The sequence below is a fragment of the Sporothrix brasiliensis genome, assembly GCF_000820605.1.
Source record: "Sporothrix brasiliensis 5110 chromosome Unknown Cont15, whole genome shotgun sequence".
NCBI lineage: Eukaryota > Fungi > Ascomycota > Sordariomycetes > Ophiostomatales > Ophiostomataceae > Sporothrix > Sporothrix brasiliensis.
In genome coordinates, this window is record NW_024467134.1 from 1,959,198 (window position 1) to 2,080,005 (window position 120,808).

The 120,808-nt window shown below is 55.0% G+C and overlaps 38 protein-coding genes and 1 non-coding gene across 39 annotated transcripts; 19 read left to right on the forward strand and 20 right to left on the reverse strand.

Annotated features, from left to right (window-relative positions):
- Nucleotides 1–5,815: 5,815 nt before the first annotated feature.
- SPBR_05483 (uncharacterized protein) lies at nt 5,816–10,754 on the forward strand (the record flags this gene model as incomplete). The annotated part of the gene is made up of 2 exons (XM_040763747.1): nt 5,816–6,130; nt 6,213–10,754. 2 exons carry the CDS (start codon nt 5,816–5,818, stop codon nt 10,752–10,754), a joined length of 4,857 nt encoding a protein of 1,618 aa, XP_040622314.1.
- A 611-nt stretch (nt 10,755–11,365) lies between these two features.
- On the reverse strand, nt 11,366–15,394 carry SPBR_05510 (uncharacterized protein; the record flags this gene model as incomplete). The annotated part of the gene is made up of 1 exon (XM_040763774.1): nt 11,366–15,394. The coding sequence occupies one exon, from the start codon at nt 15,392–15,394 to the stop codon at nt 11,366–11,368; it is 4,029 nt and encodes a 1,342-aa protein (XP_040622315.1).
- A 788-nt stretch (nt 15,395–16,182) lies between these two features.
- SPBR_05960 (cytochrome-b5 reductase) lies at nt 16,183–17,469 on the reverse strand (the record flags this gene model as incomplete). Its single annotated transcript, XM_040764222.1, has 2 exons — nt 16,183–17,160; nt 17,413–17,469. 2 exons carry the CDS (start codon nt 17,467–17,469, stop codon nt 16,183–16,185), a joined length of 1,035 nt encoding a protein of 344 aa, XP_040622316.1.
- A 1,315-nt stretch (nt 17,470–18,784) lies between these two features.
- Nucleotides 18,785–20,548, reverse strand: SPBR_05786 (sh3 domain containing protein; the record flags this gene model as incomplete). Its single annotated transcript, XM_040764049.1, has 1 exon — nt 18,785–20,548. The coding sequence occupies one exon, from the start codon at nt 20,546–20,548 to the stop codon at nt 18,785–18,787; it is 1,764 nt and encodes a 587-aa protein (XP_040622317.1).
- A 3,558-nt stretch (nt 20,549–24,106) lies between these two features.
- On the forward strand, nt 24,107–24,675 carry SPBR_09225 (uncharacterized protein; the record flags this gene model as incomplete). The annotated part of the gene is made up of 4 exons (XM_040767351.1): nt 24,107–24,201; nt 24,276–24,335; nt 24,482–24,556; nt 24,615–24,675. The coding sequence occupies 4 exons, from the start codon at nt 24,107–24,109 to the stop codon at nt 24,673–24,675; spliced, it is 291 nt and encodes a 96-aa protein (XP_040622318.1).
- A 6-nt stretch (nt 24,676–24,681) lies between these two features.
- SPBR_06063 (uncharacterized protein) lies at nt 24,682–25,716 on the forward strand (the record flags this gene model as incomplete). Its single annotated transcript, XM_040764325.1, has 2 exons — nt 24,682–24,803; nt 25,059–25,716. The coding sequence occupies 2 exons, from the start codon at nt 24,682–24,684 to the stop codon at nt 25,714–25,716; spliced, it is 780 nt and encodes a 259-aa protein (XP_040622319.1).
- Nucleotides 25,717–30,435: 4,719 nt separating this feature from the next.
- Nucleotides 30,436–33,550, forward strand: SPBR_05573 (cell polarity protein; the record flags this gene model as incomplete). Its single annotated transcript, XM_040763836.1, has 2 exons — nt 30,436–31,515; nt 31,646–33,550. 2 exons carry the CDS (start codon nt 30,436–30,438, stop codon nt 33,548–33,550), a joined length of 2,985 nt encoding a protein of 994 aa, XP_040622320.1.
- A 3,495-nt stretch (nt 33,551–37,045) lies between these two features.
- Nucleotides 37,046–37,861, forward strand: SPBR_06148 (uncharacterized protein; the record flags this gene model as incomplete). The annotated part of the gene is made up of 1 exon (XM_040764410.1): nt 37,046–37,861. The coding sequence occupies one exon, from the start codon at nt 37,046–37,048 to the stop codon at nt 37,859–37,861; it is 816 nt and encodes a 271-aa protein (XP_040622321.1).
- Nucleotides 37,862–38,258: 397 nt separating this feature from the next.
- Nucleotides 38,259–40,973, reverse strand: SPBR_05612 (glutamate carboxypeptidase II; the record flags this gene model as incomplete). Its single annotated transcript, XM_040763875.1, has 1 exon — nt 38,259–40,973. The coding sequence occupies one exon, from the start codon at nt 40,971–40,973 to the stop codon at nt 38,259–38,261; it is 2,715 nt and encodes a 904-aa protein (XP_040622322.1).
- Nucleotides 40,974–44,565: 3,592 nt separating this feature from the next.
- SPBR_05618 (major facilitator superfamily transporter) lies at nt 44,566–47,240 on the forward strand (the record flags this gene model as incomplete). The annotated part of the gene is made up of 4 exons (XM_040763881.1): nt 44,566–44,623; nt 44,897–45,205; nt 45,271–46,197; nt 46,264–47,240. 4 exons carry the CDS (start codon nt 44,566–44,568, stop codon nt 47,238–47,240), a joined length of 2,271 nt encoding a protein of 756 aa, XP_040622323.1.
- A 946-nt stretch (nt 47,241–48,186) lies between these two features.
- Nucleotides 48,187–48,472, forward strand: SPBR_06295 (uncharacterized protein; the record flags this gene model as incomplete). The annotated part of the gene is made up of 2 exons (XM_040764556.1): nt 48,187–48,205; nt 48,255–48,472. 2 exons carry the CDS (start codon nt 48,187–48,189, stop codon nt 48,470–48,472), a joined length of 237 nt encoding a protein of 78 aa, XP_040622324.1.
- A 385-nt stretch (nt 48,473–48,857) lies between these two features.
- On the reverse strand, nt 48,858–50,238 carry SPBR_05925 (cAMP receptor (Car4); the record flags this gene model as incomplete). Its single annotated transcript, XM_040764188.1, has 3 exons — nt 48,858–49,566; nt 49,627–49,691; nt 49,780–50,238. The coding sequence occupies 3 exons, from the start codon at nt 50,236–50,238 to the stop codon at nt 48,858–48,860; spliced, it is 1,233 nt and encodes a 410-aa protein (XP_040622325.1).
- A 2,743-nt stretch (nt 50,239–52,981) lies between these two features.
- On the reverse strand, nt 52,982–53,506 carry SPBR_06233 (uncharacterized protein; the record flags this gene model as incomplete). The annotated part of the gene is made up of 1 exon (XM_040764495.1): nt 52,982–53,506. One exon carries the CDS (start codon nt 53,504–53,506, stop codon nt 52,982–52,984), a length of 525 nt encoding a protein of 174 aa, XP_040622326.1.
- A 3,095-nt stretch (nt 53,507–56,601) lies between these two features.
- SPBR_05796 (beclin 1) lies at nt 56,602–58,338 on the reverse strand (the record flags this gene model as incomplete). Its single annotated transcript, XM_040764059.1, has 2 exons — nt 56,602–58,150; nt 58,271–58,338. The coding sequence occupies 2 exons, from the start codon at nt 58,336–58,338 to the stop codon at nt 56,602–56,604; spliced, it is 1,617 nt and encodes a 538-aa protein (XP_040622327.1).
- A 452-nt stretch (nt 58,339–58,790) lies between these two features.
- Nucleotides 58,791–61,268, forward strand: SPBR_05645 (uncharacterized protein; the record flags this gene model as incomplete). The annotated part of the gene is made up of 1 exon (XM_040763908.1): nt 58,791–61,268. The coding sequence occupies one exon, from the start codon at nt 58,791–58,793 to the stop codon at nt 61,266–61,268; it is 2,478 nt and encodes an 825-aa protein (XP_040622328.1).
- Nucleotides 61,269–61,899: 631 nt separating this feature from the next.
- On the reverse strand, nt 61,900–65,342 carry SPBR_05545 (uncharacterized protein; the record flags this gene model as incomplete). Its single annotated transcript, XM_040763808.1, has 7 exons — nt 61,900–62,013; nt 62,105–62,524; nt 62,622–62,995; nt 63,064–63,105; nt 63,183–63,395; nt 64,701–65,238; nt 65,301–65,342. 7 exons carry the CDS (start codon nt 65,340–65,342, stop codon nt 61,900–61,902), a joined length of 1,743 nt encoding a protein of 580 aa, XP_040622329.1.
- A 380-nt stretch (nt 65,343–65,722) lies between these two features.
- On the reverse strand, nt 65,723–66,664 carry SPBR_06107 (uncharacterized protein; the record flags this gene model as incomplete). The annotated part of the gene is made up of 4 exons (XM_040764369.1): nt 65,723–65,778; nt 65,837–65,901; nt 65,975–66,033; nt 66,095–66,664. The coding sequence occupies 4 exons, from the start codon at nt 66,662–66,664 to the stop codon at nt 65,723–65,725; spliced, it is 750 nt and encodes a 249-aa protein (XP_040622330.1).
- Nucleotides 66,665–67,834: 1,170 nt separating this feature from the next.
- Nucleotides 67,835–69,735, forward strand: SPBR_05744 (uncharacterized protein; the record flags this gene model as incomplete). The annotated part of the gene is made up of 2 exons (XM_040764007.1): nt 67,835–68,435; nt 68,513–69,735. The coding sequence occupies 2 exons, from the start codon at nt 67,835–67,837 to the stop codon at nt 69,733–69,735; spliced, it is 1,824 nt and encodes a 607-aa protein (XP_040622331.1).
- A 347-nt stretch (nt 69,736–70,082) lies between these two features.
- On the reverse strand, nt 70,083–71,819 carry SPBR_05797 (uncharacterized protein; the record flags this gene model as incomplete). The annotated part of the gene is made up of 1 exon (XM_040764060.1): nt 70,083–71,819. The coding sequence occupies one exon, from the start codon at nt 71,817–71,819 to the stop codon at nt 70,083–70,085; it is 1,737 nt and encodes a 578-aa protein (XP_040622332.1).
- Nucleotides 71,820–73,025: 1,206 nt separating this feature from the next.
- Nucleotides 73,026–74,591, reverse strand: SPBR_05871 (uncharacterized protein; the record flags this gene model as incomplete). Its single annotated transcript, XM_040764134.1, has 1 exon — nt 73,026–74,591. The coding sequence occupies one exon, from the start codon at nt 74,589–74,591 to the stop codon at nt 73,026–73,028; it is 1,566 nt and encodes a 521-aa protein (XP_040622333.1).
- Nucleotides 74,592–78,668: 4,077 nt separating this feature from the next.
- On the reverse strand, nt 78,669–81,129 carry SPBR_05647 (uncharacterized protein; the record flags this gene model as incomplete). The annotated part of the gene is made up of 3 exons (XM_040763910.1): nt 78,669–80,741; nt 80,830–80,987; nt 81,057–81,129. 3 exons carry the CDS (start codon nt 81,127–81,129, stop codon nt 78,669–78,671), a joined length of 2,304 nt encoding a protein of 767 aa, XP_040622334.1.
- A 1,570-nt stretch (nt 81,130–82,699) lies between these two features.
- SPBR_05756 (uncharacterized protein) lies at nt 82,700–84,567 on the reverse strand (the record flags this gene model as incomplete). Its single annotated transcript, XM_040764019.1, has 4 exons — nt 82,700–82,885; nt 82,949–83,888; nt 84,213–84,386; nt 84,485–84,567. The coding sequence occupies 4 exons, from the start codon at nt 84,565–84,567 to the stop codon at nt 82,700–82,702; spliced, it is 1,383 nt and encodes a 460-aa protein (XP_040622335.1).
- Nucleotides 84,568–85,767: 1,200 nt separating this feature from the next.
- SPBR_06083 (peptidyl-tRNA hydrolase) lies at nt 85,768–86,752 on the forward strand (the record flags this gene model as incomplete). Its single annotated transcript, XM_040764345.1, has 3 exons — nt 85,768–86,098; nt 86,188–86,599; nt 86,683–86,752. 3 exons carry the CDS (start codon nt 85,768–85,770, stop codon nt 86,750–86,752), a joined length of 813 nt encoding a protein of 270 aa, XP_040622336.1.
- A 373-nt stretch (nt 86,753–87,125) lies between these two features.
- On the reverse strand, nt 87,126–87,830 carry SPBR_06180 (centromere-localized protein 2; the record flags this gene model as incomplete). The annotated part of the gene is made up of 1 exon (XM_040764442.1): nt 87,126–87,830. One exon carries the CDS (start codon nt 87,828–87,830, stop codon nt 87,126–87,128), a length of 705 nt encoding a protein of 234 aa, XP_040622337.1.
- A 678-nt stretch (nt 87,831–88,508) lies between these two features.
- Nucleotides 88,509–89,106, forward strand: SPBR_06208 (uncharacterized protein; the record flags this gene model as incomplete). The annotated part of the gene is made up of 2 exons (XM_040764470.1): nt 88,509–88,971; nt 89,027–89,106. 2 exons carry the CDS (start codon nt 88,509–88,511, stop codon nt 89,104–89,106), a joined length of 543 nt encoding a protein of 180 aa, XP_040622338.1.
- Nucleotides 89,107–89,851: 745 nt separating this feature from the next.
- On the forward strand, nt 89,852–91,739 carry SPBR_05748 (uncharacterized protein; the record flags this gene model as incomplete). Its single annotated transcript, XM_040764011.1, has 5 exons — nt 89,852–90,559; nt 90,911–91,182; nt 91,254–91,360; nt 91,424–91,581; nt 91,674–91,739. The coding sequence occupies 5 exons, from the start codon at nt 89,852–89,854 to the stop codon at nt 91,737–91,739; spliced, it is 1,311 nt and encodes a 436-aa protein (XP_040622339.1).
- Nucleotides 91,740–91,981: 242 nt separating this feature from the next.
- On the reverse strand, nt 91,982–92,293 carry SPBR_06289 (50S ribosomal protein L30; the record flags this gene model as incomplete). Its single annotated transcript, XM_040764551.1, has 1 exon — nt 91,982–92,293. One exon carries the CDS (start codon nt 92,291–92,293, stop codon nt 91,982–91,984), a length of 312 nt encoding a protein of 103 aa, XP_040622340.1.
- Nucleotides 92,294–93,256: 963 nt separating this feature from the next.
- SPBR_05712 (nucleolar protein 58) lies at nt 93,257–95,297 on the reverse strand (the record flags this gene model as incomplete). Its single annotated transcript, XM_040763975.1, has 3 exons — nt 93,257–94,913; nt 95,051–95,140; nt 95,260–95,297. The coding sequence occupies 3 exons, from the start codon at nt 95,295–95,297 to the stop codon at nt 93,257–93,259; spliced, it is 1,785 nt and encodes a 594-aa protein (XP_040622341.1).
- Nucleotides 95,298–95,736: 439 nt separating this feature from the next.
- SPBR_05979 (V-type H+-transporting ATPase subunit AC39) lies at nt 95,737–96,981 on the forward strand (the record flags this gene model as incomplete). The annotated part of the gene is made up of 3 exons (XM_040764241.1): nt 95,737–95,768; nt 95,844–95,932; nt 96,002–96,981. The coding sequence occupies 3 exons, from the start codon at nt 95,737–95,739 to the stop codon at nt 96,979–96,981; spliced, it is 1,101 nt and encodes a 366-aa protein (XP_040622342.1).
- Nucleotides 96,982–97,470: 489 nt separating this feature from the next.
- SPBR_06059 (uncharacterized protein) lies at nt 97,471–98,519 on the reverse strand (the record flags this gene model as incomplete). Its single annotated transcript, XM_040764321.1, has 2 exons — nt 97,471–98,327; nt 98,474–98,519. The coding sequence occupies 2 exons, from the start codon at nt 98,517–98,519 to the stop codon at nt 97,471–97,473; spliced, it is 903 nt and encodes a 300-aa protein (XP_040622343.1).
- Nucleotides 98,520–99,169: 650 nt separating this feature from the next.
- Nucleotides 99,170–100,120, forward strand: SPBR_06102 (small subunit ribosomal protein SAe; the record flags this gene model as incomplete). Its single annotated transcript, XM_040764364.1, has 2 exons — nt 99,170–99,788; nt 99,867–100,120. The coding sequence occupies 2 exons, from the start codon at nt 99,170–99,172 to the stop codon at nt 100,118–100,120; spliced, it is 873 nt and encodes a 290-aa protein (XP_040622344.1).
- A 1,051-nt stretch (nt 100,121–101,171) lies between these two features.
- SPBR_06046 (uncharacterized protein) lies at nt 101,172–102,251 on the reverse strand (the record flags this gene model as incomplete). Its single annotated transcript, XM_040764308.1, has 1 exon — nt 101,172–102,251. One exon carries the CDS (start codon nt 102,249–102,251, stop codon nt 101,172–101,174), a length of 1,080 nt encoding a protein of 359 aa, XP_040622345.1.
- Nucleotides 102,252–102,298: 47 nt separating this feature from the next.
- SPBR_05906 (uncharacterized protein) lies at nt 102,299–103,744 on the reverse strand (the record flags this gene model as incomplete). Its single annotated transcript, XM_040764169.1, has 1 exon — nt 102,299–103,744. One exon carries the CDS (start codon nt 103,742–103,744, stop codon nt 102,299–102,301), a length of 1,446 nt encoding a protein of 481 aa, XP_040622346.1.
- Nucleotides 103,745–104,644: 900 nt separating this feature from the next.
- Nucleotides 104,645–105,216, forward strand: SPBR_06224 (uncharacterized protein; the record flags this gene model as incomplete). Its single annotated transcript, XM_040764486.1, has 3 exons — nt 104,645–104,825; nt 104,892–105,118; nt 105,193–105,216. 3 exons carry the CDS (start codon nt 104,645–104,647, stop codon nt 105,214–105,216), a joined length of 432 nt encoding a protein of 143 aa, XP_040622347.1.
- Nucleotides 105,217–105,729: 513 nt separating this feature from the next.
- SPBR_06219 (uncharacterized protein) lies at nt 105,730–106,310 on the reverse strand (the record flags this gene model as incomplete). Its single annotated transcript, XM_040764481.1, has 2 exons — nt 105,730–106,013; nt 106,124–106,310. 2 exons carry the CDS (start codon nt 106,308–106,310, stop codon nt 105,730–105,732), a joined length of 471 nt encoding a protein of 156 aa, XP_040622348.1.
- Nucleotides 106,311–107,871: 1,561 nt separating this feature from the next.
- SPBR_05757 (CAIB/BAIF family enzyme) lies at nt 107,872–109,737 on the forward strand (the record flags this gene model as incomplete). The annotated part of the gene is made up of 3 exons (XM_040764020.1): nt 107,872–108,552; nt 108,620–109,117; nt 109,198–109,737. The coding sequence occupies 3 exons, from the start codon at nt 107,872–107,874 to the stop codon at nt 109,735–109,737; spliced, it is 1,719 nt and encodes a 572-aa protein (XP_040622349.1).
- Nucleotides 109,738–111,407: 1,670 nt separating this feature from the next.
- On the forward strand, nt 111,408–112,424 carry SPBR_06067 (catechol 1,2-dioxygenase; the record flags this gene model as incomplete). The annotated part of the gene is made up of 2 exons (XM_040764329.1): nt 111,408–112,172; nt 112,236–112,424. The coding sequence occupies 2 exons, from the start codon at nt 111,408–111,410 to the stop codon at nt 112,422–112,424; spliced, it is 954 nt and encodes a 317-aa protein (XP_040622350.1).
- Nucleotides 112,425–112,853: 429 nt separating this feature from the next.
- Nucleotides 112,854–112,934, forward strand: SPBR_09476. Its single transcript has one exon. It is a non-coding gene; the product is annotated as a tRNA-Ser (tRNA).
- Nucleotides 112,935–114,492: 1,558 nt separating this feature from the next.
- On the forward strand, nt 114,493–116,733 carry SPBR_05676 (phenol 2-monooxygenase; the record flags this gene model as incomplete). The annotated part of the gene is made up of 3 exons (XM_040763939.1): nt 114,493–114,615; nt 114,680–115,700; nt 115,772–116,733. 3 exons carry the CDS (start codon nt 114,493–114,495, stop codon nt 116,731–116,733), a joined length of 2,106 nt encoding a protein of 701 aa, XP_040622351.1.
- Between the last annotated feature and the right edge of the window lie 4,075 nt (nt 116,734–120,808).

Consider the following 120,808-nt stretch of genomic DNA (forward strand, 5'->3'; position numbering starts at 1 on the left):
GCAGACGATGAGAGGAGCTTTATGGCTGACTCCGGCGTGAGGGAAGCAAAACACTATCACGAACTTTGAGATTCGATCGTGGGAGGAGCAAGCCAGGGAAGGCGATGGGCGGCTGGTGGTGTGTTGCAGAGGAAGGCACGTCGTCGTTGTCGTTCGTGACAAAAGGGCAGGAGCATATGGTGGAGGCGGACGGAGGTGCAAAGCCACGGCTTGGCCGCTTCCAGATTGGGGTGTCGCGTCTTGTCGTGTAAAGTGCGACGTATGTGGGACCGCGATTGGCTCAATGGCTGCGGGCAGCTGCGAGACGCCAGAACACGCTAGTGGAGCTTGCTCCCGGGTACAGTGCCATCAAACGGAATTTGCACTGTAGAGCAGCACTGGTAGAAGGCACCAATGCTCACGGAAACGCCGTCGAACGTGTCGTGCCCCTACCGGAATCCGGGAACGGTCCTTTTGTCCACGGAGGTTTACACAAGAGACCGGGGAACCAGTAGACGCTTTGTATGTGCATGCTTTACAGATCGCCTGTCTTGAGCGCGGTTCCTCAAACCGGGGCTGCACGGCCGTTTCAAGACTGTGTGTCTGTCACTTCTCTCACTGTGGGTCTGGCGACTAACAAAACGGGCGGCAGTCCGACATACAGCATACTTTTGGCAGGAATCTGTAACGACCACTGAGGAAGGCGCAACGGACGTGCATCACAGCTGCACGTGCACAGGGGTCGACATGCGCGAATTGCGATAACTGGCACGAATAGGAGCTCGAGCAAGAGCATTGCCATTGTAAGTCGTAGATGCGCCCCCGTTTATGCACTGCGAGAACGAGCAGCGTTCCAAACTGTCCCTCAGAGGCACCTGAGCATGCCCCCCATCTTTGGTCGTTTCATACTGTCGGCGAGAGCGGTTTGTCAAAATGTCACACTGTCCCTCGCTCTCTCGATCGTTCCCTTCTTTTCTCGGATGGTAGTCTTGACATCGAACTTCAAATATCAAATCTTGGCCTCTGCTATGACGCCCGCTATCCTCTCTTCTTACGGTCCTCATCTCTGTACATGGCCCCGGAACCATGCTGCTGGCAACCCGCATATTGCTCAATACAGATCTAAATCTTCCAACGAAAAAACACCGACTGGTCATGTGTGTTGCCATGCCGGTCCTGCGAGGCACGGCTGGGGAGGGGGCGTTTGCTACAATTGGCCAAGCTGTACCGGCGGAGCTGTGGCCCAGCAGCGGGCAGGAATTACGGCATATTTACTGCTCCTATGCGGGAAACTTACGGCCTTGCTCACCTTCTCATTCCGTCTCGTTATGCCAACAAAATGACCGAGGTGCGAGATGTCAGTGTTCCTAGTCCAACTAACGGGATGTGGTCGCGATACACCTTGACGATCTTGTCGGTTGCAAGTGTTTTCTTGGCTGGCTTGTAAGTCCACCTGCCTCGGGCCTCCCCGCCTGGAGTCACCTCCCCTCCCACCCGCGCCCGTCCCGGGATAAAAGCACCACACCGTCAAACCAAGCTGTGCTCTGGCTGGACGACACCACTTATCGGCGGTGTGACTTTTGACACCCGAAATGAGGTGCATCATAAATGTCAAACAACTAGAGGGCTCGAAAGATCCAACGGTATTAAAAAGAAAAGGCGACGAAAGAAGCGTATAGGTGAGTCGGACGGATTGTGCCCCGCGAGCATTAATCTCAAAGTTGTGAATTATGGGCAGTGAGTCACAGCCGACCAAGCACGCGATTTTTTCTCAACATGATGAATTTTGGGTATGCAGGCGGTAGAAGTACCCCGTACTACGACGGCGCATCATACAACCCATGGGGAAAGGAAATCTGAACATGAAATCAAATCCCTTGCGTCCATTTTATTCAATTTGTCGAAGGCAATGTTTTGAAATGTTGGTAATTGATAACCGCAACAAAAATCGGTGTCTGGTGTTGGATAAGAAAAAAAGAAGTCGAGTTCTCCGTGGAAGTCAAAAAAATAAAAATAAAAATAAAAATAAAAAAAAGACTATGGAACCGGGGTAGCTTCATGGATAATTAAAATGCGTGAATGGTAAAGCGTCTCTCCGTGCTTACGGCCAGGCGACCACTACGATGAGAGACACGGGACGAAATATTTACAGAGACATGGATGGGGGAGGGGTGGATGGCTGTAGAATGAAGAAAGAGGAAGGTCGATAAAAATGGCAGAAGCGTGGAGCAAAAGGCGATAAACAAAAAGGAATGAAACAAATGCATGAGAAAGGGTGGGGACCAGTAGCAACTGATGTGACCAACCCACAAGCAAGGTCAGGTTGGTCACAGAGCCGTGCATTAGACCCTGCCGGGGCCTGTTCGCCGTGGTACCTTGGGGCCTTCGTTGGTGACTTCCCCGTCGTAATATTCGTAAAAGCAGCGGCGTGATTTGAAGCTTTTTTGGCGCAGCTGTCAGGTCCGGTCCGGGACCTCTATTCGTGTTCATGTGGAACGTGAGGTGGAGCCACAGGCGAGTACAAATCTTCAGACAAGATACCCTTTGATTGATGATAGAGAAGAGCCAGATTCGACAATAGAAAAAAAGCCAGTGGTCTGCGCTTTCTGGGGCGGTTTCTTTTATTGGTATTTCGTACTACAGTTTTTCCTCATTCATGGCCTCTGGCAATTGGCATTGCATAGATTTTCGAACCGGCGCAGCGGTATCAACATCGCGTTTTATAAATATTGGCACAAATAGCCAAATTGCAGAATTGCCCTGTTTTCGTAGGCCAAGTAGATGCACAACTTGCAGACAGCATACCTCGACCGGACCGGGCTGCAGCCGTGCGGCGGGTAACTCGACAATAAAACTTACAAACCGAGACAGGTCGCATGTCGGCCTCGCCCTCCTCCTGGAACCTGCATCTCTCGCTTTGCATGTCGGCTGACCAGCCTTTTACACCGACTTTGTAGTCGAACCTAGCCTGGGCCTTGGAATCTACCTTTCCCACCATTACTTCACTCCTCTTCGTCCACGCCTCCCTCTTCAGGTTGCAGGCCGTTGTATTTGCCGGACAAATTCGGAATTGTCTCCGATGCCCTTCTTGTCATCTGCACTTCGCCTTCAGCTTTTGACGTTTTCCCTCACCTATGCTGGAGGCCACATGTTTTAATGCTGCGTGGCTGCCTGGCCTGCCACACTTGCGTTTCCTTACTGGTCTCGTCATCAAAGCCGACCTGCCTCAGGATATGAGACAAGTCTCATACCGTCAGATGCTTTGGCCCAAAAAAAAATTGGCAGAATACCACTAAAGATTATAGAAAACGAAAATGACAAGAAGAGCCATACCAAGTTCCAAGCACAGTCATTGCCGTTACCATATGACTCGGCGTCTCAGCCATGAGAGCACTGCCCGGAACGAGGCTTCGTCTGGGAAATACAGAGGATGCAGCACGGAAAACCTCACCTGGCAAAATCAGCTTTCTTGCACTTAGAGTGGTATTTTCAAAATCTTTCCGGTCTCTGTCCATCTGTCACAGGCTGACGGACTGGCTCGTGCCTTAAAAATCCATTGGGCAACCCACTGCACCCACTAACAGCGGCCGGGGTGGGGGTGCTCTTGCCGTGAAAGGCAAGTTGTTAACAGACTGGCCAACCGCAGTCCGCTCCTTCCGCCGGTCCCCACTGCAATATCAACATGTAATTCGTACGCAAACACGGGCCAAGAATGAGGCAGGAACGGCGGTAACAGCGGGCCATGGAAAGGGCAGGGGCTATTGGTCCCTTGTTTTTTGTCTCTGCTTTACCTGCCTTTGCACCTGCCTTCCGCGAGCCTTGCCCTTGTTTCTCTTCCTGGCAACTGCTTCAACGTCCTATTCGTGCCAGGGAAGGAGCATATGTGTATTTCGTATGTGCTGCTACATTACCGTGCTACATTCAACGCCGTAGATCTCCTACTACCTCGCAGTGCAAATGCGACTGACCAGGCTCGAGCTCTTGTCTCTGCGTGTGTCTACATGTCCACTCTGCATCTCACGCCTTTATCCCGCTCGCCGCGGTTTTTTCAAAGGACTTCCGTTTCCTTTTCTCCTTTTCCATATCTGTAGCCTTTTTATCGCCGCTTCCTTGCCTGAAAAGCACTCTGTGTGTAACTTTTGCGGGAGTTGCAATCGCACTTGCCTGCTCCGTATTTTATTCCGTGGCTTTCTTCCTTCCCAATTCAGACTCGTCTCTTCTCTTCGTAGATTGCCGCCAGTGCCCTGCTTGGCAGGTAGCTGACACTGGCCGGACGGGCTTGCCCCTCGTTCGCGCCTTCCTGCGTCGCCGATGAGTCAAACACTATCTCCGATCGGCAAAGCGGTGTGGCCAGATACCCTACTGAGGCAACATGTTCTTGCACGCGGCTGGCGAAAGCGACCCGGAGGCTAGGATCTTTGTCCTGCGGTCCTCTGTGCCCACAATTCGCCATGCTCGTCATTTTCTGGCGACGAGAGTTCTATATCACCACCTGGAATTTCTCGATTTGGAGACATAAACGTCTAACAGTTGAGACGTGCACTTGACTTCTGCTCTTTGAACAGTCGCCTCAATTTCGCCTCGTTCGTGCGGCGTCCTTTGCGCCTTCCGCTGTTGACCTTTCCGCGCCTCGTTCCTTCCTACTCATCGTGTCTCTCCTGCTTGCCTTTGCTACAGGATCTTGCACCTGCCGCCCCGATAGACGCCCTGCTCCTGCCAATTTGAAGGATTGCAGCCACCAGCCTCTTTCCCAGACCATCACGCCGCCCAGGACTTTCTTTCCTGCATTCTGCATCTACGTAGTCCTTCTGTTTTTTCTTTTAAGTTCTGTTTTTTTTTTTCTTTTTCATTCTCATTGTGCATCTTGACTCACGTCGTCAGCATCGTCACTTTGCCTTCCTTTCTGACTCCTTGGACCTGTATTCTTGACGCATCCACACGCATCCACCCACCCACGCTTTCGTTCACAGCCTCGATTTACCCATGAAAGGACCCATCGAGGTAGCTACCAGCTTGGGTTAGGTACCTGCGCATCCATGCTGCTATCACATTATCGGATTACGACATTCACGCATACGAAGCCAAAATACAAATACAAAGCCAGGGTCCCGGGCTAGCTTGCGCTGCCTCGCCCTTTTGTTGTCTTCTTTGTTTTTGAGCAGCCTGTCTGTGTAGAATTTCTCATATCCCAGCTCGTCGTGTTTTGCAGCTGTTGTTTGCTTCTGCCTCATTCTGGCGTCACTCCCTGGGGTCGTTTTGTTCGTCGACCTCAGTTTGCCAACCCCCTCGCCATCCGCTCTGCATATTCTCCACTCCGCTCACGCCCGGCCTTCTGGTCTGTCTGACTGCCTGTTCCATTTAGCACTCTGTTTTTGTCTGCCTCCACTCTACGTGAATCCAGCTGGTTAATTCCTTTATTGTGCTGTGCTTTCCCGTTGTAGCCAGCCAAGGCTTTTCTCATATTCTGCATACATCTCTCCTGTTTTCATTTGTTTCATTTTTCTTCCTGTCCTTTACTCTTTTCCCGTTCTTTTTTTTTTTTTTTTTTTTTTTTTTGGCTTTTGATTGTGTTTCCCCGTGCCGCTGCGTCTTCTCCAGTTTGGTGTAAAAGCAGCAGCATTGGACCAGTCGAAAGACCTCATCCTCTTTTCTCTCCCTCTCCCCCTGAGAAGGATCATTGGCGAGAAAAAGAAAGAACAGAAGCAGCTCACAGCCAAAGAAAGAGAAAACGCTGCCGAGAGACTTTCCAAGTACGGACTACGGAATCCCGACAGCGTGAAAGCGCTGCAAGGCTCGGCAATTTTCCCATTTCTCCAACGCGCGTTTCTCGCCAATCATGCACGATGAATCCATGATTCTTGGAGTTGGTGCCGCATTGGCCGCCATCACCCTCTTGACCTACCCCTCCGTGTCTGGTCTCATTAACCAGATCCGTAAGCGTGAGCAGCGAAGCGATGACGTCTACAGCGACCCGGACGGCAAGGCTACGGCCGAGTCGGACGCCGCTTTCTCCGACACGCTGCCCAAGGCGGCTGTGCTGCTCTCCGCCCTCCTCGGCGCCGGACCGTCACTCGCCGCGTCCGTTCTAGCCACGCTCAACAACGGCCGTGACAAGCTGTTTGTTGAGAACTGGCTCGTGACGGCTGCATGGGTATGTTCCTTTCCCTCGTCCGCGTCTCTCTCATGTCGCTCTGTCGTCTAACAACAATGCCTAGCTCCTCATTTTGTTCCAGGCGATCGCCATTGTGGCCATCCGTCGCTCGTCCGAGGCCTACCACTTTGGTCTTTTCACCTTCGCGAGTGGTCTCACACTGGCTTACATCACTATTACCCTTGACACCAAGGTCGTCGAAGACCTGCTCGAGAACAACCGCCTAGTCTTTGGGCTGCGTGTCACTGAGCTTGTAGGTGTTGCCGCCGTCACCGCGGCCAGCGTTCTGCTGCCTCGGCGGCCCGAGGTCTACTACCAGAATGAACTCGTCGACCGAATGTACACCACGACTGCGTACAGCCGCTTCACCTTCTCGTGGCCCTCGGAGCTTATGAAGCTCTCGGTCACCAAGAAGAGCTTGGATCTCATCGACATGCCTCGCCCGAACCATCTGACCCGTGCTGTCAACATGTCCGCCAACTGGCGCGCTGCCAACTACCCGGACCGTCGCCTTTGGCTCTCCATTATCCGTGCCCACGTCGGCCCCTTTGCTCTACAGTGGCTGCTGACCTTCGGCACGGCCATCCTCAACTTTGCACCGCAGTGGGTCGTCCTGCGTCTGCTGCGCATCCTGGAGGGTCGTGTTCTGGGCCAACCCTTGAGCGTCGATGCTTGGATCTGGGTTCTGTGGCTCGGCATTGCCATCGTTGCCCAGTCGCTTCTCGAATCTTACGTCTTCTGGCTGTCTTGGGCAGAGCTCAGCATCCCTGTCCGCGCCCAGCTCTCTGCTCTGATCTTTGAAAAGTCTATGCGCCGCAAGGATGTTAAGCAGGGCCGCAGGAAGAACAAGGACGCCGCCGTTGGCCCGACCGATCCCGCCATTGCGGCGCCTGGAGCCGAGACAACCGCCGCTGATGCCCCCGAGGTGCCCGAACCGACCGACGCTGCCAAGGAGGACGAAGAAGACGACCTTGAGTCTGCGAAGAAGACTAAACAGGGCACTGTCAACCTGATCGGAGTTGATGGCAAGCGTGTCTCGGACTTTTGCTCTTACCAGAACCTCTTCCCCGGTAGTCTGTTCAAGCTTATTGTTTCGCTCACGTTCCTTGTCAATCTTCTGGGCTGGATTCCTCTCGCCGCCGGTTTCACGTCGATGCTCATCATCATGCCCTTCAACATCTACTTCTCGAGACTCTATGCGGACGCCCAGGACAAGTTGATGAAGCTGCGCGATGAGAAGCTGGAGGTCGTCACCGAGGCCCTGCAGGGCATTCGCCAGATCAAGTTCTCTGCCCTCGAACCGCAGTGGGAGGACAAGATCGGCGAGGTGCGCAATCGCGAGCTCAAGAGGGTCTGGGACGTCTTCTGCTACGATGCCATTCTGATTGCCTGCTGGGTCACGAGCCCTATTGCCCTATCCGCCATCTCGCTTGCCGTCTATGCCTACATCTACGGCGAGCTCAGCCCGTCTGTCGCCTTTGTCAGCCTGGGTGTTTTCCGGGCCCTGGAAGTTACTCTGTCTGTTATCCCTGAACTGACGACCGACCTGCTTGATGCCTGGGTCTCTATCAAGCGTATTGAGGAGTACCTTTGCAGCCCCGATCTTGTGAAGGTTTCCAAGGACGGCGATGAGATTTCGTTTGACAAGGCTTCCATTGCTTGGCCATCTGACGAGGATATTGACGAGAGCGAACGCTTCGTCCTGCGTGACGTCAACCTTACTTTCCCCCAGGGCGAACTCTCGGTCATCTCTGGCAAGACTGGTACCGGCAAGAGCATGTTGCTTTCCGCCATTCTTGGCGAGGTCGATCTCCTTGCCGGCAGCATCACCGTCCCTGACGGCCTGTCCATTGACGACCGCCATGATTCCAAGGCCACCAAAGGTGACTGGATCCTGCCCAAGTCGATTGCGTACATTGCCCAAATTCCCTGGATCGAGAATGCTACGATTCGCGAGAACATCATTTTCGGCCTGCCTACTGACGAGGAGCGCTACCAGAAGACCATCGAGGTATGCGCTCTTACGAAAGATCTCGAGATGTTGTCAGACGGAGAGGACACCGAAATCGGCGCCAACGGCATCAACCTGAGTGGTGGCCAGAAGTGGCGAATCACCCTCGCCCGTGCCATCTACTCGCGTGCCGGTATTCTTGTCATGGACGACATTTTCAGTGCTGTCGATGCCCACGTCGGTCGCCACATCTTTGAGAAGTGCATTAACGGCGAGCTCTGTGCTGGCCGCACCCGTATTCTGGTCACCCATCACGTTTCTCTGTGTGCACCCCAGACCAAGTTTCTCGTTGAGCTTGGCGAGGGCCGCGTGCTTCACTCGGGCCTGCTTTCGGAACTTGCCGAGGATGGCACCCTCGATCGCATCAAGAGCCATGAGCAGCGCGCCGCGGAAATCAACGACGATGAAACCGCCGAGGCCACGGCTGTGAACTCGGACGATTCCACTGATAACGGCGACGACAACGACAACGAGAGTGGCCCTAGCGATGGTGGTGCTCTCAAGAAGACTGCTTCTCGCGCCTCCCAAGCCGCAGCCGCAGATGCTGCTCCCAAGAAGACGGCCAGAAAGTTTGTCGAGGACGAGAAACGCGAAGAAGGTGCCGTTCGCAAGCACGTGTACCTTGCGTATCTCAAGGCAAGCGGCGGTTGGCCCTTCTGGACTAGCGTCTTAGTTGTGTTCTTTATCGTGCAGATTCTCAATGTTTCTCGCTCCTGGTGGCTGCGCATCTGGACTGGTCTGTACGATGAGAAGAGTGAAGCGACCTCGTTCAATTATTCCACTCTTGGCCACCACGCCCTCGGCCAGAACCAGCAGTACTCTTACACCGGCGGCCTTCACCACCAGACGACCATGGGCTCTGTGAACGGTTTTTCAAGTGCGTTCAGCTCATCCAACAAGGTCGGCACGTACACGACTGAATCTATGAGCTACTATATGGGAATCTACGTCCTCCTTGCCATGTCCACGGCCATCATCAGCTCGGCACGATACTTTTACGTCTACCATGGTTCGATTCGGGCTAGCCGGACTCTGTTCGAGAGACTCAACTTTGTCATTCTTCGGGCCCCGCTCCGCTGGCTCGACACTGTGCCCGTCGGTCGTATTCTGAACCGTTTCACCGCCGACTTCAACATTATTGATAACCAGCTGGCCAACTCCATCAGCTTTGGTGGTAATTCGTTTGTCCAGCTGATTGGTGTCGTCTTGTCTGGTTTCTTTGTCTCGCCTTTCATTGTGCTGATGTCGTTTGTCCTCTTGGTCATCTGCGTCTACTTCGCCTCCATCTATGTCACCGCTGCCCGCCCTGCGAAGCGTCTTGAGAGCACGGCTAAGTCGCCCGTGTTTGAGCAGTTCGGCACGGCCCTGTCAGGTGTCGTGACCATTCGTGGCTACGACAAGGTGCAAGTCTATATTCAGCGCATGTACCGCAAGCTGGATGACTGGTCGACCACGACCTGGCACCTGTGGCTGTTCAACCGCTGGGTTGGCTGGCGCATGAGCCTGGTGGGCTCCTTCTTCTCCGTCGTCGTTGCCTCGGTTCTTTTCTCTTCACCGACGATTGACTCGGCCCTGGCTGGTTTCGCACTGGCCTTTGCTCTGGATTTCTCCTCGTGCGTCATGTGGACAGTGCGTCTATACGCTAACGTCGAGCTCCAAATGAATGCGGCCGAGCGCATTATTGAGTACACGGAGCTGCCTACCGAGGATCTTGGTGGTCAACAACCACCTGCGGCCTGGCCGACGGAAGGCCGCATTGAGGTCGACAACCTGGTTGTCAGCTACGCTCCCGATTTGCCGCCTGTCCTGAAGGGTCTTACGTTTGGTGTTGAGCGCAACCAGCGCGTTGGTGTTGTCGGCCGCACCGGTGCCGGCAAGTCGTCACTGACTCTGGCGCTGTTCCGTTTCCTCGAGGCTCGCTCGGGTAGCATTCACATTGACGGCATCGACATCTCCAAGATCAGGCTCCACGATCTCCGTTCGCGCTTGGCTATCATTCCTCAGGACCCCGTTTTGTTCTCTGGCACTATTCGCAGCAACCTGGACCCCTTCAACACACACACTGACGAAGAGTTGCGCGACTGTTTGGATCGCGTACACTTGACAGCGTCCCGCGCGTCGTCGGCTGCCACTTCGGGTCGCAACTCGCCTACACCTGCCGAGCCCGCCTCGTCCTCCAGCACTGTGTCGGAGCCCAAGAACGTCAACATCTTCAACGACCTGTCCTCGCAGATCTCTGAAGGTGGCCTCAATCTGTCGCAGGGCCAGCGCCAGTTGCTCTGCCTGGCCCGTGCCATTGTCCGGAGACCGCGTGTCATGGTGCTGGACGAGGCGACGTCGGCCGTCGACATGCACACGGATGGTCTAATCCAACGCAGCATTCGCGAAGAGTTCACGGACTCGACCTTGCTTGTGATTGCGCACCGTCTGAGCACCATTGCCGACTTTGACCGCATTCTTGTGCTCAGCGATGGTGCGGTGGCCGAGTACGGCACGCCGCGCGAGCTGTGGGAGAAGGGTGCCGAGGTGGGCATCTTCCGCGGCATGTGCGAGGAGAGTGGTGAGCGCGACAAGCTGGAGAAGGTTGTGTTCGGCACGGCCTCCTCTTCTTGAGCACTTGGCGTCTTTTCTCGAAGTGGCATATAACATCCGCTGTTTTTGTAATTTCTTCTTATACGTTTTGCACGCCTCGAGTTGTTCAGATTGTCTTATTTTTTCATATATCGCGTTGTTTCCTACCAACTACTTCTGCCCATTTTTGTTTCGAGATTTGGATTTGTTCAAAAATGCTTGTTTTATTCTCAGTTTAACCCAAAAAGAAGACACTCTTGTTTGGCAGTGTCGCAATTTTGCATTTCGTTCTTATTTCTCTTCTTTGGTTTCTCGACTTATATGTCCCTGTCGAAGTGCTGATTTTTTGAATAAATTGTCAAGACTTCATTCAAAAAGTCAAAAAAAAAGGAGAAAGAAAGAAAGCCAGGTGTCTTTCACACCGAGGCAAATGCCAATTTTTATTTTTATTATTACTGTTATTTTTAAGTCAGATACAAATATATCTCATTTGTCTTTCTGCATAAGCTATAGACAATACGTAAACGTTTCCAAATTTTGTATACATAAAGTCACCCGGGCTCGCTTTTCTCAATCCATGGTATTCATTTTGTCGCAAAACAGGCCATCTCTCATCTGATCATCATGCAGCATGGTTTCATCTCGTTTGTTCATCATGGGAGACGCAGCTCGGCCCGGTCACCAACCTCGGCCACACGTTCAAGACCGTTCCAGAGGTAGCGCACATGCAGTACCTTTTTGCCGCGAGCCGCCCGGCGCTGTGTGGGCGTTGTCGTTTGCCCGTCGTTGTGCTTCTTGGAGCGGTAGTTGGGCGCCGGGTCCCAGAAACCAAGCAGACGGCCCTTTTGCAGGCCGGCCGGAATGTAGAGATAGTCGCTGTCGGTGGCATCGTTGCCGCTGCCGCCCGTCACAATTAGGGCAGACACTGCCGCGGTGACATCCGCCACCTCGTAATCGGGCGCCCAGCCGTTGCGCGAGGCCATAGCAGTCACGGGCGGACAGGCAGCATGAATGCCGTGGCCCAGACCGCTCGTCGCGCTATCGTGGCGTGCGTGCCCAGTGTCCGGGTCATCCGGGTCGTCGGCGAGGGCTATGCCGTACTTGGCGCTGATAATGACGAGCTCGTTGTGGTGGTGGTCGTTGTCACTAGCAGTGCTGCTGTGAATCCCCGAGCGCTGACGCATCTGCTGCTCCAGTACGCGCTGTGCGTCGACAGCCGAAGCCAGGATCATGGTCAGCTCGTCGGCCTCGGCGCGGTGGTGCGTAATGGCCTGTTCTTCTTCCTCGTCAAAGTCAAAGTCGGCATCGTGGGCATCGTCCGCCGTCTCGTGCTCGTAACCGGCTGTGGCAGCGTCCTCACCAGTCAGACTGCGTCTCTTGGCGCGCGCTTTGGACCGCGACGACTTCCACTGCTTGGTGGCGGCGCGCCAGTAGATGCGTGCGACCTCGCGGACGGCCATGACGGCCACGGGTGCAATGGCGGCCCATACGAAGAGTTTGGCGGCTGCGTGGGTCACCGAGGCGGACGAGGAAGCGGCAATCGAAGCCGGGTTCGGCAGCAGCAACAAAGGCAGCTTGAAGCGCTGGCCCAGGCGCGACCAATACAGGGAGATGTGGACATGGCCACTGCCAGCGCTCAGGGCGACCTCAAGGCCGAGCTTAGGCGGAGTCGTGCTGGCGGGGGTGCTGCTGCGGAAGCTTGTTGTGGCGTTGCTGGTCCAGCCGTTGCGGAGGCCCCACCAACGGACAGGCGCCAAAGCACGGACGGCGAGGTAGCCATCGGAGAAGTAGCAGTCGGCGGCGCACAGTTCAGCCTCGACGCGGACGGCTCGCTGCGGCGACTGGCGCTGCCGGCGACTGCGACGGGAGTTGGAGGCAGCGGTAGACGGGGGTGTCCGTCCGAGAGGGGTGAGGAAGACGGTACGGCCGTAGCGCAGGTAAGCAGCCGCGGAGCCGTAGCCTGTCGTGGCGGCTGAGACAGTCCATGTGCCGTGCGGGGAAACGGGGTTGCGACGGTCGGACGAGTATGCCGTCACATTGCCTAGGGTATCCATGTCGATGTCGACGCCCTTGAGACCGCGGTCGGCGGGACACGTCAGGGGCCGTCCGGCGTGCAGGCCCAGTTGATGGGGGCTCATGCTGTAACCGACCTCTACCATGGGTGGGATAAAGGGGGCGAAGACAGAAGAGACAGAATCCAGCGAGGATGAGGACGAGGACGACCACCACGCGTTTCCGCTGTCGGCGCACACGAAGATGTTACCGTTGCCGCTGCCCACGCGGCGGGAGAGACCAAGGCCAAAGCGTGGCAGCGACGGCGACGACGCCAGCAGACGATTCGAAAACAAGGACGATTCGCCGGTCTGCACCATAGCCTCTACATGGATAGGCTCGTTGCTGGGATGGCCGAAAATGCGGCGCTCAAGCTTATGGGCGGCCGCGGGCAGTTGAACAGTCTGGGCAATGCGGGCCGTGACGGCCGCACGGGGCAGCACCTCGGTCTCGACGTCAACCACAACGGACGGCGGCGGGGGGCCTGGTGCACTGCCGGGAGGATTGGCGAGCGCACTGCCAGACCAGAACTCCTGGCGGTAGCCGAGCACGACACAGCCAGTGGCTCGAGTATGCGCTAGCTGTGCGATGCGGGCCGGGCCGAGCACCTCGGGCAAAAGCGGCTGGAACCGGTCGCCAAGTGGAAGGACGGCACCAGCAGCGGCTGCCGCTGTAGATAGAGAGTACGTGGAGGCGGACAGGCTCACAATGGGGATGCCGCAGCGAATGGGCCACAGGGGCTGGTCGGCGGCGGCGGCAGCAGAAGAAGTAGACGAGTGGCGGCGGGTATAGTAGTAGGTGCGGCCATCGCGACTCTTAAAAGAATTTTGTGCCGCAGGCCCGGGGCCTATGCCATAGTGCTCGTGCAACAGGCGGCGCGCCTTCTGAAGGCGGCACTGCAGCTGGAAGAGGCTGGCTTCGGTATACTGGCGAAGGGCGGGCAGGCCGACGCGGACGGATTGTGTGAGGGAGTAGTCGAGAGAAGCGACGTTCGGTGCGGCTGGGAGGAGCTGGCCTGCCCGATGATGGGCACCCGAAACAGTATAACGGGCGCCCAGATCGGTTGTCGTCTGGAAGTCGTATTTACGCACAAATGCCGGGGCCTGTGGTGAAGGGTAGGCGGCTGTTGGTGCTGTTGGCGCCGTTGTGGCCTTGTCGGAGCTGCGTGTCATTTTGCTTTTGCCGCTCTTGCCGTCATCCACCTCACTCTCGCTGTCGTCATCGTCGTCGTCGTCAAGGCCGTCGCCCGCGCGGTTGTCTTCCAGGTCATCAAGGTAGAGGTCGTACTCGAGCCGGCGAATTGGGTCGATCAGCGTCTCAAACGCGTTCTGGATCTCCAAAAAATAGGCGGCTGCAAAAGGCCGCAGCGCCGTGGGCATCAAGTTCGCTTTGTCGGGGTCGCTGCTGGCACTGCCGTTGCTGACGGTGCTGTTGAGCAGGCGGAACAGGCGGAAGTAGGCAGCACGAATCTGGGCGCCGTTGGGCGGCGGGAACTGCTCCCTCGAGAGGCAGAAGAGGTCGTAGTAGCTGCGGTGCACGCGGGACGCCGGGATGCGAGCAGGAGGAGGAGCGGCTGCGGCGGCGATGGAGGACCGTGGACCACGCTGTGCAGGAGGCAGGACAGGCACAGGCAGCCGCAATGTGTCTTGCAGCTCCTCGACGATCTCCGCGTCACGGGGCGGCGACTTCTGGCTGCTGCTGCTGCCGCCGCCGCCACTAATGACGGTCACGTCGGCTGATGAGTGTGCACGGCTTCTCTTCTTCTGTTTGGTGGGCGTCTGCTCAGGCGTGTCGTTGTCGTCTGTCAGATCATTGCCGTCGCTGCTGGCGTCGGAACGGCCACCTCCAATCGTAGCCGCATCGTCCTCGTCTTCATTCTCTTCCAAGACCGTGCTGTATGCACCCCCGAGGTACTCTTCCTCGGCCTGCCAAGGCGACCCCTGCAAGCCGTTGCCCGTGGACGAAGCGGTGGGGGTCATGCTGCCGAGTTCAGCAAAGGGGTCCAGCCCACCGACGCCGCCCACGCTGGCTGCAGCAGCGGCGGCGGCGGCCGCCTCGTACCCGTCGTATGCGTCGTACCCGTCATACCCATACACGGACGGCGCCCGTGCCGTGCCCACAGACAAAATGGACTGCGCGTCAAAGATGGACGAGGCGGTGTCGTCAAAGCCAAAGTCGAGCACGCTGCGTGTCGATGCGAACTGGTCGGTCAGCGAGAAGCGGGACTCGCTGGCACGGCCGGCGAGATTGCCATAGATGCCACCCGTGCCGGTGGACGGACCTGGGTCGGTGGCGGGCGGCTGCAGAGTGGCCGTAGACGAGGAAGACGTGGACGACGACGACGCGCCCGACTTTCTTGACGGCCGGTCAGACGGCATTGACGGTGCGAGTGACTCTCGCGAGCGGTTGCTGCTGCTGCCGGCAATACGGTGGAGCGACGTAGACGAACGGTTGGACGGTGCACCGCTGTGGCGGGCACTGCGGTGGCGGGAGGACGACATCGCCGAGGACGAGGAAACGTTGGATGCCGTGTCGGACGACGAGGGGTTGTTTGTTGACGAGGAGCCTCCAGAGCTCCTGAGGTGGGCCGTCGACGACGAGCGCGAGGAGCGGCGCCGGGTGTCGGACATGGCGGGGAAGGGAAGGCGCGACGGTCGTCACGCGCGACTAGTGCTTGCAGAACGAGGACGCTCTGGGAAGGAGGAAACGTAGTTGCAGCCGCAAAAAGCAAGAGGTAGGAGCGACTGCAGCCAGTACGACTTAACACGGAAAGAGCAAGGAACGAAAATAAACAAACGCAGGATAATTGAAAGAGGAAGGAAGAGGACAATGTCAGTGCAGGGGAAAGAGCAAACGACGAGAGGCCCTGCCTGGTCGCCCTCTTTGCAAACAGCGCCCCAAAGCAACACAACATATTACTCCGAACACAGGACATGGTTGGGCCGAAGTGTGTTTGCGTGCCGTGCCGCCGCAAGTGGGCAGTCCCTGGCGTGGCGTCCCTCTTTTTTCGTCTCACCGCCTCGTTGTCTCCATTATTGGCCTGCCTTGGCCGGCAGTAGGCGGTGGGCTGTGGTTCTCCAACTCGACGCAGAAGCCAAACAAACAGCTGCGACCGTTAAGGCAGGGATTAGGCTTATGAAAGTAGAGAAAAGAGCACCGCTCCTCACAAATGACGACGATGGCATTGAACAGGGGGCTCGTTTGGGTCCGTTTGGCTGCAATTGCAACAACACGTCATGCTCTATTTGCCTTTGTTTATTTACAGAAGGGTAGGATATACCCAATGAGAAGAAGGATGGCCGTCGCTGTTGCTCGAGTGCCGTGTTTCTACAAAACTTGAGATTGTTCAAGTCTATCGTCTAATCGTCTATCGTCTGTCGTCTGTCGTCGTCTATAACGTCCAGCTACAACATCCCGCTTACAGCTTCAGCACCTGCTCCTTGGTGTAGCCCAGCTCTTGCAGCGCGCCCGACAGCTCGCCCTGGTCTGACGGCGACTTCTTGTTGCCCGACACCGCATTCATCAAGCCGGGCGGGCCGCACACAAACAGCTTGAAGTCGCCGGCCTTGGGCTCCGGCAGCACCTGCTTCAGCAGCTCCTTGGTGATGTAGCCCTTGCCGCCCTGCCAGTCGGCCGTCGGCTTTTCCAGCACGTAGAACGTGCGGAACCGCTGCGGGTACGTGTTCTCCAGGTGGCGCAGCTCCTTGTGCAGCAGAATGTCCTCCTCGGCAATGTTGCCGTACACGAGCGTGATCTTGGTCTTGTCCTCGTCGGCGTTCCGCAGCACCGCCTTGATCAGCTGGTACATGGGCGTGATGCCCGTGCCGCCCGCCACGAGCCCAATCTGCTCGTGCTTGTTGGGCGCCCACTTGTACTTGACAATCGGCCCCTTGAAGTCCAGCGTGTCGCCCGGCGCCAGGCTGTGGATGTGCGGCGACATCTTGCCGCCCTCGTACCGCTTCACGAGCAGGTCCAGGTGGCCCTGCGCGTCGGCGTCGCTGACGGCCGTGTAGGGGCGGATGATGGCCTTCTCGGCGCCCTCGGGCTTGAACTTTGTCAGCAGGGCGCTGGCAGCGTGCATGCCCGCGATCTGGTCCGGCTCGGGCAGCTTGAAGCGCACGAGCTTGGTGTTGTGGTTGACCACGTCGACGCTCTCGACCGTCAGCGGCACGAAGCCCTGGTCGCCGCCCCGGAAGGCCTCCTTGGCCGCCTGCTTGGCCGCACCGACGACATCGGCCGCCTTGTCCGTAGCCGCCTCGGCCTTCTTCGCGGGCGTCGTGCCGGTTGTCGTCGACAGGATGTAGTACGCCCCGGCGCCAATGGCCAGCGCTGCGCCCGCAAGCACGACCGTGTTGTTGCTGCCGCCGCCGGGCGTCGTTGCGTAGCGACGGGTCGTCTACAGAGGGTGGAAAATCGCGTGGTTAGTAAACGGAAAAGACAGACGGCCGGATGAGCTTTCCAGAAGGTCTCGCTGCACGCATGCACAGCTGCAAGCCTCAATTGACCACTGTCTCCTTCTTGTGGCTTGCCCGTTGCCTTGTGTAGGAGGTCGGCAGCTGGATACAGACTCTGCGTCGCAGCACTTGTCTGACGTCAGATTCCTTTTCGAGGGGATCTGTGCTTTTCACCGTTGTTAGCTTTGCCTTACCTGCTTGAGCGGTGACGAGGCCACCTGGAAGGTGCGGGTAGCCGCGCGAGCAAACATTGTGTCTGGGTAGGAGGAGAGAAAGGAACGAGCAAAGGGGTTGGTGATGTCGATTATGCGTGGAGAGAGGCAGGGCGAGGAAGGGAAAAAGAAAAAGAAATAGGAAAAGGGAAGCTCAAGGCAAGCCGGAAAAAACGGAGAAGTGGGACGGAACGGCCGCAGGCCATTGCGCCTAGGAAGTAGTTCTTGCTTGCTTCGAGCGTCCACTAAAGCGCCCCCAAAACGTTCGGATCCGCGACCATCAGCGCTACCAAACGCTCACAAAACCCGCGGTCTTTACGGTCTTTACTTCGTACAAACACTTGAATTGGAAGCATTGTGGCTTGTCCGCTGTACTTTCCGAGACCAATGCTTTATTTACATTGTGGTATTGAATCCTCACTAGAACTACGACATACATGTGCCAGTTGTGGCTGGGGTACTTCTGTAGTTTTACCATGAAAGTTGACATTCTCTTCATTAACTCCGGCGCCAGGAATCTCCATTGCCCCTAAGCCATGCCCTACGGCCGTTAACACTATTATCCAAGCTTCAGACATGCTAAAATGATGACCCAGAAAACGAGGCCCGGCCGGCTGTCGGCTGCTGACATTATGAAGCAAAATAATACGGCCGAAAGTGGACGAACAGTTGCGGCAAATAAGGACACCAAAAACAAACGGAGACTTGGAGAGCTTTGCACAACGGCCGCACGTATGGCGTTATCAACCGACACACGTGACACTTTCTTTGGTCGGACAATCGGCTTGGGATCTGGAATATGTAAAAGGACATCCAAAAACACAGCGTAAAAATATCACAATATAAAATCAGTCTTTGTGTGAAAAGAAGCCCCGTTGTTTTGCCCCTGTTCTCCTCCAGTGCCAGTGTCCCGAACGTATCATGGAATGACATGCAATAAGACGTAACAGTGACGCAATAAAACAAATCGATAAAACCGGCGAAACAGAGAAAAACGCCGACATGGAACGACTGCCCTCGGAACAAGTTGCAAAGCAGTCGTCATAACAAGAGACAAGGACACAGAAACAAAAACGCGGCAGGTGTCCGGACAACAACATCTACTCAAATGTAGGCGGGCCGGTCCACCCCCTCCCTAAATACAAAACACCCCAACTGCCGCGCAGGATATCAGCAGAAAAAAAATGACATGACAGTAGAACGTGGGTGGCCAAACACACAATGATGCTAGTATACAAAATATATGGGAGGACAATAGATCGCGAAGTTATAAATAGCACGCAATGGGGGCGCGAGACCTCGTGTAAAAAGGCATGAAGAAGACAAAGAGTATATATAGGCATGTGCTCCGGGGCTACTCTTCACTGCCGGCCGCCGCCGTGTTTGCTAATTTCGTCGCCGTCTCGGCCGTTTCTTCAGCGGTATCGTCTGGCAGCGATCCGAGCGTCGAAGGGACATGTCCATCGCCGCTTTTTTTGGTAGGCACGTCTTGGCTGCCGCGCCGCATCATGCCCACATCCTGGTGGTTGAGCAGCGTGGGGGTGTTCGCCTGCGACCCACCGCGCTGGCCGTGGTAATGGATGACCTGCGGCGGCGTCTGGCCGGCCTGGGTGCCTAGAAGGTGCTGTGGGTAGGGGTCGAGGTCTTTGCTGGACGTCGAAAATGTCGATACGATCGGCTGATGGTATCCGTTTGTGACATTGCTCGGCGTCGGGGTGTGGCCGCCACTAAAACCGGGGCCCTGCCCGTGGTGGTGCTCGGCCTGTGTCGGCGTGCCCCCGTCGTTGGGGCTGGCCGCGCCGCCTCCATCGGCCGTCACGACCACCTGGCCTGTCAAGCTAGTCATGCCGCCCTCAATGTCCCGCAGGAGGCGCACGTATTCTTCGGGAACAAGGCCGCTCTCCTGCGTCTTGGGGTCCATGGCCACTAGCCAACCCTGTCCGTGCCGGTACGACACCCAGATGATCTGGCCCTCGACGAGCGGCAGCTCGTTTTCGTTTTCGCGGGCAAAGTCGAAGAGCGCGACGGCTTTGCCGTGCATCTCTTCGTCGGGCGAGGTAATTGTAAATTGGTAGTCGCGGGAGTAGCGCGACTGGTCGTCTTCCCGGTAGTCGGGCGACGAGATGGGGCTCGAGGCGTCGGAGGTCGGCCGGTACGCGCCGTAGTTGTTGGGTGGTCGTAGTTGGTAGGCGTTTGTGGAATGCCGTGCTTGGTCCGGGGGGTATGTAACAAATTCGCCGCCCGGCCCATTGGCTTCGTCGCCTTCTTGGTTCACATAGTACCGCTCACTTCCATCGCCGCTTGTGCCCACATAGTAGCCCCGTTCGCGGTCGTAGTTGTCCGGATTCAGGACAGCCGAGTCGTGGTCGCCACCAGCGGCCCCCAGGCCGTGACCGTGAGACGCACCGTCCACGCCAGGGCCAACGCCATTACCGGAACTCTCGGCGTACTCATCACGCGAAGCCCGGGATCGGCTGTGCCCGTGCCCATATGCACCCGACGTGGACTTGTGCTTCCGATGTCGTGAGCTGACCACAGGGCTCTGCAGGTCTTCGTCCTCGCTCCACGGCGGTCCGTCGGCCAGGAGAATTGGGGGAATGTCTGTTGCGCGTCGGAACGAGTCGCTGGTCCATGAGCCCGTCTCCCAGCCAGACCCGCCTTTGGAGTCCCAGAACACAGGCGGATCGGAGAGGCGCCGTTGCGACTGTGCGTCTATTGACGGCGTCAACAGAACGGACGGCGGCCGCGACGGTTCTGGCGGTGGGCCATAGTGCAACGGGTTGGAGGAGGCATATGCGAAATCTCGGACCAGTGTGTATGGGAGACTGGACGGGTAGATGGGGAAGACGTGGGATGCTGGGCGTGACCGTGGGGGAATCGAGCCTGTAGAGTATTGCGACAGGCGGTTCTTCGAAGCGTGCGACATTGGCCGTGACAGGTTGGTTCGGCGCGCCGGCGGAGGCGGAGATGTGACAAGTGGTGGCAGCGCAGGATGGTTTGGATTATGGAACGGTGGGGAAGACGGGTTGTTGGGGGGGTTGACGCTCGTGGGTGCGGCTGCCGGCGGCGACGTTGCTGGGGAGGACGAGGACGGCGTTTCTGATACAATCGCTGCCATCATCAAAAATCAAAAGAAGTCGACAAGTCCAACAGTGTGGGACAGGTGGACGAAGCGCAAAAGGCGTGCGCCAGTATGCGATTCGTCGTTCTATTAGAGGAGCGCGCGTAGTGGGAAAGGGGGAGAGAGGGGGTGAGGGGCCTGGCGCTATCTTTTTTTTTAGAACGCGATTATGGGCAGGTACCGCATGCAAGTGCCATATGCTGCAAGCGGGCGTAGAGCAAATTCGCTAAAACAGACACGAGGGCTTTCCGGCTCGCTAGTTTATCCTGTTTGACTGGCAAGGGGCGAAATGGTAAAAGACACCGAGGGGGAAAGGCGAAAGGGCGAAAAGCGTGGAGATGTACGTCGCAGATGAAGATGCAGAGCCAGAGACAAATGGAGGGGCGCTCGTTGTTGGCGTGCGTGGTGGATGTGGACCCTTCTCTCGAATAGCGCCCCAGTCACTGCTTCGGGGTTTCGATCGTTAACCTAACCAAGGCTAGCTGGCGACCCTTGATGCAGGGCAGGAACAAGAATTGCCACCGCAAGGAGAGGATACCTTCTCTCGTGTCTTTTTTTGTCGGAGACGAAGGTGATGATTGGAATACGGCTTGGGTCGAAAGCAGCTGGCATAGACTCGCTAGCGACTAGAGCGTCTACCTGTCTCCCTTCGGCCCCGTTGGTCGTGTTTGTAGTCGGACGACTCGGCTGCGTCCGCTGTCCCAAGTACGGAGATGCGAGAGTGAACCGAGAAGATGTCCAAGTAGAGGATGTCTCAGAGCGGAATGTAGGGAGGGTCGAGATAAACGAGGCGGTCGGGGCCGCGATGGACAGTAGATCGTGGAAGGCCAGAAAGCGACTCTAAAGAGGGAGGATGCATTCGTTGTGGATGATGGGAATGATTCAGATGTGCGCATGTGGTCTAAGAATAGACCAAATCAAGGGACCCGCGGACGCGTGGTGTTTCGTGAGTTGGAGACAATATACCGATTGCGCCCAGCCACGACGCGATGCAAAACTGGGGCGAAGGGCAATGTGCAATTTGTTCCCGGCCTGAGCGACGCAAGCGTTCGTGTAATTGTAGTAAAACAATAAAGCTTCGTAGGGGAGAGGGCGACGACAGTGATGCCGCGATCGACGTCCACGTCGAGTCGAGGCCGGATTCGAGTTCGGTGACTTGTCGATGATTGTCGAGGATAGAAACAGTAGCGAGTATCGCAGCGGTGGAAAAATAGGGCCAAACACGGCGGCGGACGAAGGCGGCGCAACCAAAGCCCTTTGGCGGCAAAACGGAAGAAGTGGTAGAAAGAGAGTCGCGAGAGGAGCAGCCGTGAGTGTTGAAACCGCTGGATGTGTGCGCTGAGAAAACCGAGACAAGATGGGGCAGAGAAAAGAGGTAAACAAGCGAGGACGCACGCAGAGAAAACGGCAGTAAGGAGAGAGGAGAAAGGGGCTAAGATGAAGGGAGGTTCTCGCCGACCGACAAGTTACGACGTCGTTGACAAGAGCAAGAGCGAAGGAGGAAAGGACGGAAGATGTGGGCGAGGATTGTTTGGAAAGAACGACCAGGGAAAAAGAGCAGGAACAAACGGGACACCAGCCACGACCGTACAATGAAGACGGGCTGTTTTTGGCGGTAGTAGCTTCTGTTCTTAGTAGCTGCTCGTTGTCTGGGGTGCTAAGATACCTGGGTGCTAAGCGCGCGGGGCCAGGCCGACTAGGAGAGAATGGCAGATGCGAAGTGGGAAGGTGCAGTGGCGGCTGAGAGTCGGCGCCAGTGAAGGATGGAAGGAAAGACGGAGCAACAGAGCGCACCAGAGCGCACCAGAGCGCAAAAAACACAACATCGTCACAGCGCTCCAGAGCCCAGGCGTCAACAGGAAATGGCGAGCAACAGGAGGCAAGCTGGCAGGATCCAGACGACAGCGTATCCCAAACAAGCCAAAAATGGTAACAACAGCAAAGACCAGCGCCGCTGAAGAACGGATGCGAGCGTCACAGGCAAACCACCACAGCTGCCTCCACTGACATATATTAGGCTGTCTCATGGGCGGTGCGGTGGATACTTTGCTATTGTCGAGGGTCTGCGCACAGATGCTAGCGCCTCACAGTGAGATAGGGCGTACTGGGATTTTAATATGACACGGAGTGCCAGGCGGGGATCGTCTGTGCCAGGGTCTACTGCTCTGCGGATGTCTTGACCACTTGGGCAGCTGTTTGTTTACCATGCGGCGAAATCAGCTGTTGTCGTCTGTTGTCCTTTTGTTTCTAGACAAAAGATGAAGCAACAGCAACAGACGAAGAAGCGTAACTGGAGAGCGCCAAATCTGATGACGATTGCATTGCTCTCAACAGTAGACACCATTGCCATCGTTGAAGACTTGATACACTGCTTTGAAATTACATCGACGTCCCTCCTGAGCCGCTATGGGTACGAAAAAGGTGTTGCCTGTCAGGCTTCGACATTGGTCGTGGTCGCGGTATCACGATATCGTTGCCTCGTAGGACGAAACAGGCGCTCAAGAGGACAATGCAACTTGCAAGTATCCCAACTTCCGCTCAAGTACAGCGCTCGTACTCAACGTGCCGTCTTGGAGGCTGTCCCAGCGGCCAGGAAGGCGGCCACAAAGACGGCCAGGCAGACCATCTCCCAGGACATATCGACAGGGATGCGGAATAAAAACAACAATAACACCACCACCTTTGAGCAATCGTGCCAACAGGTCATGGTTTGTGGCGTATGTGTCCGGACACAGAGATAATAGTAGGGAAAATAATATTCCAGTGTCGGCCAGCGGTGAGCTGAGCTCAACCTTGCTCGGGTGACTGACGGTTGCCAACGTACGGTAGGATACAAACTTCAGGCCACAACGCAGTCATTTCATCCGCATGTTCGGCAAGGGACGAGTGTTCGCTGACTTCCATTCTGTTTTGCAGGTCCTCTATTTTGTCTATTGTCTTTTCGTTTTCCTTGTTTCGTTATGCCGCTCGCTGTAATTCTCTCTCGTGCTTCCCCTCTCGCTCTTTGTTCTCCTCGGTTCTCCTCTGCTCCTGTTCTATTTCGGGAACGAATGTGACCTGAGCCCATGTCGTGCTCTCCAGTTCCACCTGTCCTGTGTGTGGCTGGCTGGTTCGTTGCGTTCTCGACGCAGACACTGAGAGCCATCTGCAGCCAGTGTGCAGGCTGTCGGCGTGAATCTGCGGGCATCTGCGGGTATCTGCACACTTTCCTGCAGGGCGGCCTTTTAGGTGTTTCAGAAGCAACGAGGCGCTTGTTGCGTCGTGGAGGGTGGACGCTGTCCGACATTTACAAAGTAGCAGAAGGTGCGACTGTGCACTGTGCGCAAAGTGCCAGATCGTTTCTTGACAACAAATGGGGACCTCCATTGTGGATCCACTCTATATTTCCCTGTGATTGGCCGAAACTAAAGCTGCAAGCACGAAAACCTGGACGGCCGTTTTCAAACAAAATCCACAGAATTTGTCCCTTGTCACAAAGCAAAACCAAACACCGCCTCACCACCTCACCACCTCGCATTGAGACCTGAGCTCCCGGCACATCCCCGCGGTGCCGACATGCTTTTGCTTCTCCCTCTGCCTATGCACACTGTCTACGCCTCGCAGATGCGGCAGCGCTCGGTGGTGTTTGGCCTGTCGGATGTTGCTCTGACGTGAGAGCAGTTCTGCGTGTTCTCGAGAGACGAAGACAAGGGACACACCGCAAAACGAACAGACCAAATCGAAGCGCGCCCTGTGCACGCGTGAACGTCAACGGCCAACGATCGAGCGACCAGCTTTCCAAAAGGTAAGATGAGATGAGCTCCGCTCTGCGACCTCGCTCTACTGTTGCTGCTTTGTCCTGCCTACATGATGATATTATACATATTGGAGCTGTCTGATTTTCTTGATGACTTTTTCATTAATTACGCAACTTATATCTGATCTTAGCAGAGGCATCAGCAGCAGCAGCAGCAGCAGCAGCAGCAGCAGCAGCAGCAACAGCGGAAGCAAAAGGGGATCTGTGAGGTGACACGCGACGTGTCTGTGTGCGTCTGAACCCATTGCTAACTCGCTGCCTTGACAGGTTCCGACCATCTCGACTGATTCCAACGCCACCAAACCGACCCATTGACCGCATCGAGTGACAAGCCATGGCGGCAACCAACGGAACAGACGTGGCCGTGCCTGCGCCTTCGTCCGAGGCTCCTGCAGTAGAGGACAAGGCTGGCTTCAGGCTCAAGTTCTGCACTGTGTGCGCGAGCAACCAGAACCGGTGCGTAACCTTTCTTTCACCAGACCATCGTGTCTGGTACACTCGTTACCTGCACGCCTACGTAGAGTGACTGATGCTGCGGGATATGTCTGTAATGCGAAGAGGAGGAAGGGACCATAGACGAGAGCTGCTTGCATGTTGTGCACATGTTGTGTGATGCGGTTTATTTCCTTTCTTCTTGCTTTTCCTTCTTTTGCCAGTCATCTTATTGGACCCGACGACCTAATACTCGGCCTTTGCGCCCTCCACCTGTAGATCTATGGAGGCCCATCTCCGTCTCGCCGAGGCCGGGTTCCCCGTCATCTCGTTCGGCACGGGTTCCCTTGTGCGCCTGCCCGGCCCGACCATCACCCAGCCCAACGTCTACCAGTTCAACAAAACCTCCTACGACAGCATCTTCCGCGAACTCGAGTCTAAAGACGTACGCCTCTACCGCGCCAACGGCGTCCTCAACATGATCAACCGCAACCGCGGTATCAAGTGGGGGCCAGAGCGTTGGCAGGACTGGCAGGTCGGCCTGCCGCGCACCGAGCACACGTCGGACATGGGCAGTGTCGGGTCCGAGGGCGGCGTCGTCGACGTCGTCATCACCTGCGAGGAGCGCTGCTGGGACGCCGTGGTCGACGATCTGCTCAACCGCGGCTCGCCGCTCAACCGCCCGGTGCATGTGATCAACGTCGACATTCGCGACAACCACGAAGAGGCCGCGCTGGGCGGTCGCGGCATCCTCGACCTGGCGACGGCGCTCAACCGCGCGGCGGCCGAGGAGCGCGACAAAGTTGGGGCGGCTGTCTTTGACACGGGCGGGGCGGCCAGCCGGTCGAGCTTTGACGAGCGCGTGCCTGACATTCTGGGCGAGTGGCAGGAACGCTGGCCTAATCTGCCGAGCACCTGGACGCTGGCATGGTTCTGAGGGCAAGTCGGTTCTTTTCTCCCTAATGAGAAAGACCGGCTGGCAAAGAACACACCACAGAGGTCACATTCCCTGTTGTAGGAATGGCATCGCTGTCTATATTCGCCTGGCATCAAACGCTGCATCACGGTCATGCACCCATCATACTGGTGTTGGCACCTTATATGATGGCATATGCCCCACGTGCCGCAATCGAATATGCACCTATGCAGTATATACCCCGGAATCTTGGGTTTTTTTTTGGTCGACTGTGAAACAATGAGCGGAAACGGGCGATCGATCTGGGGAATGAGAGTCGAAAAGCGAGAGCACAAAAGCATCGGCAGGCCAATGGAAAGGAGGGCACAGGGGTGCTTTCGTGGAAGGCTTTTTACTAATCGGCTACCCCATATTACGCAAAGAGCAGATGCCGTGTCAAAAGTGAGCTGATTCGCTGATGCCACCAGGCCACGGCCAAGGTCAAGGCCAAGAGTCGCCGGCTGAGAATCGTTCGGCCAGAAGTCAGTATGCTGTATCTCGATTCGAAGATAAACGGGCAGGGTACACAAATACGCAAAATATCAAGCATAATACAATAGACATAAATATTCCGCGTCCACCAGTTGGCTTCTCTCTTGTAATAATTGTGTGCCTTGTACTCCATACATCCATATTACCCTTGTACGGTGCGTGCCGGGCGCCGTTTGTTCGCGGTGCACATCAAACACGTCAACGCATGATCGGATATGCGACGGTGGGACGCAGTAATGCTAGGAAGGGAAAGCTAGAAAAGGTGCGGGCCTCTGATGGCAACTGGGAAAAGCAATGACTGCCGTCGATATCAAAATTTTCTACTGTGATTACACGTTTCCCAAGTTGGTATCTCCAATCATCACTGTGATTTATCCAGCGAGGACAACTAGGCCTAGTCAAACCATCCCAAGTCTTTTGAAAACCGCGGATGAAACCGCTCTTCGAAAATCAGATAATGGGCCTTGAGCAATGGGCAAGAAAGGGGGAACCCAGTATTTGACGAAGAAGGCCGGTGGAATGTTTCTTTGAGGCGGACGTGAAGCCTGAACCCGGCAACTATTATAGTACATCATGCAAAAGGCTGTGCAAAGTCAACTTACTGGGCGACCACGCGACAACAGTTCCACTGTCGGATGAACGCAGACCACAGGCCGCCTCGGTCTTTTGTCAGCCTTCGAAGCACAGGATACGTTTTCCCATTGTTGCTGACAATGATACATGCCACCGCCTCTTGGATCATCACCCCATCTGATCTGCAATGACGCCCTGTCGTACCACAAAAGGCGGCCACGTGATACCTTGCTAGTCCTACCCAAGTCACCGGCATTGCGAGCATCGCCTGATTTGCACAGCATACGGAGTATTGCTCCGTACTGCGTAACTCGTTGGCCATGTGCACAGCCTTGCAAGCTTCCCTTTCAAGTCGAACATCTGCGCTTCGCAGGGAGACCCATCTTCTGTGTACAGGGAATCACCGGGTCGTGCCCCCGGACACGGGAGACTCCGTGCCATTTCATTTCCAATTCGACGGGGAGCACAACAAACAAAATGGCCTAGACGAAAATATCAACAACCCTGTCAACATGGACGAGAAATGCGTGGTGGGAGATTTGACAATATGCGTGGGAATAGCCTGCTCCTTCCCTCCCCTGTATTTCACACACATTGAGTGTTTTGGTGGCGGCCTCCACAGCCAATCTCCCGGCGGCAAGCGCTGCGCACGCTATTAGCGGGGCCGACAAATTAGGAAAGAGCTCATCCTCCCGCGAAACGGTCAGTCCCCGGCCCAGGTTCTTGCAAAAGCTCGACAAGACGATAAGGGAGTGAGATGGAGCATCTGTTCGTCTTCGCAGCAAACGATAACTGCAACGCCAAGTGCAAGACAATAAGACATTCTCGGACGTTTGCCGACTCGAGTGCTGGGGCGTCTATCACGACCACTCTCTCATAAACTGCAACGGCCGGCGGCTCGTCCCTGGCGTGTGCTTTGTATGTCAACCTCCGACTTTGGGTCGATCAACGTTTTTCGTTTTTGCTTTTTGCTCTCGTCGGTGTTTATTTAACCTTTTTATTCGTGATGCTCGGCGGGCCGGAAGGCGGTGTGGGTGTGTAGTTGATATTTTTAAAATTAGGCTTGCGTCGCTACTGCCATCTGGAAATTGCATGTCTCTATTGCCTCTTTTCAATGCTCTTTCCCTTCGTTGGCGGAGAACGCCGGCCCTGGAATATAGGCGGACCGTTAGGGGGTGGGCCGACCACCACTACTGAGCGTCGTAGCTCCAATTGCGCAGCATGCGCGGTAATGCTGCTTGTCGGTAGAGAAAGCACGCGCCTCCGTCAGAGTAAAACGGGGAAGGAGGGAGGCCGTCGTGACCAAAGGGATGGGGAAGCAAGATGGCCAGTCTGGCAGGAGCAATTGATAACGCGTCACGAGCAGCAACAAGATCCAAAAACAGATCTGCATTTTTCGTGCCCAGGCCCTGGAGAAACTGCCATGCTTCTTTTGCTTCTTGGGTCGCCTCTTGCCCAGGTCCCATCACTCCATCCGGCCATGAGCTGGCTGATGTTTTATGCATCTCTGATTATTGCCGTGGACGATGAGCTCCTTCTATTTTAACTGGCCGGGCGTTCCCGACGAACGCCAGTCGTGCCTGCATTTTCTCTGCTCATGCTCGCCTCCAGCAATACCCCTAGAAATTGTGACAGCGCCTTCTGCAGCCTCCTTAGCGCGCGCCACCCTTAATTGCTGTCTGCTCTCAATAATATACCGGCCTGTTTGATTGTGATTGGATCCAGCCGAATTCCTGTTCCTGGCGCATCGAGGTGACACTCAGCGCCACGATTGGACTGGCTCGTCGCTGTCTGTAGCAAATCACGGACGCCAGTCCCAAAAGAGGCTAACGTCAGTCTAGACCGCGTCGCCTGTCGATGTGGGCGATGCACGGAAAGGGGAAGGGGCCAGGGGCGGAAAACAAGGGGAATAGGAGGGTGGGAAGGGGGAGGCTGGCAGTGCACCGAAAACAGCGACAAACGACAGGGGCCAAGACAAGAATCGCTTCCGGAATTAACGTCAGTATTTTTTACCGCCATTGCATTGCAGATTCGATGGCGATAAGTTCGTGGAAAGACGTGTAGATCCAGCTGTCTGCCGGCCCGCGACATGTGCCCATATGTCTGTCTTCATCGATGGCGCCAATGTCTTTGTTGCACCTTCCGCCTGTCACAAAAGCTAACAAGAACCTCCTTCCGCTTTCTTTGAACTTTCTCTCCTTTTGTTACCGGCTTCCTTTTCCGTCGATTCGTAGTTTCCCATTCTACTCAATAACTCTGTATGTCGTACAACACACATTAGCATGCATACTGAATGCCCACGACGGTTGGCCGTCCGCTGCCCGATCGCACCTTCTCGAAGCCGGAGAATCCGCACGCGCACAAGATCGCTCCTGCTCTTGGATTCGCTGCTATTGCGTCGTTCTTCCCATTCTGCCTCTATTTCATCTTTTCTGTCTCAACCGCTTTGTGCCCTTGCCCCCCTAGATTCTTGTTGGCTGGTTCGTTCCCACACGCCCCCTTCCGAGAATATCTTTCTGCCGGCCCTTACCAGTGTGACGTTTCAGCATCGCCCGTCGTCTGTGTCGCGGATTTTCTTCCAAAGTCTCTCTGGGCCCTTTCTTGTTAGCCCCTCTGAGCCCATGCCCTGGCCCTCGTCCTTGCCTCGTGCCATGATGCTGTCCTTTCCGTAACATGTGCATGGCCATCCGCACCTTCTTTGCTTAACTTGACCCTGTTGGGTCACTGCTTTGATGTCTGGGCTGCTCCTTCCCTACTCCGTATCCCTTCTCGACATTCTTATGCTCCTACTACTTCTTCCAACCCCTATTGTGGCACGATCGGCCGTGTACTTGCACCAAGCTGGCTCTTGCCGTTTTTTCTCTGTCGCTCTCTCTCTTTCCCCCTCTCACCACGAGACGCTCCTGCTGTTTCCTCCATTTTATGTGACCCCCCTTTTGCTGTTGTTCGTCCCCCTTTCGCAAGTACTCCACCCTCCTAGCGCCCATTCTATTTACTCCATTCTACTCCGTACCTGCCCCATTACTTTGGGTCTCGGTCGCTCTCGCTCATTTTGGTGTCTTCGTCTCCCTCCATTCCGTGCGCCAGAACCCCTTTTTGCCCTTTCTGTTCATTTCATCTCCTGTCGCCATCCGACGCCGAAAACGACTTGCAAAACACCGCAAGGAAGCAAACGACGAACCATACGACTGGGCAGAGGCCATTTTCTTTTGAATCGAGGAACGACGACGGAACGCGCAGAAGTCGAAGTCCTTTTCCGACGACGAGGCAGCGACTGACGACAGACGAGGACGAGAGGCAGAATCCCGCCGCAGAATCGAAAATAACAACAAATTCGCTAGAGACGAATTCAAAGGCGACGACCAGTGCTCCTTTTTCCTTTTCCCTTGGATAGCTGCCGATTTCGACTGGCGTCGACACGAGCCGACTCCATCTCGAAACAGACCGACCTCGACCGAACGTGAGAAGCCACCCATTTCATTTTTCGAAGTCACGATTGCGGCCTGGAGAGGACATCAACGCGCCAACGCACGAGACTGATCGGGGGAGGACTACGGGCGCGACGACACTCACGACAAACTCAAACTCAGCGACTGGACGGCTTGTCGTCCTGCCACGTCCGCGCACATCTAAAGCATGAATGGCCGAAATGCACCACTATCACCCGTATCTATAGGCGATAGTGACTGGCCAAACGGTTATCCAATGGACAAGGACGACCCCTACGGCAACAATCGTGGCCAACTCATTTCACCACCCAACTCTGGTGGCTCCCTCCCAAGCCCTATGAACTCCGGTTTTCCCACGGGCCCGCGCAATGGCAACGGCGGGCCCTCACCACCACCCTCCATCGGCCGCTCCAGCGCCGGCCCCAGCATGTACGCCCGCAGCGAAAGCGGCCGCAGCCAGCGCGAAGAGGCCACGGACGCTGTGCTCGGCGAGCACTACATTGCCCTCAAGCGCTTTCTCGCCCAGACGTCGCGCGACGGCAAGGCCGCACCGCCCGCCAACAAAGCACGCGACAAGCTGCAACGCCTGACGTCTGTGCAGTTCCTCGAGCTCAGCACCGATGTCTACGACGAACTCATGCGCCGGCAAGCGGTCAGCCGCCGCCAAAACAATGGCGGCCCGCAGGGCCCCGGTGGCCCGCCCAGCTATCTCTTGCCCGAAGACTCGTTCCACCCAAAACGCAATCAGGCCCGCCAAAAGCTTGCGTCGCTTGGCCCACCACGCTTCCGCGACCTTGCGACCGACGTGTTCTGCGAGCTGGAGCGACGAATCCCGCGCTTTACCGGCGGCGACATCCCGCGCATGGGCAGCCCGGCCGGATCGATGCGACCATCAAGTCGCGCCCAGACTCCAGTCAACGGCGGCATGAATGGCTTCCCGCCACGCAATCAGAGTCGGCGGCGACCGTCCGAAGCTGGTTCCGTTCGCTCGATGCGCAGCGGCGTTGGCGTGAATGGTCTGGGACTGGGTCCCGGCGGCCTTGGGAACAGCTCCGTACCGCCATCGCCCGGCCTGCCACCCAACAACTATGACCGACCAATGCAAAAGCAATCACAAAGCAACACGATTGTGCCAAATAAGAGCACTATGGTTGAGGAAGACGATGACCCCATGATGAACCCTATGGGCGGTGGCAACCTGAACGGCGACGACTACGGTGTGCAGAGGCAAATGAACAGCGGCGCCGAGAACGCATTACAGACGGAGGTAAGTTTTTTTTTTTTTTTTTTTTTTCCGAGGCATTCTTTATTGTCGATTGACACTGACGTTTATTTTGCAGAAAAACAAGCAATTGATTATTGAGTACGAAGCACAAATAAAAGATTTACGAAACCAGATGGCGGCCATGGAGTCGGACATGAAGAAGAACAAGGTGGAGATGGATGCGATACTCGACGCTGAGCGCACACGCGCGTCTGCCAGCAATGTCGAGAAGCAGGAGTGGTCGAACGCGCGGCGTGATCTCGAGAACCAGCTGGCAGACTCGGCCAGTCTCGCAGAATCGCTACAGCAGGACATGGACCGGATGCGCAACGACCACGCAGCTGAGGAGCGCCAGCTGCGCGCCCAGATTGACGATTTGCGGCAATCCCTCGCAGAGAGTGCACGCAACAACAGCAACGGCAACTCGAGCCGGGGTGGCAACGACGACTTGCTGCGCGAAAACGAGGACCTGCGACAGCAACTGCGCGAGCAGCAGCAAGTCACCGAGGAAGTGCGCGGCGAAGCCGAGCGGTTCCTGAACGAGATGCGCATGCTTTCCCAAAAGAGCGGCACGACATGGGAGAAGCACGCCGACCTGGAGAAGACAATTGCATCGCTCGAGGCGGAGGTGCGTGATTGGCGCAACCGGTACGCACGGGCCAAGACACAGCTGCGAACGCTGCGCGGCTCGTCCACCGGCCTGGGCATGCAGCAGGAGGACGCTGGTCGGTACATGCGCGAGAAGGGCTTCACGACCGACGGCGGCCTTATCAAGGACGTGCACGTCACAAAATTCCAGATGGCGATTGATGAACTGCTACGGCGGGCTCGCCTCGAGGAGCCCGAGCGGACGATCGACTCCATGAAGGCCGTTGTTGTGGCGGTGCGCCGCATCACCAAGGACTTGGACGACGCGCCAGCGCCGCTGGGCCAAGACGAGGATGCGACGCAGCAACAGCAGGCGAAGCTGAAGACGCGCGTGTCGGGCACAGCCAACAACCTGATCACGGCGGCGAAGAACTTTGCCATGTCCGCTGGCTTGTCGCCCGTGTCGCTGCTCGATGCGGCGGCATCACACCTGGTGGCGGCCGTGGTCGAGCTCCTGCGGGTGGTCAAAGTCCGCACAACGCCGGCGGGCGAGCTGGAGGACGACGACAACAATATGTCAACCACCATGTCCATGTCAATGATGGACGACGACAACGGCTCTCTGACGCCCGTCGAGTCCAACGCCAGCTACTTCTCACCGCGCAGCAACGGCGGCCAAACAACGGCCACGACGCTGTCGTCGACGACAACGCAAAACTCGCTACCTCCGCCGCCACCCTTCCAGGGTCTGGGTGGCGTGCGCGACAGCGCAGACTCGTCTGCATACAGCCCGGTAAGCTCGCCGCGGCAGTCGGTTGACCGGTTCGGCAGCTATGCCAACGGCGGCCGGCGCTCCATGTCGCGTGGCGCGCCGAATGGTATAATGGGCGGTGCCAGCGGGATGAACGGGATGAACGGGATGAACGGGATGAACGGCAACTACCTCGGCATCAACAAGAACCTTCCCTCGGCGCCTGGCGGCAACGATAACGACCTCGTTGGCAGTGGCTTTGGCGGCAGCGGATCGGGCCGCGCCGGCCAGCGCACCGAGGATCTCAAGGCGCTGCTTGACGACCAGACAGCGGTGATGGTGCAGATCATCCAGGACATGGTCGGGTCGATCCGCAGCGAGGCGGGTGTGCAGCAGATTACGCAGCAGATCAACGAGATTGCCGATATCGTCGGGAAAGTGATTGCCGAGACAGAAGCCAGCGGCAACGGCGGGCCTTCGCTCGACAAGCTGGTGAGCTGCCGGCAGCGGCTGGTGGAAGCGGGCGACCGGGGCGAGTCGATGCGGGCAACGGAGGCGAGCGGCGGGCGCAAGATGGACATGCGGTCGTGGACGACGTCGCTGCCTCCGGTGGCGTTTGAGATTGCGCGCGAGACCAAGGAGCTGGTCAAGCGGATTGACCGTCTTGTGCTCGGCGAAGGCAACGACGACTTTTCGTAAAGGACACGAGAACAGCGCACCTATCCCCCATTGCCAGAAGATGACCACCATCGTGTTACGACCTCGCTCTTGCTCTCCGTTCGAACGGTCCGACTTGACTTGCCAACCATGAACATTTTCGTTTTTTTTTTTCTTTTTTGGTCTCATTTGATACCCAATTGCCATGATCGCAGCCTCTATGACCCTTGTCCTACTGGTTGTTTACCCTTCTCGCCCCACCTATCTTTTTGTCTTTTCCTGGTACATATGTTCGCTCCCCTTTTTATTTGAGTTGCATGTTTGTTGATAACGGGTGATGTTTTTCACATATTTTTGCATTGGTGTTTTTTTTTTTTTTTCGCATGTACTTTGTACTTTTTTCTCCTTCCTCGTTTATCGATTATAGCATCAGCAAGCAGAAGCATGACATTGGGGCTGTCTTGGATACTTTTTGTGCAGATATGAGGAGAGGACGGTGGGTTGTCATACAACGGCCTACATCAAAAATACAATAATGTCTCTTAGCTTTGTCTTTTGGATGTTGCATGTTAACAACTCCCCCCTCTTGGCAGCGAAAGGTGAGCATTGGTAGTCTGCCAGTATTTGTCACTTCGACATTGATTGGGTGGTGTCCTTCTGACCTTCAAAGACAGGCTGAATCACGCGAGGCTGAACCGCGCTGAGCAGATATACCGACCCAAGGCTCTCGTCCCTCTCCAGGTGCGCCTCGCCGAAGAAGGCTACCGTAGCATTGGCTGGATAATGCACGGCATTTACGGAGTACAGTTGAACAGAAACCTCTTCGGTGTTCTGGTAGTGGATACGAGAGGTGTTTTGCGAAAGCCAAGTTCTGGCCGTCCTAACGGATAAGCTTTCTTGGCGTCTGGGCGTCTGGGCACTCTATGGCAGTTGTATCTCGCCCGCGTTACGTGTTCAGTGGACGACTTTTGCACTCGGTCCAACCATCACCACCAGCATCGTCATTACGAAACTACCAACTGCCAGCTTTTCGATCTCCCGTATGCCGAACACCAAGAACGGGTCCGATGTGGCTTGCAGAACACTGCACTTATGACCTGTAGCAAAACGCCATTGTGCATAAATCGTTGCACAGCCGCAGCGCTAAGGGCAGAAGGGGCAGACCTTTATTTTGTTCTTTTCTTCCCCCCTCCCCCACCCCTTTTGGCCTGATTGGATTCTTGTTTACCGTTCTGATATGCTCTCCTGTCGAGTCATTGTGCAGTCTCTTGTCTCTTCTTGTCACCCGAGGATGGCAATCCTTGTCACCTAGGTTGCAATTTCCCGGCCGGTTTGATTTCTCGTTTTCCATTCTTATTCTTTTTTTTTTTTTTTTTTTTTTTTTTTTTTTTTTTTGGCTTTTCTTCTCCCCGCAATAGGAGCAGCTTGACGCGGTTCTTCCTAGAGCATGGTCAATGCGTCTGTTTCGAGAGGCAAAGTCTCGAGCAAATCAGCAGCTTCCATCCATCATTACCTCTTTTTTTTCATCAGTCTTTCTGTGACGGAAATCGCCACTTCCATCGCTTCATCAAAAGCTTGGGGATGCACCTCGTGATATTCACGTTCGGGAAAAGTTGCTTTTGTCACGCTGTCGTTCAGACTCCTTGGACAACATGACAACACAAGGCCACTGTTGTCGTCGTTGCTTTCCACGTTTCCTCGCCGTCATTACATCGAAAATATATTTGTACCAGGGAGCTGCGGCGGAAGAACAACTGGGCGCGGGCTCTTTCCGCGGTTCATCCAGGCTGTCGAAACCAGAAGGGATCACCCTCTGCGGGAAGGCCCAGACCGCCTAGACTAGACCGTCCCTCCTTGCGGTGGGTCAATTCTCGGGCAGGCAATGCGATGTTCTCCCATTGTGACCAACCAGTGCCGAGTCCCTTCCAGAGACTGTCTGCACAGATGCTCAGATTTCGGAAAACGCCACAATTCATGCACGAGTCTTTGCACCTACGATGTACGTTTTCTCGACATATCGTTCCTCGACAAATCACACACGGGTTTTCTCCCGTACTTTGTGGCTGTGTCTGCAGCTATCTGTGTGCTGTCAGGTCTTGTACGATGTACAGGGGACGCCTCCATACATCGTAAATTGCTTCGGCCTCTCTGGCCGACTTGTTTGCCCTTGCACGACCTTTCATTTCAGTCGCATCCCTGGGTTCCGTACGGAGTGTTCCGTACCCGTTTTCATTCTGGTTTAGCTTCCAACACGCCCTGGTTCTCCACTTGGACTGTCATCTTCCTCGCTAAATCTGGGAACTTGACTGGTTGGAGGATTATCGTCCCCTTGCATTTATTGGCTGTTTCCTCTGTGTCAGTCGTCTTTTCATCTCCAGTCACCCGTTTGGAGAAGACCAAGCGGAAAGAGAGATTGCAACGGCTGCATTCAAGACGCTGCGTCCCGGGCAGCAACATGGCATGCACTCTGCAGTCTGGGACTCTTTGGCACAATTGTACGGCGTCTTGGTTTTAACCCTATGAAGGTTACGGGAGTCCCTTGTGTAAGACGTAATTACGACGTACAAAGACACAAGACCCTCGACACTCGCTAGCCTCCACGCTCCACCAGGGCAAGGCAGACTTGGCGGCCGTATGGGGACTCTCACACTTGTGTTCAGTTAGTTTGTGGTGGGTTATGGAGGGTTGTGGTGGGCTGTCTCTAGGCGCTTTTCTTCTCTCCCTTTGCATCCTCGTGTCTCTCTCCTGCAGCCAAGAGAGACAAGCTTTTCAGCCTCGTTTTCTCGATGGCGATCGGCCTCGTCGACCGGTTCTTGGCTGACGTTCTCTTTTCATCTCTGCAACGTCTTTTCTGCCTTTCTTGTGTTGCCTGCATTCAGACTCCGCTTGGCTGCTGATAGCACAGTATTGTACGTATTCAGAGGTGTTCCCGCAAATGTCTTCCATGTGGTCACTTATGCCTGTAACCGCCAGGCTCCTGGTGTTCTCGCTCCAGCTCGCCGTCGGCCACTCGGTCTTGTGGGTGTGGCGGCGCGGGATGGTGCATCGTTGTGCAAGTCGATTTGTGCAAAGTAGTTAGCCTCGGAGTGGGTTTGGTGTTTACTTTCTTCTTCTGTTCGTTTGCCGACCCCTGCGCGCGTCCCTTTTCAGTATTATTATTCTCGTGTCTCTTTGATGCGGCTGAATCTGTTCCAGCTATCTGCTTTGCTCCTGTTACAAAAAGGGTGGTGTGTCCCTGTCCTATCGCGTCTGGACCCTGTCTGTATTGGCTTCACAGCATCTTCTTTTGATTTTCTCGCCGCCCCTATTTCATTTTCTTTACTTCTTTTCTCTCCCCCGGGTCTCTCTTTATATCCATCGTCACTTGACCCTCATTTCCATTTTCTTCTCTTCGTTTTACGCTATCATCTACTCATTGTCACCGAACAACTGTCGATCATCCTCCTCCTGTCGTCCGCTTGGCTCTCACCCACTACCCGTCACCCACCACTCGTCACTCGTCACTCGTCGCTCGTCACTCGTCGCTCGTCACTCAAAATGTTTGGCATCGGCGGCGACTCTGCCGCGCGCCCCGTCGGCCGCGAGCACGTCCCCGTCTACCCCGCCTACTTTCTCTACCTGCGCTTCGCCCAGCTGCTTGTCACCGTCATCGTCCTTGGCCTCGACGCCTACGGCCTGTCTGTCCTCTCCTTTTCCGGTGACGAGCTCATGATCTTCACCGTCATCGCCTCCCTCATCGTCTGCATCTATGTCCTCGTCGCCACCCTCGCCGCCCCGGCCGCCTACAACTACTGGGCCGTGTTGCCCCTCGACATCCTGCTGGTCGTCTTCTGGCTGGCGTCCTTTGCCCTCCTCGCCTCCCAGGTCGCACCCTTTATGGGCAACGGGACCTACTGCGCCTACGGCTACTGCTACCACTACGGCCTCGAGGGCCAGTCGCTCGTCTACGCCCAGTGCCTGGCGGCCGCCGCCGGCCTGGGCGGCCTCAATTTCCTCCTCTACATTGCCACCACCGTCGTCAACGGCCTCGCCCTCCACGTGCACCGCGGCCACGGCCTCCACTCCGTCGCCGGTCAGCCCGCGACGTCTCCAAACGGCCCGGCCGACCTCGATGCCGAGAAGGCCGCTGCCGCTGCCGCTGCCGGGGCGGCGAGCGGTGTTCCGGCCGGCAATGCCGTGCCCCTGCAGCAGGTCAACCCTGCTGTCTACTACGAGCAGCAGGCCCAGCCGCCGTATCCGGCCCAGACTGTCCAGCAGCAGCCTCAGTACTATGCCCAGCCGCCCGTCGCTGCCCCTGTGACCGCGGCGCCGGTTGACCCAAATGCGCAGTACTATGCCGTTCAGCAACAATAGCAGGCTGTGGCAGTGGTGCCAGCACCAACACCCAACGCCGTCCATGGGAGCCTGATACGCCGGCAGAGTCTCTGGTTGGACGGTGAAGACGCGGAGAATGAGGCAGATTTGAGTCGACAGTCCCGTTGACGTGAAGGGGGTGAAGCTGGCGAGGTCGCCTACGTTGATAATCACGAAACATTCGAGACAAAGGTCATCTTTGATTCTCTCATTGTTTTCTTAGACTTATTTACTTTTTCTGTCAGCTATACAGTTTATACCATTCCATAATTCAATTTGTTTGCATATCATCTACGACCATGATGAATGCGCCAGCAGTATCGTATCCAATGTTCCAAGGCACTGATGCTCAGCACGTCCCCAAGCATTGCAATGTCTTCACCTCTTTCGACTGCCTCTAATGGAGACCTTTGGCCGCTGCCGCCAGCCGCTCCTCCACAATGTCCGCCCACCGCACCGCATTCGTCCAGTTGCCTACGTCGATGCTCTCCACGAGGCCAGGGAACACCTCGCCCGCATAGCCCGTCCACGCACCCGGTGCAAAGACGACGTGCTTGAACCACGTGCGCTCGTCCAGCCCGCCCTCGTACAAAAACTTGCGTTCCAGGAACTGGTACCGCCGGTTGACCCAGGCCACCTGGATTGCCAGCCACACCCGATGCACCCGCCGTACCAGCCGCCGCCACCACTTGGGCGCAAACACAAGCGTCTGCGACAGACGGCCGTCCGCCTCGTCCGCCTCGTCGTGCGACGCAGACGCAGACGCCGACGCAGACCCTGAGGCTGAGTCGAAATCGCCCTTGCCGACACGCTCCCGCAGCCTCTCGGCCTTGTCGTCGAGCGCCTTGGCGAGTGCCGCCAGCTCGGAAACGGCGCTGTCGAGGCGTTCGAGTGCAAGGCGGAACTGGTGCTGGCCTTCGGCGTCGTCTGAGCTGGCGGAATTGGTGCTGGCGGTATGGAGAGCAGCATCGGCAGCATCGGCAGCATCGGCAGCAGCGCCAACCTTGCGGCCGCGGATCACGGCCATGGCCTCGTCCGTGTAGACCACCGCCGCGTCGGCCGCCGCATCGTCCTCCGGCGCAATGTGCTTCTCAAACTGCGACCGGACCTTGTCCACATACGCCTGCAGCGCGTCCGCGTAGTCGCCCGCATTGAACGGCACCACTAGATCCGTTGCCAGGTGCGCCACCAACAGACCGAGAATCTGCGCCATCGTCTTGTGGTACGCGAAGCCGGGGTCGCCGTATTTCTCCACCCAGTGGTAGCTGTCGTAGTTGCTGTGGTAGTGGTTCACGGGGGTGACGTATTTGTCTCCTCCGGAGGAAGCCGCTGCCGCAGCTGCATCCCCGCCGCCGCTGAACCGCACGTCCACACTCGTAATGCCAGCGTGGTCCAAGAACGCCGTGTAGTCGCTGCCACTGCCCAGCGGGCCAATCTTGCCCGACCACGTATCCCGCACCGTTTGCCCGGGCACCGTCTGGTTTGGCGACAGCACTTCGCCCGTCACCTGGTGCACCAGGTCGTGCAGCAGCGGCACCGCCGACGACCCAAAGTCTGGTCCGCTCACGCCCGTGTCCAGGTTGACGTACGCCAGACTCGCGTGCTGCAGCCACGGCAAGTACTCCTCCACCCACTCCGTGCTGCCCAGCAGGCCGTACTCCTCGCCGTCCCACGATGCAAACACAATCGTCCGCAGCGGCTGCCACCCTTGCGCTGCCGCGACGCCAAACGCCCGCACCACCTCGTTCAGCACCGACGATGCGCCGTTGGGATCGACCGCGCCGCCCGCAATCCACGCGTCCCGGTGGTTGCCCACCACCACGACCTCGTTGGGCAGCACCGAGCCGTTGAAGACACCCAGTACGTTCCAGATCGGCGTTGTCGTGTAGTCCTGCTCGTTGTACAGGTTGACCTGCACCTTGTCGGCCGGCGTCGGGCCAATGTTGTACTCGACGCCCTTGTGGCCCAGACCCTCGTTGCGCGTCCACCACTTGCCGAGGTCCTTGGAGCTTAAGCCGTGGCCGTTCAGTGCCTTGAGGATCGGAAGCGCGTCCACGTACGAGATGGGGACCGACGGGATCGATGGGATGAAATGGTCGGGCGAGCCACGCGGCGCGCCCGGCTTGGAAGGGTAGCCAGGCGTCGTAGGGTCGCCGGGGCCGATGCTCAGAAACTGCACGCTGCCACGCTGCACGGAGCTTGGCTGCCGCGCGGGGCCGTCCGGATATGGCTTGTAGCCGTTGGCCTCGGTGGCCTCGCCGTCGTCGCCCGGGTCGCTGTACAGCAAAGCGCCGACCGCGCCGAGCTCCTGTGCCCGCTTCACCTTGAGGCCGCGGAAAATGCCGCCGTACCGCGCAATCACCACCGCGCCCTTGAGAGACACGTTGGCCGCCTCGAGGTCCGCGTAGTCCTGGTACGTGCCGTAGTTGACGTACACCACTGGTCCCGTCACGTTGCCACTGGCCGAGTAGCCGTGGAACGTCGGCACGCCGTCCTTGAGGCCTGTCGTCGGGTCCTCCTCGATCACGTCCTCGACCAGAGACGCTTCAAACGCCACCTCCCAGGTGATGGCGCCGGCATCGCCGTCGTCGCCGTCCTCCTTCTCGCCCTTGGCCCTGAGCAGAGACACCTTGTGGTCCACCGGCGTGTTGAGGTACAGGTCGTACGCCGTGATGTGCGACACGGCACCCCATTCCGCCCACCGGTCGCGCGTCCACGCCGCCTGCGAGTAGTTCTGTCCCGCCAGGTGGGGACCGGACGTGTAGTACCGCAACCACTCGGCCACCGAGTCGTTGGACGGCGTGTTGAGCAGAATGTCCTTGAGTGCGGCGTTGCTAAAGTGCGGCTTGTACCTCTGCGAGTAGAGCGAGATCGTGCCGGCCACGGCGAGTGCCCTGCGCACCTCGAGCAGGTACGGCAGCAGCAGCACCGTGCCCAGGATCACGAGCGTCAGCACCACGGGGAGCACAATCTGCTGACTAATGCTGCCGTCGTCGGCGCTCGTTTTCTTCTTGAACACCCGCTTCCCATGGCGCCGGCTGTCCTCGGCGGCCAGCTTGTCCAGCGTCGCCGACGCCGTCACCGGGAGCACCGGCGTCTTTTCGTCGGCCATTGGCGGTAATGGCAAATGATGCAATTCGCGTTGCAGGTTGCAGGTTGCAGGTTTTATTTGCTTTTTGCTTCTGTTATTGTTGCTCGTTCAGATGGTCTGTCGAGTTTCCGCTTGTAAGTGTCGCACACTAATCAATCAGGCCGGGGCCTTTGGCGGGGACAGCTGGGGGCTTAACGAGTTTGGAGAGCTTCGCAAGCATCTCAATTGAGATGAAGGTGGAGGAAACAGAAAATAGAAAACATGGAAAAGAATCAACAAAGGTGACGAAAAGCAGGCGCTCTTCGGAAGACTGGAGAAACAGGAAGGACCGCCTCGGCGATTGCGAAAGCTCCGTCCAAGTCGCACCTTCCTGGTCGAGCTTGACGTCGAAACATGCACTGATTGCAAATGGCCCGGGCGATCCACAACAGGAAAGAGCCCCAGCACAGGCGGGTTTTGCGTGATCAGCGGGGTGGCTGGCGGCCAGCACCGCCGTACAGTGTATACAATACACACCTTAGATATAGCACAGTATCATAGAAAGGACTCTTAAGAACACGCGAGCTACTATGGCCGCCACGCCTTTCTATCTCGTCTTACACTTGCGATACATGTAGATATTATGGAAGGAGGGGAAAACAAGAAAACCGGGGATTTGCTGTATCTCGAAAACAGCCGGATGTTAAGCCACGGCAATATCAGTGCCGCATCAGACACCACAAATGGTGGGGAGCACTGTGAGAAGTAGTCAATGTAGTAGGCACAACAGTTCCCATAACCATGCATCTGTCCAAAAACAATACGAGTACTCTAGATATCTTTGCGGACACAGAATGCGTCCGTTTTTGTTTTCACAATTTTGTGGCTATATGATGTTTTTGTATCTCACAGCTGCTGTTTGGGTGTTGTGCGGATTCCAAGTCCATTCTCTCACTGGCTACAGCGCTTCAGGTTCGCTGTTTCGATCTGTTTCCAACCGTCGTTAACCTGTTGACAACTGCTGTCTCTAGTATTGGACAAGGTGTGCGGCTTCGGCGCCGACACAGTGAGAGTGCGGGTAGAAAAGCGGGTCTTTAACATGTGGCCAATCACAGTCCGCATGGTCACCAAGACTGACAAATGCGTGAGACTGAACAAGGCCTGTGCCTGCCTTTTCGGGAAACCGTCAGAACTTTGTGGTTGGGGGCTGTACTGTCCTTCAGAATCTCTGCACTGCACAGAACGACACGACAAAGCCACCGACCTGGGTGTGAATAAACCCACACTGGACAAGACCGAAATAACAGGCTCAAATATCGGTTTTGCAAGACTACAAAATGCGCCGTGTCTCAATCGTCCAGGATGACACTCTCAACTACTGACGGTTGCTCCTTCCTCGGTTGGCTTGGCCCCACCAACACTGGTACAACTGTGAGTATGCTGGTGTTCAGTGTTCCCCCACTCCACCCCAGGAACGACGCTCGCTCTTTCCCGGTGTATATTGCCCCGTCTCGCACCTGCCCACGCCGACGACCGGCCGCTGAAAATTGCAGCCACCGCCGAAAGCGCAGAAACAACATCTGGCTTTTGCAGGCAAGAGACACCCGCCCGTGCACCTCCCTTGCACTTTCTGCCTTTGCCATGAACGCTGGCATGGCAGGCATGGCAGGTCAGCATGGTGGTAATACGGTGTAACCAAGCCGGTCGCGACTGCATTTTGTGACATCCCAGCTGCCCAGGTAGCAAGTACGACGCGCTTGCCTCGTGTCAGTTTGTTAGAATCCTTCGTCGTATGGACCCTCCCCTTTCCCCCTTTCCCCTACAACCTTCATCCTCATCTTATCCAATGTCAAAGCACAGCGTCTACAAGGGCCCGGAACACAAGGCGATGGCCAACGACAGCCCCCTCCCCTCCCCTCCCCTCCCTCCCCACAGCCTTTTACAACTCCTTGCAGGTGTCATCGGCTAGATCAACACGGATTGCATTCCTGGCTCTGCAGAAACAGCTCGGAGAGAAGCCAGGTGAGTCGAGATACTTGACAGATTAAACATGATAGAAATGGCATATTAATAGACAATGACACGGCGGAAGAAAGCAAGCACGGCGCGTGAAGAGACGAATTACAAGCGGCGGAAACCCCAAAGCGGCAATAGAGCAACGGGTGCGGGTGCGGGTTCGCTGCCGACGGATGCAGGGCTGCCAAAACGTACAATCCAGCCTCTCCTTGAACGGTGCTCTCCACTGTGCAACTCCACCCAGTCCTCTTCTCCACGGCCCCACTCACTCTCGTATCGTTGTTGTTCAGCAGGTATGAGAACGACACGAAGAGAACTCATTATCCAGGCTGTCACTTGAGAACTTGTCACCTCCGCCTTCATATGACCTGCACTGTTCCATTCACGAATTTCTGGTGCGATTTCTGGACTAGAACTCGACGTGACATAAACACGCAAATTAGAGGACGGCTATGCAGGTGTCAATGAGACACACCAATGCCCGGTCAGCCCAGGCCGATCAAAGGCATCAAGGGCATTTGTCGTGCCGTTGCCGCACCTCCTTTGCAACCAGTTGCCGCTCGTTGCGAGGGTGAGTGTGCGCAGGGAGTGCAAGTCAAGCTGCGAGACAATGTTTTACAATATGGACAAGAGTCACATTCAACAGACAAGACCTTTGGACTTGTCCTTGTACTCCCTTTTGAGGCTTTCCCTCCGGCTGTGACCCCCCCAAGCACGACATGTTGTGGGGGGTGGATTCCAAGTGCCGCCTTTCCGTTTTCTTTTGATGGCCAAGGCCAGACCTGAGTCGCTGCCTCGCGGTGCTCGCGTCTGGCTGTGCTGCAAAACTCCACGCCTGCATGCCCAGAACGAAGGCGAAAGCGCCACTAACACACAGCCGACGAGGCCCAATTCTATTTGTTAGTGTGCCCCGAAGACCGCCCATATGGGTCTCCCAGAGATCCCCTCTTTCCCCCAGCAGGATTCGCAAGTTGATGACCTGCAGGGTGGTTTGTTTGAATTTTCTCAACTGCCCGCCGGTTTTTTTTTTCGCCATCCTGTGACTCGCAGCCTACGACTCCGGTCTATTTTCTGCCGGGCCTGTTTATTTGTTCAACCTTTATCCATTTCCTGTTCTGACTTATTTTGATTCCTAATTTACATGGCTTCTTAAATCTCTTGTATTCTTTTCCCTCTGTTCCAGATTTTCGAAATCCTCTCCCCTCTTCTCCAACGTTCATATTCATTGGCTCACAGCGCTGGCCTTGCGATGAAGCGCAGCCTCGACGACATCCCCGTCTCCCGTTATTTGCCAGTTTTCGTCGAGCAGCCTTTCCAACATACATCAAGACGTCACATCTCACACCACCAACTCGGCACGTTTCCACACCTCAACGTGGCCCATCCTAAGCTTTCTCAACTAACTCGGAAGTTGTTTGCCTGAGGCGTCTGTTCTCCGACCTCTGTCTCGTCGACACAACCCGCCAACGCTCTCCATGTAAATACCGAACCGGCCGTTGTAACGAAGCCCCCTAGGTGCATAACCTACCACGCCTCTCCTTCCGTCTCTTCCTCGCTGCACTCTCCTCCTACTCTTTTTTCTCCCACCTCCCCCGACTCCACATCCCTCGACTTCAATATGGCGAGAGAAAAGAAAAGAGGACCGAAGCTGCCTGTCCAGCAGCTGGTCATCTTGGGTAAGACATCCCAGCCGTATTTCTGTTGTTCTATTTCGATATAACGTCGTTGAGTGGTGGTGTTTGCAGTCTGCGTTGTTCCTGGTCCTGTTGCAAGTGCTGTAAGTGACACTGTTGGTGGCAACTTCTTGATCGCGATATATGCGGAACAGGAACGACGATACATGGAGGATGTCGAGGGAATGGAGGACAATGCGAGATCGGCAACGACGGCACACATAACGACAAAAGCCCCAATTTTGTTCGAAACATTATCTAACAGCACTTTTGTAGCTATGGTCCGATTTGCCGAACCTCTTGCCCTGACATCTGTCTTTCCCTACTTGCCCGAGATGATCAAAAGTTTCGGCGTCCCCAAAGAAGAGGTTGCCAAGTGGGCCGGTATGACCGGCGCTGTCTTCTCGGTAGCCCAGAGCCTAACCGCCGTTCCCTGGGGCTGGGCGTCCGACAGAATAGGACGGAAGACGACAATCATCATTGGACTGATATCTACCATGACTTGCTTTATCTTCTGGGGGGCATCCACGAGCTTACACATGGCTATCGCTGTCCGCGGCATCCAAGGCGCTAGCAACGGCAATGGTAAGTCACTTACATCTTATGTATCTCTAAACCACAGGTCTCTTCAGCTAGTCTAACTGCCGCAGTCGGGACAATTCGTACCATGGTGGCTGAGATGGTGCCGCAGAAAGCGCTGCAACCCCGAGCCTTCTCCATTATGCCCATGGTTTGGAGTATTGGCTCTGTTTTCGGCCCATCGTTTGGTGGTTTCTTTGCTCGCCCGGCGGAGCAGTTCCCTGGGCTGTTTGGTCAAGTTGAGTTTTTCAAGAAGTACCCGTTCCTGCTGCCGAACCTGATCGCCTGCGTCTTCTTTATCTTCTCGACCGTGAACGCCTTCCTCTTCCTGGAAGAGACCCTTGAGTCGAGAAAGCACAAGACAGACTGGGGTATTGAACTGGGCGAGCGCATCACCCGTATCTTCCGCGGCGGCCGGCCGTCCAAGAGAAGTGCTCTCCGCGCCCGGACTCGTGCGCGTGCTGAAGCCCGGGCAGAAGCCCGCGGTCGCCGCCTGTCGTTCATCGACGACGAGGCCAGTGCGCCTCTGTTGTCGTCGGCAGCAATACGCAATGAATCCGATCTGACGCTCGGTGCCTCGAAGCCGCCGACCGCCGTCGACGACTCGACCCAGCTAGCCAAGGTGGCCGTAGCTGCTGTCTCGTCGGGCGCTCCCGAGGTTCTGGGCGAAGCGCGCCTCACGTCGACACACTCGTCGGCCCAGACACCAAGCATCTTTACGTACCAGACATCCATGGCCCTGCTCTGCTATACGATGCTGGCACTGCACTCGGTCGCCTACGACCAGGTCCTACCTGTGTTCCTCAACTATCCCTACGAGAAGCACGATTCGAGCAACACGAATCTGCCCTTCAAATTCTCGGGTGGCTTCGGTCTGTCCTCGGGTTCCATTGGCACAATCTTCACAGTAAATGCGCTCATCTCTGGATTTGCTCAGTTTGCTGCCTTTCCGCCCCTGTGTTCCCGCTTTGGGGCCCTGCGCTGCTACCGTTATTCCTGTACGTTTTCTCATCGACCGGTTCGTTCAAAACTTGCATGTTGTTTCTCCAGCTAACTGGTTGTAGGCGTACTTCTTCCGTTCGTGTACATTCTGACACCCTATTCGGTTCTTCTTGACAACGAGCGTCTGCGGTATGCCGTGTTCATGTTGATGTTTGTGCTCAAGGGCGTTTTTACCATGATCGTCTTCCCGTGTGTGACGATTATCCTCACCAACTCGGCGCCCTCGGTCAAGGTTCTCGGCACGCTAAACGGATACGCAACACTGTTTAGCGGCATGGGTCGTGCAGTGGGCCCGGCCATGACGGGTGCCGCATTCTCGTGGGGTGTGCAGCAGGGCTATATTATTACTGGTTGGGCGCTCCTTTCCGTGGTGGCAGTTCTCGGCGCCATCTCCACCTTCTTCTTGCAGGAGGGAGATGGCATCGAGATCCCGGCACAAGTGGCCGGCGGCGAGGAGGAGCTCGAGGGGGATGGCTTTGGTAGCGAGAGCGGCGGCGACCCGGTCTCGTACAGCTACGTGACCACGGACGACGAGGACGATGACGAGGACGACTACGAAGAGTCGCTTCTTCGTGACGTTGCTCAGGACGACGACGACTACTACATAAACAACATCAGCCGCCGCCCGCACTCGAGTGGCACTGCCACCGGTGACAGGAGCAGCCAGTCCCGCGCGAGCAGCCGGCACTGGACGGTAGCGTCCAACGACTCGCCCTTGCCAGCGCCGGTAGCATCACGGTTTAATGAAACACTGGTGGATGGAACTGTGGCATCGACGACGACTCCTACGACGACGGCCCAACCGAAGCTGGATGAGTTGCGCGAACCCGAGGACCCTGAGTCAGACGACTCGGAGGGTGCTCGGGCTGCAGGTCTGGGCCTCGAGGTGGTTGACGACTCCACACAACCGTCGCCGGTGCGGACGCGCCGGTTCCGGAGCGCCAGCACGCTGTCTCGCCGTAGCCGTGAAGGTAACGGTGCGCCTGTGCCCCTGTCACCTGTTGCCCCGTCGGCTTCGAATGCCGTGCGTGACGAGTAAAGGCTGTGTCGAGTATATTGGTGACAATTTGAAACTAGGTGACAAATTGCATGACAAAAGTTTGGAAGCTTATTTTTTTTTTTTTTTTTTTTTTTTTTTTTTTGGATTTGCATTTGGTTTACTCCTTTCTCTTGCTCTCGCATCTTAGAATACCCTCATATGTTGTTGATTCTCTGCGTTTTGATTTGCATTGATTTCTTGTTTCTTTTGCAAGCATCGCGTTGCATTTCAGGGTAGTCCGTTTTGGGAGCACGCTGCAAACTTGATACGCTTTCTTTTTTTGGAATTTTGCCATAGCTTGGCGTACGTTTCTAGACAAAGATATTTGGTTATATTCTCTGAACAACAAACGTTTCTGCCTGGTCCTGTGACGTGCCTCTTGCGTCGTTCTGTGCCACAAAGTATTCGTTTCAGCTGACTATCGAATGCAGCCTCTTATTTTTCTTTACCTAGCTCCTACCACACAGAAACACGGAACGACTTAACGATGTGGTGGCACGACCAGTCGAGGCTGTCTTGGGGGCTGTGTTTTTGCCGTACGAGGCACATCTTCTCCAGAGGCTTGAAGACGGCTGCAGCCTTCTGTGGCTTGACGTCATCCCACACTTCGCACGGAGTGTGTGGAGTGCCTTTTTACCTATTTAATGTGGGGATGCACTTTTGCCTTGAACGAACGAGGCATGAGAAAACGGAAACGACACGAGGACGGGGCAATGCGAATGTAAGAAAACGATGATCCCGGTTCACCTTCAGATAAACCTGAGAGGGGAGAAAGGAAAAAAACACTCGTATAAGAAGCCAAAGACACCCAATTGATCAGACCTCTGTGGACTTGGATGGTGCCAAGCTTCGACGTTATATCCGGCAAAGACAAGGCACCGAGCACTATCAAACACCATACGGAGCAAACCCTTTGCACATAAACAAAGGTCCATTTCGTACAACAATGGGCAGCTGCTTCGTAGGTACATGCGATGCTTCATACCCTTTGCCATTGCCATCACCTACTAACAGCTCAGTCTCGCAACCTTGACGGCTACGACCGCCGCACGGGCATGCCCCCGGCCGGTTATTACAATGGGCGTGGCCGCCGGAACGGCTACTACAGCGGCCCCAACGGTCCCAACGGCATGCCCGTCTACGACAACTACCAACAGGAGCAGCGGCGGCGGCGGCGGCGGAGACGCAATGTTGCCGCCGTTGCAGCGTCTACCTCTATAATCGGTGGGTGATGGATGATTGCATTGTCGTTGTCATTATTATTGCTGGTTTGTTTTCAGGGTTTGCTTTGTACAATAGATAGCCTTTGAATGATATTAGTCATTTGGTGCCAAGAAGTCACTGTGTAAGAATACAAGACCGTAATGTTGCGTCTAGCCAAGGAGTTAAAGACCTCAAGGCCAACTAGTGTACATAAATCGTGTGGGAGGGAAACCCGAATATAAAGTCTATACCGAACCATAACCAAAATAAATAAAGGGGATATCTCTATACACACACACATGTATTATTCCTGGCGCCGAGCATGCAAACAAATGCAAAATGTCCAATAACCCGACACCCACGAAAACAATCCCAACATCCAAACGTCATAAAAAGGAGGGAACTGACAAAGAGTCATCTATAATGCCCTGGCCGCACGGCCTCGAGCCGGCGCTGGCTCTGCCGCGACCGTAACCCCACGGCCAAGAACACGCAGCCGTTCCAGAACCCGCGCAGCGACCCTGTTGCGCCGACGGCAATGTACAGCGGGAACGACACAAACGAGGGCTCCACAAACGACAGCAGGCGGTTCGTCGTGGGCGCGACCCAGATGGCCATGAGCACCACAAAGAACATGACGGGCATCAGCAGGTACTGCCGCAGCGACAGGGCCGACCGGTTGGCCTGCCACTTGTGGCTGCTGAGGCTCGGGCTCATGCTGAAACTGGCGCTGCCCGACTGGTCTGGGCTGCTGCCAAAATCGTCGACTGGCCGCAGCGGCGATATGGACTCGGTGCCGTCGCGGGACCACGCCTTGACGGTGTGTCCTTTGGTCGTTGGTGCCGAGGCAGCCATGCCGCCGTGCATGCTCGTGTGTGGGCCTAGGGTTCGCGTGGACGACGACACGGCGAGGCCAATGGCGTTTCTGGCAGTGCCCTCTGCGCCCTCCGTGCTCTTGGTGTTCTGAGTGCTCTCGGTGGTGTTGTCGTCGTCGTCCTTCTCGACCGTTTGTTGGAGGTCGAGCGGGATGATGTCGCTCTCGATAGACCGGAGGGCCCGTTTGCCTTTGACAATCTTCCAGCCGACCATGCAATAGAGGATGAAGACGATACCTATGATGATCCTGTATGTTGTCAGACAAGGCGACGTTCTCATGATGTGCTTGGCGCCTTAGAACACGTACCATATTGGCGCATAATAAAATATGATGCGGAACATTACCCATTTTGGCGCAATGGCACACCACAACTATGTTTGTTAGAAGGTGCGTCCATGTATTGTGAGAGATGAGAGAGGCAAGGGAGACATAAAGAGAGAACAAGTGATCAGTACGTACCGTCACACTACCGTACAAGTGCCCCTTCTCGGCGGTGTGGATAAAGAGAAACACAAACGCGGGCGTAAAGGTGATTGCTGTGATGGCGCCAATGTACTTAATTTCCAGTCGCCGCAGAGCGTTGGCATCGTACTGGTAATATACAATCAAAAAGACATCGATGGCCATGGCCAGCGTCCACAGCACGTCGGCCAGCGGGAACATTTGCATCAGGAATCCCTGGAACTGGCACAGGGCCGAGCCGTTGCCTGCTGCCGGCCCGCTCAGCGAGATCATCGTGGCTGTGACGTCGAAGGCGTTGTAAAAGGCATTGATCAGGATCAGCCGGTCGATGGGGTTGCGGAAGTATCGGGAGGAGAAGAAGGTGATTATAATCGTCGCGATGCCCACGACCGACAGCGACGACGCAGTTCGCTCGACGATCTGGAGCGCGCGAAGCTGGTCCGCCGATATGGTCATGGCGGGCTATATCGATTGTCGATTGTCGATATGTCGATTGTCGATATGTTGATGTGGCTATGTGGTTATGTCGACGAGGGAGGGACAAGTCGGAAGCGGTCGAGCACAAGTAGAACAAGCCCTACCGAATTATTGCCGTTTTCTTCTTGTCTCTCTTATGGAGGACGCCGAACAGGTAGGTTGTTCATGTATAATATAAACACAGCCAACATCCGCAGGCAGTCGGATCCGAGAAGCTCAAAAGACGACCCGGCGACCGGGGAGCAAGCCGCATATATTAATACATGCTCAACATATTGCGTGCGTTGCATATGGAGGATGTCGACAGCGAGAGACGAGGGTAGCGAGCACACGACGTAGACTGAGAAATGGGGGACTATAACATGAAAATAAAATGAAAAGAGCAAGCAGAAGACGGAGTTGCGGATTTCATGGCCAAAAGGCCCTACCTGAACTGAGTCAAAATCCATTTTAAAAACTCAGAACCGTACAGCTGGACGTCGCCATTGTTCAATGTGCCGCAGAGGGGGGGGTTCCAAAACGTGTTGATTTGCGTGGTCCACCCCTAAATAGTCGATGAACCTTTTTCGCGACGAATGACGTGCTCTGCATCGCAAGGCTGTCACTGGCCGAACGGGACGTTGCTGATGTGCTTTTGTGGTCCCCTACCGGCCTCTGTGCGGTTCCAGCTGCCTTCCCCCCCTGTCTCCCTTGGATCGTCAGGATTCCTCTTACGAGCAAAAAATCCATCACTGCGTCGTCCAACGTGGGGGTTTGATTGTCTGATTCGTTCTGTCGGGTTTTCAATAGGGGGAAACGGTCGAGGTACTCCGACGTTCGAGGGTGGAAAAAGCAAAGAGTGCACAGGTAGCAAATGGACCGACAAGGAAAAAGGAAAAAAAAAGGCGTAAGTCGAGGGTGTAATTCTGCCATTTTATCTGCCCTCCTGAAAGGGCTCGAAATCTGCACCCCCCTTTTGCTGGGGTAAAGACACCACCTCAGGACTGTCAATGTAGCCAAGTACGGGGTAAACAGAGCCGTAAGAGTGGATAGGAAAGGATGAGGGCCGTCCCGGCAATGGAGAACACCAAGGCCACTCATAAGACCAAGAAGAGCAAGGCGACCCCAAGATTGCTCGTCCAAGAATCCTCTGTCCGAGCCACGACAAAAAGGCTTGTGAGGTTGTCGACGGTGACCTACGTCTGTCTCATGGCGGTATTACTCCGTACTTCGTAAAGAACGTAGAAACGGTCATAGGCGTCGACATCGCACGACGTTGGAAAAACAAAACATTGTTTGCTAGCTTCGATGGCGTGCGCTGCCACCTCATTGATGCTTTCGAGTCTCGTGGGGAGACGTCCACTGTCGACAAGTGGAAGTTTCGTTTCAACCGTTACGTTCGACCAACACACAACCCTGTCGAAAATGCCAGCCGCACCTTGGCGCGCCCTTCGTTCTTCATCCTGTAGGTGCACTGTGCTTCACCAGACTTGCATACGACCGGGTGGAGTATGGTGGCGACCTGACAACTGAAGGCAAACTCATTTGGGAGAGCCTGGCCCAGCACGTTCGCCAAATTTCTCCGATGACCGTGGGGGTCGTTGACGGGAAAGTCTCGACTGGGGAGGACCTGGCGATCGGCCATACCGGGGCAGATGGATCAGAGAAAGCACATTCGCTCCGTCCCGGCCGAAATAAAGTGGATAGTCTATGCCGCATGGCTCGCCCGTTGCTCGTGCCTGTCCATCACTTGCGTGTAAGATGTGGTGTCGCCATGTCGCTTTGCTAGGCTGCACGAAACGGGTGCCTGCATATGGGTGATATGGGTGATATGTGTGTAGAATTGGACGCCGTACATGGTGTTCGTTGGTGTTAAGACTTTGTCATCGTTGCTGTGGTGCTCTTCCGCACAGTGGCAAAATGAATGTAAAAATACAATATGACAAGATTTAATGGAGGTAGATGTCAACATGTAGGCATAGCAAATTCCCACAAAGACCTGTCGTGTACATAACAAGTTATCCAACGGCTATCCAAAGGATATAAAATACAAAGTATCGGTACCGCCGTCGTTGCTTGTTCTGAGTGCGACATGAGCGACGCAATCAGAGGCTCGGCCTCCACGGCGATGACGGACAAAATAAACAAAAGGAGCGCTGAAAAGGTATCACGTCCTTTTCCTGGTTTAAACCAAAAACCGCCCTGAACCAAGAAACCCCATAAAATACAACCCAAAAAAAAAAAAAACCAAAATGCAGATGTTCAAAATATATAACAATATGTGTCAAGACAAGGAGCAGCCCCAGCTGCGAATTTTTATCCAGTTGGCCCCCCCAACACCTCTCCCATCTTTCTCAACTCGTCAAGAGCGCCGGTCGACATCTTCCATTAATTCGGGGCAACTGGCACAGCCGAGCGCTGTCCTCGTCTGTCGTCGGTGTAATTTTGGTGCAATTTTGTATTTTGATGACGCATATGCTTGCTGTGCCTCCAAATGTCGCGTGCATCGGTCCCTCATCTCGTATCCAAAAAAACATAAGCGAGGCTGGATGCCATTATATGGCCACAGAGGTGGACGAGTGGCACACGAGACTCGATATCGAGACAAAGCGGTGATTGTTTTTCACCGTCTCCGACCTAACCCGCGGCTCAGCCGTCGCGTGTACGTATACCATGGACACGTGAGCTGGTCGAGGACGATGCAACGAACGGCAAAAGAAGCCAGCTCATGGCGCGCGGCCGCTTACACGCGCACTTGCGACATGTGCGGTGCGCTGGAGGCGCGCGACGAACCGCCACCGCCGCGGCGGAGGTTGAAGAGGCCCAGCAAGAGCGACGCAATGAGGGCGACCCACAGGAACCACAGGAACGCGGTGCTGGCCTGCAGCTCGCGGCAGCGCTGCTCGGTGTCCAAGCTGCCAAAGCCGATCCAACCGGCGCCGCGATTCTCGGGGGACAGGTCTCCGCCGCAGTTGACGGCGTGCAGCTTGGCGGGGATGACAATGGCGGCAATGAACGTGAAGACGATGGCCAAAACATCGAGGGCGAGCAGGGCGTACAGGAAGATGCCCTCCGTGAGCATGGAGACGAAAGCGCCGGCCAGGCCCAGCAGACAGGCCAGCCAGGCAATGATGGTTGCGAAAAGCGCATAGTTGATGGCGGACATGTTGCCGTTGATGTTGTTGTTGATGACGTTGCCGATGAGGGCAACGATAATAACAACAAAGAGGAGCTGGACGCCCCGAATAATGAGCTGAGCAGCGGCCATGATGACTGGTATTGCGGGATGTGCTTTAGAAGATGTAGAAGAGAGAGGTTGGCACAATTGTTTTGCTGTTGACAGGCGTCTGTGGCAAAACAAAGAATGGCGAACGGAGCCTTTATGTGGGATGCGGTCGATGCGGGAAATGCGATTTGTTGATGCTGTCGTTGCGAATGGACTCGACGGGGTGACGAGGATACACAAAGATTATTATGCTGGTCGTCCGGACGGTGGAGGTCCTATTATGGAGGGATGTCTCTGTTATATGTACAAAGCAATGAAAGCTCTGGGCGGCGGGATGTTGCTGTGCGGGAAATGGAAGAGAGAAGAAGAGAGGGAGGGAAAAGAAAGAAGGGGAATTGATGGAAGAGGGCCCGGCAGAAGAGGAGGTGCAGCGTCGCAATTTAAAAGGAAAAGCGATAAAGCGAGAAGCAGCGAAACGCAAACAAAAGCGTCAGGAGCGACCGACGAAGCGGCGACGTGAGCAAAGCAGCAACAAAAAACGAATTGGTAAGGATCTGCTTTGCACGCGCAGCAGCTCAGGCAGGTGCGCGCGGGAGCCCAAAGAAAAAAAAAAGAGAAAAAAAAGAAAGTACCCAAAGGCTCAAAATTACACCGAAAGTAACCAACGACCACAAGCTCCTGCCTGTTTGTTTGGTTTGCTTTGTCTGCTAGGGGCCACTAGCGCCTGCGCGTTCCGGCAGATGCGGGTTTCTCACAGCTTCTGGTAGCTAGCTCCGTCGCTCTTTCCCAAGCCGCTAATTGTTCTATGACGTTGACCCTCCCCAGCTGCGTCGGAAGCTTCCCACTGTTGACGGACACCTGTAAATCGTTGTTTCCCGCTGCGGTTGTTTAGTGGATCGAAAATCAGCGGTCTTACTGTACCGGCTGCACGGAAATACGGTAGAAAGATACCTGCAAGCTACCTGGCTTCTGCTGACCGCACATCATCGAAACGAAAAAAAGTGTGGAGCCACCAGGCCCGAGTCGGACGAAGTTCCAGTGGGGCCTGGCCTTGCGTGTAGGGGCGCATTACTGACCAACAGCAGGAGGACAAACAAAACAAAACGAACCAGCGGCACCACAACGCTCACCAAGCCGGGCCATCGGGTCCCGTGAATCAGCAACCGCCCAGATTGCACCTGTGTGAAATTCCTGTTATTGTCCAATGTAAGAGCGGGTTCTTGCCTTGAGCCTGATTCAGCTTGGAGGCAGGAGCCAAGCGCTTTGTTCTTGCCATGTTCGTTCTCACGAGCCGTCTGCGGATCTGCAATTCTGCAATTCTGCAAGGGAAGCTGCGAGCCAGTCATCTTTCGGCCGCCGTGCGACACAGAGACACATATGCGTCGATGCAAGGGCAGGAACGACTGTAACGAGCCGATCGTCGTTGGCTATTTCGGTGCCTCTCGATTGCGAAATCTCACTACCAGGGGTCCTTCCTTCCCCAGCGGGCGGCAATCTCAAACGCGAATTGCGCATGTTACAGGGCAGGAGCGAAAGGATTTGAAACCGAATGCGAAAACGCCCCGATGCTGACGTCTATTTGATCTGTGCAAAAAGACTGCTTGCGAAAAAGGAGTGATGGTCTTGAAACTGCAAAACGGGCACATGCACATCGACCACACCCACCCCACCCTTTATGCACGACTCGCACGGCCGGTGGCGCTGTGGATTCACCTTCGCCCTGTGTGCCAGCATCGGCGCACCGTAGCCAATGAATTATTTAATGTTGCTCTTCAGCAGAAAGTGGGAACGACGAACAGATTGAGAAAGAGCATGCTTGCCAGCATACAGCTTCTTGCACCGTTCATCGTTCGTTGCGCACCGCTCCTTCTTATTACTACGCGGCAGCGCTTGCTTCATTCGGCAGTCTTCGTATTTGCCACTCTCTCGCTGTTGTTCTTCCTTGCCCCGGCCTGTCTCAGATGTAGGGTTGCTCTTTCCTTGTTGGTGATGTCAAGAAAAGCGCCAAAAGACAGAAAGAGCAGTCTAGAGCTTGGTCTTTCCCTTATGCGTCTCTTATGTCGTGGCGCGCCGGCCGATGAGAGCCCCTCCAAATCAGGAAAGTACCTCGACGACGTATTACTCTGGATTTCGTCTTAGTCTCAGTTCACGAGTGCCATCGCCGCGCTTTCGATAACCCTGGCGGACTTGGCTTTGGCCCGCCCTGCCGCCCTTTTCCGGTGCTGCTGCAGTGCTGTTAGTCTGAACCTTCTGACACATTGATTTTTAATGCAGAAACTGGCCTGTGATGTGAATACAATGAAAAAAGACCCGGCGAGGACACCACTTTATCCACTCTCCTCGCCGCCGATGTGTGATGTACTCTTGTCTTCGTTAGATGCCTGTGGAGGATCGGCATCCATGCAGGTGATCGGGCGTCTTTCTTTGGGCCTTGGCCATGATCAGGCAATCGGAAGGTACATTCGGAAAATTATTAAGAAAGAAAGTAAAGACACAAGTCGCAAGTCACAAGTCACAAGTCACAAGAAAGGAAAACAAAAGACTCCGTCGAATCGAGGAGTACGTACCATTTGTCTACTCACATCTACCTCACTGTCTTTTTGTATGGTCCACGGCTGGGCCCAATGCACTGTTAGGGTGGGTTACATCACAGATCGGGAGACAACTGCAGACTGTGAAACTGCAAGCCACGGCGTGACGAATCGAAACGGTCACAGCCCACATTCAGAGAAAGCAAAGGCCGAGAAGACACAGCTGAAGATAGCCTATCGCTTCCATTCCTGGCGATAGCCTTGAAACCTGCATATTATGCATGCCATTGACAAGCGCTTGTCACCTGTCCTTACAAAGTCGATGCGTTTTTTTTGCATTCCATGTTGTAGTTGTTTCCATCTTGAGCTCGAAAGCAGGAGGCATACACAGGAAGAAGAAATATTGGATTGAAAGAAGACGGAAGAAAGAAGACACCAAGACAACCTCATATCCCAAGCCGAAACGCCGCGCAACGACAATAATCATAAATAGGAAACGAAAACAGAAAAGGGTGATAGTTCGTAGTGATACGTCGCAGCCGTCCCATCCATTTGCGCCATGACCCATATTCGTACCGTCTTGGTGCTTTGGTCGTAATGCCCTCGTTAGCCTCTCCCCGACGAGTTCACGTTGCTCGCATGCGCCAGCAAGAACTTGCAGCACGTCAGCGTCAGCTTGCACGCCTTCGTCCAGCCGTCGTCCTGTGCAATGCCCAGCTTGATGCTCACGTCGCCAATCCTGTCGCCCTCGATGCGATACGGCAGGCTCAGCGGATGTTGGCGCTCGCCGGCGCCGGCTGCAGACGTCTGCTGGTGCACAAACACGCCCAGCTGCCGGACCAGCTCCAGAAACGCCACCATGGCGTTGTCGAAGCGCCGGTGCATAAACGTCAGGCCGAGAGGCATGTCGCCGGATGAGTAGAGCTCCAGGACGTGCTTCTTGGGCGCTTGCGGAGGTGCGCTCAGCCGCTGCGACAGGATGCTGGCCGCCCCAAAGCCGCCTCCACTCCCGCCACTCGCGCCGCCACCGCCACTCCCACTCCCACTCCCCCCGCGGGCGTCACCTCCGCCCAGCCGGCTCGATGCGGGTGACGGCAGCGGCTCGTAGCGCACAATCCGCGACGTCGATCCCATCGGCAGCGGCTCGTAGTTTTCGAAGCGGAAATTGAGCTTGTCGGCGACGGTGACGAGCAGCAGCAGCGCGTGGCCCCATGCGGCGTTGATCTCGGGCCAGTCGACCGGCCGCGACGACAAGCGGCCCAGCCGCAGGCCGTTGATGGTCGCAAACGTGCCGTCGTGGCTGATGCAAAAGGTGTCGTTGTACACGTTGGACCGCTGCAGCCTCTCCAGCAGCCGCGCGTCGTGGTCGTACTTGGCGTTGATGCTGTCGCGCTCGTTTTGGAAGTCGGTCAGCTTCGAGGCAAACGCGTTGCGCTCGCGCCAAAACTGCTCTTCGTCGCGGTCCAGCGCCTGCGCCTCGCGCTCGAGCGCGCGGATCTCCTCGTCCAGCTGGCCCTTTTCCGCCTCCAGCTGCAGCAGCTCCGCCATGGCGTCGGCCTCTTGCTGCCGGGCCTTGGCCAGCGCCGCGGCCTGCGCCTGCAGCTCGTCCGCCGTCGGCACGTCCGTCTGCTGCGTCTTTAAAAAGGACACATAGGCGTCGCGCTCCCGTGAGGCGGCATCCAGTCGCTGCTGCAGCCCCTCGACAAGCAGCTCCGTGCATTCGACACAGACCGGGTGGTCCACGTCGGACCGTGCCGACATGATCTCAAACAGCTTGGTGATGCGCTCCATGCCCTGCGCCTTGGATGCATCGTCATCGTCTGCGCCGGCAACATCCCCCGTCCCAAAATTCTTGTTCTTGTCCTCGTCGGATGCGCCGCTGCCATACCGCGCCGGGGCAGTCCCGCCGAAGCCTGCGCCCGGCCCCGCACTGCCGCCGTGGCTTGGGCCGCCCGCAATCGTCGAGTCCGACAGAAGCACGAACGACATGGCCGAGCTGTCGCGCATCGATCCTCCGCTGCTTTCGGCGCTGCCTCCGCTTCCACCGCCGCTATACCGCTTAAACGACGAGGGTCCAGCATGTTTCGAGACGTGGTCGTAGAGGGCTCGTCGGTCGGCATCGGGGGCGTTGGCGGGCCGTATCTGCTGTCGTTTTCTGTGTGGAGACTGAGATGCGGTGGCTTGACGGATGCAATGTTAGGAACCGCCGCAGAGAGTTGATGCTATCGCTAACCCGAACAATAAAGAGGTAAACTCACCGACAAGAAGATCATACGCCGCCGGGTTGAGGTCCTCCAGAGAGCTGTCGAGTTTGAGCGGTGTTCGGCATTTTTGGCAATACATTATTGCTGGACGGATGCGCGCATCGGTCTCTGAGGCATGGCGTTGCTCGTGGTGTTGAGTGCAGAGGTGTGGTCGAGGTCGAGGTTGGCGTCGAAATCGTGTTGCAAATAAGTCGGTTCGAGAAGCGCTGCTTCCATATCTAGGCTCCAAGCTGCCGCCATCAGTGGCAAGTGCACTTGAGCTTGGAGAACAGCTCCACAATGATCCCCGCTGACAGAAAGAGCAAGAACTTCACGTGATTCTACACGTGACCGCGCGAGGCTGTTCTGCCAATCGCGGGATCCACAATTCGCGACAACATCACTAAAGTGATACATCCAACAGCTTCGATGCGCGCCGTCAGCGAACGCCAGGTGCAGCGTTTCGGCAAAGCAGCACCGTGAAAAGTCACCGGATCCAGGTGTTTGGGTGTTCCTCATAAATCCAAGACTACGCATATCAATGACGCCAGCATGGAACCGCCAGCAAAGCGCGTCAAAGTCGGCCGCCCGCCGCGCGATGCGCCCACTGAGACCAAGGTCAACAGCGACGTCAACGGCAACAACAGGATGCGCAGCAAGCCAAAGAAGGCCGATGACAATGACGACGACGACGAGATTGCCATGGACCCAGAAGACTACGCCATGAAGGTTGACCCCGAATACCGGCTGGACCGGAGCCGGGCGGTGGCCGACCGCAAGCTCAAGTCGGCCTTTGAGCTGCTGTTTGAAAAATACAGCCAGGATTTTGGCGACACGGGCGACGAGATCAACTTTTACACCGACGAAATCGAAGTCGACAATGGCCACATTGCGTCGCTGCCCGTGGAGCATCCGTCCACGCAGGGCGGCGGCCATGATTCGGACGACGACAGCAGCAAAAACGGCCATGCCGACCGACCGCCAGAACTATCCGCTGCTGCAACGGCGGCGTCATCCCGTCTGGTGGCGAGTCTCCTGCCTTCACGCTTTGGGCCCGGCGGAACAGTGGTCATGGGCGGCAACGGCCCAGCCGCACAAGGATCAGCGCCGGGCGAGGTCGATCCGACATGGGCCGCGCCCGACCTTCCGGACGCGGCATTCGGCGGGCCAGAAGGCAGGTTTGCCAATGTGCCGCATCCACCACCGCCTAGGGCTATATATGCTGCGCCCCAACGCACGGTCTTTACAAAGGCGCTGCCGACAAGCTACGGTGAGGGCGACGACGACGACGACCTCATTCTTGACTCGGCCAAGCCGGTGCTGGGGTCATCCAGCAGTGCCACTCCAAGGTCTGCAAGGGCTACGGAGGGCCAGTCGACGAGGAAACGACAAAAGAGGACATCACGCAAGCCGAGCATGTCAGATGAACCACAGGAGCCGTCTGGTGCGGCTGCCACTGTAGGGCAAAAAAACCAAGAAGATGCGTCGCCAAAGCGCTCCTGGAAGAGGGGTCGGCGCAGTCTACAGCAAGCGACGTCAACAGAACGGGCGTCGGTGCCCGGCTCCACATCACCACAACCGCCTCTTTCGGACGTGCAGAGCTCGTCACCAGTACCGCCTGGGCTTGGCGAGACAGAACAGCCAAAGCGGCCGTCATCACCGACACTACCTACGCCGCCACACGAGAAAGGCGTCTCCAAGGACCCGCCCGTTGTAAACAGCACCGAGTCGAAACCAAAAGAGACATTTAAGCGGAATACACTCGATCCGGCGTTCGTCTTTTCTGACGAAGAGGATTTTGGTCTAAAGAAGCGGAAACGGAGGCAGCCGGAACCTACTGTCCCGTCTCGTCTTGCTGCTGAACCTCAGGAGACAGTGCAGATTGTCGGAAATAAGCCCATCCAGAAATTTTCTGCAGTGGATGAGAGCGAGAACAACGCACCACTTGAGGCGCCAGACGTTGAGAACAGGGAAAAGAGACGGCCTGGGGGGTCAAGGAAAGGTGGCGTTGTTGCAGCAGTGAGCGTGGGCGTGGACAACACAACTGAAGTGGCTGAGACAGCCCATCTCGACGCAGCACACAGACGAGACGCACAGTCACTGTCCATCATCATCATGGAAACGGGCGTACAGCCATCGGCAGATTTTGCTGCCGCTTCGACCACTGCTCCAATAGCAGCCGCAAGGGCAGAGGACGTCGATACAGCTGCTGAAGTTGCTGCTCCGGTAGAGATTGACGATGAACCTGAGTCGGCAAGTGAGTACACGCCCGAGTCTGAGCCCGATCCCGATCCCGATCCCGATCCTAGGCCCGGTTTCGAAGACAAGGTTGAAGTGAACGCCGCCGCATCGTCGCCGCCGCCAGGAGCAGAATCCGGCGAGCCCCCACGGAAACGAAAGCGCCGTCGGCAAACCGAGGACTCGCCCCGAATGCCGTCGTCGCAGAAATCCAGCAAGGCATCGTCTCTCAAGTCGTCTCAAAAATCAGCCTCGTCGGCCCAACCCAAAACGCACCCGCACCGCGGCCGCGGCCGTCCCCGCTCGCGCGAGATTCCCGACAGCCAGAGCCTCGACAGCAGCGGCATCATTTCGCTGGTGTCGGACGGCTCGGCCGACGAGGCTGAAGTCGACGCAACTGCCGAAGCCTCGCCGCGGCCGTTTGTCCCCCAGAATGGCGGACGGCAGCCGGTGTCGTCCTTGCCTGCATCGCGCGGCTCCTCTGTGCAAACAACGCCGACGACCAACCGTAAGCAGCCGACACCCTCGTCGCGGCGACACGTGACGACGCCGAGCCGGCACCGAAGCCATACGAAGAAAGCAGGAGCAGCCATCCGGCTCACGCCGACTGCGAGCCGACTACTGGCACTGTCACCGCTGGCTCGTCGGCAACATCAGGCAGGGACGGCCGGGCCGGGCAGCGCCGTCTCGAGTCCTGGCGGGTCACCGATCCGGACGCCCGGAGGTACGCTACGGCGGTGCGGCAAGGACGGGTTCCGCTGCGAGCGCGAGTTCTGTTTCCGGTGTACATAGATAGCTGCATATTGAACTCCGTAGAGCCTTGTTTGAATAAAATGTTATCTCATTTTTTATATTTTTCATTGACTACTCTACTGAGTGCAAGCAAACGCCGCTCGAGTACGCCTATATAGCCAGAGAGAAGGGAAACAGTACCGATGACCGAAAACCAAAGAACAAAGCGTTACAAAAAGGATGACGAAGCAGTGACAAAAACAATGACAAAACAATGTATGGATCGAACGAAAAGGGAGTAGCGACAAGGACAGCAATTAGGAGATGTGTGAAGAGCGAAAAGGTGACAATAATGGCGTGATGGCGCGATGGCGTAATGGGTATCTGGAGATAGTCCTGCCATGAGACAAAACAAGCGCTGACGCGTACAGGAATGGGTAGGGGACGGTAAAGAGACGAGCGGACGAAATACAATCATTCACTGGAGATTTCTCGCCATGATGAATTCGACGTGTGGTATTGTTATCGAAAAATGGGCCGCTCCTTTTTGCTCCGTAAAACTGCTGCAGAACCCGTCTCCATTTGCGAGTGTGGTGCATTTCTTCTTGTTGAATTTCGTGTAGCCTGGTTTGTTTTGTATTTTGGACAAGGTTGCGTGTATGACTTCGTGTCAAGACATGTAGTCCGTAGCCTATGCGGGAGTGCCATTGGTGGGTGGGTTGGCCATCAGACGCTCTCTCGTGTCTGGTTCCCGCACAGGGTCAAAGTACGGGTGTGCCATGGCCTCTTGCGCCGTAAGGCGGTCCTGGGAGTGTTAGGGACTGTAAGATGTCTCTCCCTCTCTCTGAAAAAAAAAAAATGAAAAAAAAAAAAAGAAACTGGACGAGTCGACCTACCGCATGGTCGTATCGCAGAAGCTTGTCAAGAAAGTCGATGGCCTCGCTGGTCACAAAGCGCTGGTTGTCCGAGTTGACAAAGCTGTGCCACGGCTTCTTCTGGAAGCGGCCCAGAATGTCGTCGTACTGGGTGTCGAGCTCGATCTCGTACTTGTCGAGATAATCAAACAGGTCGTCGGTGCCCAGCACCTTGGCAATCTTCACCAGCTGGTCCGAGTTGGAGTTGCCGTGGAAGAAGGGCTCTTTGCGGAAGATCATTGAGGCAAACATGGCGCCCAGGCTCCACATGTCTAGGCTGTAGTCGTACTCCTGGAAATCAACCAGCAGCTCGGGGCCCTTGAAGTAGCGTGACGCCACGCGCACGTTGTACTCGGTGCCGGGGTGGTAGAACTCGGCCAAGCCCCAGTCGATCAGGCGGAGCTACTCGGTGTTAGTGTCAGCAGGGCATTTGTACTGCCGAATGTGCATGCACCACCCCCTGCAGCACACCGACCCCCCTCGAAACGAAACAACTCACCTTGCGGTTCTCATGATCAATCATAACGTTATGAGGCTTCACATCGCGATGCATGATGCCCTTGCTGTGGCAGTAGTCAAGAGCCTTGAGCAGCTCCAGGATGTAGAAGCGCACGTCAATGTCGGCGAACTTGGGGTACAGCGACCGGAAGTCGGTGTTGTTGATGTACTCGAAGATGAGGGACGGCGTTTTGCTCTGCGAGTCGCGCACCACGTCCAGCAGCGCCACGATATTGGGGCCGCCCGACAGGTTCTGCAGAATCTTGATCTCGCGCTTGATCTTCTTCTTCTTTACGGGCTTCAGCACCTTGATCACACACTTCTGATAGTTGACGACGTTAACGCCCTCGAAGACTTCAGAGTACTTTCCCCGGCCTGTGCTGTTAGCTGTGTGCTCTGTCGGCCCGCGTGTGTTCTTTGCGCTGCTTCCCAACCCAACGTACCGATTTTGCGAACCACCTCGTAGTTTTCCAGGACACCCCAGCCTGCCGTGGTTAGTCTTGCTGTTCTCTCGATGTCTCTTCCTTCCCGGCAAATGGGGCTGCTCAGCGCGGCTGCTCACTGATGTTAACGCTGTCATAGTCCCAGTATGCCCGTGGCATGTTCTGGTTGACGTCGGCGTAGACCCGCGCCATACTGAACGTCTCGTCGCCGTGGGCCTCGAGCTCGGCAGACAACTGGGCCCCAGGGCTGGCAATACAATGTTGCAGCGCGTTGTCGAGTCCTTGGCGAACGTCCTCCTCGGTCGGCTGGGCTTGAGCGGCCAGTTCCGAAGCTTGACGTGTCGAGATCGTTGAGCGTCTTGCGCTTTTTTGGGCGTTTTGGTGTCGCGTACTGAGCCTGCCAACGTCTGCGCTGTGCACTATATGCGAATATGTGGTGTAGATAGGCGGATATATGGATATATGCGAATCAGTTGTGTCTCGTGTGCTCTGCGCCCTTTGGTATTTTCCGACGCATACGAGGCGGTGGCGTGCTTTGTGCTGCCGTCTTTTGTCGCAAAGGTCAACACAATCGTGTTTTTGCTCCAGGAGAACCAGATTTGTGATATATATATAAATATATATATCCGCAGCGCGTCCTTTTCGTCGTCGTCGTCGTCGTCGTCGTCGTCGTCAGTCGGAAACTTCCTAAAGCTCTCACGTTTTCCTTTGGATATGCGTGTTTTGAGCGATGCTGGAGATAAAATACGAATGGCGGTGAGCTGCCGGCGGAATTGATCTGTCCAGGACACTGGTCGGTCGCAAAACGAGGGCGGCAGGGCGGTGGTGGGCGAAATGGCGAGAGAGGGTGGACGGCCAGCAAAGTGCGTGTTGACCTAGAGGGGCAGCAGAGGTGAAGTTTTGGTCGAAAAATTACGGGCGGTTGGTGTCACCAAGGGAAGGTCGGTGGGCCAGCGCCCAGCCTAGTTTGGTGAGGGGAAAGGCTGCGCAGGCGGATAAGCGAATATCGCCTAGCCTAGCATTGCATAAATCAATATTGTACCACAATATGCATCTATCGGTATATTTGCCAGGACATTGACATCGTCACAACAATCACGTTTTGGTTTTCTGTTTTGTTATATTGTGACGAAGCTCAAGATCAAGCGAATTCAAGTCTATTCGGGTTTATATGAGTGCTGATTGCGATTGTTGGCCATGCAATAGCCAGGCGCGTCTCACGCGATCAACGGTCATCAGTCATAAATCATTAATCAAAAAGATGGGTATCAGACAAAAGAAACTGGTCTCCGTAGATCCTGAAGCCTGTGTTAGCTTTGTACATGAACCAAAACGTCATTGGCTTTCCTGCCCAAGCCCCTAAGCTCCTTCTGCGTTCGACTGTTTGTCAGAGAGAAGATTATTTATCTCGACATGTTCCTTGGTCGTTTTCCCCGATGCCAAAGGGAGCCATGGACATCGGCGTCCATAAAAGAACAGCCTTCAGGCCATCCCAGTCCCATCTGACAGCAGAGAAAAAGGATTTCCGCCTAAGGATGACGATACGATATTGGTTCTCATCATGCAATGAAGCAGGTAGAAGCTGCCGAAGGGGACGCCAAAACAAGAGGACAAAATGGCAGTTAAAAATCACTTACAGTCATCGCCATACTGCACACGACGCCGTTGCGGCGCAGACTGCATCGCATCGCCTCCGCGCTCGGCGCCGTCATAGTCAAGACTGCCAAGGCCGGTGTCGACGACGTCCCAAGTGCGTTTGCGCAGATCCGGCTTTTGGTGTTTGGGTTCGCCGTTGTCGCTGTTGCCGCCGTGGCCAAGATGGCGCCGCGCGTTGCTATTGCCCGTGTTGTTCTTCTTCCGTCGCCGTTTCTTGCGCGTCTTGCCTTGTTCCTTTTCGCTTTCTATTCCGTTTTCGGTTCCGTCGTTGAGAATCTCGCCATCTTCGTAGTTGGCTGCAAAGTCCGCGTGTGTAAAGTGCAGGACGAAAGAGGTCTCGGGGTCGTACTCGTCGCCGTCAACCACCTCTGTCCCAGCTCGAAGCGCTACCTCCTGTGCTTCGATGCCATCGTCCTGCGGTTCCTCGCTCGCCGGCTCGGGCAAACTGGTAAACCTGGCTCCAAAGTCGGCCGTCGAGAGATGCGAGAAGTGCGATTCGTGGAATGCGAAGAGCTCTTCCTGTAGAGAAGGAGGTCAGTAAACCGGAAGATGATGAAGTTAGGAAGACCAGACAGACATACATGTGAAATTTGCGGCACGCGGATAGCCGCAAGTGCTGCCATCGTTGCAGTTGCTGGCGTTGGATGGGAACGAGGACAAGGAAGAAAACGCGACCAAATTAGGCACGTTGCTGAAGCAGTTTTGTAGCTATCACGCGGTCACGTGCCCGCCAACACTGTTGGCCTCAATGCGCCTACACTTCTCTACCTTCACAATCATCCCAGCAGTACGTCTTATATCTTACAGTTAAAGTGATTGGACTGACTGGACAGCAGTTTACGTGAGGAAATCGGATTTATAACTGTTCGTTTTGTATCATAAACATTCATAACATCGTGAGGGGAAATCCACCAAAGCAACAAAACAGACCCGCCATGCAGTTCCCAAGCAATGTCTCTGTTAAGCGAAAGAGCACAGCAGAGACACAATATTATGCCGGTCGTTACGTCTGGCTCAGCAGAGCCAAGGCGCTTTGGAACGCACGAACGACCTCCGTTACTGGGAATGATTAGCTAAGACGTGGAGGCCAGTCGTATGAAGCGTGATCGGTACTCACAGTGCTGTTTTCTCTGGCCAAGGCTCTGCTCAGCAATCTTGACGTAGCGTTCCCTAGTTTGTAGTCTATCAATGTCAGTATCAAGAAAGGATAACAGTGTATGTGAGAGAGACAAGGTCCTGGGCACAATGCACTTACCTCTTCACTGCACGCTCATCGTCGTGGGCAGTGGCAGCGGAGGCCCAGACGTTAAAGTACTAGAAATATGTCAGCGACAGTTTGACGTGCGATATTCAATGCATGAGTGAGAGCACACACATTCACCAGACGGCCAAACTCCTCCAGCAGCTCCTTCTCCTCGCCGTTCATCTCCGCCAGCGCGTGCTCATAGCGCGCTTCAAACTCTTCCCAGTCAAACGGCGGGATGTGGCCCGGCGTGCCCGGCGACGACTCGCGTGCCTGGCTGGCGCCGCGCTGCATCTGTTTCGGTTGCGGCAGTTGCGGTGGCTGCGGTGGCTGCGGTGGCTGCTGATAGCTCTGGCCAGTCCCGTTCGGAGCCTGCCGCTGAGGCAGAGTCGTCTGCAGCTCGGGTGTCCGCACGGGTGACCGTACTGCCCGGAGCTGAGACGGCTGTGTCGGCTGTGGCGCTTCGAGAGCCGGCTGCTGCTGCTGCTGCTGCTGCTGCTGCTGCTGCTGCTGCTGCTGCTGCTGCTGCTGCTGCTGCTGCTGCTGCTGCTGCTGCTGCTGCTGCTGCTGCTGCTGCTGCTGTTGGGCAGCGGCCGCTTCGTTCACCGGCGTAGTGCCGTTGTCGACATCCATCTCGTCCGCGATGAATGAGGCCGTGAAGTCGGCCGTCTCATGCTCAGGCTCCGGCTCGGGTATAGCCATCAAGCTTGTCCCGTGAAACTCGTTGGTGCCGCTGTTCTGTTTCCGATGAATCCTCAACGGTGGCCCGTCGTTTGATCGCGTGGGAACAGGGAATAAGGACAGCTCATCAGATGATTTTCGGGTGGGAGAATGATGAGGTGCGAGTGAGGGCGATCCGGGAGACATGTTCAGAAGCAAAAGTACACGCACAATAGAACCAAGCGAATATGGCGCGTTACAGCGAATGGAGCTCCAAAAGCACACCAGCGCGAGGCTGACAAAAAATTAGTAACCGCGCCGTACAGGGGATCGGCAAGCCAGAACGCCGCCTTGACAAAAAGAGAGGTTTGGCCCTAAATATAGGAAAAGTACAGATGGGACGAACGTCCGATGATATAATCGTTCAAAGCAAGAGCCGAAGAAGAAGGAGCACAATGAGTTGGCAACGTTTCAGTGGAAGGTGCGATTGGACGGTGCTTGGCCGGTCGCATTGCTGCCCGAGCCTTCCCAAGTCGATCGCAAAACTCGATTCTGTCGAAAGTGGAGGGAAACGCGCTGTCAGATGACCGCGCCCTGGCACTTTAGACAAGGCAAGAACCCCAGACGCACAGTGGGGCAAGAGCGGAACGCAGTTGGCCCAAACGCAGGCAGGCGCCGCGCCGCCTTGTGTGCCTCCTGCCTAACCCACACGGCGGGCAGGTGCCTATGATTGGCTCGATAGCGCCTGCCCATCATCTGATAAAGACGCCTGTGACTCGCCGTGACGTGACCGCAAAATAAGCAAGAACGTCCCACACAGCGAGCGCCTTCCCAAAACCACACAACCAACAGAAACTACAAGTACCTTTGGCGATTAGGAAGCAGGAAGTATTCCGTGCAACCAATATATTTTGTCCACCGACCAGTCGCACACACTTTCCATCCAACCACAGACCACAGACCACAGACCACGATCCTCGATCCACCGGCAACGAAACACAGTCCATGGATTCACCATACACAGCCCGGTGACCGTTTCGATTGGATATGCTTTGCGACCGGCGACGTTTGCGACCAACCCGCGGCGGAACTGCCATCGGCGTCCCTTGATCGACTTTTTCTTGTTTTTCTTCTTTCTTTTTTTTTTGTCTCTTTTCCCTGTTCTTCCTTTCGATACTCCATCCTCTTCCATCCCACATCCTCAATCATACAATGAACTGCGACATCTGCGGGCGGCACTATCACCCCCAGCGGCTCCCGTTCCTCTGCGTCGTCGACGCCCGCAACCAGCTGTACGAGCCACGGATTGCCCACACTGTCGCCTTGATACACAACGAACAGCTCGAGGCGCAAGTGAACAAGGCGCTCGGCGAGCCGTCCAGCGGTTCACCATCGACGGGCGAACACCAGCCATCACCGAACGTGCAGGCCGAGACATGGGCGGCCGAGCAGCAGGATGCCCTCGACCGTGCCCGCGAGACGGCTGCACGAGCTGCCAGGCTGCGGCGGGAGATGGAGGACACACGCGCAGAGCTGGACCGGCGGCGAGACCAGCTGAAACAGCGCCGGTCGGACCTCGCGGCGGCATCCAACGGCACGGCGGCTCGGCGAGCGCGGGTGCAGGCGGACGTCGAGCGGTCGATTGCAATGACGCGCTTCAAGTGGAACCAGAGCTACGAGGCCATGGCAGCCACCCGCGGCTTCCTCTGCATGGAGGCGTCGAAGCTGTACGGCCTGCGGCGGGTCAAGAAGGGCAGCGCCATGCGCTACGAGATTGGCGGCTTCGAGGTCGTGGACCCGTACAACATGAACAGTAAGCCTCCACGTGCATATTCGTGCCCCCCCCCCCCCCCTCCCTTGCACTTTGTCGCATGCAGCTAACAAATATAGATCTCCCCGCCGAAGTCATATCAACAAGCCTCGCCCACATCACCCACATCCTGGTGCTTGCCTGCCACTATCTCTCCATACGGCTGCCGGCCGAGATCACCCTCCCCCATCGGGACTATCCCCGTCCGACCATCTTCTCACTCGCTTCGTCATACTCACACGGCGAAGTGCCCTTTCCGGGCTCGGCAAGCCCGTCGTCAAACACCGTCACCGCAGCAGCCGCCGCTGCAGCGGCGGCAGCGGCGTCCACCAAGCCCCGTAGCAACCGCGACCTCTTCCAGCGCATCCCCCGTGCCCGCCCGCTCTACCTCGACAAGGCGCTCCCGCTGCTGTCCAAGGAAGACAGCCAGGGCCATGCCATGTTTTTGGAGGGCATTGCGCTGCTGGCCTACAACATTGCGTGGGCGTGCTGCTCACAGGGCGTGTCGATCGGCGACCGCACATCGTTTGACGACACCTTTAGCATCGGCCGCAACCTGTACTACCTGCTGATTGGCAATCAGCTGCTGAACAACCCGGCAGGACGCATCTTTTCGACGGCCGGGACGGGACCGTCGGTGACGCCGGCGGCACCGTCACCCACGCCATCCAAGGCGACGAGCAACGGCGCCAGCAACAATTCTGGCGCCGCCGGCGCCGCGGACAAAGCCCCCGTGCCATCCATGGGCCGCTACGCACACGGCACGACGCACACGTTTTTGGGCGACGACACGGTCCAGACATTCAAGCTGCTGGGGCCCAACCGGCTGGCCGACCGGCTCAAGGCCAAGCTGAGCAGCGAGAGCATGATGCCCGACTGGGAGGTGCTCGAAGACGATGCCTGGGCCGTTGAGGACGAGGACCACATCAACATGGAAGACGGTGTGCTGAACCGCGTTGTACTGTCGCCGCCACCGAACGGGAATGGGAACGGCAACGGCAACGGCAACGGCAACGGCCGGGGCGGCAAGAGTACAGCACGCGGCGGTACGCCACCCTCGAAGAAGGCCGGCGGCGCCAGTGCGGGAAGCCCCAGTGCCGTCGTCGTCGGCAGTCGCGTGCCCGAGCAGCGGCTGTTTGGCGTCGAGAGCGTGGCGACCGTGATGTCGTCGGCGCTGGACGAGACGCTGGCGAATCTCGATCTTGAGAACCAGAGCCCGCGCGGTAATAGCGGCCGGACACCGTCGGACCGTCCACGCAACACGGGCACGAGCGGATGGACGAAGCTTCGCAATCGGCCGTAGAAGAAGGGCATCCCGACGACGGCCTCTGCTGCCCGCCAGCCGTCCATGTTGTTGGTTTTTTCCTGTCTCTTTTTTGAGTTTCTGTAATTGTGATTATTTCTATACTTGGAGTTAAGGGCATATATCTCGGGTAACAACGATGGACTGGGACCGGACACACAGCATCGGAAAATGGGTTTCACAAACGGGATACACACGGGGAGGGCAGGATAAGCGTAGCAGCTACATAGGCTCTCTCCTCTACGAGATACGAATACAAAGTATTTTGAAACAATTCAAAATATACCTGACAGGCTGCACATATCTTTGAAAATAAGGCCCAGCAGTGTGCCCTTGCTGTCGTATCCTCAAAATGCATCCGATCGTGCCGCTGTTACGTCGTGCTCATACAAAGTGCGTCCATATCCTAGATGGCTTTCATGGACCACGCCCATCACTGTGTCACTGACTTCATTGTCGATGGACGCTGCAGGGCCTTGTCCCATGGTCAAGCCTACCAGCGCCCTCTCCATCGTTTTCGGAAGTTTAATCTTTCTTGGCGACAGCATCCTCATTGTCGAAGCGAGGCCCGTCATCCTCCTCGGACTTTTCTTATTTGCAGATGTGCTTCTGGTCTCCACCCTGAAAAGCGCGTCCTTCATGGACGGTTTGCTCGTCTCCGCCAACAACTTGGACTTGAATGCTCTCAGCAGACCCCTGTGTTCCGTACCGTGCTGCGCCCGCTGTCGACGAGTCTTGCAAGCATCTCGGTTCCACCATCCACCCGTCCGTGCACGCACTTTGGTCACGCGCGAGGCTTTGGAGAGAATTGGCGGCGATGGTGTAGGGACGTCCACGATCTCTATATCGATGTCGAGCCGCAACAGGGAGAACGAGTCGGAAAGGTCCGAAAACAACGAATCGTCGCTCGTATCGCTCATGGTGTCGGATTCGTCGTCGACGTTGTAGCCCCGTCCATACGACATCAATGCATCGGGCGGGGGAAAGCGAGTGATAAAGACCGAACTGTTGTCATCGTCGTCGTCATCGTCGTTCTCGTCATCGCCATCACACATCATCGTATCAATATGAATGGAAAGATCCGTCTCGGCCAAAATGTCTTCCATATAAACACTAGTGTCACTTACGTGGTCGTTGTAATCGTACGTAGTATTACCGATGCCGGATATGCCCGTGTCAAACTCATTGTCGATGTGGTCCATCTGCATGATGTCCGCTTCAGAACCGAAGTCAGATTCTATGGGGGCAGTGGAAAAGTACGGGTCAATCCTGCCCCAGGCCATAATGTCCATGCGAGACAACGTAAAACATGACAGCTCGCCGCCGCCGAGATTCGTAGTGCGTGCTGTATCAACGAGTTGGAGAATCTTGCATGCTTGTCCTTGATCTGGCCTGAGGATCGTGTTTTCAGACATGCCAATATTCATAGGACGCGACGGTGGGGGCGAGGCTGCCGTGAGAATCGTCTCTGAGACACTGGTGTCGACAAGAGGGCCATCATCCATCTTCCCATCCTCTTTGTCCACACTTCCGGCTGCGGCACATTCAATATCCTCTTCGATGTCCTCTTTGATGTCTTCGTCGTCCATGAAAAGGCAAATCTCATGTCGCAACTTGCTGGGTGTGGTCAAAAGCAAAGATCCCGTGCTGTGCGTGAACAAGATCCGCTGTGTGCGCAGACCGCACTGCTTCAGCACCTGCGCAAACGCCGCTCGTTGTCGTAGCGTGTTTCGAAGCTGCATTGTCTTGGCCATATTCAGTGTTTTGCACGTAAACTTGTCCTTGTTTCCCCCATCGCCGTAGCCGCCGCTACGATATGTCATGACCGTCTTGCGTTTCTCGCCGGCAGTCTCTTCTTGGATCGTTTCGGCCTCATCTTTTCTTGGGTCTTGGTCCAATTCTTCATCGAGAGAGAAGATGGCCGGCTCTTCACACCACAAGTCACCGTAGTTGGCTCGGCCTTGTCCGTCCGTTGATGGTTCTGCTGGACGCATCCAGTCCCAGACACCGCTATATTTGGGGATGTCGATGCTGTTGGTGGTTTGTACAAAAGCCTTCGATTCGTGGGTAGCTTCGCATGTCATAATTGTCGTTGGCCTCGACTTCGTATCCGTGAGCCCAACGGTAGTGAGGGATGGACCGCAGAAGCCATAAAACACCTTGGCAATGACGGTGACAAGAAGATTGGCAATGAGAATGCAGACCACCCGCAACCAGGAACGGAAGCGGCGTAAGGGCGCCATCACAGATAAAGCCCATTCTTTAAACCTGCCGTATGCTTTGCTCGCAACCATCCTCGTGAGCATTCGTTCAGAAACAACGATAAGCAAAGATTGATGATGTGAAAGGCCAAAAGACCGTCCAGCAAAGAGGGAACAAGGTAAAAGGTGAAAAGATCTGTGTAGGAACTTGTCAAAGAAACACAGACCTCCGGGAGCATGGAGGAGGTGAAATTGTAAACATTATATGACAAAGTCGAAAGCTTTTGGGTCGGTAACAGAAAGGTTTTCATGGCAGCCGTTGACGTGAATAAAGGCACTATGTGCCCGTTTGCTGTGTCTTAAAAAAGCCCGGAGCGAAGGGTAGCATAGTGAGAGAAGAGAGAAAGAAAGAGAAGATGCGTGTCAGTGATCAAAAATAAAAAATGCATAACTGTAAAAAAATGGTCAATAATGATATTTCGTTTACCTTCAATTTGGTCAAGTGGGGATTGGCCACTTTGTGTCGCGGACATCTCATGTTAGTGAATGGCGATGTCAGGAAGAATAAAAGACATCGTAGGCATGTCTTTAACATACGCGAAGGGTCGATAATGGGACATTGATATAGATGGAAAAAAATAAAAATAAAATAAAAGAAGTGTTTTTTCTTTGAAAAATAAATAAAAATAAATTAAATTAAAAAAACCAATTCACAAAGCATGCACATAGGTAAACTGCTCAATAATTGTATTTATACAAAGGTTTGAAGAGAATGCATGCTCGTCAAAGACTGTGGCCTTGACACCAGCGTGTGGGGTTTTGTTAACTGGTTTGTGTATGTACCATACGTTTTTGTTTTGAGAATTGTGACCACATGAAATGGTGGCCCCACCATGAAGGATTGGTTTGTACAAGAGAAGAAAAAGAGGTTGAAGAGAATATGGTACACATGGAATGTTAAAACGAAATCCAAAGAAAATAGAAAAAATCAGAATCATAAGGCGTTCGTTCGAATCAAAAGACGAGGCGCAGTTGTTCGCTCGTCACAAGCAACAGCGGCCAGAAAGAAACAGGAACGACGAAAACCGTTTATACAGACACAGTGGAGGTCAGGGTGACAACAACATCTGCAGAGCACTCCGACTCGCTGGCCGAGGGCGCAGCAGTGATGGCAGCCGAGCTAGCAGCAGTGGTGGCAGCCACGGTGATGGTGGACGAGACGACCGAGTCAGCCGAACACTCGTCGTCGCTAGACCCGTCGCTGGCATTGTTGCTGGAGCTGTCGCTACCAGAAGACGAGGACGAGCCTGAGGAGCTAGAGGAGCTGCCAGAGCTAGAGCCGGACGAACTCGAGCCGGACGAACTCGAGCTGGAGGAGCTGCCCGAACCAGCAGCCGCAGTTGTGGTGGCGGCAGCGTTGTTGTTGCCGGCAGCGCCGGTCACGGTCACGTAGACAGTAGTAGGAGCCTGGGTCACAGTGACCGTGGCAATGATTGAGCACTGCCCCTGAGAATCGATGCCCGAGCCTGAAGAACCGGAGGAGCCGGACGAAGATCCCGAAGACGAGCCCGAAGATGAGCCCGAAGACGAGCCCGAGGACGATCCAGACGACGAGCCCGAGGAGGACGACGAGCTGGAGCTAGAGGAGCTGCCAGAGCTAGAACCGGAGCTAGAATCAGAGCTAGAGCCGGACGAGCTCGAGCTGGAAGAGCTGCTGCTAGAGCCAGAGCTGGAGCCTGAACCAGAGCTGGAACCAGAGCTGACAACCGTGGTGGTCTGGACAACCTCGGTAGTCATGGTCGAGGTGAAGGTCGACGTAATGGTGCTGGTGACGACGCGGGTGCCTGCGCCACCGTTTCCGTGGCCGTGGTCGTTACCGCTGCCAAGTGTCACAGTCACAACCTTCTGCGTCGTAACGACTATCTCGGACGTGACGGTGGAGGTCACAACCTGAGTCTTGGTGGTGGTGAACGATGAAGCGGCGTCAGTGGCAACAACCGACGAAGTCAGAGTGGAGCCAGTGATGGCACCAGTGCTGAAAGCGCTGATAACGCTCGAGGAGATGGAGCCGACAGCAGTGATGGGGCACACGGTGGTAGTGAGCACGACCGTGTTCGTCACGAGGACTGTAGTTAGGGCCTCGGCAGGCAGCGAAGACAGGGCCGCCGTGTTCGTGGCGGCAGGGCAGTTGGTTATGGTGGCGGCGCACGAAATGACGGTGACGACGTTGGTGGTTTGGACCGTCAGAGTGGTCAGTCCGCCGGACGCTGCAGCCGCGGCAGACGTCGAGGTGAGAGCAGCAGAGGATGTGGTGTTGGCAAAGTTGGCAACGCTGGACGCGTTCACAGCAGCAACCGAGCTGGAAGCAGCGTTGTTGACGGGAGGGGGGGCAGACGACGAGATTGGCAAGACCGAGGAAGAAGAAACAGCCCCAGAGGCGGCTGACGAAACGACCGAAGACACGACCGAAGACACGACTGAAGACACGGCGTTGGTAGTGCTGTTGCTGACGATCTTGCCGCCGCCATTCTTGCCACCACCGTGGTGCTTGTCACCACGGGCAAAGACAATGTTGTGGCTCTTGAGGTTGGGCACATAGTGGGCTGAGGCGGCCAAGGCGTAGAGGCCGACAAGGAGGGCGTTGGTGAGCTGCATATTGACGATGTAAATAAAACGAGACTGAAGTGTTTTCCTGGATGGTGTTGGTGATGTGTGGAGAGCGATAAATGTCCAGCTGGCAAGAAGAGAAAGGTTTCTGTACAAGGGTATCTTTGGCTTTGAAAAAAAAAAAAGAGTGAAAGTCAATTCCACGAATAGAAGAGAGTAGTCGAAAAAGTTTGATACCAAGCTCAAAATGAGAGAAAAGGGTTGTAAGGTTGTTTTGTTTGGAAGAAAACTGTCTTGCAGAAGAGAATGGAATAGCTTAGCTAGAAGCTTTGAAATAGAAGTGAAAGTGACAAAAAAAGAGAGTCGAAGACTGGACAAGGTGCGGAAAGTGAAGAAAGAGTGTGAAGAGAATGACGAGGAAAAGAGAAGAAAGAAACTGAAGACAAGAGGGAGAGATCGAGGAGTATTTGAAGTTGGATATCTTGGCACCATGTCGACGATATGAATGTCGTTGGTGTCGTTGATGCAGCCCTCTTCTCTTACACGCATCCTTGTGCAAGCGGAAGGCGGTGTTAACTTGGACGCCATGCTAGCCGCCCTGGTCCAGCTTAGGCGAAGCCTCTCCTGTCTGGGATATGCTGGGGGTACATCTGGGACACAAACCCCTGGGTCAAGGCCGTCCCAGCGTATCCACCCGTCCCAGATCCCTGTTCACGATCCAGGTACCAACCTGCTACCCTTGCGTGCATGGACACATAAAGAGTTGAGCCACCTGTTGAACCAGCAAATGGCAGGAAGGAGGTTCGTTTGCATCCGTTAACACGCTGATCATTTCCGAGACGAAGAAAGAAAAAAAAAGAAAGAAGGGGGGAGGAGGGCAGCAGAGGCATAAACCGCGGTGGATCTTATTGACCAACTATGATCTGCGAAAATCACTGCCACTATCCGCGCAACTTTTGTCGTCTTCCGTCAACTCGGCAGACGCCGTCATGCCGACGCACATGTTGCCGTTGAGCTTGAGTTTGGTGTCGAAGGTATGTACATATTGTCCGCAAGAGGGGTTGTTTACGGAGGTCAACAAGGGCTGCCCAGAAGCGAAGTAAGAGAGGCGTAAAACACTGTTCCGTAGCCCTTCTTAGATAATATTTTAGGAGTCGGACTTAAGACATCAAAAGAGTCGACGCTATTAAGTGGTATCCCGAAATGTTCCATGCCCACAAAGGAGAACAGACAGCGGCAGGATGAGGCCGTTCACGTAGACATTGGCGGAGAAAGGCAACGCTGGCAGCGGGATGTCTGGTCGTGTTGGAAACCATCAATGACGAGAAGAGCAAATAGAGAGGGAGGCGTCATTGCTAGTGTCGCGGAAAGAGATCCGTTTCTGGCTAGCTTTTGGCGAGTTGTTGTCCTGACGGTAAGCTGTCTCGTGGAGTGGATGAATATATGAGCGAGTGACTTAAAACAAGGTAGACCTTGACACGCTCCGATTGGACCACCAGAAGCCAGCGTGCCTGAGGACAAACATTGACCTGGTTTTCAAACTGTTTGACAATGAAGAGGCTCAGCACGGCCCATGTGGTGGGGTGCGAACACCACTGACAATAACAAGGGCCAAATAACCACCTGGTGTCGACAAGACGACGCAGGTGTGCGACAAAAAGGGGGTGAGAGTACAGAATACGGCGTACTTCGTACTCCGTAACCTGTTGCTGATGTGGGTATTCCTTTTTATTTTTTTTGGCGGCCAAACGTTTGCCTCTCTTACTGCTCGGTTAGATACAGTCCAGGGAACGACGTAAAGACGCACATGGAGTGTCCTTGGCCCATGACAGACAGGTTTTGGAAGATTGGCGTGTGCTTGTACACAGATGCCCTGGGAGCAGATCATTAGGTGCATACCCATCCGTACCTGGTCTTGCTGGGTCGATCCTCGTCCAATGTCAGGATGATCGGACACCTGCGCCTCTTTGGAACCAAACGAAAAGGCGCGCGGAAATGCTGGCACAAAGCAGGCAGAGAGACGGAAAGGTACTAGATGAGAGCGGTTGTCGAGGCCGGATCGACGCGCGGATAGGCTCGTCGCTCGGCCAGAAAACAAGAACGCCTGTGGCCTGATGTGAGGTATGACAGGACGGCATGAATGATCTGAGCTAGGAGGACGAGCAAAGCCACCAGGAGTTGGGGGGCCGGACGAGACAGGTAGCAAGACAGGGCGAGGGACATGAGAGCAGCGGCCAAACAGAACTGAACAATATAGCTGATCTTTTGGTGAGGGCGGTCAATGGTCGATCGCTGGCCACCATTCTCCGTGGCCACCCACCTGACTGGCAAACAAACAGTAATCTGTGAATCAAGGTGCAACAGAAGTGGCCGAATGGTGGGCAAAATGAATGGAAGCAAGGGTGTCGGTATGAGAATTGGTCGCAGATTGAGTTTGTGTTGTCTGAAAGAAGGACCCAGAAGTCGATGTTGATGGTGAGAAAGGGGGGAAAAGGAACGGGGCAGTGTTGAGGGCGACCTGCTCAGAGCAGCAGTTGAAACCCTTCGCTCCTGCCTCAACGCATCTCACATGCTTGTTGACTCCACAGAAAAGAACAGAAAATAGAAGGAGAGGAGGGGCTCTGACAGTGGGAAATGGCATAACGAGCAAGAACGATGCGTGAAGTGGTGCAACAACTCTACGAGAACCAGTATATTCAATCCCGCTATCGAGGCCTAGACCCAGTGGCCCTTGCCTGTCTCGTGGTTTTGTGTGAAGACGTGGTCTTGGTGGTATTAGTGACGGGGCCGTCTTTCCTAATTGGGCGACATGAGGCTCATGTCTCCTGCCCCTGGAGTATGTGAAACGCGCAAAAACGGCGGCCCTCTTTTGCGCCTCTGTCTTCCCTGCTGCTTCCCTAAGAACGTCCCCTGTCGAGCCTGTGTCCCAGGATCCTGGTCGATGCGCCCCAATCTACCAATCGACTTACTTCCAGAGGCATCTTGCAAAGGAAATCCCCACCATCACGTCTGCCGTCGCGCCATGGCATCGTGTGTCAACACGACAACATGATTGAGCCTCTCTTACGGCATCTGCAGCCCACACGCATTTACAACTTGGGCTGCTTATTAGGCCTTCTGCACGAAAACACAAAAATGCAAAACACAAAACACAAAACACAAAACACAAAACATGAAATACCTGTCCCCGGCCTCCCCCTTTGCATGGCCTCCATCTGGCCGACCCTGACAGCAGCATTGGTGGCTGTCCAGCCAAGGCCTGTAAGTACCCAGTCGTTGTCAGTATGCAATCCGTCCCAATTCCGAATAACCTTCTTTTCTTTGCTGGTTTTCTTGTCTGGCCTCTGCCGGCCACTCGCAATGCGCGACGCGGCTTTGGCCCAGTTCACACGAATTTAAGGCCTGGCCCAGACCGGTCTTGCGCAGCAAAGAGTTCGTCGGCGGTGCTTGTTTTGGATCTGCATGCCAAGTCGTCGCTCGTTGAGGAGACGGCTTGCATTGGTCGCGGTGCGCATCGCTATTGCAGTTTACTTGTACGGCATATTCGTATCACTTTTCACGCTTGGTCGACCGTGTTGTGTTTGTAAGTGGTCTTACATTCTTACTCCTTATTGGAGTTTAGCTATCAAACTAAGACTGAGAGTCGTCTTTCACTCTTGTCGACCGTGACAAAGAGTACACTCCATATGGGTATCCGGTTGAAAAGGACTGTCCCCTAATAATAACACCGTTTGATTGCAAACCTTCCATAATGCCCTTCCCTGCCTCTAGAGTACCCTTCGTGTAAACAAAATGTTGAATGCTTTTGTCCCAGCCAGCTTTTGACGTCAAATGAAAGGAGCAAAGATTAAAAACAGAAACAGAAAAACAATCGTGTCCAAACGCCGATGTTGAAATCGAACCGTGCCACACAGGAGAGAGTGCCACGGAAAGATGAAGCGAAAAAACTGTCGTCTCACATAAATGGAACTGAAAAATCAAAATGATGAAATATGCGCAAGATGAGTGTTGAAAAAATAAACATCGCGGGGAATTGAAGAAAGAAAGCTACGAAAGCAGCTGACAGGCTCTGTAAAAGAAAAGAGGTTGTTGCTCTCCTGCCTTTTGGAACAGAAGCGCCGCACTTTACTGCTTCGAGTACTTCTCGCGGAAAGCCTTCGCGGCGTTGACCATGTTGACCAGGGCAGCCTTGGTCTCGGTCCACTGGCGGGTCTTGAGACCGCAGTCGGGGTCGATCCACAGCTGCTCGGGCTTGAGGAACTGCAGCATCTCCTCAATGCGGTCGTGGATCTCCTGCTCGCTGGGAATGCGGGGCGAGTGGATGTCGTAGACACCAGGGCCGATGTGGCGGGGGTAGGCCGAGTCGACAAAGACCTTCAGCAGCTTGGCGTCCGACTTGCTGTTCTCAATGGACAGAACATCGGCGTCCAGGGCAGCAATTGCGTGGAAGAAGTCCTGGAACTCAGAGTAGCAGAAGTGCGAGTGGATCTGAGTCGAGTCCTCAACACCGGTGGTGGACAGGCGGAAAGCCTTGACGGCCCAGTCGAGGTAGGCCTCACGCTCCTTGCCGGAGCGCAGGGGCAGACCTTCACGCAGCGCAGGCTCGTCCACCTGGATGACGTCAATGCCGGCCTTCTCCAGGTCGACGACCTCGTCGCGCAGAGCCAGAGCGAGCTGCTCGGCCTGGACAGACTGGTGAACGTCGTCACGGGGGAACGACCACCGCAGGCAGGTGACGGGGCCCGTCAGCATACCCTTCATCGGCTTCTTGGAGACCGAGGCAGCGTACTTGCTCTCCTTGACGGTCATGGGGGCAGGGCGCGAGATGTCGCCGACAATGATGGGAGGGCGGACGCAGCGCGAGCCGTAGCTCTGAACCCAGGCGTGCGTGGTGAAGGCATAGCCGTTCAGGCGCTCACCAAAGTACTGGACCATGTCGTTGCGCTCCGGCTCACCGTGGACGTAGACATCAAGGCCGAGCTCGTCCTGGATGCGGACGTTCTCGTCAATCTCCTTCTCGATGAAGCGGTCGTACTCGGCCTCGGTGATCTCGTTCTTGGTGAGCTTGTTGCGCTGCTGACGGATCTCCTTGGTCTGGGGGAACGAGCCGATGGTCGTGGTGGGGAACAGGGGCAGGTTCAGCTTCTTCTGCTGCTGGGAGATACGCTCAGGGAACTCCGACTTGCGGTTGTAGTCGGCAGGCTTGATCTGGGCCTGGCGCTCCTTGACCTTGGGGTCGTTGGTGCGGCTGGAGGAGGCACGAGCCTCCATGGACTTGGCATTGGCAGCGAGCTGCTCGCTGACGGCGGCGGGGCCATCAGTCACGGCCTTGGCAATGACGGCGACCTCGCTGGCTTTCTCGACGGCGAAGGAGAACCAGTCGGCAATCTCAGGGTCCAGCTTCTTCTCGCTGGCCAGCGTGTGGGGGGTGTGCAGCAGAGAGCTGGAAGTGGCGACAATAACGCGGTCCTTGCCGAGCTTCTGGATAGCGGCCTCAACGGTCTCAACAGCGCGCTTCAGGTTGGTCTTCCAAATGTTACGGCCGTCGACAACACCGACGGACAGAACGGTCTTGGGGCCCAGGGCACCAATGACGGCATCGAGCTGCTCAGGGTTGCGGACCAGGTCGACGTGGACGGCGTAGACGTCCTTGGGGACGGCCTCCAGGTTGTGGACAATGTCACCAAAGTAGGTGGCGAAGACCAGCTTGGGCAGCTTGGCGGCCTCGGCCGCAAAGTGCTCGTAGGCGGTCTTGAAGGCGGCCTTGGTCTTGGCGGGCAGGTCAAAGACCAGGACGGGCTCGTCGATCTGGACGGTCTCGGCGCCAGCCTCCTTCAGCTGGGCCAGGAGGGCGTCGTAGACAGGCAGGAGCTTCTCGAGCAGGTCAATGGGGTCAACGGACTGGCCACGGTCGGCCTTGGCCAGGTGCAGGAAGGTGACGGGGCCGACGAGAACGGGGCGGGTGGCAATGCCAGCCTCCTTGGCCTCGAGGAACTCGGCAACCGCCTTGGGCTTCTCAACCAGAGAGAAGGTCTGGTTGTCCTGCAGCGTGGGCTTGACGTAGTGGTAGTTGGAGTCGAACCACTTGACCATCTCCAAGGACGGCAGGTCGACGCCGTTCTTCTGGTGGCCACGGCCCAGGGCGAAGTAGGTGTCAATGGCATCGAGCTTGGCGCTGGTGTACCGCTCAGGGACGGCCTGCAAGTTGTTAGTGCGGGCTCTAATATAAGGGTAGCTTGAGAGCAAAGCGAGAACAAATCTGAGAGAAGAGCTGAGAGAAACGTACACCAAAGTCCTGGATGTGGCTCAGGACCTGATCGTACAGGGCAAAGTCGTTGCTAGGGATAACATCAACGCCGGCATCCTTCTGGATCTTCCAGTGAGCAAGACGGAGGCGCTTGGCCTCAGCCAGGAGGTCAGCCTGGGAGAGCTTGCCGCCCCAGTCTGCGATTGTTAGCCATTATCCTTCGTATCCTTTGACGAGCAAAGGGGGCAAGGACGGAAAGAACATACAAGCCTCAGTAGCCTTCTTCAGGTCACGGTTCACACCCATGCGGGGGAAACCGAGGATCGATGACTGAACCATCTTGTTGTGTGGTGTTGGGGGTATCTGTGGGGAGAAGTGACTAAAGACAGGAGTTAGCAGGCGGAACAGAAGACGTGAAGAAGAGAGCATTGAGCGAGGCGTGGTGAGGAGAAAGTAACGTGAGGTTGTGAGATCCCGAGTTCGTGAGACCTCGGGCATCTGTACACCTATGGAGAGGAAGAAGGCGAGCCTTGGGAAGATATTGTGCTGGAAGCAAGTGATACGTACAGAAAAGTCCGTCCGGAGGCGAATTGTCGGATGAACAGAGAAACGTGAGAGCGTATGGTGAAAGGATGAGGAAAAAGAGAAACAGAAAGGAGGGAGAAGAGGAAGAAGGAGAAGAAAAGGAGGCGAAATCAAAAGGCGGAATGTGGGAAGGCGAAGATTTTTTAATAGCAGGGCCAGAGAAGGTGCAAGCGGCTAACAGGGGCGGTGTGATAGTGGGAGGGACAACGCGGTTGCCGTTACTGTCAATTGTGTCTTTCTCTTCCACATGCTCCAACGTAACATGCTTTCTCACTGGTTGCTGCGCTACGGGAAGGCACAAAGGGACGCGAAGTTAAGAGTCAATTACTTGATACGGAAGTTTACGTAGTGCGAGTTACGGTTGCACGAGCAGGAACGGTGAGCTCGTTGGGGAAAAGTGGGTTAGCTCCAGCGCTCTTTCTCCGTTTCTGCAGTTTCTGTATGACAATACGTCGTAATTACTCAACAAATGTGCGCCGGAAAGAGAAGGCGGGGTGGACAAAAAGGAGCACGAACGAGAGGAGAGGCAAGAACGACATGGCTGTCGGGCTGGGGTGAGAAAACGATAATTGAGAAAAAAAACTTCTATGGTGGGGTAGTTCTTTCCTCGTTCTGATGGCGCGATATGGGTGTCTGATTCTACTCCTGATTCGGAGGGGCAGAGAAGCTGAAGGAGGGGCGGGTGGGCTAGACCGATTTTCTGACTCTGTGCAGTTAACGCGCGCTGTAAACGCAGGTCCAGAGCTCCGTTGCGGGACGTAATTACAGGAGCTTCTTTGTGCTGACGTTGCCACTAGCACGACGTAGCGACATCCAGTTGATTAATTTGAGGTTTCCAGGGCAATCCAGGAGATCAATTGGTTTATTGCAGAATACTAATTGCAATTGATCGCCGTTTCGACAGCACGGTCCTTGCGTTTTACGAGTCTCTTGTGGTCCCCGTTGCTTATGCACAGTTTCTTCACATCTTAAGATCTGCTGGGCACTTTTTGGAGTCAGAGCCTATTCCCAGTTTCTCGAATTGGAGAAGACGGGAGAGCTTCGCTTGCAAGAACGGCACAGATGGCACGGCTACAGGGGGAATGGCATGGGATGGCCAGAATCTTGGCTCTTGGGAAGGGTGCCGCCAGAGACGGTTGAGCCGCTAGCACGAACACTATTGCAATATCAGATATGCACAGATTTGCACGCTGGCGCCGTATTAAATTAAAATATCGAATGTCGTTCAATTCATTATAGCCTCGGGGCAGCGGGATCGGAGCAGACAGGAGTATATAGTGTACAAAAATTAGGGCACCCAAAATCAGGCCCAATGCTTTGGGCTTTACGGGCCGAGAATGACACGCTCATATTTTTCAGCATCAAGCCGCTGGTGAAGAACGTGCTGCAGCGCCGCCTTGGTCTGGTTCATGGCGGGCAGGACGCCAGCGATCTGCTGAAGGTTGCTCTTGAGACTGTCCATGTGGTTGCTGAGCTGCGCTGCCACTGTAGACAGGTCCTTGTCGAGATGCTGTAATATTTGTTAGTGGGGGCCACACGATACATGGGAGACACGAGTAAAAGGAAGAAATACCTCAAAAAGACCTCCGTTTTGGCTCTTGTCCCTGCTCTGTCCGTTTTCGTTATTCTCATTCTCGTCCTTGCCATGGTCGTTGCCACCCAAGGCAGGCGCTCGTTTCGCAAGCTCCACAAATTGCAGGCTGTCGTCGTTGCCCCCCTTCAGGGACCTGTTGTCGCCGACGTCCACTGGAGCTAGCACGTGCGCCCGTCGTGTTCGATCGCGCCACGTGCGCAGGTCGGCCTGCGCGTTGGTCTCAAGCTGCCGCAACGCAGCATAGTCGGCTGCCAGTGCCTCTTCTTCGTGTTTGCGCTCGCGCTCGAGCAAGGCAACGGCATGCTGTAGCGGACTGAGCTGCTGCTCGAGAGCATGAGCTTCCTCGACGGCGCGCTCAAAGTTGAAGTCGGCCGCGAGACCATTGCGGTCGTCGTCGGGCAGTGGCTTTGTGCTGGGGCGTCCGCGACGTGACACAATGTGCACCGTGCCTGGCGGGAAGGGGATGCCCTTGACGAGCTTGGATCGCACGCGGCGCGTTACGCTGGCAATGGCCTGCCGCGTTTGCTCCTGGCGCCGCTCCACGGCTGCACCTCCTCCGCTGGCGCCGGCGTTGGCGCCGACGCGCGATATGACCGGCCGCGCACACTCTTCCAGGAGGGACTGTACGGCGGCAATGGCTTCGCGCTCGAGCGGCGCCCACTTGTTCGCCATGGTAGCGAGGGGTATGTAACGTGTGCGGGGGACCAGCTGAGCAAAATGCTGGCTCGGGGGTTGAGCGCGCCCACCACCACTCTGGCGGCGTCGTCGCCCTGCATCCTCAGCCCTTTCTTCTGGATCTTGATCTGGCTCTGACTGCTGCTCAAGCTCCGGTTCTAGCTCCTCAGCAGCGTCTCTGGTTCTGTCGCTGTCTTCGTCGCGCTGCTTTGGTTTTCGACCACGCTTTCTCGTCTGCTGTGGACTGGAGGTCGATGTCTCGACAGCGGTCGTTTCCGCTCCTGCTTTCTTTTTCGTCCTCGCTTGCTTCTTTGTCTTTGATCGTTCGGCTGGTTTCGTAGTTTTTGTTGGCGGTGGCACATCATCTGCTGTTGTGCTCGCTCTCTGTGGCCGGCCAGGATTTTGCTTCGGGGTATCGGCTGGTGGCTCTGCTACTGTACGCAACCTGTTGGATTTTGTCGTCTTATTTGTCTTTTCTGCCTTTCCTGCTTTCGATTTGGATGCCTTGGCACCCGTAATGGTCACAGAGGACGACTCAGGCTGCGCGCTCGGTCCACCCGTTTTTGACGAACTGTTGCCGTCGCGCAAATTTCTGTCGCGTCGACTCCGTCGTGGCTCCGTCTCTGGCTCGGCCTCTTTCCGGGTTCGCTTGCTGGGCCGATCGGCTTCAGCGTCAGCATTGGCCTTGCGGCCGCGTTTTGTTGTCTTCTGTGACGCGCCCAACGCCGTTGCACCTTGGTCGCTTCCAAAGGACGTGTTTATTCGAGCCTAAGTGGTGAAAGACGGTATTGATTAGCTTGATAAATCGTAAAACAATATCCTCAAGAGGCGGAAACATACCATTGCTGCGATGTGTTGTTGGAGCCTTGTGTCGTCAGTTTGTCGCGTCTCAAGATCGCGACATTTGAGCGCGCCCAGGCCATTTACAGCACATGGTGCTCGCTATCGTTATCAACAACAGCTTCAGTGATTTGTGGGGCAGCCTTGCGCTTGCCTTTGCGTGAGAATCACGTGATACCAGTTGGCTCTAGTTCGCAATATCTGTTGTCATTGAACGGTATGGCCTGCCATGAATACAGTGGACAACGAAGCTCGTTAACTTTGACCTTTTCCCGGTATCCCATAATAACCCGATTCAAAGGGCTGGCTATCTAAATTCTCGCCATTCCAGCGGTCACATCCTTCAAAATGCTTCATATTGCAGCGTAAAAGACACTTTATCCGTAATTAGCAAGAGCTAGCTGGTCCCCTCACTTGAGGCAACCAGTCCCCGCAGCGCACTAATGTCCGAGCAGTAGAGTAACCAAGGCTCAGGGTTGACAGGCTGACAGGCAGGAGCTATGGCAGCTCCTGCAGAGGTTGCGTTATCGTACTGTGGCCTACTCGCTTCTCCACTGCGGAATTAGTATGCGTTGCAATACCCCCAGAATACGACAGCCCATGTTGCGTGAAGCCCAGGCTGGCATAACTTTTTGTCAGTTTCTGAAGAAAACCAAAAACTTCCGCAAGGTTCTATGGCTCCGCTTCTGAAGGACGCACTCGTCTTCTAGAGCAGTGAAGGTGTTGCCAGGTCGTTCCTTCCCTCATCTACGAAGTATTGGCAGTTTCCGCTTCACTCTGACTAGTTCCCCGCTAGCGTGATTGGCACTGTCCGGCCACTAAAATTGCACAAGAGGTTGCACAGTGATCAAGACAGTGGTGTCAGCAACGCGCACTGGGTGGAAGTCTCATAGCACTGCCCAATAAGACAACAGAAAACACGGCCCGTCTCCATGCGACCCGTTCGACACGCGCAGTTCGACCAGGAGCAGCTTCCGTTTCCTGTCCCCTTCTTCAAACATCTGGCCTCCTCTCCTCATCTAGCTTCTTCCCATCGGCATCTCTATTACCTCTATCTTCTGCAGCTTCTTTCGTGTCCTTCCTTTGCATACCCCGTTTTCAGATCCTCTTGTCGGGTCTCTTTATCTCTGTTAATACCGTTCCTCCAGCACCTTTGGGCTTAATTTTCTCTTCGTCCTTCCCGTTGCTCTCATTCCTCACTTTTCTCACTGCCTAATTTACTCGGTCGTGCCCCCTTTTTCTTTTTTTTGAACCTCCACGCACATAAACTCACATCCGCAACAATGCGCTTCTCGACGAAATCGGCCCTTATGGCACTGCCGCTCCTGGGCGCTGCTGCTGAGGACGGCGGCCTGTTCGGCCAGTACCGCGCGCAGTTCCAGAACCTGCTGGGTTCGCTCGGTGTCGGCGCCCCCGAAGCTGCCACCGGCGATTCTGCTTCGTCTGGGCCAGCTACTGGCGGCGCTGCCCCGGCGACCGGTTCTTCCTCCACTACCCCAACCGAGCTGACTCTCAGCAACTGGGAGAGCACCCTCTACTCGACGGTCAAGCCGGATGCTACGATCCCCGAGGAGTGGCGCATTCTGATCACGGGCCGCAACAAGACTTGCTTCGGTATGCAGCGCGCATGGTTTTCTTTTCCTTCTTTCGTTTCTGGTTCTCTAGTGGTGTGTGTACATCTGCTAATATCGTCCCCTGTCCAGGCCACTGCGCTATCATCGAGTCGGCTTTCTACGCCGCAACCGTCAAGACGTCCGCTGCCACCAGCGCGCACGCCGGCATCATCAACTGCGATGACCAGCCCGTCCTGTGCAACAGCTGGTCGTCCAGCCCCGGCTACCTGTACATCTTTGAGCTGCTGCCCAAGCCGGCCAAGACCGACATCTACGTAAAGCGCCTGAACTTCACCACGTCGACCCCCGAGACCTATGTGAACCTGTACGAGGACAAGGCGCGCACCAACTTCCAGCAGCTGGACGGCTACTTTCACCCGCTCGACGGCCAGCTGGCCGAGCTTGGCCTGGCTGTCCCCATTGGCTACGTCCTGTGGTTCTTCAACGCGGTGCCCAGCTGGATGTTTATGATTGCCGTCTCTTTCGTCAGCCGCACCTTCATGTGAGTTTCCAAAGTGCCTTTATTTTTTCTCGTTTCTGTCCTTGTCACATCATGTTGTCCCGCGACTAACCACGTTTCTTTAGGGGTCGCCGTGCTCCCGGTGCCGGCCGCCCGGGCGCTGGCCCTGCTGGTGCTCCCGCCGCTGCGCACTAAAGTGCAAATGCGCTGTGGACACGTCAACGGTTCCCGGTGCTTCGGGTGTTCGTTGCTCGTAATGGATAGTTGGCTTTATTTTTATTTTTTTAAAAAAATATAATATAATGAGAGGATGGGCAAGATAAGAGAATCTTGGTTCTTTTTGTCGGGATTGGTTGGCTCCATTGTTTGGGTATCTCGGCTGTGCACATAATTCTGTGTTGTGCACAAAAACGCTTTAAATAACATTTGGCTGGTGGTTGGATATGTTTGGGCGGCCAGGCCCTGACTGTGGTCTTTGCATTTGGTTTGTTTTCTTGCGCAGGACATCGAATCTGCATTGTTTCATAATTTTTCTTTTCGGGCTAACTTCGTGCTGTCACGTCTCGTGTCATGTTGCTGGTCGTTGGTCCGCGGTGTTGGTCGAGACTGTACTTGTGCTGGTCTCGGCGGTCATCTGTTCACAGGTGGCTTGGACGTTCTGCAGACCCTTGATGACTTCGTCGGGCAACTGTGGATTGTAAAGACGTCCATATCGTAGATCACTCAGGTTGCCGACCGACTGCTGGACGGCCGCCATGAGACGCGCCTCTTCTTCATCGAGCTGTTGAATTTCCGCTTCGAGGTCGCGTATGGCGTCGTCCAGCTCTGGCACAATGGACGTGAGTGAGTGGGAGGAAGGCCCGCCGCTGCCGCGTCCTCCCGCCGCGCCTGCCCCAGTGGTTGTCGCAGTGCCAGCATCAGTACCAGCTGTGATTCTATCGCTGCCATCTGGTGCAGACGAAGCTACAAAGCGCTCAATCTGCAGCTCGTCGTCGCCCGCCACATCTTCTTGTGCCTCGGCGCGGAGGCGTGCACGTACGGCGTACCGTCGCAGAAGCCGGCCCTTCGCGACCTCGTCGTCAATGTCGGCTGCAACGGCATCAACCACGGCACTGCGCTGGCGCTGCAGATCGCGATACAATGCGCGGACCTGCGGTGAGGACTGCAGCGTCCGAGGAAACAAGGCGGTGAAGTCGTCGAGGGAGATGATTGTTGGCAGTTGAGAGGGGGCCAGCAGGAACTGTTCCAGGATGGATGCTTCGGTCGGAGCCATGGTGAAGATTGGCGACGGTGATGGAGATAAAGATGCAGGGCAATGTGCAAAATAACAATGCGTGGCTATTATTTGAGGTTGTTCTCGAACTGGCCTGTCCAAAGGTATGCGGAGTACGTTATAGTGCACACAGAAAGTACAGGCGCGTCGCGTGTTGACGCGGCTCGATAATATATAGCGGGGGGCCCAGGGCAGTGGGCAGGCGCTCAGGGACAGAGACGGCGGCTGGCCAGCGTTGGAAAAATTAAAGTGGCCAATCCCGTGATTACAGCCAATTACGTTCTCACAACGGGCTTTCACGACCTCACCTCCTTCCTTTCAACTCATCCATGCACGTTGAGCTACAGATCGTCTTCACCGCACCTTCCTGCTGCTGCACTTGTCATAAAATCTGAACTTGTTTACGGTAGTAGCGACTTCTCTCTTTGATTGTCACACTCGTTCTGCTCCTGCTTCCTTCGGCGGCATTACTGGACGCTCTTGCCCAAATTGCGACCGTATTAAGAAGCCCTCTTCTCTGGCGGTGTATTTGGGGCATTCCTCGACCTGTTGACACGTTTGTGAGCTCCTGACTCTGTCACAAGCCACTCCATTGCCTCACAATATACTAATACCATGGTCAGACTTCCTTTTCTTTGCCCTTGCGTGCCTCTCATCCAGCTTCGCCCGTCCATCAAGATGCCGCCGAAGCAGGCCGCCGCGCCTTATGCGGTCGATGAGCGCGTCTTTTGCTTTCACATGGACATGCTGTATGAAGCACGCGTCTTGGATGTTCAGCAGGTGACTGGGACTGCCGCTGCTGATGGCCAGCGCTGGCGCTTCCGCATCCACTACAAGGGCTGGAAGAACACCTGGGATGACTGGGTGCCCGCCGACCGCGTCCGCAAGTTCAACGACGAGAACCGCGAATTAGCGGCACAGCTGCGCGACCAAGCCCGGCTTCTGCAGCAGCAGAAGAACGCCAAGGCCAAGAAGCCTGGACAGGGCCCTGGCGGTCCAGGTGGCTTGGGCGGTGGCGGTGGCCGGTCCAGTCTGACAGCCGCAGCGGCTGGTATCGTTGGCGGCGGTCCTGGTGGGTCGGGCAGCTTTGGTGGTGGTGGCAGTGGTACGGGCACAGCAACGCCTGGCGAGCGCGGTGGTCGTGACCACCATCACCTCCTTGACCGGCACTCCGAGATGGCGTCTGCGCGCGGTAGTGAAGAACGGACAGGCGCTGGTTCCCTGGCACACGCACGCGGCCCACGGCGTCAACGGGACTACGACCTTGAACATGTGAGTGAATATTTTATTTTGCTATGCTCTTGGTTGGTATCTTTGATGCATTTACGTTATACCTTATGATTTTGTTGCCAGTATTATGGTTTTGTTTTATACTGCCAGCGTATTCTATAATTGGCAGACGATCACTCCTTCCATGACCGCCGACAACGACTTCCTAAGTAGGAACGCCGTGTCTTTCTAAGAGAACCATCCAAGCCAGTACTTGCAACAGGCAGGTGCTTCTGGCCGTGTTTCTCAAAGATTGACATTTATCACGTCAGGACGTTGCTGCCTCCTGCCTCTTTCGCTCCTTATGCAATTTGCCCTATGATTGTTTTATTCATTCACGCCTGCTTTTTCTTGGAACGTCTAGCCATTCGCTCCTTCCGATCAGGAGTCATCTCTGGCTGCTGTGCCTGCACTGTGAGCACGCAAATGGCGATGGGTTGGTCATCCAACGGCTGAACCTGATGACTACAGCGACTGGCGATTAAGGTTCGCCGACTTGTATGAGTCGCCTGATTTTGCCCTTTACTTCCATATTCTGCTCCCACAAACATTTTCTTTTCTACTGCAGCTCCGTTTATCCGATCATTCACCTCTACTCTCCAATTTTACCCAATACTCTTGATCCTTCTTCTCGGCTTTGTTTGTTTCCTCTTCTCTTCTTTAGCATATCCCTGCTTTGTATATCTATCGTTTCCTCACTTTATACCACGACGACGAAACGTTCCACGTGCCTACATTCTACTGTTGCAACCATGCGACTCCGAACTAGGAAGGCCGCTGAAACGCACAGCCCTATGAAGGCACCTGCAGCGCGCTTGAATGCGAGGTCGTTGGCTTCCCTTGCTTCGTCTCGTTTCAAAAGCATTAGCCACTACGCCAAGTACGAAAACGCACTCGCCGAGCGCGAGTACGACGTGCTGGCCGAGCTTCCTCCTGGTGATGGGATCAATCACTATTTGAAGGAAGCCGAGAAGTTCGTTGACCGCCTCCCTCGTCGCGCTAAACGACGCCACCCCGCGAGACAAGGTTCTTCCGACGTGGACACCAGTGGTGTGGACACTTCCTGGGTGACAGCTATGGAAGAAGCCCTGGAGGATAGTCTTTCTGATGCTGAGGATCCTACGACTGGAACGCCGCTAAGCGGTTCAGCCGAGGCTGGGATCACAAACACGGTCCCAGTCACAGACGAGACCCAGGCCACGGACGAAGCCCAGGCCACGGACGAAGCCCAGGTCACAAACGAGACCCAGGTCTCAGCCGGAAACCAGTCTTCAGTTGCCGGTGTGGCCAAAGAATATGTTTCTTCGCCCAAGCATATACGCATAGTGGTAGTCAACCAAACGAAGCGGCCCCAGCGCATAGAGAAGCCCAGGCGTTCCGATAAGCCGATCCACATAGCAAAGCGCAAGAGCTCGGGTGGACATGCGCACGTCCGTATCATCAATCGGAGACACCTCAAAGTATGACGGCTCTGACCTCAGGCCGGCAGTGACTATCCAGCGGTCAAAGTGGCACTTGACGATCTGGCACAAGTGTCATGCGTGACTTGCATCGAATCCAATAGTCATAGCACGCTTCTACCCGGAATCCCTTTATTTTACATACCCCTTTCCTCCTCATGTTCTACCGTTGTATTTTGCTGTTCTCTTTTGGATGATTAGCGGTCTCCTATTTTCTCATGTCGCTTTCGCTTTGTTCTATTTTTCTGCTTTTCTGCTTTTCTGCTTTTCTGCTTTTCTTTTTGTTTTTTGTTTAATTTCTTTGTTTCATTTTGCTACCCACGGTTCGGATTGTTCTCTAACGACTACAAGGAGGATAACTTCCACAACCGGCCTTCGATCCGGCTCACTCTCCCCGATCACCTGAAGGCGGCACTCGTTGACGATTGGGAGAATGTGACCAAAAACCAGCAACTGGTACCGCTTCCACACAAAGTTCCGGCTGAGACTGTTCTGGACGACTACCTCACCTTTGAACGACCACATCGCGAAGAAGGCTCTGCTAGCCTCGATATCCTTGAGGAGACGGTTGCTGGACTGCGAGAGTACTTCAACAAATGCTTAGGCCGCATCCTGCTCTATCGGTATGTTGTGAACTTCTGTGGCTCCTCCTCCTCTAAGTTTGGTCGGCTGGCTAAGACAGGCCCTTTTACAGGTTTGAGCGCCCACAGTACATTGAGATGCACGAGCTGTGGGAGACGGACGAGAAGTACAAGTCCCCGATCGAGACCTATGGCGCCGAGCACCTGTGTCGCCTTCTTGGTATGTCAAAGCACAACACCGACCCTTAGTCTTTCACAAGTTGGCATTAACACATTCGTCCAGTTTCCCTACCCGAGCTCATCTCACAGACAAACATGGATCAGCAGTCGGTCAACCGGCTGCGAGACGAGCTAGCCAAGTTGACTACCTGGCTCGGCAAAAACATGGTGAAATACTTTGTGAGCGAATATGAGACACCCAATTCAGAATACGGCGAGAAAGTGAGAGGCGCTTGAAGGCCTGTCTTCTTTCTGTCTTGGTGACGTCAAAATCCACAGCAGTGACTTTGTAACGTGCATATGGAGCTGAGCAGGGTCGGCAATACGGCAACGACTCGCCGGACTCTGTTGTGGCATATTTCTGGGCCACTGCCGGCTGAACTTTGGACATTGGCTGTTGGGAAATTAATCGGGCGTTGTGAAGGTGTTACGATAACAAAAAATAGACGAGTAATTATATTTGGTATAAATGTTCACAAAATTCACATGACAGTTCGAAAACGGTCAAAAGTCTTTTGCCCAGCCAAACAAACCCAAAAACTAAATCATACAGTGAGTTACTTCAAGTTATATGTACAAAGCGAAGCGCCTGGTCGCCCCAATCCCCCTCACTCTCGTTTCCTCATGAACTGATCTTCGGCCCTGACTCTTGCCGGCTCTGCTCGTTCAGGTCGTGGTATTTCCGTGCAACGACGAAACCGGGATCCGGCCGCCGCGCCGCTTTGAGCTTGGCCAGCGTCGCCTCGCGGCCCTCGCTGACCTCCTTCACCTTCACCAGCTCCTTGACGCTGAAGATCATACCGGCCGACGACGGCGACACCGCGTGCACGACGGTCTGGTTGCGCCGCCGCAGACCCAGAGCAGCGAGTGCATCGCGGGTGCGCTGCGGCAAGCCGATGGCCGACCGGTTGAGGGTCACCTGGAAGAAGGACATGTTGTGCGGTTGTGTAGATGTGGGGTTGTGCAGTCGACAACAAAAAAGCGGAAGGAAGTCGACTGTTGGTGCCAACTCAAGATAGAGCTATCGCGTTGTATGCTTTTTGTCGTCGTTCTCGCAAAAAGTTTGAGATCGAGGACGATAAAGTCGGGCGCCGTTGAAATGCTGTTATCGAGTTAAAATCAAGTCGTAGTTGCAGACACTTGTAGGAGAAGAGTTATCCTCACCAATTCGACGGTCCCGTCCGTAAACACCTTGCAAAGTCGTGCTGCGCGCGCGAAAGTAGAAACGTCGTGGTCGTGGTTGTTGGCTCGCCTGACGTTTTTAAGATGCGGTTGAGCTTGGCGGGAAATTTTACAAACAGTCACTAATTCCGGCACGTGACACCGTTAAAACAGTCACGTGTCTCCGTCGACTTCATGAAGATATTTCTCATCCACTCTCTTCAATTTCATTTACGATTTCCATCTTTCACTACATTTCTTTCAAACGGTTCGGTTCAAGAATATAGCAGTTTCCCCTCCTGATTTTGTTCGTACTCTGAGCAACGGAACGCCGTCCAAAAGAAGCCAGCTGATCCAGCATTAAGGTATAAACAAGCACATGACAGACTATGCGAACAGGGAGACAATACAACGAAAGGATGAAATAAAACAAAAAAGCATTGATGGTAAAATCGCACCCAACTCCGACCCTTTTGTTCCAGAGCCAAACAAAAAAAATACGCAAGCAAGGCCCTCGCCAAAACAAGAAAATAACGCCAAGAGAGGATCCAAAATACGAAGATTCCCAAGAGGGTGGGTAAATGACAGTCGAAACGGCGCCATGGGGATGAAGATGCCTAGGAAGCCAGCAGAGAAAATGAAACAGAGAAAGGGATATGCACGACGAGAAACACGAAACGAAGACAGGAAAAGTACACGCAACAAAGCAACAGAGTGGTACTAAACCAACAGCTCTCTATGCGTCGCTGTGCTTCTTCTTCTTCTTCTTGGGCGTCTCGGCGTCGTCGTCGCGCTTCCGCTTGCTCGAGCTCTCCTCCTCGGCCTTCTTCTCCGCTTTGCGCAGCTTCTTCAGCTCCTTCTTGCTGTGCACGACGGGCTTGCCGTCCTTGCCAATCTCGACGTCGCCGCGCTCGTACTTGCGCTTGAACTTGGAGACGGAGATGCCAGCCGCCTCTGCAAACTGCTCGTACTCCTCCTCGGTCAGCTTGGCCGGGCCCGAGGTGCCGTTGGCGGCTTCGTCGTTGCTCTCCATGACGGTATCCTCCTCAGGTGCGGCAATCGCCTTTGTGTCTTTCTTTTCTTTCTTTTCCTTCTTCTCCTTCTTGTCCTTTTTGTCCTTCTTCTCGCTCTTGGAAACAGCCTGCTCAGCGGCAGCCTCCTCGTTGCCTGTCAGGCCATCGGCGTCGGCGTTGTATTTCCGGGCCTCGGCGACGTCCCACTTGCCCACGGTGCTGACACCGTTTGTGGCAGCAATCTTGGACAGTGGCTTGTGCTCCAACCGCGACAGGCTCAGCTCGAGCTTGGCACGCGCGGCCAAACCCAGTGTCGCGCGGATGTCGTCGTCGACGGTCTCCTCGTCCTCGTACTCGGCCAGGGCGTCGATACGCGCACCTAGGGCGGCCTTGGAGGCGACCTGGCGGGCCATCTTGCCCTTGTTGCGGCCGGTGGCCTGGCCAACCAGCGAAGCGTGGTAGATCAGACCGTACTTGGGGGTGGAGTGCTTGGTCTTGAGGGCGCGGAACAGTGCCTTCTCGGCACCGAGAATCTGGATGGTCGAACCGGGGCTCTTGGCGAGGTTCATGAGCGAGCCGGCGTGAGAGATAAGGCGGGCACCGATCAGGGGACCGACAATGGCGGTCATGTTGGGAGCGATGGCCTTCATGCGGGAGTCCAAGTAGCTGGACAGCTGGGTGCGGTAGTTGGCGTACATGACAACGTACTCGGCGAGCAGCGTGATGTTCTCGAGATCTTCGCTGGCAATCTCGCTGCCCATGCTGACCTCGGCGGCAGCCTTGACGGCAGCCTCAATCTCCTCGGGCAAGACCTCGGACAGGTCGGTGTTGACGAGGTTCTCGCGCATGCCAGCGGCCAGGATAACCCTGGAGTAGGCGACGTTGTCGTTCAAGATCTTGGCCAGCTCGGGGAAGTGCCAGCCGTACCACTCCTTGACGCGCATCATGAAGACGTTGAGCTCCTTGTCGAGGTCGTCGAGCAGGGACACGGCGTGGATAATCATAACATCGACCTTATCGGCAGAGAACTTGAGCTTGTGGCGAGACAGCGAGTGCGACAGACCCAGGGACATGGTCTTGAAGCCCGACTCGTCAATGTCAGGGATAAGGCTCGACAGGTGCTGACGGATGCCACGGAAGACCTCGCCGGCAGCAGTGCCGGGGCCTGCAGGGATGGCTGTGAGGTTGTAGCCGGGTAGCTTCTGCAACGTGTTGCCGAGAGCCTTGTCCTCGACCAGTATGGTCGCCTTCTTCGACTTCTCCTTGACCTCCTCCAGCAGCTGCGTCAGGATCGGGGGAATCTTGCCGTCGATCAGCTTGTCGAGCTCGGCGACGGCCTCAACGGCGCTGTTCCACTTCTTGAACAGGTTGAACTGGACCCTGCAAGACAGAGAAAGAATGCGGTTAGCAACGCGTTCTTCTGTGCAAAAACGGCCAGGTCTGCCGTCGTTCGGTCGGCCATTTCCGAGAACGCGGCTTGAGTCGAGGCATTCACAGGGACCAACAAAAACACTTACTCCTTATTGATCTTGTCCAGAGTAGACAGACGGTCGGTCACATCATCGCCCTCAATGAGCTTCTTGTCCTTCACCTGAAACAAGCCATAACTGAGCAAAGACACAAAATGTTAGCAACTGCCCAGTGCTGACACTATGTCGAGTTCGATAAAAGCGAGGTACGGTCCCGGTCTTTCGAAAAACAACAGAAGAGGCTGGGCAAAACATACCCGGCGCTTGTCTCCGACAGGAGGTAAAGGGGCGCCATTGTGTCAACGAGTGGCACTTTCGAGGGTTGTCGCTCGTTCCTGGAGATGAAAATAAAGAATATTGCGCGGCGAGAGCGTGGTGCTGTCGATTGTCGTCGCGAGAGGAATTGGCTGAGAAAGGGTAAAAAGAAGGAGGAATATTTTTTTGCTGCGTCGAGAACTTTTTAGCTGGGGAATCTTTTTTTCTGCCAGACAGAGCTTTTTTTCGTACTAGAGTGGGGCGGTGTGGCTTTCTTGCGCTAGATCGTAATGGGGAAGTAATACACCGTGCATATTGACTGTGCGATAATACCAGTCCACACTGTTTTGTATCGCACCTGCCTTGAGAATTGCTCCAGCCAAGCTGCTGGCTCCTGCGTCTTTTAACTAGACGCAACAGGCAACGACACATCGCCAGCTTCTGTCTGCTCCCACTGCAGACCATCTATTACCACCACGATGGAGGGCCTCTTATTCAATGTCGACAATGGGTAAGAGATGGCGATCACCGAGATTCGAGATTCGATGGTGGCCGTCCGACCAGCTGCTGACTTCTCTCCCCCTAGGTACATCGAGGGCATCGTCCGGGGCTACCGCAATGGCCTTCTGACGGGCACCAACTACAGCAACATGACGCAGTGCGAGAACGTGGATGGTACGTGCTACTCTGGCCTCCTCTGCTTGGCCTCACCTCGCCGAGAATACACGTAGCTAATGCGCCCAGACCTGAAGCTCCAGCTCGGCCCGGCCTACGGCGACTTCCTCGCATCCCTGCCGCCAAACCCGTCGACATCGAGCCTCGCCGCAAAGACGACCGACAAGCTCGTATCCGAGTTCCGCTATGTGCGCGCCAACGCGGTCGGTTCGCTGGCCAAGTTCATGGACTACCTGACATACGGTTACATGATTGACAACGTGGCCCTACTCATCACCGGCACTCTGCACGAGCGCGACACCCGGGAGCTGCTCGACCGCTGCCACCCGCTTGGCTGGTTCGACACGCTGCCCGTTTTGTGTGTAGCCACTAACATTGAGGAGCTCTACAACAGCGTGCTCATCGAGACGCCGCTGGCGCCCTTCTTCAAGGGCAGTCTGAGCCACCAGGACCTGGACGAGCTCAACATTGAGATTGTGCGCAACACGCTCTACAAAAACTACCTCGAGGACTTTTACAACTTTGTCAACACGCACCCCGACATGGCCGGCACGCCAACGGCCGAGGTCATGTCCGAGATTCTCGAGTTCGAGGCCGACCGCCGCGCCATCAACATCACCATCAACTCCTTTGGCACCGAGCTGTCCAAGGCCGACCGCAACAAGCTGTACCCGACCTTTGGCCGCCTGTACCCGGAAGGCACCCTCATGCTGTCGCGCGCCGACGACATCGACGGAGTGCGCCTGGCCGTCGACGGCCAGTCCGACTACAAGAGCTTCTTCGAGGCGGTCAACCTCGGCGGCGGCCCTGTCGGCCCTGGCAATATGGGCGGCGGGTCCGGGGGCTCGGACAGTCGGAGTCTCGAGGACATGTTTTATCAGAAGGAAATGGAGATCTCCAAGAACGCCTTTACGCGGCAGTTTACGTATGCAATTGTGTACGCGTGGGTCAAGCTGCGCGAGCAGGAGATTCGCAACATTACGTGGATTGCCGAGTGCATCGCCCAGAACCAGAAGGAGCGGATCAACAACTACATCAGCGTTTTCTAAAGGGCACCGTCTCCCCGTCTTTTCCTCGCTTCTTGCACCCCTTTTTTCACGTCTTGTCGGTTTATCGAGCAATATCCACACACACACACATAATCAGCAGACTCTTGTTCGTAGAGGTCTCTCTCTCCGTTCTGACATACGGGAAGGCGTTTGGAACTTTTGCTTGGCTCCCATTGCCGGGACGCCATTTACCATATGCAGTTTTAGTGCATTCTTCTCATATGTTGTTTTTGTTATTTGGGTCATGTTGGTTTAGTCTGTATTGTACATAAATAATTACATCTGTTTTCGTGGATATTTTAACTCTCTCTTTTCCTCGTAAGTCCGCCTGCGCGCCAGCACGTGTGAAAGTGAAATGGAAACGCTGTGAAATGGTATGAAACATAAAATGTACCCAAGTGCCAGCGCACCGCAGTGAAGAGAGGGAGGACGAGAGAGGAAGAGGGAAAGTATATACATAGGGCGGGGCCCTGCCCCGTGTCACCTCCCTCAGATCTCAATCTGCTGCTTCCAGGTAGCCTCCGTCAGGCCCAGCGTTGTGAGCATGTTCTTCCACCTCTCACTACCGCGTTCCTTGCGCTCCATGTACTTGAGCAGCCTTTGTCGCCGGTGGCACAGCAGACGCAGGTTCCTCCGGTTGTACTTGTCCTTGTGGCCGTATGGGCCCTCAAAGGTTTTGGCCAGCACGCGGATCTTCGCCGTCAGGATGGCAATCTGCACCTCGGACGAGCCCGTGTCGGGTCCACCGCGCTTCAGCTCCTCCCGCTCTGGGTGGCCCGGCGCCCGCGGCTTCGGCCGCAGAAACTGATCCGTGTTGTGGCGGCCGAGTTTCTCGATGCAGCGCTGCTTGTTGATCAGCATGCGGCTCTTGCTGTTAGCGTTGTCCATCGACGAGATGCGCTGCAGAGCAATGACGGCCCTGCGGTGCCGCTCCTCGTGCTCCTTGAGCTCCTGTGCCTCGGTGACAGCGTCCACCAAAATCCGGTTCGTGTTCTCGAGCGGTTTGCTAAGCTGGTACGCCATGTTCACGGCCTCGTCGAGTTCTTGCTTGGTCAATTGGAAGTTGAGCTTATCCGAGTCTGTTGGTAGCGACGCCGGCACGGACTCGCCGTTCTCGTTGGTCTCAAAAATAATCTTCGATTTAGATGCCTGGCCGGCTGAGTCAAACGACTCGACAAAGGGCGTCGTAATGCCGTGGATGTGGTGGCCCCAGCTAGCCTCACGTGCTTTGGCGACTTCTTCCTGGCGCGCCACCTTGGCGGCCTTGCGCGCGACGATCTGAGCCCATTTGTATGGCTGCTGCAGCCGGATCTTCTTCTTCGCCTTCTCTCGTTGCGATAAATGTGCTGTTTGAACGAGGGGCTGCAAGCTAGGAGCTGGCCGTGCCACTGCTGGCCGGAGACATACTAAAGGAAAAAGACAGTCAGCGAATGTTCGGCCGCTTCGAACAGTTATTTCAAGAAGAGCAAATGGAGTCGTTCAATTAACATACAGTTGAACACTGAGAGCCCTTGCAGGCCCGGTACGCGAAGCGGCATGGTTGCTGGTCGAGACTTGCTGGCATGTACACCAGCCGTCAACACATCCGTCGTGTCGCGCGATATCAGATGCAGCTCCCAAAATTTTCGAGCCTTTTCTTGGCTAGGCCATTATTGGTTAGAGTGTGTTAGTCATTCGGAATATACTATATCCCTGCCGAGTTGACTTGGGAGCAGACCTTGCAAGTAGTCTGCAAGTATATACCGTGAACCAGAAGGTCAAGAAACTCGTAGATAAAATTATACAAAATTACATGAGAAGTCAAAGTGGGCATTAGTACGTTCCGCCTTGATTTATATGCAAATTGAAAGTATTATTGTTCGGTTGTTGGCAGTGTATCACGGTAAAGATACATTGGCACGCCAATCGTCTGCAAATTGCGGCCAAGCGCATCACGTGCATCGCTTTCTCACCTGTCGTTCTAGCCCTGGCGGGGGGCTTGCCCACAAATCACTGGCGAATAGGGCAGCCCAATTTTCGCGACTACCCGTCTGTAAGTGAAAAAATTTGGGGGATTTTGGCGCCCCTCTAAAAAAAATATATCGAAAAGCATCTGCATCGCGGGTTTTCTGTCTTGCTTCCCTCTCTCCTGCAAGCAACCAACCTCACCACCAACGCCCCTCAGCCACCCCTCCAAACATCCGTCAAGATGGCTTCCGCAAACCTGCCGGCGATCTTCAACGCCACCACGCAGGACATTGAGAACCTGCTGGCCGCTCAGTGCCACATCGGCTCCAAGAACTTGCAGGTGCACATGAACCCGTACCTGTGGAAGACCCGCGCCGACGGCGTCAACGTCATCAACATTGGCAAGACCTGGGAGAAGATTGTCCTGGCTGCCCGCATCATCGCTGCTGTCGACAACCCGGCCGATGTCTGCGTTATCTCTGCCCGTCCCTACGGCCAGCGCGCCGTCCTCAAGTTCGCCTCTCACACCGGCGCCCAGGCCATTGCCGGCCGTTTCACCCCGGGTTCCTTCACCAACTACATCACCCGTTCGTTCAAGGAGCCCCGCCTGATTGTTGTGACGGACCCCCGCACCGACGCCCAGGCTATCAAGGAGGCCAGCTACGTCAACATCCCCGTCATCGCCCTGTGCGACACCGACTCGCCGACCGACTTTGTCGACGTTGCCATCCCGACCAACAACAAGGGTCGCCACGCCATTGGCCTTGTCTGGTGGCTGCTGGCCCGCGAGGTCCTGCGCCTCCGCGGTACCATCTTCAACCGCGAGACCCCCTGGGACGTCATGGTGGATCTGTACTTCTGTATGTCACACTGGGTGTTTCTTGTTGCTTGCATATAGTTTTTTTTTTTGTCTCCGGACACCTGCTAACATTCGACAGACCGCGACCCTGAGGCCGAGGCTGAGGAGAAGGCCGAGGAGGACAAGGTTGCCGCCATCGAGGAGGAGCCCGCTGCCGCTGCTGCCGAGACTTTCACTGGTGGTGACTGGGAGGCCGCCCCGGCTGGCTTCGCCGCTGCCCCTGGTGCTGCCACCGGCTGGGAGGAGGCTGTCCCGAACCAGCAGTGGTCTGCCGAGACTGGCGGTGCCCAGTGGGGTGACGAGGCTGCTCCCAAGGAGGCCACTCAATGGTAAACACCTCTCTTTCACTGTCATTAGAACGCCCGCTTCACGCTTGTCGCTTCTCGCTTGATACGAATGGCGCTCCAAACAGTCGGATAGAAAGAGAATGTGGTGGGTGATATACCAATTGAGGAAAGTCCAAAACAAAAGCGAAAAAAATGGGAAAATATACAAAAATGGGAATCAAAATCCAACTGCAACCTATGCAGCGGCGGACGGCACCAAAAGAGTTTCTTTTCTTGTTTCTTACCTTAGAAGATGGTCTTTGTTTTTCTATTGTGGCATGGGAAGTCCCATTCGAACCGCACTGATGAGGGAAAGAGACTCCCGTCTCCAGAAAACGGCGGCAGATGGGAAATACAGAGGGAGGGATGGATTGTCTCCGTCTGCTTCTGCTGTCTTTCGTCGGCTGGTTGTTTTCTAGAGAGGGAGGGAATGCCCTGTGTTGGTCGACAGGAATTGACTTAATCGTGATTCCGCTTCTTGTGTTGCGAGGAAACTTGTATTCTTAATCTTGCTTTGCGGTGCCGCGTGGTCCTTATACCAATAAACCACAAATTCGCAATTTTGAAGAACAATGCTGTGGGGATGTGTCGTTACCAAGTCACAGTTATCATATGTAAATGTTGTGCCAACCATGTGTTGGAGCGCAAAGCTAAAGTATGAGTGATTCACATTCAATGCAGAAGGTTATCTAGGAGCATAATGTTAAAGTCAAAATGGATTGACGAATACCCACGATAATAAAATTGATTAATGTTGATATTTTATACAGAAATGTCGATTAAACATGATACAATATCGAATAAATCATAATGAAACAAATGTCTTTCAGATTTATTAGTTATGAAGAGGGGGAATAAACGACTGAAGCGTCATAAAATAAAAAGCGTTCCACCGGGATATAATACATTGTTGGACGCCGAAACCAAGCCAAAATACAAATGTCTATCCCGTATGTTCGCAAATCGAGCCAAGACGAAAATGCCAAACGAAACCAATCATGGCAGTGCTCCCATCAAATATTGCAACTTGGTATTCCGTATATCCGAATAGTATAGGATTACAAGAAACCTGTGGTATCCATTGTGGGGAAAAGCTGGAGGTTCTTGTCAAACGAGTCAAAAGTAATCATGCGCGGGGACATGGCCAAGATCATGTCGGGCAGACCGGACATCTGCGGCAGCAATTGCTGTGTGTTGTCGTCCATGTCATAACTTGAGTTTGTGTGCCGGCGGACCAGCGTATCGTCTGCCTCTGCCGCGCTTGCGAGGCCAAGAAAATCGTCGTTGCCGTCGGTGAATGGTGGGGTGAAATCAATGCCGGAGTAGGACGGTATATGAGGCATTGGCGAATGCTGTTGTATGGACGACATCGCTGGATTTTGCTTCTGCGGCAATGGTGCTGGCATAGGCGTTTGTCCATTGCTGTCGCGATTTTGGGGAGGGTTGCTGTCTGGTGCACTCAGGTCGCATAGACTATGTGGTCCAGGAACTCCGGGGATGCCTCTCTGCAAATTCAGCACATTTTGTACCTCTTGATGTCGTTTTTTCTGCTGGCGCTGCTGACTGTCTTGCTGACTTCGCTGTTGTTGTGTCGGCGACAACGATGCTGGCGTATCTGCGAACGGCTCCGCTGAGCGCCCGGCGCTTTCGCCGTCATCCGGGCGTTCGGTTCCTGCAGCAGCGGCAGCGGTGGCGACGGCAGCGGCGGCTGGATTGGCCGTTGCGTCTTCGACTGTGCCGAACAGGCCGCCAATAAGGACCGAATGCCGTTCCATCTTGCCCCTTGCACGCTTCTCCAGGCACGCTTCACACGCAGCCTGGAGATCGGTGACGATAGAAGCGTACCGCTTGGAGACAGGATCATGCCGGCCAAAAAGTGCCAGGACCTTCTGCGCAATAGCCAAACTCTTGCCAATAGGGAAGACCCGGTCTAGGTCACCAAATTGCGCAAAGCCCAAGACGAGCGCCGACACAAACGCCGAGTTTACTATGTAAGGAAGGCGTTTCGGTACTTTCGGCGCATCAAGGAGCCCGCGGAGGAGACTCATCGTGCGGATGGCAGAATCGACGCAAGCGTAGGCAAGAATATTTTCCGACGGCGAATGTGGATTCGCTGGAGCTGTAGTACCGCCGTCCATCTTATACTGGCCCTTGGACTGAGCAACGTGTTTCGAAATGTTCTCAATTAGAAACGGCCGCGATAGAAGCATAATGGTCCAGTAATAGGCTTCCTTAGGTGGAAGAGGCCGATGTTTGGTGTCTTGGTGCCGTCGCCATCCAGATCCAAAAACTCTTCCGGCTGGATTCCATCTGTAGCGAGGCCAGAAGCAAATCGCGTTGTCCACAGCCTGTGTTGTTCGCTGATCCTTTCTATAGTCGAGGTCGAGACCGTACGTGTAGAGTACACCTGGGTTAATATTGCTTCGAAGATGGAGCATAGGTCGTTTGCTGCTGAGTAGTTGTCTTCTGCCTTGGTGTTGCGTGTTTCTGTTGTCGACGGTGGGCGTCCAAGAGATGTGCTCAAGAACAGATCGAGTGTCCGCAGGACCTTCCACAGCCGTTCACGCGGCGCGTACTCATTCGGGTCGAAGGCCGCATTGATGTCGCTCCGGTGAATGCCGAGGGCATAAGCAGCGCGAACGGCCATTCCTAGGTACATGAAGGACGCATTTCTGCGGGACGCTGCAAGCAGATACATGGAAAGTAAGATGTAGGCCTGGATTGTAGAGAGACTAGGCTCGACAGTGGCACCGCAGACTGTGAGGTAGCGGCCGTAATTGAAATACTTTTCGGCCAACTCGTCGTCGTCTTCGGGACTCGCCTGGGCGCCGATCGCAAAAATGAGAAAGAAGATCGCTTCCTGTGCCGCGCTGTCGGCAGACGTGAGACTGTCACGGCCGCTGCCAGGAGACGACTCTTTGGGTGACTGTTGCTGCAGCCACCAGAGCATGTTCTCTCTGAGCTCGGCCTCGTCGTACATGCCCAAAATGCAGTTTGTAGCGCGCAAAAACCAAGTCAGCAAGGACGAGGCCTTCTCGACGTAAGGTATGCTGGGAGGGCCCTGAATGGCATCCAAGACCCAGTTGTTGCTGGTGGATGGTGCGGCCTCGACAATAAGATGCTGGAAAGGGTCATCGGTGAACTTGCAAGAGCCTATCGACTCGCGAGTCAACCGCCGGATGATTTGCAGAAAGCTCAAGTTTGCCGAGTCGCCAATGTAAAAGAGGCTGCCACGGCCGCCCTGGATGAGGCGCGAGAGATGGGGCACGGCAGCGGCAGACGAGGAGGAGCCCAGATGGGACCGCCTCCGTTTGCGCCGTGGCTGATCCGACGCGTCGCTTACATTGGTATTTGTGCTTTGTGCGACCCCGGCCGGCTCGTCAAAATCCATGGAGCGGTCATGTCGCAGGCCGTTTGCGTTTGTCGACGTGGTGGGCGCCGGCAGAGGCCCCTTCTGGCCAGGGCTGTTGGCATTCGTCGGGACAGAAGCGGAAGCCAGCGCCGAGCTGGTAGACTGTGGACTGTTTTCGGTTTGCGGTGCCGCTGATGCAACGGTCGGGACGGCCACAACTGTCGCGACTGCTACTGACGGTACTGTGGTCGACCCCGCAGCACCTGCAGATGCTGCCATGGGCCTTGTTGAGGGCGGTGGTGTCTCAAGTGGTCGAGAGAAGTAGCATTCGTATTGGACGCCTCGAACAATGCATCGGCTGCACGGCTGACGGCCATCACAGCGCTCTTTTCGTCGCTTACAGCTGGCACAGGCCTGTTGGCAGCGGCGGCGTTCTGACGGCTTAACCTTGGACGAAGGCATTTTGGAGGGTCGGGCGCGGCAGAGGGCCTCGATTTGACGATGCTGCAGGTCGCGATAATGCAGTGTGCTTTGTGTTCCCACACTTTCCACCCGCGAGAGAAGCTGGAGAAAACATAAAAATAATTCAGCAAGTGCAAAGCCCCATACTTTCCCGCTTGAGAGAAAATTAAAAGAAGGCACGACCTCCAGCGTCAGTTACTCCATACCTGGGGGCCGCGAGTCCAAAAGACTGACCCCATACCATCGCTCCTTCTTCGCCCCATGTTCGGGGCCATTTCTGAGCTTTCGATTTTCTGGAAACTGCAGCCCAGACCTAGCTAAATGGGTGATCGCGCCTACCCCGCTTGTTGTTAAACCGGCCTGTGGCCAGGGCTTGGATGATAGATATAGGGTGACAGGCCATCGGACCAGGAAAGAGTGGACTAGTTTAGCACAGTTGTGACTACCGGTTTTGTAGACGTACACTTGATATGAGGCAGGACCAGGAGAGAGAAGGAAAGAAAGTGGAAAGCGCGAAGTAGCGACAACGGCGGTCGTTCTTGCCCTGTCATCTTGGGCCCCACAAAGAGGAAGCTCCTGGTTGGAAATACCTGACTGTGCTCATATATGTTGGACAAGGCAGTCACGGCTGGCTTGCCTCAACCAATTGACCCCCTTTTTCAAGTTCTTTTAAGCTCCCGTTGTTATCTTTCAAACACAGCAACCACATAGCACGATATGGCCTCTTACATCAGCCCAGTCCTGCCCACGGGCACCAGCGTCGACCCTCGCGCCGTTGCGTTCTTCGATACGTTCTACAGGACATCAGACACCCCGACGGCACACGGGCAATATGCGAAATTGTTTCTTCCGGACGCCACGTTGATCATGGCCTCGAAGAAGGCTGCTGGCTTTGACCGTGGGTAGCCCAATGTTACACGACTGTGTGCTTGTTACGGTTACTGACCGGTTTGCTTATCTTTAGAGATCCTGGCCCTCCGGCAGGGAATGTGGGCGGCTGTTGCGGCTCGCTCGCACGCAGTCTCAAAGATATTCCCTTTCGGCTCCGGCTCCAACGAGTTTATGTTGTACGGGACTGTCAAGTACACGTCAAAGACCGGACAGGACTCTGGCAAGGAATGGGCAGCCCATGCCGAGCTCGTGGAAGATGCAAGCGGGGATCTCAAGCTTCAGTTCTACCAGGTTTACCTAGTATGTTACGGACATGTGTGGACATTATCATGTATTTTTGACAAACATTTATTTACTGACTGACATCACTATAGGATACTGCCGCGCCGGCCTCTTAGACAACGTCACGATGTCTGCTTGATTTGACGAGCAAAGCCGACGAGCAAGGCGCCGATCTTGTCACCTGCTTCGACGCAGTGCCAATGCCCGACACCTTCCAGAACCTCCAAAGAGGCTTGCTCACGACCTGCCCCCCAGCTGCAGCGTTCGTAAGAAACGGGTTAGATTTTGTGTGAACGTCACGGGTCAATATATTTACTTGTCTCAGCTTCTGGGTGCATTATACCTTTTCTTGATTTCCTCCATGCTTGCCGCAGGTACGACCTTGTCATCCGCTCCTGCAATGAGCAAAGCAGGGCACTGTGCTTTGGCGTACATGGCCGGTTGTGCTGTTGCAATGGCACGACAGAGGCCGGCATAACCCTGCGATGTTTGTGACAGGAGGAGCGCGCGAATAAATGCATGGTGTGTCGGAGTCGACTTTGAACCAGTTGCGGCCGCGGGAATGCTGTCTGCCATTGGCTCCATGCCATCTGCAAGCATCGGTATGTCAGATGCGACAATGCGATCGGCTATGCACTGGCGTGGGTGATTGCGTCCTTACTTTGCTCGACCGTCTTGATTCTCTGCGAGAATGCTGTTGTGATGGCATCGCTGGGCGTCACAGCGCCAATAAGGACCGCACCCGCCAAGTCGAGCTCCGTCGCCAGGGTGCCAGCCACAAGGCCGCCCATCGAATGACCGACGGCAACGACTTTTTCCGGAGAAATACCAAACTCATGAATGAGGGCTTTGGCGTCATTTGCATGATCCTGGATGCTGTTGTCCTTGCCAGAGTATTTTGTCAAGCAGCTACCTGAGTTTTAGGTGATAGGTGAGTCAGCTTCCGTTGAGATAACGCTGAAAATGAGTTTCAGCCGCCCGATGTTCATAGATAGGAGTGTAGGCCATCAGCCTCGTACGAACCGTTCATGTCAAAAGCGAGACACCGATGTCCTGCTGCGACCAGCGCAGGCATGACCGTCGCATAAAACGAACTAGACGAACCAAGCCCGTGGATGAACAAGAATGTCAGGCCAGAGCTGCCCGCGTCCTCTGGCGACCTCAGCACATAGTACAGCTCCTGGGAAGACGGAATGGCAATGAACGGCATGGCGACAAGCTATAGAAATTGTGGCGTTTGGCAGGTGAATGTGCTCACGATAAGTTGCATAAATTCGAATATCAGAGGTATGAGGTTTTCCGAGCAATGAGGACGTCACTAACACGAACGTCTACCCTACGAATCAAACCTAGCGTGGATTCAGCCCCGGGCCAATGAGACACTACAGCACACGAATGGCCCACGGCCATGGCACGCTGGCCATATACGACACCAGTGCAACTTCCGTTGGCCACCGGTGGTAATTACGGTTTCGGGGCGTCCTGGTGTACGATACGTACCAACTTATCAGGCTTTCAGCTGGAGAGGTGTGGCGATGTTTTTTTTTTTTTTATAGATTTCTTTTTACATTTTTTTTATGACCTCTCAGGGACTGATGTCAGTTTTTTACAGCTGCGATGTTTTGCGCCTGCACAATACCAATGGCGCATCCGAAAGCGCTTCGGATACCGGGTGCATAGAACTAAGAACTTTCGGAAGATGCATTGGTGCAGAGAGCCTTCAAGCTACCTACCACCCTGTTCCGACCCGATCCATGCCAACGTTAGCGGGCGATCCCCAACGCTGCGATCTAGCCGACGGACGGTTTGTCCTAGTGCCCTTCCCAGAGTCCTGGTATTTTATTCTGGGGTGGGTTGTTCGAGATTCCGGACCGGTACTTGCAGGGTGGCTGAAAGCTTTTTCTATCCCGCAGCTGTATGAAGTGACGGCCTTTTCTGGGACATGTGAGGCCTTTTTTGACTGGCATAGTCGGCCATGCTCCATTATTTCCTACACATTTACACTCCCGAATTTCGACAACTATATCCCCGCAGCGGGCGTTAATTTCTCACGGCGTATCACATTTCGACGGCGCCCCGGAATCTCTTGCACGGTACTTCCGACATGTTAGTGGCCGGTACCACAATCTGTCCAAGAGGAAAAGTTGAGCAATCCAGAGACGGAGGGGTGGCCGTCAGAGCAGATCTATCTCCGCGGGACCACAGTCTTGCTTTACGGGTTTTCTGTTGGCGAGAGGCGAGGGTTAGAAGTGCACTGTCAACAGACAAACTAAAATATGAAAGCTCAAGTCAGCAAGCCTTCTTATCGAACTCCCGTGCTGTTTCTTCCGTACCAACATATTAACGGTTCATCTAGGCTTAGTCAGGCTGACCTGCGGTCGGCTGTGGAAGAGTATAGTTGGAGGATGGTGGATCTGCAGAGACTTCGAAGGTCTTATTTCTTTGCACAAAGCTAACTCACTCCGGCCTCTTCTGATGTGGATTTGTTTGCACCGGCTTTCATACGACGGCGACTTGCTCATCCACAGCAGCCCTCTTCGAAATCCACCAAATCTTAATTGATAATCATTTGAGGTTGGCTCCCCATCCCGGCTCCTTTTATAAGCCTAAGCACTGCTTTGCCTTTTTCCCTTTGACTTCTATTTTGGATTGGACCTGCAGCAGCATCGCACACTCTTTTCATGTCTCACCGACAAATTCCCCTACGCGGCTAAGATGAGACAGTTTCATCACAACAAGGCATATACATAAACGCTCACAACACAACAAAAATGTCTAATCATAATCAATTGTCATATTCCTCGCTGGAGGAAACAAGACGGGTACTGTCACTGATTCTCAGTCTGGTGACATTGCCAAAAGAAGTCGTGGCAACACTGCAGAATCACACGTCATTCGCGGCCGACAGCGACTTCCCATACTTCCCCATACCTTTCAAAGAGACCGAGACGGCGGGAGCCCTCAAAGCCATCGAGGCAGCATTTGCACTGGTACTGCAAAACACCAAGACACACACACACCAACAACAGGTGCAAAGGCCTGCCCAGATTGTAATCAATCTAGAGAAAACGACTGCGTTCCTTTTCCAGGCTTACTTGGCCAAGGTTGGGACATACGGCAAGCTCGACAGCGAAGTGAAATACTACCTCAAGGATACCGATCTCCTGCAGGCCCAGTCGGACCAATATCGCCGTATGTCGGCGAACCTGTACGAGACACGAGATCCCGGCCAATACTACCACATCCATGGCTCGCTAGAGGCATCGACGACGTTGCGGATGATCGGCCTAGAGCCGTTCCGCCCGGATCTCAAGTCACACGAGGCCATTGTTGAGGCGATCGAGTCCCAGACAAAGCAGTTGTCCATTGCCGAACTCGAAGTCCTGAATGCGAAAAACAAGCAGGCTGGCGTTCCTGTTTTTGAGTACGAAGAGTTTTTGCAAACGCCACATGTGTGTTTTCACTTTTCTGACAAAAACGAAATAAAAGACAAAAAAGAAAAAGAACTAACAGATACAGGGTAAATCAAATGCCGATCTGGCGCCGTGGAAGGTGGCCAGCCTTGAGTCGACGACGGCACCCCGGCCGCTACCGTCGGGCCCGGACGAGAGACGCCCCCTTTCCGGTATCAAGGTTCTCGAGCTTTGCCGCATCATCGCAGGACCCATCGTCGGTCGCATCCTGGGCGAGTACGGCGCAGATGTACTGAAGATCACTAGCCCGAACTTGAGCGACGTGCCCTTTTTCCAGGTCGACGGTAACATGGGCAAACACGCAGCCGAACTCAATCTCAAAACGCGCGAGGGACGGAAGGTTTTCGAAAAGGTTGCACTGGAGGCGGACGTGATTTTGGATGGCTACCGTCCTGGGGCACTGGAAAAGCTGGGTTTCGGACCCACGTATGTGACTGCATTGGCCCAGAAGCGCGGCTATGGCATCGTTTATGTCAACGAGAACTGCTTTGGCTACGAGGGCGAGTGGGCGTCGCGGCCTGGCTGGCAGCAGATTGCCGATTGCGTGAGTTTACGGCTCCCTTCTTTTCATCTCATCATATATCTAAACGGAATTGTCACTAATATATTTCTGCTCTATTTTAGGTCACGGGCGTTGCCTGGGCACAGGGCAGATTTATGGGACTGAACGAGCCGGTTGTGCCTCCGTTTCCAATTTCCGACTACGGCACGGGCTGCATGGGCGCTATTGCGGCGCTCACAGGTCTGTACAACCGTGCCACCGTTGGCGGTTCCTGGCACGGCAAGGCGTCGCTCATGCAGTACGACCTGCTTCTGTTCAAGGCGGGTCTATTGCCGGAGGACGTGCAGGCCAAGCTACGCGCCGTGGCCGGAGAGGAGTTTATGGGCATGACCCATAGCCACAGCGTGGACCAAATCTCAGGCAACGCACTGCTGGGGCTGCGTCGGCAGCACCCGCACCTCTTCGACGACCCGAACATTCTCGAGGTGTGGTCGTCCAAGGCCTACGGACACGACGTGACGGTAGTCAAGCCCGTGGCACATATCGACGGGCTTGAACTGGGTTTTCAGCGTGCGTCCCGGCCCAATGGCAGCGACGAGGCAAACTGGACATCGTTTGCAAGTGACGATGGTGACTACCTTAAGACTACGGCGGCCATTTAGATGCTTTTTTTTCACTAGAATTATATAACGAAAAGAGACGGAGAAATCAATAAGACATAGAATGATTCTGAGCAGCTGTTGTGATAATAAAGAATACTGCATGTAGTCGTTTTCGTTTCGTTTGGGCAATATTTATTTATTTATATTAATTTTAAACTTTCGCAAACGTGTGCTCCTTTGCCCCCTTTCATCCTTAAATAAGCATTCAAAAAGACATGACAATATAAAGCCGTCGTACGAAAGAAACACTTCTAGAAACTGCCCTCATGCGTTTGCCAAACAAGTTTTCATTCTTGCTCATTCTGCGGCCATCCAGATGCCCCCACAGTACACAGCGGCAGCCCGTGACGAACGGAAACTGCGGTATACAATGTATGCCGCGTAATGCAAATTTGCTGATCCGCGGTATTTCCGCTTCGGGAGACGGGAGAGGGAGCAACTTGTCTTGGCACGCACCAAAATCGCGAACTTACAGAAAAACACAGGAACTGCTTTCCACAAACAAAATAACAGCGACAACGGAATTGGAGACCGCCGCAAAGAAACACTAGTGCAACTCGCAGGCGCTAGCAGGCAAGGCGGAGAAGGGTAGCTGGGGCGATGGCGGGGGCGGAGTGGGTCATAACGTACGGAAGGAGCAACGCAGCAAAACGACATCCGAACAATGGTTCGGATGGCAAGCTGCAAGGAAGTGGCGACCGATTTCTTTTGGCACTTTGGCAAGTGACGGAGGGCATTGTCCCCGCAGGATTCTCGCACCATGTGCCTTCCGTAACAACGTCGTCCTCCGTTCCTTCTGGATGTGGATTGCTTATCGTCTCAATGGTCGCTTGGTTTCCATTTTGCTTTCCATGGTCAGACAATTCGTTACTTAGGGGTGTACCTGTAAAATCCGAACGGACGACTGTCGGAATTCTTCGAGATTGGCGAGGAAAATGAAGCAAAGCTATGTTGGTTGGCGGGATAAGACAATTGCGGACCATTGGAGCACAAAGCCTTCTCGCCTTTTTCCTTTTTTATTTTGCATTAAATTTAACTCCACCGCTGTGTGCTTTCCTTATTAGTTTGCGGCCCGATGTTGGTCCCAAAAGGGAAGAGCTCACAATGTACGATGGGCCTGTGGCTGCGAGTCCTCCGCACTTCAACGGACACGGAAACTGCTAGTGGTCTAGTGACCACTCAAGGAAGGGACGACGGCGCACGAAGGCAGGAACGGGTGCATCAAGATCTTACAGAGTAGCAGGAAAATGAAACGGAGCGGTCCTGTTTGAGGTTACGCACCCTGGACACTCTTCAGATTCTTTCTCAACCCAACGAACGTTTTAAAGATATAAGAGGATGGCCGATATCCAGGGAACCAAGCTTCTTGTATTGCCTTATCCCCTTCCCTGTTCCCATCTTCAACCTTACCCTTCCTGCCTCCATCAGCACATCTGTGCCTTCCTGCACTGTTTCTGACTTACATCCGCGCCTTCCTTTCTTGAGTGACCTTGTTCAGCTACATTGTCCACAAGTTCTTTCTTGAAGCACCTTCCCAAACTTCACATTTATAACTCAAGATTCCAAACTTCTCGCCTCGTTTGTCCCCTTCATTCTCACGTGCCCTCTTCCTCTTCTTCACCCAGAACACCCATACCCTACCCCCCCTCCCATAGTCAAACCGCGATACTATGCCTTCAGCAAACCCTTCTAACGACCATGTCGCCAATTTCACGGCGAAAAATGGCGCTGCTACCGTCGCGCCGCCCAGCGCTTCCGAAAGCACCGTCCTCGGCCAGGAGTTTACTGCCAGCGTCATCAAGAGCATGGGCGATAAAACGTCACCACGCATGCGCAAGGTGATGTCCTCCTTCATCCAACACATCCACGACTTTGCCCGCGAAGTTAACCTGACCGTCGACGAGTGGATGCTCGGCGTCGAGATGATCAATGCCGGCGGCAAGATGTCCAACGAGACACGCAATGAGGGCCAGCTCATGTGCGACGTCATTGGACTCGAGAGCCTCGTCGACTCCATCACGTACGCCGAGGCCGTCAAGGCCAACAAGCCACTCACGGCCTCTGCCATCCTGGGCCCTTTCTGGCGCAGCGACACGCCGACCCGCCCCAACGGGTCCACCATGACATTTGATACCCCCGAGGACGGCGTCGTTGCCTTTATGCACGGCCAGGTCACCAGCGCCGACACAGGCCTGCCTCTTGCGGGCGCTGTCGTCGACGCATGGGAGTGCTCCACCAACGGCCTGTACGAGCAGCAGGACCCCAAACAGCAGGAGTACAACCTGCGCGGTAAATTTGTGACGGATGACAACGGCCGTTACAGCTTCTACTGTCTGCGGCCGACGCCATATCCTGTGCCTGGCGACGGCCCGGCCGGCAAGCTACTGGATTTGATGGACCGCCACCACTGGCGACCCGCGCATATCCACTTGATTGTAAGGACTGCGTTCTCCTCTCCCCCCATATTGTTCCATACACTGGTCGCTGACTCCTTTCAGGTTGAGGCTCCCGGCCACAAGGCGCTTACGACACAGATCTTCGATTCCGACTCCAAGTACCTGGAGGACGACTCTGTTTTCGCAGTCAAGGAGAACCTGAAGGTGGACTTTGCGCCGCGCGCCAACGACCCGCAGGCCGAGTTCGAGCTCGAGTACAACGTTAGCCTGGCTCTTGACCCCAAGGCTTAGGTGGAGATGGGGGGAGATCGGAGACAGAAGAAGGGGAGGGGAGAGAAGGAAAAGAAGCGATGAGGATGAGAGATAACTTGTCCTGTTCTGCAACGGTTCATGTATGCATTTTTTTGTTCATTTCGGCATGCTATCCAGTCGGCTTACGCGTCATGATATTGCTTTGGTTCGACACACGTTGAATGACGGCAAGTTCTAGCCTTTTTATTTTACTACTTTCATTGCGTAGCTTATGAAATGGAAGCCGAGCTCGACGTCGTAACAGAATACCACCCTCGAAAGCATGTCGTCACGCATTGTCTGGCTTTGTCCCTCTGATTTGCTGGCTTCTTCAGCCTTGCCCGTAAAAAGACCTCATTTGTGGACGGCACGTGGGGCTTTATGTACCCACATAAGCGGACGCCTAGTATCAGCCGCCCAAAGTGCAAAGGCAAGATGGCGGAGTGGTTAACGCGCGGGCCTGCTAAGCCCGTTCCTTCGGGAGCGAGGGTTCGAATCCCTCTCTTGTCGTGTTTTTTTGTCTATTTTTTGACATGGAGTCTTTAATTGATTCTATGCACAACATGTCTACAATTTGTTTTTGGAGTTGCTTTTTGCGTCTGATTTTAATTGTCTAAAAAAATGATTTTAAATTGTTCAAATTATATTTTTATTTGTAAGAGTAGCAGGGAGGAACGACTGATGCTCAACCGGGCTGCGCCTTCTGTAACTGCACCTACCCTCCAGACATCCGTTTGATCGCACCTGCCTTCTTTTCCATTATCATTCTTTCAGATACTGCTCACTGCCCCCTGATTTGGTCAGTCTGGAATGTTTTCATCGCAGACATCCCGACATTTTGCATCGTGTCCAACTTCAACACAACATGGTATACCGGCATTGCTTGTAGCACAGTCTATGCCACCCAACCCTGCTCACGTGGCTGATTCGCCGCCTTGTTGCAGATCAACCCTCTTGTCTCCTCATCCCGACCTTCTACCCTTCGCTTCCGACGTCACCGGAACCTTTCGCCTCCATCTGTTTAGGTCCTCGTCTTGGAGACCTCCCGATTTCAATGCCGCGTCATTTTTATGTGCTAGTTTAGCTGACTTGGAGGATCAACTAAGGAAATAAGCTACCCTGTACTCCAACATGCTAATGCCCAGCTTCCGAAAGATAAACCATGGACGAGCGGAGACGGAACCGGATTCGGGGCATGAATTGCTTCTACTTTGGCGTCCGTCTCACGTCCGTGTCTGAATATTAGCGCTACGAGCCACCTGAGGACGCCAGGTGAGGCATCGCCGGGAAAGCTTTTGTCGATTTGCCAGAGACATCTTTAGTACCATGGTGTGGACGTTGCTTCGCCTGGCTTGTTTGTCTTTCGCCCGCTCCTCCCACATGCACTCCGCTCCGACTACGATCCCCAATGTCCATGGCGCATTTCCCCGCACTCCTGAAGTTACTTCCTACAAACTGGAAAAACATCCACTGCTCCGCCGCGCAACTCATTTTCGTGCGCCTTACCTAACCGATTGGCATCTGCCAGTAAAGAACGGTTCTTGTCTTCTCCAGATCGCCTCGACGGAGTAGCCATGTCGTACTAGCATGCCCCACGAAACGCTACAACCAAAGTGGACTGTGAGAGCTGTGCCCACTGGGCTATGAACTGTCTATCAAGTCCTTGGTTTGAGAATGGCATGAGGCCATGTACCCCTATCCGAAGACCATGGACCACTACCCTGGACCGACGACCTAGCCTCGGTGGGTAGCGTTGAGGGAGGCCGTGGATGACAACAATGTGTGCGAAAAGGGAAAATGAAGGCAGCTTATGGATTCTTTTCTGTTTTCTTATAAAATAAAAAAAACAGGGCACATCAACGTCGACAAAGGTCAGACATATTCTTTCCCGCCTTGGACACGACAATATACATCACTCGACATAAAGAGCAGGTCTCAGCATCTTTTCTGTACGGCAAAGACGAACATCAACAGACTTCATAACCTTCTCCTGCTTCACTCCTTGACCTTCCCAATCCATAGCCTCGTATACTCCGATATCCCACCCTCACCTTCACCTCAAATAAGCATGGCGACTGAGAGCAATGTTGATGTGCTCATCGTGGGCGCTGGCCCGGCCGGAATGATGATGGCTACCTGGATGGCACGGTGTGGAATCAAGACGCGCATTGTTGACAAACGCGGTACCAAGGTATGCTTCCCTACTCCACTACCTCTTGAGACCTCCCCGGGCGGCAATACTGACATCTTCCCAGATCTTCAACGGCCAGGCTGATGGCCTGCAATGCCGCACGCTCGAGATCTTCGACTCGTTTGGTTTTGCCAACCGCGTATGGATCGAGTCCAACCACATGATTGAAATCTGCTTCTGGAACCCCGACGAGTCTGGTAAGATTGCTCGCAGTGGGCGCATCCCAGACACTATCCCGGGTATCAGCCGCTTCCAGCAGGTCGTCCTCAACCAGGGCCGCATCGAGCGGCTCTTCATCGATCAGATTGAGCGTGAAAGCGACATCCGCGTCGAGCGCGGCGTGCTGCCGACAGCGCTCAAGTTTGACGCATCCCAGGCCGAAGACAGTTCGCCCGACAACTACCCCATCACGGTGACGCTGCGCCACCTGACCGAAGAGGAGGCCACGCCCAAGCAGGTGGCAACGTCAACCAACGGCGTGGCAGTCAGTGACGGTCTGTTTCGCAGCAACCTGGCGGCGGACGACACGGCTGACTTAATCAAAGCGGTCGAGCTCAACGCCAAGGCCGGCGCGGTCGAGACGGTGCGCGCCAAGTACATGCTCGGTGCCGACGGCGCACACTCGTGGGTGCGGCGCGAGTTGGGCTTTGCGCTGGAGGGTGAGAGCACAGACTACATCTGGGGTGTCCTGGACATTGTCCCGATCACGGACTTCCCGGACATCCGCATGCGCTGCGCGATCCACTCGGCGGAGTCGGGCAGCGTTATGGTCATCCCGCGCGAGAACAAACTCGTGCGGCTGTACATCCAAATCACCACCACCGAAAAGAACACCGACGGCTCATCGGCAGGCTCCCGTGCCGACCGGTCCAAGATCACACCCGAGGTGATCTTGCAGTCGGCCAACAAGATTATGGCGCCGTACACGCTGTCGTACCGTACGCTGGATTGGTGGACGGCGTACCAGATTGGACAGCGCGTGGGCACGCACTTCTCGGCCAACGAGCGTATTTTCCTGGCGGGCGATGCCGTGCATACGCACTCGCCCAAGGCCGGCCAGGGCATGAACGTCAGCATGCAGGACAGTAAGTGAACTTCTCCGAGTCGCGAGGAAATGTGTGCTGGTCGAACGACGATGTGCTGACACTTTAATTAGCCTTCAACCTCGGCTGGAAGATTGCTAGCGTGCTCAAGGGCACGGCTGACCGGTCGATCCTCAAATCGTACGAGGACGAGCGCAGCCTCATCGCGCACGACCTGATCAAATTCGACCATAAGTTCTCGCGGCTGTTTTCGGGCCGGCCGGCCAAGGATGTCATGGACGAGGAAGGCATCAGCATGTCTGAGTTCAAGGAGGCATTTGCCAAGGGCAACATGTTTGCCAGCGGCATTGCTGTCGACTACGGCGCCAGCTGCATTGTGGCCAAGGCGCCCGAGGCGGCGGCGACGAATGGTGCCAAGGGTGTCAATGGTGTTAATGGTGTCAATGGTGTTAATGGTGTCAATGGTGTCAACGGTGTCAATGGTGTCAACGGTGTCAACGGTGTCACGAAGAAGCCTGTGGTGAGCCGCCAGGAGCTGGCGACCGAGGTCAAGGTAGGGATGCGCATGCCCAGTTTCAAAGTACTGAACCAGTCGGACGGCCGGCCCTGGCACTTCCAGGAGCGCCTGCGCAGCAACGGCACTTGGCGCGTGGTGTTCTTCCCGGGTGACCTGACGATTCCGGACCGCCGCGCGGATCTCGAGGTCATTGGAAAGCGGCTCGCACAACCTACGTCGTTCCTCAAGCGCTTCACGCCCAAGGACGGCCGCTACGACTCGGTGATTGAGCTGCTCACGGTGCACTCGGGCCACCGCGAAGAGGTGAGCATCTTCGACTTCCCAGAAGTCCTGCGGCCGTTACACGAGGTCGACGGCTGGGACTACAACAAGATCTTTGTGGACGGCCAGTCGTACCACGAGGGCCATGGCGACGCGTACAAGAACTACGGCATCGACCCTGGAGTGGGTGCGGCTGTTGTGATCCGGCCAGACCAGTACGTGTCGTACGTGGGTGCGGTAAATGACTACACTTCGCTTGACCGGTTCTTCTCTGGCTTCATGCTGGAACAGAAGTAGATACGACGATGGAGAAGAGGTTGGGAGAGGGGGGTCAAAGCGGAAGCGGGAAACATGGAAAACAGGACAACTGGATAAGCTGACGAGGGGAAATACACCACACGGGACTTCGTGGGTGAAAAGGAGGAAATCCCGGAAAGGCCACAGCGATCTATTCGACTTCATTTTCTGTTTTATTTTGTTTTTTGCGTCTTGGTTCTTAACTTGACTTTGCGTATGTTCTTGCGTAGAATCGAAACGCGTTCACTACCATCTGCAAACCAATTTCCACGGGAACCAGCTGATTTTCCGAGTTTCTATCTCTGCATTTGGTGAGTGACTTTTAGCCACGTCCTTCCAAGAATCACTCTACTTCGGAAAGTACCCGGAATCGACATGCCCGAGTTAGTGCGTGGAGGAAGACGTTTCGGATCAGGTGCGATCCAGGAATTGTGGAGACATTTCCTAATTAGGCAATCACGGTGTTAGTCGGAAGTGCGATTGTTGCACAAGGAGAAAACATCACAGCATATCTTTACACTAGTATACGAGGAGAGGGGGAAGGGGCTTTAGTAGCGTATGTAAATTTAAATAAATGCTCTTATTTATCGACAGTTCTTCCCCTTCTTGCTTCTTGCTTCTTACGTAAAACCACAAATCACCAGGTCAGCCTCGAGTAGGTTAGGGACGCCCTTCAATTGCGGCGTGTTACGCAGCAGGACGCAAAACGAACGTGAAGTTGTCCGCCGCGATGCGGCGGCACAAAGCCAACATAGCAGCCAGGCTCTTCTCGCACAAGTTCGTCGTCTCCGCCTCAGTGCACTTCAAGTTCTTGCGTTTGGGCGTCAGGTCGGACGAGTAGGGTGAAGAGGCCCACGTGCGGCAGCGGATATTGCTGAAGACACGTAGTGCTGGATGGTGATGGTCGCCATTTCTGGCGTGGTCTGCTGAGAAAACGAATAGACAAAAACAACAATGCAAAATCCATCTCACGGAGCGGTAATCGTTTCGGTGGCTCGTACCTGCAGTCTACGGTTGAGATCCGGAGGAAGGCAGGGACAAGTAAAGCAAAAGAAAACCCCCAAGCTGAGAGGTACGATTATGAGGAGAAGCTTTGAGAGGGGCCAGAAGGGATGGTTCTTTGACATATAGGAAGAGATGGGGAATGGGTCGGTGCAGCAAATTAGTTCTAGCTGTTGGGTGTCTAATAGTGTGGCTTCGGCCGGGAACGATCCGGACCGGATACCCGGACCCGCTTCATGATCGGAACGGGGAAAAGGAAGGCAGGAGCGAAGTGGCGACAAGAAGTCGATTGTAACATTTGAGTGGTCGTATAATTGGTCGAGGAGGTGAGATAGCTAAACAATTCGAAAAGACAAATAAGGGAGAAATATAAAACGCAAATAAACAAACCGCACCGACAAGAAATAGGTACACATCATCTACCGTCTCTTCTACTACCACTGCTGCATGTATCCTTATCCAGTTCGAAGAAGTCGTCGGGGTGTGGCCGGTGCTTGGCGGATGGGCTGAAGAGATGCCCGTGGCCTTCGCCGGTCTGCTGGGACAGCTAGCTTCGCCATATCCGCCGCTGACCGACATGTTGTCCGTGGAAGACGGGTCTCTCGAAAACGGACCATCGCACCGCTTCAACCGGCCTCGATATTTGCCGTCAGACGCGCCACTGGTCGTGTATTACCATGGCGGCGGCCTTCTTCGGCGACCTCTGACTCGGAGGACCGGTTGCGCCCAAACACTGGCAGCCGGCGCCGTAGTGGAGCTTGACAGCGTCGGCTACCGTCTAGCTCCTGAGCTCAAGGCACCAACGCAGGTGCACGATGATCCCAAGGGTCTGGGGTGGGCAAGGTAGGTACCGGGGTGGCAATGCGTCGCCACCCTTTGTGGTGATTGGCATTCCAGCGGCTAGGGAAATGGCATCGTCGGTGGTCCGGCGCCTTGTCCAGGGCACATCGACTGTGGTGCCGGCTTCTCGTCTCCCCGGTCTCGTCTTGTTGGGTCCTGTCGCCCTGCACCGGAACAATATGTCCGTTATCCTCCAAAACCCGGTACGCGGCCTACACAGACCTCGCAACCAACACTGCCGTCGTCGATGCTGGGCAAGTTGTGCGTTAAGCGATGAGAGGGACGGCCAATGGAGCTCAGAGCAAGCTGGGACTAGAGTCAGCAGTAGGATGTGTAGTCATAGTACGGAGTATGTTGTACAGCAATCGAGATTGGGCCGCAGGAAATCTGGTTTCTGTTTGTCAGACACGGATCTCGACCCAACGTCATCTGGTCTGCGGAGAGAGCTACGAGGAGTTGGACGAAGCAGGATGAAGCAGGATAAATCAGGATGCTGCCTCACATCACTTTGCCATTCCAGTTGCATTTCCTTTCAGATATCAGGATCCCGAGTCTTGACGTATATACAATCAAAACGTCGCCTGCCGGATGTGGCTCGAATAAGTAGACGAACAAACGAACAACCCAACAAATTGCCAGTAGACACACCAAAAGGCTGCCAAACATGACCGTCAGTAACACTACCACAGCACCAACAGCATTATTGCCACCTGCACATCCTCAAGATCGTTGAAATACGGCGTAGATAAACCAGGGGCCTTCAGTGGTCCTCGTGCAGATGCTGGTGACAACAGGGATCATTTCATAAATCATATCCAAATAGTTAATGTCAAATAGCGGAATATTCCGACCCGTCATTTGTGCACTTGGTATTTTACAAAAGGTGTGAATCTAGCCGATCACGCAGTACGGCTCGGACCACGGACTCAAGATCGTGGCGCTCGAGACACGTTAGTTTGGGACAATAATGTTGAAATCGTTGCTGGGTTGCACTGCGTCGTCGTCGTGTCGTCGTCGTCGGAATGGGAGGGCAAGGCTCTGGATTGGGGATGGCCTGGAAGCACTGAAGCACCCCTGTAAGACGTGTGAGACTGGAGACACTCTGGCGCTGTCGCCTGCGGCGGCAAACCGATATTTTTATTTTTATTGAGTGTCTGTGCGCCAGCCACCAACACTACAACCGACACAACTGTACGAATTACGACCGTATTTACTCCGCAACTGAGACCTGGCCCCTTGCTCAAGCGAGTCGTGCAGCCTTCAGGGTTGCGCAGCAAAACGAAAAGACAAAAGAGGAATCAAGGGAGAAAAAGAAACGCCACTGCCAGCTTGGGAGGGTAGAATCGGCAAAGCAAAAACCACAGCCAGATCACGACCCAGCCATACAATCCGAAATGAAGTGCAGTACAAGGGCAGTCCAGTCTGTGCAGGCTCTTCCTTTCTTTTGCCTCCTTTGCGCTCTGCAGCTCGTGAATTATCTTTTGTCCCTTGGACAATAGTACTGCCAGGATCAACAGCATATCTCACCAGGAAAGAAGTCAACTACGTCGTGGTTGCTGACGACTCCACAGGAGTTCGAACCAGTGCTGCTTCCTTGATTTTGGGAGGGCAGGAGGGCTGCCTTGGGGGAACTTTGGAGTTCGGCTTTTGAGCTGAGTTTCGCCCCTTAGGCGACGGTCCTTGCCGTAGCTTGATCGCCCGTCCAAGGTTCCGCTTTTTTGTTGTTTTTCTTCTTATGTCTTACACCGTAATATTGTTTGTTTCTCTTAACACGCAATCTTTTCGGGCTGCTTGCATGCGTGTGCGGAGATCCCGTTTGATGAGAAAACATACTTTCTGTAGAAAGGATAAACACATTTTGGTGGCAATGTGCAAGTGGCAAAACAAGAAACACAGAACAGTGTCAGTTTGCACGGAGCAATGAATCCAGGTAGACTCCAACAGGTGCCGAGCATCTTGTATTCTTTCCGTATCATCAACACAGCATTATTAACAGTTGCATGTCGTACGTCGTATTTTGTCGTACTTGTTTCTGCATTCCGCAAATTCTGGCCTTCATGCACGATGCACGTTTTTTGACTCTTCACATGCAAGAGACTGGGCGAGTGTGAGAAATGGAACAGGAGAACAGAGCAAAAGCGAACAAAGGATAGGTTGGTCCAAAACGAATAGGAAAGTTCCTGAAAACGGGATCTCGCGTTGGCGGTTAGGCTGTTGTCTGGTTGGGCCAACT